The sequence below is a fragment of the Muscardinus avellanarius genome (assembly GCF_963383645.1).
Source record: "Muscardinus avellanarius genome assembly, chromosome: 15".
Classification (NCBI taxonomy): Eukaryota; Metazoa; Chordata; class Mammalia; order Rodentia; family Gliridae; genus Muscardinus; species Muscardinus avellanarius.
The window spans coordinates 64,175,362-64,285,541 of NC_137801.1; the positions used below are offsets into that span (position 1 = coordinate 64,175,362).

Here is a 110,180-nt window from a genome sequence, read left to right on the forward strand (position 1 = left end):
GAGAAATTTGGACCAGAGACACACATACAGGGAGAATGATGTGAAGATGGGGGGAGGGTTACTATAAGCCAAGGAGGCCCCAGAAGAGGAGAATGCCTGGAACAGATGTTCCCTGGGGGCCTTCATGGGAGCTGGAAGCTGCCCACACCCTGGCCTGGGGCTTCTACTACAGGATCACGATATGTAGTAAACTGAGCCAGAGACTAGCCCAATCAGAACCTGTCCCTGGACCCCACATTACCATGGTGGTATACCTAACCCCACAGGGCTGTCATCAGGGCCAAAGAGATAACGCATGTAAAAAGATTAGTTTTGTTATAAGAACATATTAAGTGCACAAGTGTCTATTGTGTCTTGTCTATTGTGATTGCTGTCTGCCCAGAATTATATGCTTAATATTCACCACAAATTCTTCGATTCAGTTTTTGTTATCCCCATATTACCGAAAAAGAAACGAAGGCTCACGGTTTGTGATGTGACTGAGATTCCAAAACCAGCTCCATCTTGCTCCAAACCCATACTAAACTGGTCTGATTTCTTATTTATTTATATCCATCTAACTGCATTTTAGAAAAGAATGCCAATAAGATTTTGTTGGGGGGAAAAAAAATCCATCCAAGCTCACTAACTGGACTGTGGCCATTGTTTTAGAGGGTAAAGATGGCTCCAGTCCAGAGACAAAATGGGTCTGGGGGGCCCTCAAGACTCCCAGTCTCTGCAGATGTAAGTACCACCTTAGAGGGAGCACAATAAAACCAGGCATGCCGGGCATGGTGGGCACGCTTGTAATCCCCCACTTGGGAGGTAGAGACAGGAGAATCGCACAGGTTTGAAGCCAGCCTCGCTGGCTTAAGAGACCCTGTTTCCAAATAAAAATATAAAAATGGGTCTGGGAGTGTAGCCCGGAGGTAGAAGGGTTTCCAGGAACCCCGGTACCACCAAAACAAAAACAAAAACAGAGGACCTACCAAAGGATGCGAACTAGAACCCCTTATGCCGCCAAAAACTTACAACTGCATTGGAGTCAAAGAAGAGTCACTCCATTAAACAGGGCTTAATGTGACTCTAACAAAAGTTCTTACACGAGGTCCAAACATCACAGGCATAAGGGAAAAATTTACAAATTTGACTCAAAGAAAATTTTTAATATTTATTTAAGTAGAAGGAACTGTAACAAAGGTCAGGCCCAGCATAGAAGATGCATTTGCAATGAGTATAACTAACAAAGAACCAGTGACCAAAACATAGTTTTAAAGCTCCTACAACTCAGTAAAAGTCAGAAAAACAGCCTAGCATGGAACACTGGGCCCAGATGTTGAGGTGTCCACGGAAGCTATACGATCCTAGGGAAATTTGCAGTTCACATGCTGATGAACAAGAAAGGTGACCTGTCCCCAGGCTGAGCATCAGCCCTGAAGAAGCTCCTCGGGGGGCTCCAGAGTGAGCCAGCACCTGCTCTACAGCAATTTTGTATTAGTGCAAGATGAAACCACCTAGATAGGCAACAAATGGTGGCATACTCATAAATATGAGCTGGAGATGGTGGAATCAATGGAAGTTGATCTCATAAGCACAATACTGAGTTAAAAAAAAAAAAAAGCAAGCTATGAAGCTGGGCTTGGTGGTGCACGCTTGCAATCCCAGCATTCGGGAGGCTGAGACCAGAGGATCGCTGTTCACAGACAGCCTCAGATACTTAGGGAGGTCCTCCGCAACTCAGTGAGACCCAGTTTCAAAATAAAGAATAAAAAAATAGGGCAGGGTGTGTAGGTTGGAGGTCGAATGCCCCCGGGTTCCATTCCCAGACCCACACACACACAAAAAAAAAAGCAAATTATAAAAAGATACACATGGCATTCATTGTTCCACTTATAGCAAGTTTATAAGCATGTAAAACCATGCTGTGCACTGTCTGAAGCTGAGAGTGTGTGTAATAAATCCATGGCTGGATGCAGGGCTGTGACAAGCACCAAACTCAACAAGAGGCGGGCAGGCATTGAGTGGGATGGGGAGGGGCACAGGAGGCTCCAGGTGCTTATTCTCTCCCGACTGCAGATGTCCTGAGCGAGTAAGCATGCCTTCGTGCTTCTGTTCCACCACGTGACTCAACCTGCCGATTGGGGACTATGCGCAACTCTCCAGACGCATGGCCCATCGGTCCCTTCCCCCACAGTCGGCGGACTCCCCGGAGGGTGCCGAGTTGGGTCTCTGATAAACGGGTTGGTGTTTTTACCTCCCTCCTAAACTCCCTAACTCTATTTCCATTCTTTTAGTTGTGTTCTTTTGTTTTTTGTTTGTTTGTTCATTTTGCGGTACTGGGGATGGAACCCCGGGGACATTCTACCTCCGAGCCACACCTCCAGCTCTACTTTTTAGTCTTTTTATTTTCTTGAGACAGGGTCTCACTGAGTTGCAAAGAGCCTTGCTAAGTAGCTGAGGCTGTCCGCGAACCGCTATCCTCCTGTCTCCACCTCCTGAATGCTAGGATTTCAAGTGTGCACCACCACGCCCGGCTTGGCTGGCACATTTTACAAGGGTGTACCGATCATACTAAGCTTTTGTGGAAGGGCATGATGTGTGAGCCTCCTATTTTTCTTTGCAAGGACTGGCTTTTGGGGTTTTGAAGTGGGAAGGAGGGGTCTTACTGGGCTGTTGGCTTTGAAGGGAGTTGTTTCTGTTTGGGACGGGTGTTGGCAATCTGCTTTCCTCAGTTTAGTGTATTTGTTTCTAAAATCTGAACATGAGCAAAATATGTTTTATTGCTAGTGTTACTCTCATTCTTTTTCATAATATGCCGGTCTTTCACTGTGGCGTCTCTTTTGTTATTTTATCTCTTTAATTATTTAAACATCTCTATAGTTTATTGTCTCTTTTAGATTGTTTTTCTATGATTTCATGTTTGGAGCCGCTCACCCTTCTGTTTGGTATGTCTGCAAACTCTTTTCCATGGTGGATTTTTTTGTGTGTATGTGGTTCTGGGGGTGGAACCCCAGGGGCTTTTCTACCTCCAAGCTATACTCCCAGGCCTATTTTATATATTTTATTTAGAAACAGAGTCTCATTATGTTGCTGAGAGCCTCACTAAGTAGCTGAGACTAGCTTTGAACCTGTGCGATCCTCCTGTCTCAGCCCCTCAAGCACTGGGATTACAAGCGTGCACCACCATGCCCAGCAATAGTGGATTTTTTTTTTTTAACCAGGTAAATTGTAAATTTTTGGACTGAAAGCTCATCTTCAACGGAGCTTTTATTTTTTCAGTGGAAACCTCTTATGACCAGAGTGATTTACAATCTGTGTCTGCACATATCACAGCAGTAATATAACCAGAATCATTTTATGGCCATTTCTTAATTTAGGATGTTAACAACTCATGGACAGTATCGATTCAGTCTTTTTGAGGTCCTCTCAAAGTGTAAGTTTGGCATTTCACATTTTCATGAAAGACTTGCTTTTCACCAAAAACCCAGGTAGAAACAAACTTTCTTGGCACCAATTAAATGGGTGAATTTTTTTTTTTCTGGTCTTTGTTTCAGTAGAGTTCAGCACGGTGATTGTTCCAAATTTTGCCTTCTTGTTTAGGTTCCTGCATGGCTGTGGCCCAGGTCTTTAATTCTCATCTGTGCATGAGCCCTACCCCAGCCCAATAGCAACCCAGACTCACCCAAGGATCCTGCTCACCACTTCCGATTCTGGACTAATTTGGATTCCTCTTCTCCCACACTTCAGTGTGTTTGTACCAGGGAATGTCCACATTATTCTGCTTCTCCTGAGGCCCCTTTCCTCCAAAGACGCCCTTGGAACCAACCTGATCTTAAAACCTCTGACACAAGCCAACCTCAGAAATGTTGACGGGAGTCTAAGGTAGACTCTGCCTGCAGAAAGCAACTCCAGAATTAGGCTACAATCTTTGGGGGAAGAAAGAACTGAGTCTATTTGATTATTGACTGGATGACTCTGCTTAACAACCACCTTTCTGTTCTTGCGCTGGGACAGAATCGGAATGCTTCATCCCTGCCAACTTGAGGGGATGAGATCATTCCTACAAGGTCCTTGGGGAGGTATTAAGTCAGGAATCTTTCATAAAGGATATGCATGTGGCATGTGAGATTTGAAACAGCAGTGGATCCTTTCCTTGAGAAACAACCCCAATGGGACGGTGCTGCCGCTTTTGTTGTTGCTGCTGTTGATGCTAACGCTGCTTTGGGACGGAAGCATCCAAGTTTTCTGTTTTGTTGGATTTTTTTGTTTTGTTTTGTTTCGTTTTGTTTTAAGAAACATAGCGATGAATCCAGGAGGTTGGCCCTTTATGGAGCAAACACATACCTTCATGGGTCGGCAGGCTGAAGTGTCACAGCTGAACATTCTGATAGTGTTCAAAATGGTCTCTTTCAAGTAGGTTTAATATGCAGTCAAGAGGAAAGTCAGTATCTCAGGAAAGGAGAGCCATGGAAAACAGAGCCCCGATTTTAAAGTCCACAAGGGAGAGACATACCCCTGGCAAACAGTCCAAGTGTCGGTTTTCTTCTACATAGTAATTAAATGTTGACAGATCCACGGGTGCCACGTCTATGCACCTAGGTTTGGGAATAATCAGCACAAGGCTCAGTGCACAGAAACGTCCTTGAAAGAATCCGTGGACTTTGGATTTACTGACCTCTCCCCCTCCACGGCATTCATGCTCCTATTCTTCAAAGGGTCTTTAATACTCCTCTTAGACTCAGAAATTGTTCCAAGGAAAAGTCTGGGAGTCCACCATCCACTCATCATTGTGAACCCAACCCAATGTATTATCCATCTGGAGATGCTGTCTTTGAAAATTATCATCTCAGTGAGGTAAAAAAAATTTGCCTAAAATCTTACGGGGTAAAGCAGGGATTGTGCAAAACAAGGCCTTCCGATTCCAAAGTCCAAGTTCTTTTCTTCGGAGCCTCTTCTCCGGGCTGCAAGGCCTGGTGTTGGGCAACCACCTAAGACGGGAAAGTTGTAGATTCGATCTGGTCCCTCTGTTGAAGGAGCAAGGCGCAGAGAGGGGGCGAGCTTGATTCCAGCTGCCACAGGCTAAAAGGAGGCCGAGGCATCCAGGGCCCAGAGGTGGCTGACTGGGTGTCTGTGAGCTTCAAAAGAGACTTCCACATAGCGCATCTGCTCACCTGCGCACTTGCCATCCACGTGTCCACGCGCCAGACTCAGTCCAGTTTATATACCAACCAGAACAAAAGGGGCAACTAGGCCAGACACAGAGTTTCATGAGACAATATGGTGTCCGGAGAGACTGCTTAGCTGTCCTTCACACAGCTGCAGCCTTCACCAGAAGGAGGCAAGAGGCCTAGCACACACCGCGTTTCCACTGTCCCCACACCCGACCAGACCTTTGACCTGATGCTTTCTCTCCTGCGGGCACGGCAGCCCTGGGCAGGCAGTGCTCAGGAACATGTCCGTGTTCTGTTCCCTCCACTTTGCTGTTGAATTCACACCTCCCACCATCGGACCTGCCTCCTGGGTCAGAAAGAAACTAAGAATTCTGAGGGCTCCACTTCCTTCCTCTTAGGGAGTTCCGCCTCCTGGTAAAGTGTCTTTGTGAACCAATTCCTTGTTACCCTTAGGGGTCTTTCAGCATCCCAGAGAAATAACTGAAGGGATTTTTCTAAAAATAATTCCATTGACATCAGTCAAGTCCCAATGTACCAAACTCTTTTGAAGGTGCCAATCTAAGCGCCTCTCCTCTGACACTGCTTGGACACTCCCCGTGATTTCTTCTTGTACGTGGGTCTGTGGGCCCATGTTGCTAACACACTGTTTACACCTCGGACGGAATTTTCAGAAACATAAGTGGGGACTCGCCCAGGAGAAACCAGTTCATAGCGTGGACGGAGCCAGTTGGATGAGCCGTCTCAAAAGGTAAGGTAGGGTTGGACACTGGATGTGGAAACCCAGACCAGGCCAGAGCTGGGCCATGGTGAACCGAGACGAATGCCAGCCACAGAAGACGCCCATCGCCCTGGGAGGTGGAGCGCGCCGACCAGCCGAGGTCAGCCAGAGGCCGCGCTCGAGCCCCTGAGGACTCCTGCGCTCAGAGAGCAGGCTGGGAGAGGAGGGGTTGGAGAAGAAATCCTGAAGGACAGTAGTTACCCGGCCGAGGCCAAAGTCCTCACAGGTCAGTGGATGTAGTGTTGGGCGCTGCCACAGATATGCGTGTGAGAGGACAGAACCGTGAATGTCTGAAGGGCGGCCCCATGGTGAGAGGGACTGGCGTCTTAGTCTGCTCAAGGCAAAATACCTTAAGACTGGCTAATCCATAAACAGTAGGTACTTATTTCTTACTGCTCTGGAGACTGGAACGTCCCAGATCAACGTACCGGCAGATTAGGAATCAGGTGAGAGTCCATTCTCTGCTTCAATGACGGCGCCTCCTCAGTCAGGTGTGGTGGCACACCACTGTAAACCCACTACTTGGGAGGCTGGGATAGGAGGATCGCAAGTTTGAGGCCAGCCTCAGCAACTTAGAAGACCCTCAGCAACACAGGGAGACCCTGTTTCAAAATATAAAGTAAAGCCGGGCGTGGTGGCGCACGCTTGTAATCCCTGCGCTTGGGAGGCGGAGACGGGAGGATCGCGCTGGTTCAAAGCCAGCCCCGCTGGCTTAAGAGACCCTGTTTCCAAAAATAAAAATAGGTCTGGGAGTGTGGCCCAGAGGTAGAAGGGCTTCCAGGAACCCCAGTGCCATATGCCATATATATATATATATATATATATATATATATATATATATATATATATATATATGTGTGTGTGTGTGTATGTGTATGTATATGTATATATATGTATGTATGTATATGTATATATATGTATGTATGTATATGTATGTGTGTGTGTGTGTATATATATATATACAAAAGGCGGGCAGTTCCCTCTGACTTCTCACTTTGAGGGCACCAATCCTATTTATGGGGCAGAGCTTGATCAACAACAGTTCCCAAAGACTGATACTGCCGCACTGAGTATTAGGGTCCAACATCTGAACGTGGGAGAGGGCCGCTATTCTGACCATAGCACACGAGAAAGGCCACCTGGCTGTTACTTTGCCTTCCATTTTTCCCCAGGTATTTCTTTTGTGTGCATGGAGCGGGGGCGGGGGGAGGACTGGGGATTGAACCCAGAGGCATTCTACCTTCAAGCTACTCCCTCAGCCTGATTTTTTTTTCCTTATTTGGAAATAAGGTCTCACTGGGTTGATGAGAGTCTCACTACTTGCTGAGGCTGTCCTCGAACCTGTGATCCCGTGTATCAGCCTCCCTAGACCTGGGATTAGAAGCCTGCGCCACCACGCCCAGCTCCCCACAGGTATTTTTTTATTTCTTTCCTTATAGCCGTTTTTCCTAAACTTATAACCCCACTGCCTGCCCTTTCGCTTTCAGGTGGGGATCTGCCCCTCCTATCATTAAAAAGATCAAACCACCCAAGAAGAGGCGATGCCCGTCACGATGCCCGTCACGATGCCCCTCACGCCGCGTCTTCACCCCTAGCCTCCTGTTCTTCTTTCCAAAGGAAACGTGCCTCCTTTTTTGAGAAGCTGAGTCTCAGGAGGGACCTGCAGGACCCTCACATGCGCCCTCCACGCCTGTCCTTGCATCTGCCATCTCTCCCTCTCTGACCATATCATCCTGTGCCGATGCCTGTGCCCAGGCTTCCCATCCCGAGTCTCCTTCCTCAGCCCCAGCCTTTCCTCTGCTACTGCCCAGCTTCCCCCATCTCTCTGCAGGAGCAATCTCCCTCACGCCTCAGCTCCAGCTCGCTGAACCCATCATGCTGGGGAATTGCCCCAGGGAAGTAAGCAGAGATCCCTGTTGCAAAGCCTGCCCTCCTGGTTCCAACTCCCTCTTGCACCATCCGGATTTGCTGACCATCCCCTCTCTATTGGTCACAGCTCAGGCAGAACACAGATGGCACACACCAGCTGGCTGCTTTGCCCCAACCAGCCCAGACCTCCATAAATAGTCCCTTTGTTGAGGAGGAAGGGTGCAGTGTACTGGCACCAGCGACAGAGAGAAGAGCCACCAGAACCGGAGAGGACCAGCTTTGAGGAGAGGACCGTCCACACAAGCAGAGGCCAAAGGTGAAGGACCAAGGTGGGGAGGCACCTAGACCCACTCCCCTGGCCCCCCAGCCTCCTGAAGTGGCCCCCACTGGCTTGACCCAACCAGAGTCAGAAGCCAGGAGAGCCCATCGCTGGCAGTCCTGACGAGTGCTCCTCCCTGGAGCACAGTAAGAAGACGGGAGGCAGAGGATTGGGGCCAAAGGGAAAGACCAGCACTCCCAGCCCTCCGGCTGATCTGACGCTGCAACCTTGCCTCGGCATTCTCCCCTCCAGACTTTGTTTACATTTATTTATTTATTTATTTATTTATTTATTTATTTATTTATTTATGTGTGTGTGTGTGGTGCACGCACGTGTGTGCGCACGCACGCTACTGGGAATTGAGCCCAGGGGCATTCTACCTCTGTTTTTTGTTTTGTTTTGTTTTGTGTGTGTGTGTGTGTGTGTGTGTGTGTGTGTGTATGTGTGTGTGTGTGTGGTACTGGGGTTCCTGGAAACCCTTCTACCTCCAGGCTACACTCCCAGACCTATTTTTTATATTTTTTATTTGGAGACAGGGTCTCTTAAGCCAGCACGGTTGGCTTCGAACCTGTGCCATCCTCCTGTCTTAGCCTCCCAAGCGCGGGGATTACAAGCGTGCACCACCACACCCGGCATCTGCCTCTGTTTTGAAACAAGGTCTTTTAAGTTGCTGAGGCTGGCCTTGAACCTGCGATCCTCCTGTCTCTGCCTCTCAAGTACTAAGATTATAGGCAGATACCAGCTGACCTGATTCTTCCTCCTCCTCCTCTTCCTCCTCCTCTTCCTCCTCCTCTTCCTCTTCCTCTTCCTCTTCCTCATCCCCTTCCCCTTCTCCTCCTCCTCCTCCTTCTTCTTCTTTCTCTCTCTCTCTCTCTCTCTCTTCCTCTCTCTCTCTCTCTCTCTCTCTCTCTCTCTCTCTCTCTCTCTCATTTCCCTAGGGAAGGCATCCACAACCTCCCAAATGATGACCCCCCACGACCTCTGACCTCTGCTGGCCCCTCGCTATTCTCTGACCCCCCAAGTCATTCTCACAGGAAATACCTCAGCGCACCCCACACCATTCTTCGCAAACAGCGGACACCTTTGGCTTCATTGCCTCAAAGAGGGGCCCAGAACCTGCAGCGTGGATGGTCCCTGGGAGCGTGTTGGAAATGCAGGATCTCAGCCCTATCCAGACCTTCTCAATCACAATCTTTCCTTTTTTTTTTTTTTTTTTTAATAGGAAGGGGAAGGCTACGGATGGAACAGAGGCGCTCTACTTCTGAGCTATATCCCCACGCCCTTTTTAATTTTTTTTAAATTTTGAAACAAGGTCTCACTAAATTGCTGAGGCTGTCCTCAAATGTGTGATCCTCCAGTTTTGTCCTCCCCAGTACTGGGATTCCAGGCACACGCCACCACACCCTGTGGAATCTGCAACTTAATCAGCTCTCCGGGTGGCCCGTATACGCATTAAAATTTAGACACACTAGTTTACAGATTGTTTTACAACCATTTCTCTTTTCCACTTAACATTGCAAGTGTTAACATGTACTAGACTTAAAGGCTTAATCTTAAGACAGAAAAAAGTAAGCACTGCGGCAAATAGAAACCTAAGTGGAATTTCCTGATGCCCTCAGTCATTGCTTTACTTCATCGCAAAGGACACGCTGTAAGCAGGTTGGAGGCTTGTAGACCCCATTCTGTGCCTTCTTGGGCTTTTAAGAAAGCCTTGCCTACCCCTCAATCCTTCTTGCCTGTATCCTTAAAGAATCATGAATGGCATCTAAATTACTATTACTTTTTTTTTTTTCTTTTTGGTGGTACTGGGGTTCCTGGAAGCCCTTCTACCTCCGGGCTACACTCCCAGACCTATTTTATTTTTGGAAACAGGGTCTCTTAAGCCAGCGCGGCTGGCTTCGAACCTGCGCGATCCTCCTGTCTCCGCCTCCCAAGCGCGGGGATTACAAGCGGGCGCCACCACGCCCGGCCATTATTACATTTTTTAAAGACATTTTGAGGTATTCCAAATGAGAAACCCATTATCTGCAAATGTCGCAGGTGAGATTTACCATAGAGAAATCTGTTGACCCAGTAATCTCAGAATCTGCATCTCCCTGAGCCTCAGTTTCCTCCTCTGTAAAATGGGACAGTGATACTAACTCTTTTATAATGTTTCTATAAGGATGAAATATGGCAAAATACGTAAAATATGCCCTGTAAATCGGGGGCGCTCAAATACCCATTGGATGAAAAATAGAAGGCAGTTAACATATCGGCATCTTCACAAGTAAAATGAAGACTATCACATCGAGGTCACAAGGGGTAGTCCCAGCTCTCCTTTCAGACCGTCCTATGGTTCCCTACACTTTGGCACAGGAACACAAACATACTCGTGACATGCATGCTCACACATGTACACACGTGCATACTTACAGCACGGTCAACAAAAACTGCAGCTGCTTCCCCTCCACCAGGTCCCCTGCCTGCCCGTCAGTAATCCTCACCGAGACGATGCGGAGCCTCTCCCTGGCTCCTCCGCAGGCGCGTGGCTGTTCTACAGTACAAATCCCACTCCCACCAGACCTGGGTCACTCTACATCCGCGAGCACAGAATGCGGTTTTATCCCCCGCCCCCGGCTTTGCACCCACTGTCTCTGCGATTGATGTCTCTTCTCCAATGAGGAATTCCTACCTGCCCTGGCTCAGCCCCCAGCTTTGCCACCTGCCTGCTGCCCCTGCTCTGAGCTGCACCTCAGCGGATGTGGATGCAAACCTTTGACATCGCCCTGTCTCCCCTGAGACTTCACGGGCTCCTCCAGGGCCAGCACCTGCACACCTGACTGGCCTTTCAGCCTGGGCACAGCCGGGGCTCAGCATGGACTCTTCCCCAGCCTGCCCCACAATCACCGGCAGGCACAGGACCCCCGGTACTCACAGGACACGTGGGTTCCCCCAGGAGGACCATGTCACCTCCTGTCCCCAGTGCCAAACAGAGGCACCCGCACATGTTGGGCTTTGTGTCTGACGCTGCAGAGTGGAGAATAGAATCCACAGCGTGATCCTGGCCAGATGCAGGCTCCTCTGTCCCTCGAAATACACGTGAGCCAGAGCGCCCTGCTCCAGCCCCGCCGAGCCAGTGATGCCCGAGCTCCTCCCTGCCGTTCTCCTGCACATGAATTTTCCTTCTCTTTCCCTCAAAGCAGAACAGCTGCCCTCCACAAGGCAGGAATGTGGAGTGAGCGGCTCGGGTCTCTTGCTCAGAAGTAAAGACCCAAGTTAAGCATGGTGGCTCACGCCTGTGATGCCAGTACTTGGGAGGCTGAGTCAGGAGGATCACAGGTTGAAAGCCAGCCTCAGCAGTTCAGGGAGACCTTGTTTCCAAATAAGAGATAAAATAGAAGAGTAGTGTAGCTCAGAGTTAAAATGTTCCTGAGTTCAATCCCCAGTACCATAAAAATAATTAATAAATAAATAGATAAGATCCAGGTTCCTGCCGGGCGTGGTGGCGCACGCTTGTAATCCCCGCGCTTGGGAGGCGGAGACAGGAGGATCACACAGGTTCGAAGCCAGCCGCGCTGGCTTAAGAGACCCTGTTTCCAAAAATAAAAAATAGGTCTGGGAGTGTGGCCCAGAGGTAGAAGGGCTTCCAGGAACCCCAGTACCACCAAAAAAAAAAAAAAAAAAAAAAAATCCAGGTTTCCTTTCCCCAGGCTGGATGCTGCCCGCAGGCAGTACTACCCAGGTACTCTATGGAGGTGAACCTGACCCAGACACCTGGCAGGTGCTGTGCCCCTGTGCCCCTGGGTGCCAAGAACAAGGGAGGCCAAACAGGCAGAGGCAGCTGTGAGGGCAACTCTATCCCATGGTGGAAGAGGGCTGTGGTCTCTCCCTTCTGCATCCACTGTAACAGGTTCCATCGACACAAATGCTGTAGACACCAAAATCCAATTTGCAGTTATTATTGGGCATGGTGGCACACACCCGTAACCCCAAGTACATGAGAGGCTGAGACAGGAGGATTGCAGTTTCGATACTAGCCTCAGCAACTTAATGAGACCCTCAGCAACCTAGTAAGACCCTGTTTCAAAATAAAAACTAAAATAGGGCTGGAGGTGTAGCCCAGAGGTTGAACTCCAGTATTAAAAAAAAAAAAAAATGCCATTACTTAAGGAAAGCCAGCCATGAGCAGGCGCTATGTAGGCGGTTTGGAGGAAGATGGAGAAAGGCTCGAAATGCAAGCCCTGCCAGGTCCCTGCCCGCAGAGGCCTAAGAGCCCCGCCCAGGGCTGGACGGCTTGGAGGGTCTGAAGGGACTAGACGGCAGGTCTTGCCTGGAGAGACTTACAATTTGGAGACAGGACATAAGGCCCACACAAGAGGAATTAAGAGCCCCGGGCAGGATGCAGCCAGGAGCTAAACTGCAGGTCACAGACACTGCCTGCTCTAAAGCCTCAGAGGAAACAGGGAAGGGGCGGCGTGGACAGGCAGAGTCAGGGCGGTCTTCAAAGGGGACCTGGGAAGGCGGATAGGCAGGAGGGGCGCTCAGGAGGGGACGGCGTGTGTAGAGGTCATGGCAGATCTGTAGGGGAGACACACTCTTCCTGCAACATGGACTTCTGCTCACAACACTGGCCGTGGCTTATTTTGATGGATGATTCACTTTGAAATGAGCCCTGCCAGGGATCCACGGCTCAGCAGCTTGATGGGCTAAGTCATCTTCCCTACCCGGTCATGTCAACAAACCGCAGAACAAGGCCAAACAGCCAGGAGCTGGTCCCACTAAGGAGAGGAAAGGTGGCCCTCCAACCATCGCCCTTGCCTTCTTCAGGGCCCTCAGACAAAACCTGGGCTTTGGAACCTGTGCACAACTTCATCCCCTGTGTCTACAACCCAGAAATGGACGCTAGTGAGAAAGGAAGCTGCAGAGAAAGAGGGGTGGCTGACCAGAGGCTGTGACTTCTGTCGCCCCACCCAGCCTTCCAGCTCCGGCCAGCTTATTCCTCCACCTCCTGACCTTTGACTGATTAAGCTGATTAGAGTTCCGTGTATTTTAGCAGTTCTGGTGGGCAGCTCCCAAGATGGCCCCAAGGACCCTACTTCCTGGTCTTCTTGCCCTCGCACAGATCTGGACCTAGTGGCCCGCCTCTAATTAAGAGAATGCAGTAAGAGCCCTGAGGTGGCGCTTGTGAGCTTAGGTGACAGGTGGCGGTGATGACCATCTCCCCCACACACTCACAGCTTACCAGCTCTGATGAAGTCAGCTGCCGTGTTGTGAAATGTTTACAGAGAAGCCACATGGTGAGGAATTGAGGTGGTCCCTGGCCACTCTGTGTCAACTGGAATCAAAGGTTCCTCTGACTCTGGGCAATTCACTTCGCAGCTATAGAGAGCAAACGCTCTTCCCCCAGGCTGAGCTGATGCCGGAGCCTGGCCCAACCAGAAATGATCCTGCATCTCACTCTCCTCCACCCTTCCTGCTAAGAAGCATGTCTCCTGGTGGGTTTAGAACAAGGTTTTCTGATTGTTCAGCTTGAGAACTGCCTTAATTTTGTGGGTAGAAGTGCTGGAAGAAGCAGAAATTTTTAGATGACACCAGACTCTCCTGCGTAGGCAGACACTGCAGTACTTCTGGCATGGACCTTTCTTCTTATGAAAGTCAGTAGCTGCCTGATTACAAATGTGCAGGGGGCGCCCACGTCCCAGGCCGGGAAGACAGTCAACACATCCAGTGACGGCCGGCCAACACTGAGGCTGGCAGACAGGTCGAAGCCAAGGTCCCAGGAAGGGGATGTCCAGGGTCCTGGGATGCTTGACAAGACCTTCCGCTCGCTGATATCCTCGACCGGCAATGTTCTGGAAAAGGGGAAAGCCATGTGCTAAGGGAGAGCTGAACCCCTTTGTTCCAAACCCAGCAACACAGACAAGATCACCAAAACTCAAAGCAGGACAAGACATCAAGGGCCCAAAGAGGAGCTATCTCATCGGGGAAAGTTTTTTTTTTTTAATATATATTTTTTTAACATAATTGCACATATACATGACATGTAAAACACTTTTCCGAGCTTTTAAACAAAGCTATCACTAACACATTTAAGAAATTAAACTAAATGCTATATTAGTCCTAACGCTAACTGTAATTCTAATTCTAAACCTATGTGAAACTCTTACAATACACTGAAATTGAACATAATTGCAGATATATATGATATGTAAAACAGTTTTCCGAGCTTATAAACATAGCTGTAACTGACGCATTTAAGAAATTAAACTAAATGTTATATTAGTTCTAACGCTAACTGTAATCCTAATTCTAAACCTATGTGAAACTCTTACACTACACTGAAATTGAACACCATTGCACACATATATGACATGTAAAACACTTTTCCGAGCTTTTAAACATATCGGGGAAAATTTTTATGGGGTTGGGGGACTGGAGAAGCTGAGAGTGGAGGGACTGGGTGCCCTGAGCTGCGGCCGTCCCAGGCCCTCCCGCCCCGGGTGGCGCGGACCTCCCGAGCCTCCTGAATGAAGCTTCACAGGCCAGTGGCTTCAGAGCGCTCAACTCAGAGTCCAGCGTGGGACTTTGCGGGCTCAGCGGTGAACTGGCATTTAAGGTGATGTATCCAGCTGGAATGTCCAGCACTTGAGTAAATAGATCTTCAACCACAAGAGCTCAAAACCAAAGATGTGGATGCTTTTATGGTAGCAAGATAGACACAACATCAAATTCATCATTCTGCCATCTTCAAGGACACACGCCAGCAGCGCCCAGTGTGTTCATAGCGCTGTGCGGCCGTCACCTCTACAGTTAAGTCTTGCAAAACCAAAACTCTGTTCCCATTAAGCAACAACTTCCCATTTCCACCTCTCCAGTCCTTAGTAACCTCTATTCTACTTTTGGTCTGTATGAATTTGCCTATTCTAGGTCCCTCATACAAGTGGAATCATACAGCATTTGCCTTTTTTCACTTACTGTCTTCAAGGTTCATCTTTGTTGTAGTATACATGAGAACGTTATTCCTTTTTAAGACTGAATAATACCCCATTGTGTGTATATCCTACATTTAATTTACCCATTCATCCCTCAATAGATATTTGGATTGTTTCCACCTTTTGTTTATTGTGACTAATACTGCTGTGCACATGGTGATACAAATATTTGTCTGGGTCTATGCTTTCAGTTCTTTGGGGTCTCTACCCAGGAGTGGGATTGCTGGGTCGTATGGTAATGCTGTTTACCTTTTTAGGCACTGTTGCACCATTTCACTTTCCCATCAGCAATGCACAGAGTTCCAGTTTCCCCGCATCCTTACTAACACTCGTTCTCTTCCTCCTGAGGTTTTTGTTGGTCTGTTGGTTTCACCAGAGCCTCCTAATGGCTGACAAGGTGCTAATTCAAATGCTTTGGTGGTGGTGGTGTTCTGCTGGGGATCAAACCCAGGGCCTCGCACATGCTAGACAAGCGCTCTACCCCCTCCGCAGCCCTTCGTGTTTTGAGCAGGGTCTCACTAAGCTGCCCACGCTGCCCTGCACTTCGGATCCTCCTGCCTCCTCCACAGTAGCTGAGCTTATAAGCATCTGGCGCATATCTGCTTCTCATCATGGTTTTGATTTACATTTTCCTAATGATGATATTTAGTATTATTTATGTGCTTATTGGTTATTTGTTTAAAAGACAAATTTTTGCCGGGCGTGGTGGCGCACGCTTGTAATCCCCGCGCTTGGGAGGCAGAGACAGGAGGATCGCACAGGTTCGAAGCCAGCCTCAGCTACTTAGTGAGGCTTTCAGCAACTTACAGAGACCCTGTTTGCAAATAAAATATAAAATAGTAAAATAGGGCTGGGAGTATAGCCCAGAGGTAGAAAAGCCCCTGGGTTCCACCCCAGTACCACCTAAATAAATAAATAAATAAAGACAGATTTTTTTTAACTGTCAGCAAGAGTGCTAATTAAAGTCATGTGTGGCCCCTGCTGTTCTCCCATTCTTTTCCCTGCCCCTCCCTTCTTATTAACCACCCCACCCCTGTCATATTCAGGTCTCCCTTTGTTCAGCTACATTATATCCAGTCTGTGAATGAGGTTCTGTTTAAATAAATTTTTATTTAAAAATGTAAATGTATTTGATCTAAAGCTTGCCTTTTATCTTTAGATTATAGCTTTCCTAAGTTTTATATTCAAAATTTTTTCCTTTTAAGAAGATCGGAAGCTGGGGGTATAGCTCAGTGGTACAGTCCTTGATTAGCTTGCATGAGACCCTGAGTGTTATCCTCAGCAATGCAAAAAAAAAAAAAATTAAAAGCAGAATAGAGGTTTCATGGGGCTCAGGTTTGAAGGAGATGGACTGCAAAGGGGGACAGAGAAACATTTAGGATAAGAAAACTATTCTATATCTTGATTATGGAAGTGCTAATTCAATTGCTTAGAATTATCAATACTCCTCAAATTTAAAATGAATGAATTGTATGTAAATAACACCTTAATAAAAACAAGTAAAGTGAATGGGTTTTCTTTTATAAAAAATAATGAGCATAAAAAGTATTTGTCATGCCGGGCGTGGTGGCGCACGCTTGTAATCCCCACACTTGGGAGGCAGAGACAGGAGGATCACTCAGGTTTGAAGCCAGCCTCGCTGGCTTAAGAGACCCCGTTTCCAAATAAAAATATTAAAAAATAGGTCTGGGAGTGTAGCCCGGAGGTAAAAGGCTTTCCAGGAACCCCAGCACCACCACCAAAAAAAAAAAAAAAAGAGTATTTGTCATTGTTCAATATTTATTTGTAAAATAAAAAGATGGTATTCCAGTTGTGGTGGCACATACCTGTATCCCATACTTGAGAGGCTGAGGCAGGAGTATTGCAGGTTCGAGGCCAGCCTCAGCAGCTTAGCAAGGCCCTCCACAACCTAGTGAGACCTTGTTTCAAAATAAAAAATAAAATAGGGCTGGGGGTATAATTCGGAGGTAGAATACTATTGGATTCAATCCCTAGTACCATACACACACACACACACACACACACACACACACACACAGACAGAGTAATCATATGAAATCTCTAAATTTTTCCAAAAGTTTCAAGACTGAGAAATAAGTCTGATACCATTGGATTAGTTATCTCTATCTGTGTAATAAATTATTCAAAAATGTATCAGTTGAAAGTAATAACAGTTTTCATGGTTTCCGTGAGTGGGAATCTGCACTGGCATAGCTGGGTTCCCCAGCTGAGGGTTTTTCATGAGGTGTAATCAGGTGTAAGCTGGACACGGTCTCATCTGAAGGCTCAGCTGAAGAAGGGGCATTCATATCCAACCTCATTTTCTTCATTGGAAGGATTCAGTTCTTTGCAAGTTTTTTAAATACTTTTTTAAAAAAGGTGCTTTGAATCAAACTCAGGGTCCTGTGCATGCCAGGCAAGTTCTCTACCAGTGAGCTGCACCCCAGTCCAGCTTCGTGGGCTTTTGAGCGGAGGAACTCAATCCTTTGCCTTATGTTTTCAAAGGGCTGACTTCCAGCAGAGAACGCAAATCAAAGAGCAAAAGACAGTAAGCAAGACCAAAACCAGTCTTTTAGAGGCTGCCTCTGCAGCCATCACTCACAATATGGGAGCGCCGAGCTGGGAGGGGCAGCAAGCCTTCTTTGATGTAACAGGAGAAAATGAGAAGGGGCTGGGAGTCACCAGCCCTACTGCACAGGATGTTGATGGGATGCTGGTAAATGGTGGACCACTGGCTTCCATTTTCTCTCCAAACTGGATCAGCTACCAAGAGTTCGGGTGGTGCAGGGACAGTAGGTTTGAGACCAGAGAGCTTCAAAAGCATTGGCGTGGATAATGGCACATCCCTGTAATTCTAGTGCTCAGGAGGCTGAGACGGGATACCAGGTTCAAGGCCAGCCTCAGCAATTTAGCAAGGCCCTCAGTAAGACCTTGTTTCAAAACAAAAACTTTTAAAAGGAAAGGTGTAGCTCGGAGGTGAAATGTCCTTGGGTTCAGTCCCCAGTAACACACACACACACACACACACACACACACACACACACACCACACACACACACCACACACACACACACACACACACACACACACACACAGAGCTGGTGTGTAGAGTAAGAGATAGATGTGAACAGATTAATTCATGCAAAATGATGCTCCAGCTCAGACCTGAGCCTGGAGAAATTTTAAACTCTACATAAGCTGCACTTCAAGGTTGCAAGCAATCCATGCCCCTAGGGAAGAGCTGTTGCTCACAAATTCCACCCCAGAGTCAGAGTTGACGTTTGCTGGGAAACCACCCAGCAGGTAGCAAATGGCCACCTTGCTATCGTTCCTGCAGGGCACCATGAAGCCAGGAGGAACCCGATGCAGATGTCTTGTGGACACGAGGGGAGGAGTGGACGGGGCTGTCTACAGGGCTGTCCACATGCCAAGGGCACAGCCTGCACTGCACAGGAGACAGATGCTGCTGCTCTGCTGTGCCCCACAGGGGCCAGGCACCCTGCGGGTGCGGCTGCTGCCCTTTTCAGGAACTGGATGGACACTGCCCCACTGGCAAAGTCCCAGGCAAAGGCAGATCCTGGCACCAAAAGTAAGAGAATCTTACTTTCCTTCTCACCACCACAGTGCCAAAGTCCAAAGCCACCTCCTCACAAAGGAATGCATGATTGTTTGGAATGACAAGAGCTGTTTTAAAGTGAAGCAAAGATCCCCCTCTCCTTGGACCCTCGTTTTAGCTGTAACCCAGTTCAGGCCCAGCGCAGGGCCCTGAGGCAGCCAGCGCGCTCACCTTAGGGACACCAGCGTTCTCTGCTGGCCCCAATGCGCTGGGACCTGGACGTGTCCCCCGCCTCGCTGACTTCAGCTCCGTTTCTCTTGCCAAAAAGGAATAGGAGCCAAAAAGAAAAGAGGCATAGAGGCATAACAGAACAAAATTCGGAGGCGGAAGGTATTAGATAGGCGCAGGGTCTTGCTTTCAGCCCCTGAGCCCTAAAACCTTGGAAAGACGCACTTTCGCAATCAGATGTCAGGTGCACACACCGAGCCTCCCGCTGGGGGCGCGTCCTGCCGGCTTCTGGAGTTCTCGCCTCAAAATCAGCTTCATGGAGATTTAAATTAGTGAGCCAGGCTTCACCCATCAAAAATTAGGAAAGAGGGGGACATGAGCCGCGCACAACTACAAGAGGGCAAGGGGGGGGGGGGTGCGCGTGTGTGTGTGTGTGTGTGTGTGTGTGTGTGTGTGTGTAAATCCAGCACCTAATTCCACACGCCCACCGCTGGTGGAGCATCAGCCAGCTTCCCTGGGCTCCTCTTCCCACAGGAAGCTGGACTCCGGGCCGCTCTGACTAGCAACAGCCATTTCCTGGCTCTAGCTAAGGAGACAGAAAGAAAAACCACAGAAACCTACAGGACAGGAAGGGAAGGGGCCTTCAGGCTAGGTGTGGGCGCCCCCAAGACGCCACTGGACCCTGGGGGAGGCAGGGCGGCCGGGCCTCGCAGGTGCACGGTTACCTCGGTGCTCAGAGTACTCCTGCGAATGCTCTAGGCCAATGGGGAAACTCTGTGCTTGACCTGTCGAGGTGATCTTGCTGTCCCCTCCGTCACGGATAAAGACAGTTTTTGGTCCCCAAGATCACCGCCCCTTGCGTGTCTCCAGACGCCCCCTGGTGGTCCCCGCGCGCCCTGCAGTGTCCCATTCCCGGGCATCCCAGCCACGCCCCGGGGGCCCTAGACAAAAGATGCTGCGGGGCTGGAGGCCCTCTAGGATCCCTGCTCCCAAAGACCGGCCTGGGGGACCGCGGCACCTCCCGTGCTGGGCTCGCCGGCTGGGCCTCGGGTTCCAGGCACTGACCGGGATGGTGGCCAGCGGGGAGGAGCTGCGGGGACACCACCGCCCCTCCCCGGAAGGGACGCTCCGAGACAGCTGGGCGCCCGGGGCCTAGAGGAGTGCCTGAGCCCGTGGCTGCTCTCCAAGGGAGGGGACGCCGATCGGGGTGAACGCAGGGAACCGGCAAAGAGCTCAGGGGCGACCAGCCCGGGCGGGCTCCGGGTCTGCAGCCGCAGATGCACGCCGGGGTATCCACTGAGGTCCATCTACACTGCGCGGGGTTGATTCTGGACGCGCCAGACCCCCAGCCTCTCAGGGCAATGCACGCCCTGTTCTTGCAGGCATGATGCGTCTCCCTCTCCCCTCCCCAAGAAGAAAGAAAAATAAAGAAGGATAAAGGGTCGTGGAAATTCACTCCTCTCTCCGGGCTCCTGCGGACTTTGCGGTGTTTGGCGTAACAGGCTAATGAGGCACTGCCCCCTGGTGGCCTCTGCCCGCCACAGCAACTGTTGGAGCGCGGGCCGGCTCTCCCTTATAACAGTTTCACTGCCCTTTTGCGCTGACCTCCGCTCCACTCCATCACACCCACCTGGGGCTGGGTACCAGAGGCTCTCAAGATCAACGCACAGTGGCGTTTTTCTGGTTCAGCCCACCTGCGCCACTGTGGGTCCTGGGGCTCCCCATAAATTACAACCAATTAGTAAAAAAGCTTCCAGGAGCTCTTTGCAGGCCACCATTTTCTTACTGAGGTGCTGACTGGGCCTCTGGCTCTCCGAATTCCCCTACGCCCCGTCAAAGGCCTCCCACAAAACCCCAGCGCCCGCATTCACTCCAGCTCCGCCATACTCAAAGCTGCCCTTCCCCTCCCAGAGAGTGACTGTCTTTAGCGCAAGTTGGTGCCACCAACAGGTGTCCTCTTTGGGTGGTGCCTTCCCTTCCCAGCTCAGCCTTCCCACAACTAGCCCTTGTATTATTTCATGCCCCCCTCCTTCTCAAATCAGCCCAGACTAAAGCCCCTGCTCTATTTACAAGGTGGATTTTTTTTTTTTTACATTTTTAAGCAACAGTCCTTTCTGATATTAGCACCGACAGACAAGGTATTGGGTTTAATAAAAAGAAAACAAGAACTGGGCGTGATGGCGCACACTTGTAATCCCAGCATTTGGGAGGCTGGTGCAGGAGGATGGTAGGTTCCCGGCCAGCCTCAGCTACTTGGTGAGGCCCTTGCAACTCAGTGAGACGCTGTTTTAAAATAATGAATAAAAAAAATAGGGCTGGAGGTGTAGCTCAGAAGTAGAATGCCCCTGGGTTTCATTGCCAATGCTGCGAAAAAGAAATAAATAAACCAAGAATGAGGACATGTGGCTCGCTGGCTGAGACCCTGGAAGTCGCATCAGTGGAGAATTCTGGTTGGTTGGGGATGGACCCTCCATGTTCCCTGCTGACCCCAGAGACCCCCAAGGGCACGATGAAGGAAATATCCACTGAGGAGACCCCGCCCTACCCCCAGCTTCTCTGTGCTCCTCCTAGGCAGCCGGAAAGAGGGGGCCAGATGTCCAGGTGGGAGGACAAGGCCAGCAGCTTCAGGAGCTTGCTGAGACTTCAGTTCACATCACGCTCCTGGGGAAGCATGCCCGAGAGCACTCGAGGTTCCTACCTCACACTCTAGATCCCCAAGCTGGGGTGCGTGGCAGCCGCAGAGCGCTTGCCTAGCATGCACAAGGCCATGGGTTTGAGCCCCAGCACCAAAAAGCGGGGATGCCGGGAGCTGAGTCTCTCTAGCGACTGTGGTGGGAGGGCCAGGGGCCAATGTCAGCTGTGCCAGAATCCAGGCCCCTCTGGAGATAGGAGCAGTTGAGCTGGATCCAGTAATTCCCGAACCAGATCTTCCCCTGCCTTTCCAGTTGCGTGATCCCAAAATAAAGCCTTTTCCAGTTACGTGACCCAGTAATAAATCCCCTTTTGTGCTGCAATTCAATAGAGTGGGGTTTTGTTGCTCATAACCGAATGAGTCGCCTTGCAGTATGAGAGCTTGTTAAAGACTTCACAGATAATTAGATATGGCTAGCAAGAGTGTGAGCTCTCAGGCGGTGGCAGCACACAGGCTGCAGGGAGACGGAGAAGGTGGTGGAGAATGCAGGCTTTGTCCAGTATGTGAGCTGAATTAAAATGGACGTCTATTCTTCTGGTTTTGTTGTTGTTGTGTTTTGTTTTCGTGGTACTGGGACTTGAACTCAGGGCCTCGCCCATGCAAGGCAAGTGTTCTACCACTGAGCTACATCCCCAGAACTTTTCATTTTCTTATTTTGAGATGGAGTCTTGCAAAGTTCCCCAGGCTGGCCTCAAATTCTCCATCCTCCTGCCTCAGCCTCCAAGTAACTGGGATTTCGTGTGTAGCAACACACCCAGCCCCTGAAGTCTACACTTCTGAATGCTCAGGGTGGGCCAGGCTCATCCACTTGGCTTTGCATTTTCACCCTGCAGGCTACTTGCCCTCACAATCACTAACACATCTCTTACTCTGCCTTTCACGAGACCAGGACTTAACATTTAAATTTTGAAGTGTCCTGGGTGCCGGAAAAGAGCCACACACAATAAAATTCTACTTAAGTCCAAATGGCATGAACTAGCTACACACAAAGAGAGAAGAGGCCCCTGTGGATTGAGGATTATTAAATATGAAGTATGTTTGTCAGGGGGAAAAACCTTTATTTATGTAAACAGTAGAAGCGCCGCCATGGTAACTCTGCTTGGTTTGCTCTGCAGCCCACGAGGGCCTCGCAGCCAAATCACTGCCTTTTTCACTGCCTGTTGCATTCTTGAAAAGACATCTCCAGCCAAAATTCCATGATCTGCCTGCCTGGTTTGCAAACTCAGAAAATATCATTTAAAAAGTATTGGGAACCAGTAGAAACCACCGCCAAGGCTTCTAAATGAAGCTCATTCTCTCTCTCTCTCTCTCTCTCTCTCTCTCTCTCTCTCTCTCTCTCTCTCTCTCTCTCACACACACACACACACACACACACATACACACACATATACATACACACACAGATACACACACACACATACACACACACACACACACACACAGAGCAAATGACATATTCTTTTGTCAAACTACAGTATGCTTTTCCTTATTAATTTAATACAAGTTTCTTTGGGCCTCCCAGGCTTATATTAGCGTATGACCAACAGGAACCCATATTCTCTCTGCTCTGGGTTTTTCTTTTCTGTCACCTGTCTAAAAAAACCACGGGCCTCTTGAAGTACTCCTGAGTCCTCCCGGGCTGTGCTTAGTATGGCCTGAGTGGTGATGTCCACTGGCTTCCAATCACCCTGCTCTCCCCAGAGGTCAGGGCCCTCGGTACAAGTGAAGCAGCCAGGAGAACATCCCCTTCCCCTGTGGCACAATGAACATGCCCTAAGCCATGGACCAAGGGCCAGTCTAGGCGGGGCTCCTCTTAGGACAGCACGCCCCGCAGCAGCTGAGGGCACACTTAATAAGATCAGCCCCCCCAGAAGCTGTCTACACCCTGCCATGCCCAAACCTGCCTGTCCCCACTTCTCCCCAAGCAGGGATCTCCTGTTCAGGCAGGAGAAAGACACTAGAGGACGCAGCATTGACCGCCATACTCTCTGTGTGGCATCGGAGGCAGCTGACAGGAGCTGGGCCTGAGCCTGGGGAAAGGATTGCTCCACTCCAAGGGAAAAGCAAATTGACATCAGATTATTTTCCTACAGCTTTTCCCACTTCTTAATATTTGCCACATCGCATCGCACATTCCAGTTTTCAAGAGGACAGGGGCACTTGTAATATTTTAAAAAAAGAGGTAAATTAACTGGAGCCAAGAACGTAATTATTTTCAAGTATGGAGAGCATTAGATTTATGGCTGAACATCATGTATAGCTTTGACCTGGGATGGTCTGTTAGAGATACCAGGGTACCAGCCTGGTATATAACCAGACCTTCAGAGATATTGTGATATTGCAATAAATCAAGTTAATGTTATGTGAGGTGAGATTCTTTAATTGATTTGGCTTATTATTGTTTTGCATTCTTTTTTAAAGTTAGAAAAAGTTCTTAACAGATAATACGGCCTCTTCTCTCAATGACCTACTTCCCATTCACATTTCTGTTGAGTTTTACCTTCCACATGTTATATATATTAGAACATTAAAAGCCCTTTTAAAACATTCTTTCTGGTAATAAATGTTCCAGAGTTTCAAGGCCCCAATTCATTATCTGTTTTCAGTGTCAAATCAGGATTCATTTCACACATTTACAACTCTGAGAGCAGGTGGGGCTGGAAAAGGACCCTGAGAGAAAGAAAAGGCAAGCTGGCTTCTCCCGGCGCTTCAACCCTGCATCACAGTAAGAAGACGACACCGCTCTTTAGTGCTGCCACCAACTGAGAAGCAGGGAGAAAGATGCTAAACATTCTAGCACAAATCAGTACTTTGACATCATTACTTTCTTCTGAGTATTGCAAATATTTGTGCAACTAAATGTAAGCTCCTCTGCCACTGTGGCCCTGATCTGCAGGGGACACTGCTCTCTCCCATGCAGAGCTAAGAACAGCAGACTGAGCCCTTCCATCCATGGCCAGGTGTGGCGATGTGCACCTGTAATCCCAGTACTTGGGAGGCTGACATGGCCAGGTGTGGCGATGTGCACCTGTAATCCCAGTACTTGGGAGGCTGACACAGGAGGATCGCAGGTTTGTAAACAGCTCAGTGATGTAATAAGAGTCTCAGCAACTTTAAATTCATTACAACCTATTAAACTGTACGATGAAAATGCTCAAAGTTTGAGTATTCCTCGATAGATCTGTCTAAAAGAAAAAAAAATGGGCTGCTTTAAGAACTAATTAGACATAGCCGAGAGTAAGCTAGTGAAAATAGAATACAGATTTGGAGAAATTACCCAAATGAAGAAGAGGGGAAAAAGGGGAAAAGTATGCATGGCAGGGGCGGGGAGGCTGTCTATCCAAGGTGCAGCAGATGAGAGAGCTGACGGCAAAGGGGAAATGTGCAAAGTCAACAGATGAGAATTCCCCAATGCAAAACCCATGAGTCCAGCAAATGCCAAATGGGGTGACTGTAAAGCTACATTAAGAAACAACAGAGCAAAGTCACATGCCCCCAAAACCAAGGAGAGGGTCCTAAAGGCACTACAGAGAAATAACGATTCCTTCTGGGGAGCAAGTTAGTTTGGTATCTATATAGCCACAGTGGAAGCCAAAGGAAGTTGTGCTAAAAGAAAACAGCTGCCACCTAGAATTCGAAGGCCGTCAAAAATAGACACCTATTTGGACCAGCAGAAGCAGAGCGCGTGCCTGCAGCACCCACCACCGAGACTCTGAGCCAAAGTGAGCCCAGAAACAAGGCTCGGCAAACAGGGAGCGATGAGGGAAACGGAGAGTCAGGTGTACAAGATGACCGTTGTGATGTTCAATCAAAAATATTATATATATATACTAACGACACAGGAGTAAGGAAAAGGAAAAAGAAGCTAAAATTTTCCTAAGCCTTTGCATAGTTTGGAAGGAGGGCAACAACACAGATTAACTTTAGTCTTTGATACATTATAATCTGAATATTGTAACTTCTATGGTCACCTGCAAAGGAACAAAAAAAAAAAGGAAACTAAAAAAAGAAGGGAAAATGGAATGATGAAAAGTATTACATCCAAAAAGGGTTAAAAAAGATAGTAAAAGAATTATAGGACTAGTAGGTCAAATAGAATAAAATAGGATTGTAGATATAAACCTTAAGGAAGGTGGCGCACACTTGTAATCCCAGTACCTGGAAGGCTGAGACAGGAGGATCACAGGTTTGCAGCCAACCTCAGCTACTACTTAGTGAGGCCCTCTGCAACTTACTGAAACCCTGTTTCAAAATAAAGAACACAGGTAGGCATGGTGGCGCACACTTGTAATCCCCACGCTTGGGAGGCTGAGACAGGAGGATCGCACAGGTTCAAAGCCAGCCTCAGCTACTTAGTGAGGCTCTCAACAACTTAGTGAGACCCTGTTTCCAAACAAAATAAAAAATATGTCTGGGAGTACAGCCTGGGAGTAGAAAGCCTCAGGGGGGTTCCACCCCTAATACCACCAAAAAATAATAATAAAATAAAGAACACAAATTAGGGCTTGGGTGTAACTCGGAGGTTCTATCACCAGTACCCGGGGGAAAAAAAGATATAAACCTAAATATTTTTATGTAAATGAACTAAGTTCAACACTTAAGTGGTATTTTAAATTTTAATTATAAAAATCCCACTAATATGTTGTTTTAAGAGTTTATATATAAAATACGAATTCAAAAAGTTGAAAATAGACCTGAATGTAGTGGCGTATGTATGCTCATAACCCCAGTACTTGGGAGGCTGGGAGGGTGAGACAGGAGGATCACAGGTTTTCGGCCAGCCTCAGCAACTTGTGAGGCCCTCTGCAACCTAGTGAGATCTTGTTTCAAAATAAAGAATAAAAAGTCAGGCGGGGGTCGGGCGTGTTGGCGCATGATTGTAATCCCCACGCTTGGGAGGTGGAGACAAAAGGGTCGAGCAGGTTCAAAGCCAGCCACGCTAGTTTAAGAGACCCTATTTCCAAGCAGGGCGTGGTGGTGGCACACACTTGTAATCCCAGCATTCGGGAGGCTGAGACCGGAGGATCGCAGTTTGCAGACAGTCTCAGCTACTTAGTGAGGCCCTCTGCAACTCAGTGAGACCTGGTTTCAAAATAAAGAATAAAAACTAAGGCAGGAGGTATAGCTCGGAGGTCAAATACCCCTGGGTTCCACCCCCAGACCCGCCAAAAAAAAAAAAAAGAAGAAGAAGAGACCCTGTTTCCAAATAAAAATATAAAAATAGGCCTGGGAGTGTAGCCTGGAGGTAAAAGGGTTTCCAGGAACCCCAGTACCACCAAAAAAAAAAAAAAAGTCAGGCTAGGGGTGTAGCTCAGAGGTAAAATGTCCCTTGTATCACACATATAAAAAAAAGTTGAAAATAAAAAGATTAAAAACATGTATCATACAGATATTACTAGAAAGAAGTTGGTATGACTATATTCCTATCCAAGAAACTAAATCTATGTGTATATATATATTAGGTGTGTGTGTGTGTGTGTGTGTGTGTGTGTGTGTGTGTGTATTCCTTCCTGGGGATTGAACCAGGGCGTTCTACCTCTGAGCTATACTCCCAGCCTTATTTTATTTTTATTTTGAAACAAGATCTCACTAAATTGCAGAGGGCCTTGCTAGGTTGCTGAGAGCGGCTACAAACTTTCCATCCTCCTTTCTCAGCCTCCCAAGTGCAGGGATTACAAGCATGTACCACCATACTGTCTCTATACTTAAAACTCTAAGGATAAATTATCACTAGTGGATTAAAAGGGTCCTTTCATAAAAAAAATTCCAATTAATCAGTGACAACTTTAAATGTATGGTTACCTAAATGTAATTTTAATATATATGAAACAGAGAAACGATATCAAATAGTAATATAAGAAGAAAAATTTCACAAGAATAATAAATACCTCTACTGGTTACTGACAGAACAAGAAAACAAAAACATCAGTGAAGATAGACATGAAAACAATTTTTAAGAGACCTAATAAACAAAATATACAGAATACTGTTCCCAGCTTTAACAAAGAACTTGTACTAAATTCAAACACACAGAGAAAACTTGAAAAAGACTGACCATACACCACACTGAAAACAAGTATGGAAGAGATTTAAAAGATTAAGTTAATCCAGAGAATGTTCTCTGACCATACCAAATTTCAGTGACAAAGAACTAACTAAAACCATATGTCTAAAAGTTAAGAAACACTTCTAAGTGACCCATGAGTCAAGCAAAAACTCATAATGAAATAGATAGTTCTTCGAACTAAATAACCAAATGTCATATACCACAACAACAAGGCAAGTCGGGAACTAAAATTTACAGCCTAAAAATGACCAAATTTCAGTTTATGCTGAGAAGGCAACATAAGCCAATTTATTGATAAAGGAGGAAAATAATATGATTCTAATATATGTAGAAAAGGTTTTGATAAACCTAAGCAATCATAAGAAAACTTTTTAAATAGAAAAAAAAAATGCCGGGCATGGTGGCGCACGCTTGTAATCCCAGTGCTTGGGAGGCGGAGACAGGAGGATCGCACAGGTTCGAAGCCAGCCAAGCTGGCTTAAGAGACCCTGTTTCCAAATAAAAATATAAAATAGGTCTGGGAGTGTAGCCCAGAGGTAGAAGGGCTTCCAGGAACCCCAGTACCACCAAAAAATAAAAATAAAAATAAATAGTAAAATAAAAGTTTTTTAAACACTTAGAACATTTCTAGGGCTGGGGGTAAAGTTCAGTGGTGTAGCAGGTGCTTAGTATGGGCAAGGCCCTAGGCTCTATCCTCAGTACTAGAAAAAAACAAATTATAAAAACTCTGTAACCTGAAAGAATATCTACCAAAGCCTACAGCAAATACAACAACATTTAATGGTAAAGTGTTGAAAGCTTTCCTATGAGATCAGAAACAAAACAAGAAATTTTTCATCACCGTTTCTATTCCAGTTATACTGAATGCTTTAAGCAACATAGTAACACTATTTTTTAAAAAGAAATATGTAAAGATTAGAAGAGAAGAAACAAATCTGCTATTATTCACAGGTAATATGCTCCTGCACACAGAGAAATCCAGCAGAGCCTGGTGTGGTGACACATGCTTATAATCTTAGTACTTGGGAGGCTGAGACAGGAGGATTGCAGGTTCAAGGACAGCCTCAGCAACTTAGCAAGACCCTGTTTCCAAATAAAAAACAAAATAGGGTTGGGGTATAGTCTGCCTGGGTTCCACCCCCAGTTTTACACACACACAGCAGAATAAGTGAGTTTAGTAGTTGGAGAAAATAAAAATCAATATACAAAATTTCATTGTATTTATCTATACCAGAAAAAGAGTTAGAAAATTTATTTTTTAAAAAATATAAAATTTTATAAAAACAACAAAAGTTATCAAATTGGGCTGGAGGTGTAGCTTGATGGTAGAGTGCTTTCCTAGCGTGAACAAAGCCCTGGGTTCCCCTACGCTATAAAAATCAAGTACCTAGTAATAATTATGCAAAAGATACTGAACTGCTTCCTATGAAGGTCATAACATATTACCACAAATTTAGTGGCTTAAAACAACAGAGAAATAATTATTCTTTCAAAGTGAAGGAAGCTAGAACTTCAAAATCATTATCACTGACTTATCTGGCTTCCCACCCACTTTTCATAAAAAGACATTACTCAGCCCCCCCCCCCGGAAATCTACTTTCTTTAGGCATATAAACAGAAAGATGCAATGACAAACGTGCATTTTTATGTATCTATATTTTGTTCCCTACCTCACACCAAATTTAAAATTAGTTCCAGAGCAGGGCGTGGTGGCGCACGCTTGTAAGCACAGCTTTCGGGAGGCGGAGACCAGAGGATCGTGGTTCGCAGACAGTCTCGGCTACTTAGCGAGGCCCTTTGCAACTCAGTGAGACCCAGTTTCAAAATAAAGAATAAAAAATAGGGCAGGGGGTGTACCTCAGAGGTCGAATGCCCCTGGGTTCTATCCCCAGACCCGAAAAAAAAAAAAAATCCAGATGAATTAAAAACTCAAGGGTAAGGGCGCTGGCACTGTGCAGCAGGGGGGCGCCATGGCCGAGCTGCAGCAGCTCTGGTGCGGGAGGCGACGGACTCCACAGTGAAGAGGGAGAACAGAATGCAGGGCCTCACATCCCGCTGCAGCTCGACTGCCGTGAGGATAACCAGGCATCCATGCAGCAGCGCCTTGCAGAAGTTCCAGGACCGCCAGGCCCGTGCACCATGCACTGCAATGACAAAGCCAAAGAATCAACGGACCAGGGAGTGAGGGGCGGAGCCGCAGCTGGACAGTTGTGTGACCAAGCGTGTGGATGACCACATGCACCTCATCACAACTATGACCAAGAAGATGAAGGAATCTCTCTCATCCATGGGGAAATAAAGTCTTTGCCAGTGGCAAAAAAAAAAAAAAAAAAACCCAAGGATGAAAGGCAACTCTGTAGGAGGTTTATAAGATATTATAGGTGAGTATATTTAAGACGTAGAAAGAAAATATTTCTTAAACAAGTGTATGAGCCAGGGTTTTCCAGAAGAACAGAATGAACAGAACATATATGAGGGGATTCATTAGATGATCTTACAAGATCAGATCCTGAAGAGTCCCATTATAGCTGCCTGCAGGCCAGAGAGCGGGGGTAACCCCTAGCTGCTCAGCCCAAGAAGCCCGAGCCTCCAAACAAGAGGGGCCAACATGCAGAGCCAGTCTGTGACTGGAAGCCTGGCAGCCCCTGGCATCGGTGGCTAAAGAATCAGGAGTCCACTCTCAACAGGTAATGAAAGCAGCAAAAAAGTGCGCCCACTGGGGTTCAGCTCCGGCTTGCAAGTTTCTCCACTGCTTCCTCCCGTCTGGGCCCCTAGCCTGCGGGACGGGGCTGCCCCCATCTTCCCGCTTGGTTTGCTGAACCTAACACCAGTCATCTCTGGGAAAACCCGCCCATGCGGGTGTTTACCAGTTTCCTAGGGGCTCTCAATACAGTCGACCACCAAGATCAACCACCACAGTCACATAGAAGTGCTAATTATGAAGGGGAGAAGTTTGATAAATTTGATTATGTTAAAATTAAAGATTTCTATTTAATTCCAAAAAGACAATGAAAGATAAACCACAGAAAGAACATAAAACTAGAATCCAGAATATATAATGAACCCCTACAAATTAAAGGAAAAACAAAAGATCTAGTTTTTAAAAACTGACTTTAAAAGGACTTGCTCAGACATTTCACACACAAAAAAAATCCTGATAATACCTGAAATTCATCATTATACGGTGACTTATAATAAAGTTTTTGTCTCTAGTAATGCTTTTTCTTCTTTTTAAACCCAGGGGCCTTCTATCTCCAAGCTATACTCCCAGTCCTATTTAATTTTTATTTTGAAGCAAGGTTTAAGTTGCTTGAGGCTGGTCTCGAACCTGTGATCCTCCTGTCTCAGCCTCTCAAATACTGGGATTACATCTAGTAATGCGTTTTTACAGCATTTATTCATCCATTCATTCATTTTAGTGGTACTGGTGGTTGAAAACAGGGGCATTCTACTGCCAAGGTACACCCCCAGTCTTTTTTATTGATTTTTTTTTATATCCTGAAACAGGGTCTAAGTTGCTGAGGCTGGCATTGAACCTACCGCTCTCCTGTCTCAACTGGAACTCCAGGCATGTGCCACTATGCCTAGCAATAGTCAAACAGTTTCAAACAATGTTTCAAAATAATATTTCTAAAAATGGAACTTCTCTTAATCTGAGATTTATCAAGCACCCTAAATTCTAGGATTTGCCTTTAATCCGGTCTGGAAAATTCTCCAAAATATCCAGAAGCCTTGACTCTCAGCCTCTCGGTTTCTATTAGGAAATGCTACATCTAGGTTAACTCTTCAGACCAAGCTTTCAGTTCACAAATTCTCTCATCGACCGGGTCAGCCTGCCCTTTCAATTCCGATATTACGTGTAATGTTAGTTCTTCCTGCAATCTGCCTTATGTTTATGCCTGTCACCGGCGGGTTCAGTCCTGTGGGGGGCAAGTCCACTAGCGGTCGGGGGCCTCAGAAAGATGGGTCAAAAGGCAGGTGACGTTCTGCAGATTCTTATCTGCAGCGGTTCTTTCCCCTCTATGAATTCCTTACGTTTTTAGTTACGACGCTTTGGGAAAGAACCTGGGGTGGACAAAGGCTTCTTGAGCCAATGACACTTTATTATGAAAACCCCAAGAAATTTATACACTTCACCAGTAAAGTTAAGAGAAACGGGGGTGGGTCTTTCAGCTGGCTGTTGGCCTTTGAAGAATTAACTTCTGTTTCTCTCCAAGGTCTTGCAGATAAGCAGCTCCAGGTGGCAGCCTCCCAGGATAGTCAAGGCTTGGGAGCTTCTCGGGAACTTTTCCTGGAACTTTTCCATCTTTTTGGGCTCAGTTCATATAGCAAGTGTGGGGAGATGTGGTGATTCAGGTGGATGTGATGGAGTTTCTTCAGGTGTTGGCATCTTATCTTCTAAATCTGAAAGCTTAAGCATACTCACAACACAGTTTGGCAGACAAAATACCACAAACAACACCACAAGGTTCTTAGTTCTAATTGTCAGATGTATTTCCTTAACTGCTGAGCACTCTTCTTTAAACAACAAGCCTATTAAAAGAATCCACTTCCCTGTCACAAACTCTCTGCAACCTGCTTCTAACTTTTTAATTTCTTTCTTTCCCAGTTGGGACTTTCTTATGATAAGCTCTTTTTCATGCAAAAATGCTTTTCTTATTCTTACGGTATTTCTTTTCCTTCATACATATATATTTAAAATGTCTGTCCTATATTTTGTAATATTTATTTCTAATTATGCGGCCAGTTTTTTTTATCTCCTGGAATGCTCACACTGAGGTAAAAGTTAACAGTCTTTTTCTTTGGGTCTATTGTATTTGGGCAGCTAAGTTGTTTCTTTAAGGTTACACACAAGGTTTCTCTCTGTCTCTAGGCAGGATTTCAAGGGTGAATAATTATTTTGAACTGAGCTACTTTTGCCGGAGTGATAGATAGTGATGAAGGTCGGAGGCCATTTGTGATTGCTGCAGCTGGGGTGCTTATCACAGTACCTGAATTCTGGCCAGTTTCTCATTATTGTTGAGCAGAGCCAAGGACGTTTAGACAGATTATTAGAGAGTTTATTTCCACGGACTCAGTTTCTTTTTATAGTTCTAATTTCACATCACTGGAGCAATTCGTGTAGAAAGTTAAAAGGAATAATAGTGAAGGGTATCTACAAGTGGGGGGTACTTTGGCCAGAGACGACACCTCCTTCTCGGGGCGTTTTTGCCGATTTAACTATGTGGAGTGGGGGTCTCAACACATAGATGCCGAGGCAGCAGGATGTCTTGGCATATGCCTGTCACACATTACATCGCTCCTATTGCTTCTGATAGCTACAACTCTGCAGTCTGCACATTTGACTCTGTTGTTTGTCATTTTTTTCTTCATATAAGTGACACATATATAATTTTTTTTTTTCTAGCATGGAGGATTGAACCCAGGGGCATTCTACCTCCAAGCTAAATTCCCAGCTCCCCCTTCCCCTTTTTTTTTCTTTTGTGGTCCTGGGGGTGGAACCAAGGGGCTTTTCTACCTCCAGGCTACACTCTCAGACCTATTTTATATTTTGTTTGGAAACAGGGTCTAAGTTGCTGAGAGCCTCACCAAGTAGCTAAGGCTGGCTACGAACCTGTGCGATCCTCTTGTCTCAGCCTCCCAAGTACTTTTCATCCTTTATTTTGAAGCAGGGTCTCACTAAGTTGCGGTTGAACCCTCAATTCAGCCTCCCAAGTACTGGGATCACAAGCATGCATAATCTCAAGCCTGGCTTGATTTTGAGCTTATGTTTCTTTGGGATACTTGTGGGAATGCCTTGAGGCTTGTGTGTAAAGTACATTCCTCCAGAAAGGAGTTTGGTCTGCTTTTGTGAGATGTGTGTAGACACTATCAACTTGGGAATGAAACCCAGGGGCTTTCTACCTCTGGGCTATCCTCCACTGTAAAACAAATCGAGACTTTTCAGAACATTCCAAGGAGGGCAAACTTCTCCATTAATCCTGCATGGGCTTCAGCCCCAGCAAGGAATTTGTACGCGAGAAGTTTCTCCCACCACCCAACACCAAGGCGAGGCTGGTGTTTCCTGTCTCTGGGGTGTTTCAATTCTGGTTCACCTTAACCAGGAGTGTTATGTTCTGCTTTGCTTAGACTTCTCCTCTGTCCCCGCCTGTCTTGTCTTGCGTCTCGTCACCTCGATGCCAATCTGGCCCACTAGAGATGCTCTCCTCACAAGGGTAGCCCTCAATTTTGGTACTTATTTCTCTGGTGTTCTTGCTTCTGAGAATGCCTTTCTTGACAACTCACCTATTAGTAGAGATCCCTCCTCCCATTTTTATCCAGCATTTAGTTTGCTGAGCTAGGAAGTTCCTCTTGTTATCTAGTCTACCACACTTCAGACACTCCCGCTTCACTTTCCCCACACACCCAAGCCCTCAGCTTATGCACAAACATGGAAAAAGTAAGATGTGTCCACCTTGCTAAAAAGTAGAGGAGATGCAAAAAGTCCTGGCAAAGAATCACAATTGTTGTTTCCATTACAGTGGGTAATGGAAAATGTATATCCAATGTACACGTGTTTACGTATATTCATGTGTATACACATATGAACTGTGCACGCTTGAAAAACGGGGACTTACTAGAAATGCATAATTCCCTTTCCTTAAATTAGTATTATGTGCACGTGTCTATCAACTTTCCCCTCTCCTCTTCCAATTACTCCATCTAACATTATATAAGACCTTCATATCAGGAGATATGTGACCAAAGTATATTAAAGAAAACAGAGGAATAAACGTGTGCAGGTGGACAGTGTTTTGTGAAACTTATCTCTTCTTGAAAAGAGGTGGGTATGCCTTCAGCAGAGATAGTCGCTGCATATCAGAAGACAAGTTCTTTTGTTCTTCTTTGGAAATTTAAACCTAGCTATAAGGGTGAGTACAGATGCCATGTATTGCAGAGTGAACTGTGCTCAACAGTATCTGCTGAAGATCTTTACGATCCCTCACTATCCACAGAGACCCAAAGAGATGTCACCAGAGAGAGCCATTTGTACACAATTTAGGAGGTAAAGGGTAGAAATAAGTATTACCCCGCAGCAATTGCCACCAGGCTAATGGGCATCAGATAAGACAGGATTTGCCAAAGGATGGCCACGGAGGGCGGCTCCCTGTACTCCTACAGCTGACTTCACAGCAGTCACCCTCGTCTGCATTTCCTCGGTCTTTCTAATGATCTTATAAGCCAACTTACCATATTAAATTCTTTCCTACTAGAAATTCCAACAGTGATTTCTGATTTTTTTTTTTTATGATACTGTGGGTGGAACCCAGGAGCTTTTCTACCTCTGGGCTATACTCCCAGACCTATTTTATACTTTATTTGGAAAACAAATATAAATTTGTATATTTAATAATAATTTGCATATTTAAATAAGTATAAATTTGGAGTCTCACTAAGTTGCTAAGAGCCTCACTCAGTAGCTGAGGTTGGCTTTGAACCTGTGCGATCCTGTCTCAGCCTCCCAAGCGCTGGGATTACAAGTGTGCACCACCACACCTGGCTGATTTCTGATTTCTTGAACAAACTTTTTGCGGTTAAAGGTGCTGAAAGAAAAAAATCAGAAATAAAAGTGCTATTTACAGCCTAATTTAGGTCTGTGAGCATTTTATTTTTTATTTTTTGTGGTAGTAGAAATGAAACCCAGGGGCATTGTACCTCCAAGCTACACCCCCAGCCCTATTATTTATTTATTTATTTATTTATTTATTTATTTATTTATTTATTTTTGAAACCGGGGCTCACTGAGTTGCGAAGGGCCTCACTAAGTAGCTGAGGCTGTCCATGAACCGCGATCCTCCTGTCTCGGCCTCCTGAATGCTGGGATTACAAGCATGCACCACCAGGCTCAGCTTGTGAGCATTTTTTAAAGTAACTACTATAGCAAATTCTCTTAGGCGCTGAGAAATGTTTAATAAACAGAACCCGTTTTCCCGCATGTATTTCTCAGATGACCAGTGTGCACAGGGTACCCTGTTCAGCAGCAGCACGAGGTAAGGCACCTGCAAAGCAAGAGCCGGCTGTTAAATTCTGTGAAGCAATTTTCCATTTAAACAATGATCCAAGCGCTGTGGCAGCCTATTTGGGCACAAGCCGAGTCATGATTAGGTTAATTTAAATACTAATAAAATAAGAAACCATCCTTATTTTCTTACAGGATGATTGTTAACATTTTCAGAACTTCCCTTATTCGGTTTCAGCATATTAAGCCCAAAGGAGTTGAGTCACTACTTTAGGGATACTGCACTTCTGGGAAGGTCAAGTTTTGGTGACCAGTATATTTCCAAGTCACCTAGATTTTCTCTGTCCTAGGGAACCTGTCACTTCCTTTCATTTTTTGTCTTGTTCCATGAAAAACCACGAAAGTGCAAACCAATTTATTTAGAGCTGCCCTGCTGAGACAACTAAGCATTTGAGTTCCTCGTCAATTCTGTATTCAGAGACCAGCATGTTTTCCCACTTCACTTAAAGCACCAAAAAAGACTACATATATAAATAAGTTTTAAATTTAATTTGTTGGCTTTTTTTAAAAAAAGAAATCTTTTAAACTTTAATAACAACACATGGGTCAGTTAACAAGGACAAAAGATGGAAATCCTACAATGATTTCCCACAGTTTTATAGATTTCTACATAGCAGCAGTGAAGATAAAAAAAATCAATATTAGAAAAATCAATATTGGGTTTACAATGTAAAAGATAAAAATAAAAAAAAACAAGAGATAAAACTCAAAGCAAATACGCCTGATACTTCAAAACAATTCTACTTAAGAAACAGGATAAAAGAGCCCCATAAATTAAACTGGCTAGACACATTCAAGTGTAACAGAAAGAAACCCAAATGTAATGCTATTTTATTTCTCTTGCCTAGAAAGTAAGCTTTTATTGTCTCAAATATTTTCTGACCCACTCAGGGCATCACCCAAAGACCATGGACCGAGCTTTCTAACGCGCTCACCTCACACTGACCTCGCCAACACGTGGAGGCTTTCGTAGCCTAGGTGTTGTATGGCGATCTAGAATCTATGGATTTCAACCTTAGGGTCTCACTAAACAAGAATGTGTAAACTAAGAACTAAGGGGTGAGTTACTTCACAACACCATCTGTCCATCTGAAATAATAAATCTGGAATTCTCAGTATTGTATTATACGCTTTGGGAATTCTGGCAATTTTCCTCCCATGACCTCAATATGTTTAACTCCATTTCAAATCATACAAAGCTGAGTGACAAAGATAAACATCAACTCCTAAAGATACCAAGGATACACAACGATTACTAATTTTGTTTACATGCTTACAAGTTCCATGGTATGTTATATTTGGTAGCTCTGGTTTTTGAATTACTGGATGCTTCTAAATCCCTTGGTAAACTGCGTAAGTTAACATATGGAAATAACATTTGTCTTTATCCTAATAAGTGCAAACAGTCTTCTTAATTTGATATGAACATATAGAAAAGATGATACATGAACAGGAAGAAAATATAATTCTATTGAGGGCATTTCTCTAATTGTTTAAAAGCTCCATTTTGTATCCATGTTTTCAATTAGGCACCCATACTTTATATTCAAAATCTCCAGAAATATAAAAAAGAAAACATGGCTACTTAGTTCCAGTCTCCATAAGAAAATATGTGAACCTTGGAATTTATTCAATGAATCATGTTATAAACTTATCTTTCAATCTTGGAGGTCCTTTTTTATATACACATTAACCAAAGAGAGCATGATTAATTTATCTTATTACATATATACCACCTAGGAAGGAGTTCACTGATTATATTATTAATAATCTGGTAATTTTCCTGTGCATTAACACAGATTATATTTCAGGATGCTGATTAAGTCAATAATGCTCCTACATCACCTAAGAAAATGAAATATATTCACCTTCCAATTAAGGAAAGAAACTTAACTTTTACTTCTTAATTTCACCCAAGAAGTTAAAGTAAAAAGCAGCCTCTTAATTTTTAGAGAAATTCTTTCTTAGCCTTTAGTAAGACCGTCAGTAAATATTGACGTTCAAGTGAGGAAAATTTAAAGAAAGCTATTCACTAGAGGTAAAATTTACTTTATGTTTACAGTGTAGCACAAGGAAAAAATATCCAACACTGGTGAGGCAGCCTTGGGCTCTGTTGCAAAGGGAGAGGAAGAGATGGAGGGAGGGAGGAAGGTCCAGAAACCGGGCTGTGGGCAGGTCAGATGGCACATCTATTCACTCAAACCACCCTGGCCTAACAGTACCCTGCAAACCTAGCAAGTATCACAAGCACTAGCGGAGGCATCTAGTTGGCTGTTTATAAACGGATTCTGTAAGGGAATCTTTGTTCTAGAATTAACAGATTGCCAACTACTGCCCAAACTTTAGATTGTCTTGCCACTCATTTACATTATTTTTCTTTTGCAATGACCAATTCACTTAAAATTTTTGATCACTGCATATCCTAGAAATTTGCTACAAACAAAAGATTACTGCCAAAAGAAAAATATTTAAAGTGATTTGAGAAAGTATACTATTCAGAGTGTGGTATCAGAAAGCAGATAGCTTTTATCTAATGATCCTTTCTAAGACAATTGGTAAAATGGGGTAGAGACATGTGGCTCCTGATATTTATGTAATCATTTCTTATTTTTAAAAGCAACAGTGAAGGCCGGGCGTGGTGGCGCACGCTTGTAATCCCCGCGCTTGGGAGGCAGAGACAGGAGGATCGCGCAGGTTCGAAGCCAGCCGCGCGCGCTGGCTTAGGAGACCCTGTTTCCAAATAAAAATGTAAAAATAGGTCTGGGAGTGTAGCCCGGAGGTAGAAGGGCTTCCAGGAGACCCAGTACCACCAAAAAAAAAAAAAAAAAAAAAAAGCAACAGTGATGAATAAACTTTTAGCATCAGAAATGTTTACTAATAGCTGGGCATGGTGGTGCATACTTGTAATCCCAGCATTCAAGAGGCTGAGACCGGAGGATCATGATTTGTGGCCAGCCTCAGCTACTTAGTGATGCCCTCTGCAACTCAGTGAGACCCGGTTTCAAAATAAAGAATAAAAAATAGGACACAGGGTGTATCTCAGAGGTTGAATGCCCCTGGGTTCCATCCCGACCCGCAAAAAAAAAAAAAAGCTTACTAAAAATTAAAAATATTGGCTACAATCTTAGTATAGTACAATTTTTAAACAACTACATATAGAGATACACTTCAAATGTTGGCAAACTTTCAAAATGAAATTTGGTAATTTATTCACAGTTCTGGCTTAAGTCACTAGACTTAACAAGACATGAGGACGAAATGACCAACTGGCTCGGGAAACTAAACATTCACTTTGAAGAATACAAACCCAAACAAAACAAGGACGATACCCCCCCCCCAGCCACAAGAAGTATAATTTAAACAAATACCAAGTTTTATTTAAACAAAAAAATCAACTACAGAACAGTCAACAAGCTAACAGGATCATTTCTGTATTCGTTCTGAAAACTAGTATAGAAAGCAAGATAATTGGGAATGTCCACAGATGTCCTCATTAGCCATTACTTACAGTATATTATATAATATTTCCACATGAAGCTGTTACAGACTTACAAGTTAATATGGTATAACTTAGTCTTGCTAGTTACCTATGATTTTAATTTTAACCCTGGATATCACTGGTTTGAAGCTAGTACATCAGTCTTGCTGGTGTCATTGTATTAGATTTGAAGATGTATTTAAATTCATCAAGCTAAGAAGATACTGAAATATTAACAATCCTTGTAAGTGGAGAAAAAACAGATTTATGTGTTAAAACTTCTAAACTTGAGCCGGGCGTGGTGGCGCACGCTTGTAATCCCAGCGCTTGGGAGGCAGAGACAGGAGGATCGCGCAGGTTCGAAGCCAGCCGCGCGCGCTGGCTTAGGAGACCCTGTTTCTAAACAAAAATATAAAATAGGTCTGGGAGTGTAGCCCAGAGGTAGAAGGGCTTCCAGGAACCCCAGTACCACCAAAAAAAAAAAAAAAAAAAAAAAAAAAAAAAAAAAACTTCTAAACTTGAGATTCTAACAGTAAAGACAAAGTAATCTAAAGTCTATTTCCATGGGTAAAACACTACTTTACAGTATTTTTATACACAAAATTTACTAAATATGTGGGTGACATAAACAAAATATCTTTACCATTCCCTTCTATTTCTTTGGCCTTCATAAATTCAGTGTGAACTATGAATTCCTTTTCAATGACATTGTGCTCTTTTTATTTTTAGAAAAACCACTTAAGTTGTAGTCTATAATAAATAGGTAACAGCCTTCCTGTTAAAAGAGTCACTGGACTTAAGAAGTTAACAAGTCTGTTATTGCTACAGAACATCCCAATTGTAAAAGATAAAAAGCTGACCCCCAGAAAACTTAAAATATGTTTGCTAAAGCACTTGAGCTAGTTTTCCTTTTTTGAAGAGTAAGAGACACACATGTCAGAGGAGCATTACCAAGGAGCCCAAAGCAGGCTCCTCTCCGCCCATCCTCTGAGCTCTCAGGAAGACAGCATCAGGCGGAGGACGCAGCTCAGTGGTACAGTGCTTGCCTGGCATGTGCAAGATCTTGGGTTCCATCTCAGCATCACACACACACACAATAAAACAAGATAGATCATCTCAAAATCAACCTAAGGAACCTTTTAAGAGAGAAAAACTAAGTATTAGCTCTCAACCAACAGCCTATCCACACATCACCTTGTGTCAGTTCCCTCTGAAGAGCGGGGATTATTAGATTATTTTTTATTATTTTGATGATTACTTTTCACTTTTATGTATTAATGACTGCTGTTTCTTAGTGTACCATTGTTTATACCTTGTGATCACAGCTTACTCAGCAAACACACTTCGTTTCTTAGGAACATAGTATGTCTGTTATTTAAGTAAACAAATCTCGCATCACTTAACACCTGGGGTCAGCCCCATCACTCCATACTCTCTCCCTGTGCCTTTCAATGACCTCATCTCCACAAGCAACGAGTCCAACTGGAAACAAAGAAGTCACTGCTTTGGAGAAGATGTGATTTTCAATGCCCAGCACAGCAACTGGCTCAGATTAACAAGAACTAATAATTACTTAATGGTTACCTTTTCTCTTATCCTTCTTCCTATGGCATAGGTGATTTAAAAACACAAAAAGGATGACTCCAAAGTAATAATCACATGGCCCATGTGTTAGAATATCACCCTGTGTAAAAAGGGCTTAGAGTAAGGATATATGAGTAAATCTAAACTTTAAATGTATTATAACAAAGAATTTTCATATAAAAACTCCTTTTATAGAACATCTCTTTTAAAAAATCATTTTTAATCCAATATTATATCAGTTTTAACTGGGCATGCTCACTTATTGAGTAACTTGCTTCACTGCAAAATATTTCTTGTTTAAGAATTAATTTATAAGCTGGGCATGGTGGCACACACCTGTAATTCCAGTACTTGAGAGGCTGAGACAGGAAGATTGAAGATTTGAGGACAATCTCAGCAACCTCACAAGACCCTGATTTGAAAGAGAAATAAAAAGGGCTGAGGGTAGCGCTTGGAGGTAGAATGTCCCCAGGCTCAATCCCCAGTACCACACACACACACACAAATTAATTTATAAAACCATTTAAAAATCCTACATTAAACAGGGTAGAAAACAAGAAGAAAAAATCTTATTTGTTTGAAAATACCACTCTGTTCTTCATTTTGGTTTTTGATACTGGCTTAGAACTTACTGTAGAACTTGGAGTTTGTGTGTGGACAGGAAGACTGGCTAGCCAGACACAGCCAGACTGGAGGAGTAAATTCTGGCATTCTACTACCCAGAGGGGTGATTACAGTTAACAGTGCTGAATCATATAATTCAAGAGAGCATCGAGAGAGGGCTCTGAATGTTCTCATCACAAAGACATGGTAAACGTTTGAGATGATGGACAACCGGAGCAGCCTGAGCTGATCATCTCAGAATGTACAAATGTACCACAACATCACACTGTACCCCATAACAATGAATAGTAATTATGTCAATATTTTTTAAAATAAAATGCTACAAATTCAAATGAATCATGTGAATCAAATGCTGTTTTACCGAACACAAAAAAATGATACAAAACAGGGCTGTGGCTCAGTGGTAGAGTGCTTGTCTAACATGTGTGAAGCCCTGGGTTCAAGTCCCAGTATCACAAAGGAAAAGACACACATACTAAAACTAACAGGCTTACACAAAATAATCTTAGAAACAAAGTGTGTGTGTGTGTGTGTGTGTGTGTGTGTGTGTGTGTATAGTATGTGTATGTGTTGTGTGTGTAAGAGAGAGAAAAAGAGAATCAGGTCCCTAGTCTTCATCAATGACTCCTCCCAAATTGCCTCAAAATATGGCATTTCTTTCTTGAACCCTCATAAACAAGCAAAATGCTATGCTTCTCTTACAGCATTAACAGCTATCAGAAATTCTTAACCTCATCAAGAAGTTCAGAAAGCCGGGCGTGGTAGCACACACTTGTAATCCCAGCATTTGAGAGGCTGAGATAGGAGGATCATGGTTTGCAGACAACCTCAGCTACTCAGGGTGTCTGCAACTCAGTGAGACCCTGTCTCAAAATAAAGAATAAAAATTAGGGCTGGGGTGTAGCTTGGAGGTAGAATGCCCCTGGGTTCCATCCCCAGTACCGCAAAAAAAAAAAAGTAGTAGTAGTTCAGATAAAGGAGGAAAGAAAAGATTGAGCTTACTCAATTGTGCTAAATATTAAAACCTTCACAATTTAAAAGTGAAAACTTCTGAAAGAACTTAACCAACAGAAAATATAGAGATTAAAAAAGTCTAAGAACTAATTCTAAATTAAATGCCATTCTTCACTAATCAACATAAAACGTAATTTTTCTGAGCCTAGTCTACCACACACATTTAGAGTCAAATGATTAGGCAAACACTTGCAACTCTTCCAAGTAACTATAAAGAACTTACAAACTGGCACTGAGATTCTTAGTTTTATGCAACAAGGTAGTGAAGAAAATTAGTTAATTGGAGGAAATTCTTCCTTCGGACAAAGTTAAAGAGAATATTTAATACATCAATATTGATTTAATTTGAAACATTAGATAGCAGCTTTTTGTTGTGATTTCAAAGAACAAGATAAAATATGTCATTCAACAGTCACTTTAAAAGTAAAAGACAACAGATACAAGAAAATAAAAATTACTTTCAGGAGATGAAAAAACAAGTAGTGTACCCAATATCTCATCTTCAAAATTTTAAATCACATGGACAGTTGTCCAAAGCAGTTCAAATGTGAAATTTGTGCTATTAAATTGTGCACATATGTTATTAGGACTGGAGAACACCAGTGCAATGCTACAGCATCTTGTTCCTACATGGCCTCACCTACACTGAGAATTAAGGTTAACTTAGATAAATCCCACCATGAAAAGTTTTAAGGGTTTAAGCTTTACGATTTGATTTAACACAAAACAGGAACAAGTTTCTTAATAAATCACAGCATCTTCTATTTATATATAACTTAGCAAAACCTTAGTAATTGTCCAGTATTAGCACACGCTGCCACTAGCTTTAGACACCCCAGTTAAATGCACAACTCTTTCATTGGTCTGGATAAATAGAAGCAAGGTGAGACAAATGGTAATTATTTTAAAAATATCCTCTCAAATTGAAATGGAGGACCCAGAAGTTCAACACCCAGCATTCTGTAAAGAAAATGAGCTAAAATCCTTCTGATACGGATTCCATTATTCTAACTCCCCCACATATCACTGGAAAAATATAAGAGGCAATTTTACAAAAATCACAAATTGAGTGGAATAATTATAACCGATATATAAATAAGGATTTACTAAAAAAGGCTTGAGGGTGATATTTTAAATCAAAGTTTAAATATAAAAGGTGTCTTGTGTTGCTTAATCCTCCCAAGTTGCAGATGATCTTTACTCCACGGTTACAGATTTGGCAAGGTTCCGCGGAAAATCAACCTGTCGGGGGGGAAAAAAAATGTGAGATTACACAGATGTGAGAAAGCAGTTTGCTGTAAGCAAACCATTTCCGTTCAGAGCTGACTTTGGTGGCACATGCCTGTACTCCCAGCTAGAGGCGCAGAGAGCATCACTTGAACCCTGAGGCTCCGGGAGCATCACTGGAGCCCTGGAGTTCAAGACCAGCCTGGGCAACACAGTAAGACCACAACCTGGGAGGGAGGGGGAGTTAGAAAGTATAATCACATAATATTTCCTGAAAACAGTTAGAAAAAAGAATCCTAAAGGTATCATTATACACCGGAGCGGTTACCCTGATCCTCTGAATAAAGAGCAGTGCTCACAGAAGACACTAAACGTAAGAGCAGGATATGGTTACCACAATAACTGGAGGATCAGAGACACCAGAAGTCTAGTAATATGTGGGAGAACTATAAACAACCAAAAGTTACCCTTCCCTAAATCCCAGGTGCTACACTATTAAGAAACACATAAGAGCTGGGCGTGGTGGGGCACGCTTGTAATCCCAGCTTGTAATCCCAGCATTCGGGAGGCTGAGACCGGAGGATCACGGTTCGCAGACAGCCTCAGCTACTTAGTGAGGCCCTCTGCAACTTAATAAGACCTTGTTTCAAAATAAAAAAGAATAAAAAATAGGGCAGGGGCTGTAGCTTGGAGGTCAAATGCCCCTGAGTTCCATCCCCAAACCCGCAAAAAGAAAAGAAAAGAAAAGACATAAGGAAAAAAACAAATGGAGATTTCTCAGGGAGTGTCCCATCTTGGAAGAACCTCCAAGGTCCTTAAAGTTCTATGTGTAAGAAAATGGGAAGCTAAGTGTGGTGGCACATGCTTGTAATCCCAGTACTTGGGAGGCTGAGATAGGTGTATTGCAGGTTCAAGACCATCCTCAGCAACTTAGTGAGGCACTCTGCAACTTAGAACCTATTTTAAAACAACAAATACAAATAAAATAGGATTGAGGGTATATGAGGGTATAGCTCAGAGATAGAATGCCCCTGGGTTAAATCCCTAGTACCACACACACACAGAGGAAGGGAAGGAAAGGAAAGGAGAGGAGAGGAGAGGAGAGGAGAGGAGAGGAGAGGGGAGGGGAGGGGAGGGGAGGGGAGGGGAGGGGAGGGGAGGGGAGAAGGATGGATGGGTGATTTTTTTTTTTTTTTGGTACTGGGGATTGAACCCAGAATCATTCTATCTCTGAGCTATTCCCCCCAGCCCAATTTTACTTCTTATTTGGAAACAGGGTCTCACTAGGTTGCTGAGAGCCTTGTTTAGTTTCCAAAGCAGGCTTTGAACCTGCGATCCTCCTGTCTCAGCCTCCCAAGTACTGGGATTAGAAGTGTGTTCCACCACACTCGGCTAAAATATTGTGATATAACCACAATTTGTCCATCAAAAGATAGCAGGTAGCCAGGTGCAGTGGTGCACACCCGTAATTCCCACTACTTGAGAAACTGAGGATCATAGGTTCAAGATCAGTACAGGTCAACTTAGCAAGACACTGTTTCAAAATAAAGGCTTAGCTGGGCATGGTGGCACACACTTGTAATCCCAACATTCGGGAGGTGGAGACTGGAGGATCATGGTTCATGGACAGCCTTAGCTACTTAGTGAGGCACTTTGCAACTCAATGAGACCCTGTTTCAAAAATAAAAATACTAAAAAATAGGGCTGGGGGTGTAGCTCAGAGGTACAATGCCCCTGGGTTCCATCTCTGGTACTGCAGAAAATAAATAAATAAATAAAAGGTTAGGGGTTTAGAATGGCCCTAGGTTCAATCCCCAGTACAACATACACACAATAGATAATAGATATAGATTTGAGGTTTTCTTAAATGCTATTGTTAAACATTTAGGAGGTAAAGTATCAGAATGTACTGAAGTAAAAAACCACCCCAAGACTTCCTCAGTGGCAGATCACTTACATCATAGCCTCGCAGCACGGCCAAGTGGAACGCTAGCAACTGTAAGGGGATCACGCTGAGAATGCCCTGCAAGCAATCCACCGAGTGGGGCACCTTGATCGTTCTTTTTGTGTTCTTAATGGTCTCGGTGTCCTCCTTATCACAAATCACCACGGGGCGCCCCTACGAAAGAAAAATCACACACGGCACTGTCACTGGGAAGCAGAGGCCGGCTGTCAGCAGAGGGATATGCAAGTTGCACTGCATGACCCACATGCAACCTCACGACAGATTCAACGCACAGTCCTATGTAGTAGTCCTGGCTGGTCTCGACCTGGGCAGTAGAGGACACAGAAGCTTTGTGGGATTCAGCAATTTATTAAAACTCACACAACTAAAATTCTCAGCTCAGTACTTAAATCCAGGTCTGCCTACACCTTCAAAGTTCTAGTTCACTACTGCCACGTTGTGCTTAGGGAGTAGTATCTTGGGAAATTTACAGAGCAAACATGATGTTAATCTAAATGTTAAAGTTTCTTCTGAAATCAATAATATAAAAAAGCAATCAATGTAAATTGAGAGAATTTGGAGGCCAAGATCTCAGTTTGGGCCTTGGTTCTGATTTTTTTTTTTTTTTTTTTAATTTGGTACGAGGGATTGAACCCAGGGGCATTCTACCTTTAAGCCCTAATTTTTATTCTTTATTTTGAACCAGGGTCTCACTAGATTGATGAGAGTCTCACTATTTGCTGACGCTGTCCTGAGACCTGCAATCCTCCTGCCTCAGCCTCTCACACACTAGGATTACATATGTGTATCACCATGCCTGGCTTCTATTATTTTAGCAGAGTATTAGAAGCTACTTTTACTAAAAGCACTGACTTTTCTGTTGGACCTACGTATATCCCATGGGTAACTAAGAGCAGGATGGAGCTTGGCATCTCTGCCTCCATTTTGTGTCTATCTCTTTTATTACCTTAAACTCTGGGTCTGGCTTTGTTCAGCTCTGCACATAGGTGCGTTAACCATTAAGCAGTGTTCATCTGAAGCTAGTAATCATCCCCCTTCAAGGCTAAAGTCATCAAGATAATAGTAAGCGAGGCATTTTATCATCCTGTTCAGACACCAGGAGCAGTGCCTGGACGTCTTTAGTCACTGCCCTGCACCTTCCAGAAGCACTGGAGCCTTGCAGGCAGACCACCCCAAGAGGAGACTGTCCCCCGATCAGGAGCAGTCACCTCATGGGAACACAAGTCTGATAAGCACCCTGCAAGAAAAAGGAGACTGCCAAGGCAGAGAGGGCTTCTCCCATCCTCCTCACAGAGCAGAAGTGAGGTCATGGCAAACCAGGCTGCAGCGTGGGGCTGAGAGGAGGGCTTAACCATGTGTGACCACGTGTGATTAAGTGTTCCTCTCGCCCGCTGCCCCAATTCTTCTGTCTAATCCTGAAGCTCATGTCAATTTCCTGAAGACAGGGCTGTAGCTTGATCTCACTTGCCTTCCAAATAATGGCCACAATGATTAAAGTTCCTTCCGGCTTTTCACCACTATTTTTCCCTTTTTGGTTTTTGGAATGAATGGCCAGCCCTAGTTTGTTTGGGCCTCTGACCTAGGCCTCCGGCATCATTATTTGATCTATGAGCTGGATCCCATCAGAACGGTGAGTATAATCTTATTCCTTACAAATAAGCTTCACAGGCTACATTCCAAAGTGAACAAGTGTAAATATGTTTTGTAAGTCACTGGACACTGAGCTATCACTTCAAATGTCCAAATCCAAGCAAGCTTTAGTAACCAGCTCTCATGTCCCCACTCTGTCCTCAGCCTCTCCTGACGTACCTGGCGAGCGACCACCTGCTGGAGAGCATTCTGACACTTGGCGTACGTGTGATCTCTCATGATGATCATAATGACAGGCATCAATTTATCCACCAGAGCCAGAGGGCCGTGTTTCAACTCACCAGCGAGGATGCCTTCAGAATGCATGTAAGTGATTTCTTTGATTTTCTAATAAGAAAGAACCAGGTAAGTCTTCAGTCCATTTTTCAAAATTCTATCTTTAAGTAAACATTATAAAACTGATATGTTAAGTCACTGCTTATTTATACCCAAGTATTAAAGCACCACTGTTTTTTTAGATATAGCTAACAAGTTAACAAGATCATTATTTTTGTAATATCAACAAATTGGGGGGTTAAAGCTCTAAAAGGGCTTAAGGTTCTATATCATCATGAACATACTCATATTTCTTTGTGATTGATCTCCCATTTGCTTCAAGTCTGATCTCAATATAATTACTTTCCAGAGAACTTAATCTTTTATTCATATTTAGACAACATATCATTCAAGTTATTCACCAAACCCATGATCAGAGTGAAACACACACTTTTGGGCTTTGATTTTTGAATTAAGTTCTATGGTCCTTTCTCAAGGCAAACGAACCACAACGCACCAATACAGAAGAACGTTTAAAAGCTCCTCCTAAGCCAGACATCGTAGCGCACACCTGTAATCCCAGTGCTCGGGAGACTGAGACGAGTGCAGCACAAGTATAAAGACAGCTTCAGCAACCTAGCAAGAACCCGTTTCAAAACAAAAATAAAAAGAATTGGGGGTAGCCGGCGTGGTGGCGCACGCTTGTAATCCCGCACTTGGGAGGCAGAGATAGGAGGATCATGCAGGTTCGAAGCCAGCCTCGCTGACTTAAGAGACCCTGTTTCTGTTTCCAAAAAATATATATAAAATAGGTCTGGGAGTGTAGCCCGGAGGTAGAAGTGTTTCCAGGAACCCCAGTACCACACACACACACACACACACACACAAAGAATTGGGGGTATAATTCAGAGACAGAATGTGTCTGGGGTTCAATCCTCAGTAACACACACACACACTCACACACACTTTTACCTATTCATTCTTTTTTTTTTTTTTTTGGTAGTACTGGGGATGAAAAGCAGGGGTATTCTACCTCCAAGCGACACCCCTAGCTTTATTCTTTTATTCTTTATTTTGAAACAGGGTCTGAGTTGCAAAGGGTGTCACTAAGTGGCTGAGGCTGTCCGCAAACTGTGATCCTCCTGTCTCAGCCTCCCAAATGCTGGGATTAGAAGTGTGTGCCACCACACCCGGCTCATCTATTCATTCTTAAATGGGTTTGGAGTGTAGCTCAGAGATAAAACATTTGCCTCGCATGTCCTAGGTAGGCTATGGGTTCAATCCCAAACACCATTAAAAAGAAATATATATGTCTTATACACACACACATATATATATTTATATAAATAAAAATAAAAGCATGACTATGTGCCAGGTCCATAAGTGAAAAGAATGAAATTAATTACAAGTGAGAAAACCTACCAGTGCCCCTTCAAGACAAGTAGCATAATGATAGCCTCGTCCCATTATCAGGACCGACTTCTGATGATAAAGTTCTGTTGCCAGTTTCTGAATTTCATCATCCATACTCAGTACTTCCTTAATCAAATCTGTTAAGAAGTAAATATTAACAAAATCTGTAAAAAATGAACAGTAAACTGAACAAACAGGTAACAACAATAATACATTGGTAGCAACCAACGAAAGACCAATATTTCTATTCTTCTCTGGTATCAGTATGATTTTTTTTAATACACGGGTGCAAACGTAGTAAGATCTTACTAAGCTACAAACCACAGCTTCAACAATAAGAAAAGAATTTGACCCGTCACCCACCCCCTTGGAAAACTAAAGTCTGCGTGAACGCCTCATACCAGGCAGCCGCTTCAGCCCAAGCATGATCTCTTTGCGTCTCTCTTGCATGGAGATCCTGTCATCACACATCATAAGGGCAAACATCACGAGTGATACAAACTGGCTGGTGTAGGCCTGGAACACACAAGAGCAAGAAAAATGTTGCAGCTGCGTCAGTCCCAGAAGCCTGGAAATTTTAATTTAAAAAGGATAAAATAGGCAGAATTCTCTTTAGATTTACGGTATGTATTGTCCGTCTTTTAAAAACAACCTTAGTGACATGAAATTGAACTAGTACCTGGAAAATCTATCCCTATTATCCATTCTTAGTCTTGAACAAATGACTTAACCTCTGTTTTCTGATATAAAACCCAAACACCTTATAATGTAATGGCTACTTATGGATCTAATATCCCTAAAATAGGAAGGAAAAGAGACAACCAAGGAAGATGAATAGATAAACCTGCATGTGCCTAACCAAAGTAAGGCTTTGTTGTTACTGAGAGGCAAAGGCCCGTCATTCTCCTTGGTGTAGTTTGGTTTTGTTTTTTTTGTTTTATTTGTTTGTTTGTTTTTGTTTTTGTTTTTTTAGTCAGAGATTGATTTTAGAGCAAAGCATTATCTACCATTTCTACTTTATAAGCAATAAATTATCTTCTATTTTCTATCAGTTTGTTGTGTTTCCTGTAGCAAGTTCTTTGACAGACTACAGCTACGTTGCAAGACTACACTGATTGTGTTTAACAGATCTACTATTTCTTTAAAAATCAATCTTCCCATTGGGCATGGCAGTACATGCCTGTAATCCCAGCGTGTGGGAGGCTCAGACTTACTTGAAAGTTTGAGGACAGCCTCAGCAAATTAGTGAGACCTTTGGCAACTCAGTGAGACCCTATTTCAAAATGAAAAATAAAATGGGGCTAAGGGTATAGCTCAGAGATAGAATAACCCTGTGTTCAATCCCCAGTACAAAAAAAAAAAAAATCTTCCCATCCAGAAATATGGTATTTTCATCAATTTGTGCCTGGAAATTAAGTTTGAAGGAAGAACTTTTATCTTTCAACAAGTATTAAGTATCTTACGTGTTTCTTGGTAAAGTTAATTTTTACTTAGTTTTTATAGCTATTGAAAATAGCATTCTTCTCCAATACACACTTCATATCTATCTTAAGCAGGTATTTTCAGGTTATAGAGATTTTCCGTGTATGTTTTATATAAAGAGCTTAGTGAAGTCTTACTGACTCTAAGAAGTCTTTGAGTTGATATCTTTATGCTTTACAAGTAATCAACTATAACTGCAAAAGAGGATTTCTTTCATCCTCTTCCATCGGTTTGCTTGTCTTTTCTTATTAAATTGGACAGAGACAGAACTTTATAACAGGGACAGCAGATGTACTTCCTAGTCAGTGTCTGCAGTGAGACCGCAGGCCGCCTGTTTTGCTTCTTCTTCAGAGTACTACAGGGAAAACCCTAGGAGGTGCAGAGAGCACCTGAAGACTCAGGAGAGAGGGAGAGCCTGGCTTTCTCCTCTTGGGCCATTCATTCGTTTTTCTCACTTATTGGCCAACTTCTGTTCGGGGTTTTCTTGCTCTAACTTTCTGAATTAAATATTTGGTTCATTTTCTCTGAAAACATTTAATGCTATAAATTTACTCCATCACTATAGCCACACTTCTACTCTACTGTTCACAGGCCTTAATTTGCTAGTGTGTCTTTCTTAACTGTACTTCTGATAGCTTTTAACCCAACAATTACTTAGAGAAACATTTTTGTTTCAAGCATTTCAGGCTTTTGTTTACATTTATTTATTTATTTATTTATTTATGTAATATTGGTGATTGAATCCAGAGGCATTCTATCTGCAAACTATACCCCCAACCCTATCTTTTAATCTTTATTTTGGAACAGGGTCTCACTAAATTGCAGAGGGCCTCACTTAAGCAGCTGAGGCTGTCCCCGAAACCTGATCCTCCGGTCTCTACCTCCCAAATGCTGAGATCCAAGCGTGTGCCACCACGCCCGGCAGTCCCTATACTCTTATGCAATGTTCCACCAGCAGACTGGAATTATTTTCCACAACACTGAAGTAGATTTGGAGTCCCTTGTCTCCAAGTCTAACGAGCACATCTACAGTCTAAATTCCATTGACTCCAGTCTACCTCTTCCTACTATTCTTTTCAATAAGACAATCAAAATATACCATCAGGGCAGAAGAAGACCAACCCACTATCTTGGACCTGTGGGATCCAAAAAGTGTTTGAAATCTAAACTGATGAAATAACAAGTACTCTAATTCCTATGACTAAAAATGTTATTCTACAAACTAGTATTCCTTTCCACTGAAAACATCTCAACACTGTTTCTGTTGTTCTTTTATGGTACTTGGGATTAAACTCAGGGGCATTCTACCTCTAAGTTACACCCCTAGTCTTATTTTTTTAAAGGGGGGCTCACTAAGTTGCAGAGAGCCTTGTGTTGCTGAGGCTGGCCTCGAACCTGTGACCCTCCTGTCTCAGCCTTCCAAGTGCTGGGATTACAAGTGTGCTTCATCACGCTCAGTTTCTGTTTTTAAGTGCAAATATTGAAGAGAGTATTTTCCCACTGTATTACCATTATAGCTTACTTTCTTTTCGGGGGGAGGGATTAAACCCAGGGGTATTTGCCTCTAAGTGAAATCCCCAGCCCTTTTTTAATTTTTTACTTTGAAATAGGGTCTCCCTAAATTACTGAGGGTCTCATTAAATAACTGAGGCTGGCCTGGAGCCTGCAATACTACTATCTCAGCCTCCCAAATATGGAATTACAGGCGTGTGCCACCACAGCTGGCTTAATTTCTGATTTTAATGTCATGGTTTTTCTTTTCTTTCTTTCTTTTCTTCCTTTGTTTTTCCCTACTTCTGAGCTATACCTCCTGCCCTATTTTTTTTATTATTTATTATTATTCTTTATTTTGAAACAGGGTCTCACTGAGTTGCAAAGGGCCTCACTAAGTAGTAGCTGAGGCTGTCTGCAAACTGTGATCCTCCTGTCTCAGCCTCCCAAATGGTGGGATTACACGCCTGCGCCACCACGCCTGGCTCTTTTCTTTTTAAATTTCTTCAGTGCTGGAAATTAAAACAAGAGCCTCATTAAGGGTAGGTAAGTGCTCTCCATGACTGAGACACGATCCTAGGTCCCTATATTTTTCATTGTAGCAATACATACCAGGAAACCAATTATGATAAAAATAAGCAACATCCCACATTTAAAATCTACTGAGGTTTGAAAGAATTAACCAGGAAAATGTTGACTTTGAACTTTTAAACTTGGTCTTTTCTTTTTATTCAGCCAAAAACAAAGTTACATGGGTGTGTGTGTGTGTGTGTGTGTGTGTGTGTGTGTGTGTGTTTAAATCAACAAAAGTCAGCACTGTGGTGAATTTTTAAACACCTGCAATAACACAAAAAAATTGCTAAGGCTGCACATTTCTATCCATCGATTCCTACAGAAATATCAAATTGTCTATGGTCTGATGAAAGTACTCCCTCCAATCCTAACATTTTTTTAAGGCAAAAATGGGGATTCATGGGCAGGACCATCCTGAGCCCAGGGATAAGGATCCGTGACCAACGTCCTTGACTACCATTAAAATATAAATGTATATTTACCATCAGAAATGGTCTATGACTAAATATCCTAAAAACCTATTTATTATTCATTTCTTTTGTGGCACCGGGGATTAAACCCAGGGGCATTGTACCTGAGCTACACCCCCAGCCCTATTTTATTTTTATTCCGAAACAGGGTCTTACTAGGTAAATGAGAGTGTCATTATTGGCTGGAGCTGTCGCCAAACCTGCAACCTCCTTTCTCAGCTTCTGAAGTACTGAGATTACAAGTGTGCACCATAACGTCCAGCCCTAAAACTTATCTTAAATAATTCCAAGCCCAGAATGTCTAAGACTGTTTTAAAAAAAATACTCTGAAATATAAGAAAAGTGAAAGTAATTTTCCATGCTTATTAAATTTTTAAAATATGGTTGGCTTTTGCTTTTATACTACTGGGGATTGAACCCAGGGGCATTCTACCTCCAAGCTACATCCCCAGCCCTATTTTTTATTCTTTTTTTAAAACAAGGTCTCACTAAGTTGTGGAGGGCCTCACTAAGTAGGTAAGGCTAGTGGCCTCAAACCTGCAATTCTCCTATCTCGGCCTCCCAAGTACTGAGATTACAAGCCTGGGCCACCACACCAGGCTTTGGGTTGTTTTTTGGGTTTTTTGTTTTTTAGTAGAAATTAAAGTACCTTCTATAAAAAAACGCCTAGAACCTTACAAAAGATATAAACTTTGGAAAAACTGGCTGAGGAGTACATGGGACCTCCCTGTACTGGTGCTATTGTTTAGATGAGTATCCCTCATCTAAACCGAGGGGCATTGTACCTCTGAGCCACACACCCCCCCGACCTTTTTTTTTTTTTAAACATCTCACTAAATTACATGCTGGCCTAGAACCTGCCACCACCCACCACCATCTTAGCATCCAATACCAGGATTAGAAGCATGTGCCTCCATGCCCAGCATAAAAATGAGAAATTTTTTAAAATATATTTTCCTTGATAGCTCACAATTCCAAAAAGATTTTATAAAAATGGAACTCTCCTATATTCCATATACTGCTGAGGCCCTTGATTCACAATATGTTGTAAATAAAGAAGCCCTGAGAGCCCAACCCCAGCACCCATCAAAGCGTCTGCCTGGACCTTGCTCCAAAAACCATAAGCTGCTGCTGAGGACAACTGGTAATTTAACCAGCCACAGGACTGAATCTCAAGCACAAACATCTTGCATTTTAATTGCCATATGGAGAAAATTCAAGTTTCAGCTATCTGTAAATTATAGTGTTAGTAATATCAAAATACCCAAGAAATAAAACCTTACTCAAGTTTTTACATTAAGCATCGCAAATTTTCTTTTCTCCATGAGATTCTTTACAAGGAAAAAAAAATTCAAATGTTGTTACAGAGATGTTAATATCATCTTCCACAAACCTTAAACTCAAAACCAGCTGTAACACCCAAGTATATTTTTTGTTCTTGTTTGTTTGTTTATTTTACAGTACTGGGAATTGAACCAGGGGCATTCTACCTTCAAACTACATTCCTAGCCCTATGTTTTATTCTTTATTTTGAAACAAGATTCTCACTAAGTTGCTGGGGCTGGCCATGATGAGCCTGCGATCCTCCTGTCTCAGCCTCTCAAGTACTGGGATTTTAAGTGTGCACCATCACACCCAGCTCCACGTATCTATAGACAATCAGTAAAAAATACCAGAATTGAGCAAAAAAAAAAAAAACTAAAAATTTAAAATCATAAAGAGACAAACCTTTTGTATTTTTACAACTTTCTAAGATTCTAGTATTTTTTACTAAAAATACTAAACTTATGCATACTCCAATTTCAAAGAACAAAATAGTCTTTTAAAAAAGAAAACTACTGCTGGGTATGGTGGTGCATGCTTTTAATCCCAGTACTGGGGAGACTGAAACAAGAGGATCACAGGTTCATGGCCAGCCTCAGCTACTAGTGAGGCTCTCTGTAACTTAGTGAGACCCTGTTTCAAAATAAAGAATTAAAAATAGGGCTGGGGAATATAGCTCAGTGGTAGAATGCCCTGGGTTCCATCAATAGTACCTCAAAAATAAAAAATAATTTAAAAAATACTGTGGGTTTTTTTTTTCTGGTACTGAGGATTGAACCCAGAGACATTCTGCCTTTTTATTTTATCCCTAGCCCCTTTTTGTTTTTATTTTATTATTTATTTATTTATTTATTTATTTATTTATTTATTTATTTATTTATTTTTGCAATGCTGAAGATTGAACCCAGAGGCATTCTACCTCCAAGCTACATAGCAGCCCTATTTTTTATTTTTTAATTTTTGGAGTACTGGGGATGGAACCCAGGGCCATTCTACCTCTGAGCGACACCCTAGCCCTATTTTTTTATTTTTTTATTTTAGTGTGTGTGTGTGTGTGTGTGTGTGGTACTGGGGGTGGGACCCAGGGGCTTTCTACCTCCAGGCTATACTCCCAGACCTATTTTATATTTTATTTGGAAACAGGGTCTCACTAAGTTGCTGAGAGCCTCACTAAGTAGCTGAGGCTGGCTTCGAATCTGTACAATCCTCCTTTCTCAGCCTCCCAGGTGCTGGGATTACAAACCTGCACCATCACACCCAGCTTATTCTTTATTTTTGAAACAGAGTCTCATTGAGTTGCAAGGGGTCACACTAAGTAGCTGAGGCTATCTTTGAACCACAACCCTCCAGTCTCCACCTCCCGAATGCTGGGATTACAAAGATTACAAACGTGTGCCAACACGCCTGGCCCTAGTTTTTATCCTTTATTTTGAAACAGTGTCTGACTAAATTGTAGAGGGCCTAAGTAGCTGAGGCTAGCTGCAAACCTGGGATCCTCCTGTCTCACCCTCCCAAGTACGGGATTACATGAGTGTGCCACCATGCCCGGCTTTTACTTTTTATTTTGAAACAGGGTTTCACTATATTGCTGAGGTTGGCTACTAATCTGTGATGTTTCTGTCTCAGTCTCTCAAGTGCTGGGATTACAAGCATGTACTGCCATGCCTAGCTAAAAGGAAAATACTTTTAAATCTCCGCAGATATAATATCTAAAGAGAAACAGGTATTGTCAGGTATAGTGGTACATGCCTATAATCTCAAAGCTTGGGAGGCTGAGACAGGAGGATTTCAGGTTGAAGGCCAGCCTCAGCAACTTAGCCAGACCCTGTTTCAAAAAAAAAAAAAAAAAAAACTAAAATAGGGCTGGGGTGTAGCTCAGAGGTAGAATGTCCCTGGATTCAATCCCCAAAACCAAAAACACACACACAAAAAAGAATGAAGACAGATATAATATTCATTTTTAAACACTTAAAAACTGTCAACTGCCAAATTTTATATCAATATATTAAATTTTATATCAATATATTTATATCAATATATCAAAGCCAAATTTTATATTTATATATCGAACTTTCAAAAGTACTGTGTACTATGTATATTTTGACATATTCTTAAGAAACAAGAATATGTAACTAAAAATGTCAAAAACTACTTGAATTAAACTGGCCCTTTCTACTGTATCACTTTCTTGATTCCCAGTAGTACTTATTAAAGGAGGTGATAAGACTGGGAATGGTGGTGCATGTTTGTAATTCCAGTACTTGGGAGGCTGAGACAGAAGGATGGCAGGGTTGAGGACAACCTCAGCAACTTAGTGAGGCCCTGTTTCAAAATTAAAAATTTTACGTCAGGTGTGGTGGTACACATTTGTAATCCCAGCATTTGGGAGGCTGAGACAGGAGGATCGTAGTTCACAGACAGCCTCAACTACTAGTGAGGCCTTTTGCAACTCTGTGAGACCCCGTTTCAAAATAAAGGATAAAAAAAATTGGGCTGGGAATGTAACTCAGAGGTAGAATGTCCCTGGGTTCCATCCCCAGTACCGAAAAAAAAATTTTTTTTAAAAAAGAACCAGGGGTATAAGTTCAGAGGTAGAATACCCTTGGGTTCAATCCCCAGTACCACAAATAAATACATAAAGGCCAGGCATGGTGGCGCACGCTTGTAATCCCCGCGCTTGGGAGGCGGAGACAGGAGGATCGCGCAGGTTCAAAGCTAGCTGCGCACTGGCTTAAGAGACCCTGTTTCCAAATAAAAATATAAAAATAGGTCTGGGAGTGTAGCCCAGAGGTAGAAGGGCTTCCAGGAACCCCAGTACCACCAAAAAAAAAAAAAAAAAAAAAAAAAAACCGAAGGTGATATCATACACATATTATGTACCCACTGAGTGGCAGGAAGAATATAAGTGATAAATAGGGATACCCAACAGAGATTATTTTCAAAATGGCCTTCTGATATATACCTTTGTTTCTTTTAAACACTAAGATTGTAGAGAGGGGATGAGAACAGTTTTATCTATTACTGACCCTTATGCCTTAAAATAATTAGTAAAATAACTGCTAATAAATTAAAAATAAGATATAAAGTGGTCTACAGACTAATCTGTTTCACAACACTCTTAACAACTTCACAGAGAGAAGTCAAGAATTGACCTTTGTGCTGGCCACGCCGATCTCAGGGCCAGCGTTAATGTGGACTCCACAGTCTGTCTCCCTGGATATAGAGCTGCCAACTGTATTTGTGATCCCCACAGTTAAAGCTCCACGCTCCTTACAATAGCGAAGACCCATCAGGGTATCTGCAGTCTCACCTGTGTAAAAAAAGGACGTGAAAGTGACACACAGCGCAGCGGCTTCACCTCTCCTGCTTCTCAGACACATGAAAAGACTGATCACACTTTCAATGATATCACTTTTAAAAAGCACAAAATATGCCAAGGATGTGCATGCATACTTTTATCACACTGAACCTCATTATAATGCATAACTGCAATGTATAAATATAATTTTTTGCAGTACTAGATATTGAACCCAGGGGCATTCTATCTCCAAGCTACACCCCTAGACCTATTTTTTATTTATTATTTTGAAAGAGGTTCTCAGCTGGGCAGGGTGGCGCATGCTTATAATCCTCGTGCTTGGGAGGCTCAGACAGGAGGATCGCGCAGGTTTGAAGCCAGCCTCAGCTGGCTTAAGAGACCCTGTTTCCAAATAAAAAATATAAAACAGGCCGGGCGTGGTGGCACACACTTGTAATCCTTGTGCTTGGGAGGCGGAGACAGGAGGATCACGCAGGTTTGAAGCCAACTGTGCTGGCTTAAGAGACCCTGTTTCCAAAAATAAAGTATAATATAGGTCTGGGAGTGTAGCCCAGAGGTAGAAGGGCTTCCAGGAACCCCAGTACCTCCAAAAAAAAAAAAAAAGAGGTTCTCATTAACTTGCAGAGGATCTCACTAAGTAGCTGAGGCTGGCCATGAACCTGTGATCTGCCTGTCTCAGTCTCCCAAGTACTGGGATTATAAGCAAGTGCCACCATACCCAGCTATGTATTAAAGATGTAAATAAATAAAATTAAAACATGCCCTTAATAAATTTGCAAAACTTTAATTAGGCTCTCTAGGATCTCTTTTCTGTCTCTGTTTAAAAATTCTATTCTAAAAATGCTCATTTTTATTCATTCAAAAGATGAAACAATATTAACCAGGCAAGGTGGCACATGCCTGTAATCCTTGTACTTGGGAAACTGAGACAGGACGATCACAGGTTCAAGGGCAGACTCAGCAAGTAGTGATACTCTCATCAGTCTAGCAAGACTGTTTCCAAATAAAACTGGGCTGGGGGTGTAGCTCCACAGTAGAATGCCTCTGGGTTCAGTCCCCGGTACCACAAAAAAAAAAAAAATATATGTGTGTGTGTGTGTGTGTGTGTGTGTGTGTGTGTGTGTGTGTACATATACATAAACATATATATATTTAACATATATATTTAACATTATATATATATATATATATATATATATATATATATATATTATGTTAAAGTAAATCTGGATTTGCTGAGTTATCTGTAATACCAGTTTGTCTTTATTAGTTTTTGCCAAGATATGTTAGAATTATTTCAAAATTAACTTTCCTTCCCTTCAAATCTTTTAAATGAACATACCTGACTGACTAATGAAAAAGCAAACATCGTCTCGAAAGACGGGCGTGTTTCTGTCCAGGAAGTCACTGGCGAGCTCCACCATCACCGGCAGCTCGGTCAGCTCCTCGAGAACCTGGCGTGTCTGCAGAGACAAGAGGCCTGGTCACACAACTTGCCTTCAGGTACTCTTCCTCACTGGACTTCTCTGGACTCAATATATAATTTTCAAGATTTTCTTATTATAAAAATAATATATGCATTAAATTAGAAAATACAAATAATAGAGATTAAAGCATAAAAATTAAAATCATACTACCCAAGAGAAAAGCTGTGTTGATATATCAGTACAAGTCCCCTTAGGCAATCAATACATACATTCATATAAATATACCCAGACATAGAAAACACTTTGAGCAGAAAGACATCATTCTAAATCACCTTAAGTGTTATCTAAAACTTCCCAATTCACGGTGTGTGTGTATGTGTGCATGCACATGTGCGTGTATGTGTATTTGGCTGGGGATTAAGCCCAAGGGCATTCTACCTCTAAGCCCTATTTATTTATTTATTTATTTATTTATTTATTTATTTATTTATTTATTTTGAAATAGGGTCTAAATTGCAGAGGGCTTCACTAAGTTGCCAAGGCTGGCTGTGAACCTGTGATCCTTCTATCTCAGAGTCTCCCAAATACTGGGATTACAAGTATGTACCATCATGCCCAGTTTCAATTCCTTTTTTTTTTTTTGTGGTACTGGGGATGGAACCCTTCTACCTCAGGGCTATACTCCCAGACCATTTTATATTTTTATTTGGAAACAGGGTTTCTTAAGCCAGTGAGGCTGGCTTCGAACCTATGCAATCCTCCTGTCTCCGCCTCCCAAGCACCGAGATTACAAGCATGTGCCACCACACCCAGCCTAATTCCTAATTTTAAAATGAAAATTCATAAATGCCCAAGTTATTCAGGAATTTTAAATGAGACACAGATATACAAATATTCAGTAAAGATAAAGCACTTTTAAAATGCAACGTACTTATAAATAATACCACTTCCCAAAACAGTCAATATACTTTACAAATTCTATTTTAAAAGGCTCACTATTTTCAAATTATAGGATACTGGAGAAGAGTGCAGAAGGTAGTGTGCTTTTCTGTTCAAAGAGCACTGTACCATTTCCTTTACTAACTTTCACTCTTATTCATTCTTTTTACTCTAAAAATAAGAAATTTTAAAACAACACAAAACAAATTTCCAGCCAACAAAAACTTTACGCTCTCAATCTGTGTCCATTTAGTGTTTATTTTCTACTAATACTCACCACCCCCATCCTACAGCCCTTCACTAGCCTCTTCATGTAACAACACTGGCTCTTGCCTCATGTCCACGCTCCTCCTTCCCAGCAATAAAAACTAAAGGTGACCCCACTGTCCCTTTAATTTTTGGTTGCCCACAATTGAAACAATTATTTTGTTGTATTTGGTTTCCCAATAACTTTGGTTTGGCACTTTTTAGCAATGCCATGTATAGAAAGTATTTGAAAATCAAATACTCCTGCTTTTAGTTCTTAATTTCCATTTATGTATTCTATTTACTAATTATACGTAAATAAGTTTCAGACATTAAAATACTAAATGTTGCTGGCCGTGGTGGCGCACGCTTGTAATCCCCGCACTTGGGAGACAGAGACAGGAGGATCGTGCAGGTTCGAAGCCAGCCTTGCTGGCTTAAGAGACCCTGTTTCCAAATAAAAAATATAAAAAATAGCCCGGAGGTATAAAGGTTCCATCCCCAGTACCAGCCCAAAAAAAAAAAAAAAAAAAAAAAAAAAGCTAAATATTTTCCTCAAACAAATTTAAATCAAACTTTTTACCTCAGTCTACAAGGTGTTACATTTGGATTACATTCTTCAGTGAGACTCTGTCTCGAAAACAATTTTAAAAATATGTACATAAACAAAAAAATTAAAAGCATGCTATATTTAGAATGCTTTGAGTGAAGTCAGTTGTTACTGATCAGGACACAGAGAATATACTAAAAAAAAGTCATGTCAATGTGTCATTCACAACTGACCCCACCAGAAAAACCAAACTGTAGGACAGAATAGGATAAATGACACTATTTTGTATGATAAACCACACAGGAGATTTCTTATGTTTGTTATCTATCATAATCTTGGCATCCACAAAACCAAACCAAAACAAAAACTTTGTATTATCTCACACTTAGAAATGAGAGAAGAACTAGAGAATTCTAACATATTATAAAATTTCTGTCCCCAAATTGAGGCTTAACATTAGATAAAACATTTAACAAGTTTTTATTTCTGAATAAACAACTCTTCAATAATAGAGCTAAGGCCCCACTCAGTCCACCCCTCCTTTAATTTGTACTAGGCATCCTGAATTCATTCTTCTTTCCATGCTCAAAACACCACTTTCTTAGACCTTTTCCCTTCAAATAATGCATAGTCTTTTAGGACTACATAATTCATTAGGGGGCTCAGAGCTTTAAAGAAGAGTAAACTTTGCTGAGATGCACAGGCTGGTGATCAGACAGTTTGACTCACTAGTTAAAATGACAACAAAAAGAAATACACATATATGTTCCAGCAAAAAAAATAATAAAATAAAATAATAAAATTACTATGTCATGAACTTTGAGCGTCAATCCTGAAAGCAGAAACTGAATGTCAAGGTCTTCTGTACCTCAGCAGCATATATTCTGTCTCTTATTTATAAAGAAACTACATGTGGATCTCATTTACTGGACTAAAAGACCATCATATTACATAGTTTCTGTTCTGATAATCAATAAATGCCTTTGATATAGAGTATCAGCTTCTAAGATACCAATTTAAAGAAGTCTGACAAAAAAGTATACTTCCTTTCTTTAAAGAAATGTATGTATGAAGTAAACTCCTGCTGAAGTTCACACATGCTACCTATCATCTGTCTGGGGAAAGTGAGTGATGTCAGCAAGACCCACAACCGTCCCTGCACAAGCAGGCATGCGCTCCAGGCCACAGTACAGGATGCACAAGCACTTCCCCTCTTGCTCTCAGTCGGTTTTTGTTTTGTGTTGTGTTGTTTTGTTGTGGTACTGGGGATTAAACTCAGGAGCATTCTCACTCTGAGTTACATCCCCAGCCCATTTTTTTTTTTTTAAAGGGCCTCACTAGATTACTGAGGGGCTCACTAAGTTCCTGAGGCTGGCCTTGAACCTGCAATCCTCTGTCTCAGCCTCCCAAGTACTGGGATTACAGGCATGCGCCACCATACCTGGCTTTGGTCTTTCATGAAGTCAGTTGCAGGTAATCTCTATAAAGACCTGTCTATAACAAATCTTCCACTGATAAATAATTCAAGTAGCTACTAAAATCCCCTAAATCTTCCTGTGTTTATCATGATAAACATGAAAAGATAATATTTTAAAACATGAGTTTTAACAGTGTGTTACTACAGACCCTATTGATCTGCAGATATTGTCTGATATCCAACATGACATGATTAAAATTTTAAAAGGCCACTTACTGCTACACCAGCATGGTAACTCGTTCCACAAGCAATAAGAATCAAACGCCGACACCTCTGGATCTCCTTAATGTGATCCTTCAGGCCACCCAAATTCACTGAAATAAAGGTTTGGGTTACATAATTATTTAGGAAAGAACTATACGAAATAGGCAATTGCTTCTCGAGTATTGAATGCCAATTTAAGAAATAGTACTGCTGTTTTAAAGAATTCATATTCCTTTTAGGAAGTACAGTTATAAGAACAAATAGGTCACAACTTAAATTGCCCCCCAAACTTGTAAATAACCTTATTCACTCTCCCTATAAAGGCACACAATTACAGTGTTTATTACATTCTACTTTGTTTAGTTATTTTTACATTTCTCTCTTCGGGCAAAGCAGATGCTGAAGATTAGAGCTGAGAAAAAGGTGACAACATAATGGAACAAGTTTTTATTTCTGAATAAACAACTCTTCAGTAGGACCTAAGGCCCCACTTGGTCCATCCCTCCTTTAATTTTTACTTGCATCTGGAGGGGTGGAACCATTCTACATCTTGGCCTTATAGAGATCACACAATGTTGCAGACATTTGTCAAGACTCAAAATTTTATTAAGAGGCTGAGGCAGGAAGATCAGGTGAAGCCAGCAGTTACGAGGCCAGCCTGGGCAACAGAGCAAGATCACATCTCTAAATAAATAAACTCAGAATTTTACACCTCAGCAACTTTGTGAGACTCTGTTTCAAAATAAAAAACAGAGCGGGGCATTACAGCTCATGCTTGTAATACCAGTAAATATGTAGCAGGCTGAGACAGGAGGATTGCAGCTTCGTGGACAGCCTCAGCAACTTAGTGAGGCCCTGTTTCAAAATAAGTAAATAAATAATAAAAAATAAAATAGGTCCTAGTTGGGGTCAGGGGTGAAGGGAAGGTAAAATACTCCTGGCTTTAATCCTCAGTACCAAATACACACACATAAACACATAAACACACACACACACACACACACACACACACACACCCCACCAGAATGACAAATTATATCATATTTAATTAAACTTCAACAAATCTCTCTGGAAAATAATTATCTTTATGTGTTCATTTTCTCTGCCCAGAATAGTGCTCAGTGTGCAATATCAACCCATTCTCCTTAGTCTTCGCCATCTCGGTAAATACTATCGCCACTCACCTAACTACTCCAGTCTAAACATCAGCGTCATCCTGATTGCTCCTACCTCTCCTCTGCATCCACCTCAACACATCCTTGCCCCTGTATGGCGATCTCCTAGACCAGCACCTCATCCTAAAAGAAGGCAACATTCCTAATTCTTCTCTTTTCTTCTCAACCTCCTAGAGTATGCCAGCCTCCACACACAGCCAAAATAACCTCTTAAAATGGGTCTTTTTAAATGATCCCTTAAAAACGTAAATATGAGCCAGGCATGGGGGCACAAACTTGTAATCTCAACATTTGGGAGGCTGAGACAAGAGGATCACCGTTTGCAGGCAGCCTCAGCTACGATTTAGTGAGGCCCTTTGCAACCCAGTAAGACCCTGTTTCAAAATAAAGAATTAAAAAAATAGGGCTGGGGATATAGCTCGGAAGTAGAATGCCCCTGGGTTCCATCCCCAGTACCTCAAAAATAAATAAATAATAAACATAATCCTAAAATTGCCAATGAAATCCATCCTCTTTTTCTGTCTCAATAACTACTGGATGTGGTATTCTATTTGTGTCTTATCTATAGATCCTTTTACACAGATTAGTTTTCTACCTGGGAGAAATTCCCATTCAACATTCATTCAATTACTCAACTTGTGTTTTTGAGTATCCACCAGGTGAATATGCTGAGAAGGTGAGAGGCTATCAGAGCTCTGGACTCACACCGTTCCGGGCCTGGCTGAGCAGGAAGATGTGGCATCCTCGTGGGCATCACCCTCCTGCGCAGTCCCACCCTCCAACACCCTACTTTGCCCCTGCTTTCTTCACCTTAGTTAAACTATAAAACCAAAGTACATATTTACCTTTAAACTTTTTGAATGACTTATATACTCCTTTTTAATTTTCAGCAGTAAGAGAGGATAGTATACCTATTTTTAAATATCAGCAAAGCCAGGTATGTTGGCACATGTTTGTAATCCCAGTACTTGAGAGGCTGAGACAGGAGGATTGCAGGTTCGCAGCCAGTCGCAGCTACTTAGTAAGGCCCTCTGCAACTTAGTGAGACTGTTTCAAAATAAAGAATAAAAAATAGAGCTGAGGAGTAGCTTGGAGGTAGAATCCCTAGTACCCCCCCCCACACACACACACACCCCAGCAAAGTGAAAAACAAAACAGCAGCAAGTATCACTGGCTTCCCAAACAACTTAGAATCCAATCCAAACTCCTTCTTCTGACTTAGAAGCGGCTCCATTTAACCTCAGCCAGGATGAGCCAGCCAGACTGGCCTCCTTGCTGTCCCTACACTAGACCAAGCCTGCTCCAGTCACTCTGCACAGGGTTCCAGACCTTGGCATGTGTTACCCAGATGAAGAAAGCAAACAAGGGTTCAAGGCTGGATTAAGATCCTGCAAAGGCAAATGAGATGACTCGGTATAAAAGCAGATAGGCTATCAGAGAGACTGGAATTGTACACAGTGATCAAGAATGACAGGGAGGTAAGATGTTGAGACCAGCTGGCCACTATGTTTCCCTAAAATCAGTCCTAGCAAATTCCATGGTGCCTGAGAGGGCTGAGGATATTTCTGAAAAGAGTTGCCCGAGGACTGAATTGATAATGCTTCTGAAGAAGCCTAATTCTGATAGCATAGGCCATACTACTGAAAAAATAAATAAGTAAATAAATAAATAAATAAAATAAAAAGGCAAGAACACTTGGTGGTCAGGGCCAGGGATGGAGAGTACTCAAGAGCAACACTGAACACAGGGAGGTCAGCCTGGCTCCATGGAGGACTAGCAGCATGTCCTCTGCAAGACACTCGAACTGACAGGGCCTTGACTTCACCCTAACAACAAAGCCAACAGTTCCTGTCTATATTATAGAACTTTTATGTATATAATAGAGGTAATAGAGCTTTATAAAACTATGAACTTCAGCTGGGCATGATGGCACATGCTCATAATCTCAGTATTACTTCCTGGGAGGCTGAGACAAGAGGATCACAGGTTCAAGCCACCCTCAGCAATTTAGTGAGGATCTCAGAAACCTAGTGAGGCCCTGTTTCCAAATAAGAAATAAAATCAGGCCAGGCGTAGTGGCGCACGCTTGTAATCCCCGCACTTGGGAGTAAGAGACAGGAGGATAGCGCAGGTTCAAAGCCAGCCGTGCTGGTTTAAGAGACCCTGTTTCCAAATGAAAATATAAAAAATAGGTCTGGGAGTGTAGCCTGGAGGTAGAAGGGCTTCCAGGAACCCCAGTGCCACCAAAAAGAAAAAGAAAAGAAAAGAAAAGAAATAAAATCAGGCCGAGGGTAGCTTGGAGGTAGAATGCCTCTGGGTACAATCCCCAGTGCCCCCCCCACACACACACACAATGAACTTCTCAGGGTTGGAGGTGTAGCTCAGGGGTTGGAAAAGGGGTAGACAACATCATGAACTTATCAAAGTTTGTTTCATTCTCTTCCCTTACAAGATCAATCTTTTTCCTGACCTTAATTCCATAAATACCATACCTAGTATTTGCTGCTCCTCTCTCAGTTCTTCCAGCTCAACCATCTTCAACAACCCCTTCCTCCACAGAGGTAGGCACAGATCCTGTTTATCTCCTGGTCCCACCTCCCTTTGCTTTCCTGTACCTCAGACAGGACCACATACTGACAACTGTAGGTAGCCTCTCACTTTGCCAGTGCACACTGGAGAGTAGTACCCAGTTCACTTAACACACAGCTAGCATCACAACTGGCTCCCAAGCCTGTGACAGTGCTGAAATTTCTGTAAAAGCAGGTATCCCAGAGAACCCCACACTAAAATGTACGGAGGCCTCCACAGAACCTCCTCTCACCTTCTTTGGCTTCATTTTACTCTTCTTCAAGGACTATATCTGGCAGCAAACTAGACAACATCTTATTAAATAATAATGGGTTTTCACTATTTCCCTTTAGCTAATGCTCTTCTAACCAACTGAACATTCCCATCTGACCTTCACTTCTTTAAGCCTTCCATATTCTTCATACCCTATACCTTCCCACTTCATAAAGCATTCCCTGGCCCCAAAGACTCGTTCCACAGATACACTCCTACTTTACTTTCCCTAAATTCAACATTAAACTCCAAGCATTTCAACATTTAGAAGAGTTTTTAATGCCATGTTATAATAGTTTGCCTTTCTTTAAATAGTTAACTATACATTTATCCCCCTTCTAGATTATTAGAAATTCAAGGGCAAGACTCCCACTCCTCTCTAAGAATTTGAAGGCGACAGTCTGTGTCCATAAGGTATCTATAAAATCCTATGATGAAGCCAGGCGTGGTGGCGCACACTTGTAATCCCAGCATTTGGGAAGCTGAGACAGGAGTATTTCAGACAGCCTCAGCTACTTAGGCCCTTTGCAACTCAGTGAGACACTGTTTCAAAATAAAGAATAAGAAAATAGGACTGGGGGAGTAGCTCGGAGGTATAATGCCCCTGGAATTCCATCCCCAGCACACACACAAAAAAAGTCTGTGATGCATGGTCTAGAGAGAATTTGGGCAAACAAGACTTGGGTTGCACTATGACCTCTACCCTGAATAAGCAGGAAGGTACAGGTTGTTTCACATAACACTGGAGTCACCTGAAAGACCTCTGGAGAAGTCAACACCTTTGCTCATTTATAATCTAAAAGAGAAAGCCTAGCCTAGGCAGACACATGTAAGCTTCCCAGTAAGTGGACCAGGTCTTGTTCCTAGAAATAAGTACCTAGAACAATCCTTGGGAGTCACAGCAGGTACCCAAAACGTAAAATTTGCCATTTTAATGATTACAGAGTATGCAATTCAGTAGGTTGTACAAACTGTCACCACTATCCATTTCCAGAACTTTTTCATCAACCCAAATTAAAACTATGCCCATTAAATGATAACTCTCTATTTCCCCTCCCCCATAAGCATTAATCTACTCTTTCTCTATGAATCCTGATTGTTCTAGAGACCTTATGTAAGTGGAATCATAAGCTGAAGGAACAGATTCCATGAGCAGCTATACTTGTTCCCCACAGCTATAAAGAACAGTAACCTTTCAGGTTGCTGATGACACCCACACACATACAAGAGACTTTTAAGCAATAAAATAATTCATATGTCCTTACCAGTGTAATCATCAAAGTTGACTCTTCCTCTCATTGTGTTCACAACAGACTCTGGCTGCTCAAAAATTTCCTTCTGCATAAAGGAACTGAAGTTTCCTACAGCAAGAGAAATTACATAATTAAAACAAAAATTAATGAACCCAGGAATAAGAAACTTGTACACAACTAAAAGTCTATCTCCTTTAACATAATCTTGATAAATGAGATAACACAAAGTAACACAAGAGAAAACAATATTTATAGATGGCTGTCTAAAAGACTAGATGTATATATTTTACTCTATGTGAAGACAAATGAGCAAATACGTAGGAAACATTAACTTTTATATACTTCATACCTAAGATGTACAGTTATAACAAAACAGGAAAATAAAACAAGCCTAACTTTTGGAGTCAGGCCTGGGTTCAAACCATAGTTCTATCCTGTACTATCTCAACTGAGGAAATCCCTTAATCTGTGAAGTAAGAATAGCAGTTACTTCACCGTGTGGACTAGAGTGTATGGGTATAGACAGGAACTCGACATACAGAAGTTATGTAATAAATGTTACTTTTTACTCCCATCACCACCCAATCAGAAAGGAGGAAAAAAATCAAAATTATAACAATCGTAATTTAATTAACATTACGTAGGATACACTAAGTGTATCGGGAACTTCCCCAAGGGTTTTGCCTATTTGGTCCTCTTGATCCTCAAAACAACCTTCATATCCATTTTATGTATGAGAAAACTGAAGTCCAGGGAGAACATGAGAGATTTAAGGAATAGAACATGAACTATATTTATACTTATAAGGTCTTCCAAGTATCAGGTACTACTATTTTATAATGTTAGGAACAACAAACCATGAATTAATTTGAAGGACAGACTATTATAAGAGCAAAGATAAATTGTCTAAAGCATCATCCCTTTTTCTGGAATTGTCTGTTCACTAATCAAGTGGAAGATACTGCTCAGCATTATTATTAGATTCTCTGGTAGGACAAGAAATAGAATGTCTCCCTTAAGAAGATGAAGCTGTAACGTGACAAGAACTTTCACCCTTCATGATCTGCTGGAGTTCCATCTGGAGGGTTTGCACAGCTCGTCCCGGATGATCTCCTGCAGTTCTTTTGATTCGATGGATAGAAAGACGACCATCCACCACTGCTGCCACATCGTCATCTTCTAGGAAGATGACCCGATTGGTATGCTCAATGACAGCGCTATAAAATGTCCAAGGAGACACTACACTCAGTAACCAAGGATCATTATTATAACAAAACTATCACTATGACACAAATTTAAATACAAACTCCAGGGCTGGGGATGTGGCTCAGTGGTGGTATGCTTGTCTAGCAGGCGTGAGGCCTTGGGTTCAATCCCCAGCACAGCAAAATATGTAAGTACATACAAACTTCATCTTGCAGTATCTCTATCAACTTTCTAGCTATCAATGCCATCCTCTAGAGGACAGTGTGAGGCAGGGTAATCATTATAGGCAAAAAATAAAAGGGTCAGCCAGGCATGGTGATGCACACTTATAATCCCAGTACTTGGGAGGCTGAATGAGGAAGACTGCAACCTAAGCAACTTAGTGAGACTCTGTTTCAAAATTTAAAAATGAAGCCGCGTGGTGTCACATATTTGTAATCCCAGCATTCAGGAGGACGAGACAGGAGGATCCGTGTTTGCAGACAGCATCAGCTACTTAGTGAAGCCCTTTGCAACTCAGTGAGACTGTTTCAAAATAAAGAATAAAAATAGGGCTGAAGGTGTACCTCAGAGGTAGAATTCCCTGGGTTCCATCCCCAGTAACACAAAAATCAATAAATAAAAATAAAAAATGAAATAAGGCTGGGATTGTAGTTCATTGGTAGAAGGCCCCCAGTTTCAATCCTTAGCTCCACAAAATAAGTAAGTATAATATATATATATATATATATATATATATATATATATATCCGGGCGTGGTGGCACACGCTTGTAATCCCCATGCTTGGGAGGCGGAGACAGAAGGATCGCGCTGGTTCGGAGCCAGCTCGCTGGCTTAAGAGACCCTGTTTCCAAATAAAAAAATATAAAACAGGTCTGGAAGTGTAGCCCGGAGGTAGAAGGGCTTCCAGGAACCCCAGTACTACCAAAAAAAAAAAAAATATATATATATATATATACACACATATATGTATGTCTCTGAACAGCGACCTAATTAAGTTAGATCAGCAGGCATAGCTATTTCCTCCTCATTTTATTCATCACTAAATCCTGCGATTTTAATTGACCATAACATTCCTCAAAGTCTCCTATGTCCACCACAAACCAGAACAAGTTGCCATTGGCTCATTCTAACTAGCTTGTACATGTTCTCTCTTATCTCTCTTTATTCATTCCCCTTCTCTGCCAAAACGGGTAACAAATGGAACTATGATCAAGATTTCTTTCACTCCCAACACACTGCTTGACAGCTTCCCTCTGGCTCTTAGGAAATGTCAAATGCTCTACCGTGGCCTGACACTCCCTTCTCTAGTCTCATCTCCCACCAAACTTCCTTTCACTCTCCACTCCAGCCACATTCGCCTCCCTCCTAAACTCACAGGATGAGCCCTCAGCAGAAAATGCACGCTCCTCCCTCCACCTCTTCAACTGATTCCTAAACGCCCCTGAACTCTCGGTTCTACCTCCATTCCTTGAAGAAACCCCCCCCCCCAGGGGAACACATCATCCTGCTATAAGCATGTATAACTTCTTATAACTTCGATGCTTGTATAACTACTGTTTAAAATCTGTCTCGTTCCCCCGCACTTGGGAGGCTGAGACAGGAGGATTGTACAGGTTCGTAGCCAGCCTCAGCTACTTAGTGAGGCTCTCAGCAAGTGAGACCCTGTTTCTAAATAAAATATAAAATGGGTCTGGGAGCATAGCCCAGAAATAGAAAACCTTTGGGTTCCACCCTCAGTACCACCAAAAAATAAAACAACAACAACAACAAATCTGTCTCTTCCACTATAGAAGAGCTCCTTAAGGGCACAGAATATTTTTATTTCTTACTATTATTCCCTGAGACCAGCCTATATGGCTTTGCTTCAGAGTGCTCAATATGAATGCAGGAACGTGTGAAAAAGCCTGATATGCTTCTGCAATTTCCAGTTTCTTTAACTTAATGACAACAATGACACACTTAGCATTGACTACCACTTTACATATCTGCAAAACTTAGAAAACAGTGAAGCTTGTTTTCCCACTGAGATAATATATCCCCTGGAGTCTAAATGGTATCATTTTCTCATTTTCATTATTTCTGCCCAGAGGTATTTGAGTGATTCCATTTTACTATCATTATTATAACTTCCCGTTTATAAATGCATCTAAACAGTCCACCCCATTTTCTTTCAGAATGTACTAGTCTAACACTGCTTCTTTACTAAAGTGCTTATGTTATAGGTTCATTCTAAATAAAAAGAGAAAGGCTGGGCCTGGTGGTCCACGCTTGAAATTCCAGCATTCGGGAGGATGAGGCTGGAGGACTGCGGTTCGCAGACAAGCCTCAGCTACTTAGTGAGGCCATTTGCAACTCAGTGAGACCCTGTTTCAAAATGAAGAAGAAAAAATAGGGCTTGGGATGTAGTTCAGAGGTAGAATGCCCCTGGGCTCCATCCCCATGCACATGTTAGACACCACCACAGTGGTTCAGCAACTGATACTGTATTTGGTGAAACAGCAGCTCCACTCTCTTACTCTCCAACCTAAAATCCCTCCTCGTAAGGAAGGGAGGGTGGGAGGAGACTCTAAAATAATCTGGACCAAGTCTCAAGGTAAATGCGTTTTCTTGGCAAATTGACATAGATAACTTCTTATGAACTATAGCCCCATCTCCAAAAAAGTCACCTATAATTCCTTAATTAAGGAAGATTCAGGGGCTGGCATAAAGCAGTAGTAAAGTACTTGCCTAGAACATATGAAGCCCTGGGTTCCAGCCCTAGCAATGCAAAAAACAAGTTCTCTAATGCAGCCTGACTAGATTTAAACAAAATAACTTCTTAATTTCCTGCAGCAAGAATATTTTTAATAAAAAGTCTGTGAATCAATTAAGGAAGCTTACCTCGCATCAGAAGCAAAGTAATACTCCACTGCTTTTTCCTCAACAGGGAAGAGACAAGTTGTGCTGTCCACACGAGACAGATTGCAGCTTCCTTTCTTGTCTTTGCCTAGGATACACAGTAAACGTGAGTTGGTAGGCAAGGAGAAAATCATGGCTGATACAGAAGTACACATAGCTTTTTACAAAATCAACAACAAAAAACCGCACAGCAACACAAAGTAATTTCAGCAATTTTAAAATGCCAATAGATCACCTTATTTCCATGCAATAAGCCAGTAAAAATAGACGGAAAGTGTAGAGTGAAATAGCAACTATAAAAGAATGCGTGGCAAATAATAATGCTACACTGTAAGTTTTTTAATGTAATATTTCTTTTCCAGACAAAAGTCCTATAATTAATATCATTATTTTTAAATTAAAAGTATATACAGACTAATCATCTTAATTTAATTTCATATCAAATCAGCTTGATGGACGTTACATGTTTAGTTTGTATACTATACCTATTTGTATCACAAAAATTACATTAAAAATATCAAAATTGTCAGTGAAAAATAAAGATTAGTGGCAAATTAATTTTTACTATAACAAAACTTTACTCTAGATTCTAGATTTGTGTGTGTGTGTGTGTATGTGTGTTTTACTGGGGAATCAAATCAAGGGCCTCAAGCACACTAGGCAAGCATTCTACCACTGAGCTATATACATCTCTCTGACCATGGTACATCCTCTATAGCATCTACACTACACACAGGAAATAGTTTAGGCCAAGAATCTCTCGTTTTAAAATTGTGTTTTCTTACACTTCCTTTAAGTCAGGATAAATTATGGTCCTTTTTTAATGCTCATATCTTTTTAATTCTAGCACTTTAGAATTCTGGCATCTCTAATTTTTCGTCAGTGGTAATAATTTTTTTTCTTTTTTCTAATTCACAACTAAAGTGAAAATAAAAAGTATGCAAATGTTTGATAAATTAACAAATGTATAAAAATTATTAGACTATACAAATGTCCTAAAGATTAAAAAAAAAAAAAAAAAAGCTCCTTTCTCCAAGACCAGCACATTAGAGAGCTTATAACCTAGGGACAAAATAGACAAAAATTACCACAGGTACACTTGTAAAAACTCCTCTCTATCCTCTAAATGCACATATAAAGACTTGGTAATAATTATCCTGCCAAAGTTTTCCAGCATCTCTGACTACTTCATTGGTAGGCATGAAAACAAAGTAGCTCTTCCCACCCAAATCCAGTAGTAAAGAAGATATCAAACTTTCAGAAATAACAGCAGCCAGGTGCAGTGGCACACACCTATAATCCCAGTACTTGGGAGGCTAAGACAAGAGGACTGAAGATTCAAGGCCAGCCTCAGCAACTTAGTGAGAACCTGTTTCGAAATAAATTTTTAAAAAACAGCCAGGGGATGCGGGCGTGGTGGTGCACTCTTGTAATCCCCACGCTTGGGAGGCGGAGACAGGAGGATCGCACAGGCTCAAAGCCAGCGGCGCTGGCTTAAGAGACTCTGTTTCCTAATAAAAATATAAAAATAGGTCTGGGAGTGTAGCCCAGAGGTAGAAGGGTTTCCAGGAACCCCAGTACCACCAAAAAATAAAAAATAAAAATAAAATGGCTAGGGGTATCACTCACTGGTAGAGCATCCCTGGGTTCTATCCCAAGTACTACAAAAAAATTAAGTACAATATGATGTCCTAAAAAGGTAACACTATAGAAAGGCAACAGATCTGTGTCTGCCAGGGGCAGGGAGTGAGACAAGGGTAACTACAAAGGTACAGCCCAAGGAGCTTTCAGGGGAAGACAGTGTATCTGACTGTGGGGGTGGTAAAACTGTTTGCCTTTTAGCTGGGCGTGGTGGTGCACGCTTGTAATCCCCAAGCTTAGGAGGCAGAGACAGGAGGATCGTGCAGGTTCGAAGCCAGCCGCGCGCGCTGGCTTAGGAGACCCTGTTTCCAAATTTAAAAAAAAAAATGTAAAAATAGGTCTGGGAGTGTAGCCCGGAGGTAGAAGGGCTTCCAGGAACCCCAGTACCACCACCACCAAAAAAAAAAAAAAAAAAAAAAAAAAACTTTGCCTTTGCCAAACTCTTAAAACTGTCCATTAAACATAAATTTTACTATATCTAAAAAACCAAAAGGGGCTGCCAGTATAGCCCAGCATGCATATGGCTCTATATTTAATCCCGGGCACCAAACACAAAAGACAAAAATGTAAGGTAAAAAACAAGTAGAAGGCCAGGCACGGTGATTCCTTCCTACAACTCCAGTAATTGGGAAGCTGAGACAGGGGGATTACAGGTTTGAGGCCAGCCTCAGCAACTCATTGAGGCTCTCCACAACTTAGTGAGACCCTGTTTCAAAATAAAGAATAAGCCGGGCGTGGTGGCACATGCTTGGAATCCCCGCACTTGGGAGGCAGAGACAGGAGGATCGTGCTGGCTTAGGAGACCCTGTTTCCAAATAAAAATGTAAAAATAGGTCGGGGAGTGTAGCCCAGAAGTAGAAGGGCTTCCAGGAACCCCAGTACCACCAAAAGAAGAAGAAGAAGAAGAAGAAGAAGAAGAAGAGGAGGAGGAGGAGGAGGAGGAGGAGGAGGAGGAGGAGGAGGAGGAGGAGGAGGAAGAAGAAGAAGAAGAAGAAGAAGAAGAAGAAGAAGAAGAAGAAGAAGAAGAAGAAGAAGAAAAAATAGGGCCGTCTGGGGTTTAGCTTAGAGGTAGAATGCCCCCTAGGTTCAATTCCCAGTTTCACCAATAAATTAATTAATTAATTTACAAAATGGGCTAACAGGGTTGTGTTTCACTTAATATATTGATAATTTCATTCTTCAAACAAAAGTACCTTTAATTAAAATATTAAAAAGCATCTGAGGTATCACTACCTATTCAAGTAATATTTGTATAGCTTTCAAAATCTCCAAATTAAGCCAGGCTTGGTGGTGCACACTTGTAATCCTAATACTTGGGAGGCTGAGACAGGAGGATTGGGGTTCAAAGACAGCCTCATCTACTTAGAGAGGCCCTCTGCAACTTAGTGAGACCTTGTTTCAAAATAAATAAAAAACAGGGCTGGGGGTATAGCTCAGAGGTAAAATGTCCCTGGGTTCAATCCCCATTACCACACACAAAAAAAAATAATAATAAAGTCTCCGAATTTTTCCCATGTATCTATCATTTCTCATCTGATATAGGTAGAATCCAACTGTCAGCCCTGAGCTGCAGAGAGAAAGTGACTTTATCTGGTCAGTAGTCACAAGTGGAGAAAATGCCAATGCCTGAAAGTCAGAGTTCTCACTTTATAGAGCACCTTTAGCAAGAGGCAATTATTTTAACTAAACTTGACTGAGCCAACATGATCCACCTACAAAGAGCTAAAATACAAAAGTTCCTCAAACACAATCTCTTATGATAAAATTTTCTTCTACCTTATGACCTGAGCTAATGTTCTTCCATTATTCCTAAGAGTGGCCCAAGGTAAGCTAAAGGTAACACATACAGGTAATATGTACATAAGCAGAATTATTGACAGAAATCTGAACTCTGGATCCAAATTCTGTCCTCTTGCTGGCAGACTAGTTTTTTGCCTGGGAAGACCAAGAGGTGGAGGCAGGGGAGGAAACCAAGATATCTTCAACATCTCCAGATTGAAGTCTGTTTAACAACTTTCTGCTCTAGATAAAACAGTGAAAGCATTCACCATCAAAGATGAACAGGTTCAGAGTCCTTTAGTAGATGGTTTTCAAGAAACTAAGAATTACACATTAATATTATGGGTTTCAATTTCCTGAACCTAACACTTCCTACCTTTTACATGGAAAGCTTTTAGCAAAAAGTAAATAGAGCACAATGATGTTTCACTTTTCTGTGTAATTATATCAATAAAATGATTCAGAGTTTAGATAGGTGAAAATCTTATTAAAAAATGAACCTTGGCTGGGCATGGTGACATACTGCTGTGATACCTGTAACTTGGGAGGTTCAGACAGAAGAACTGCAGGTTAAGAGCCAGCCTCAGCAACTTAGTGAGGCCTTCTGCAACTTAGACTCCTTTTCAAAAAATAAGATAAGGGCTCAGGGGTAGAATGTCTCTGGGTTCAATTCCTAGTATCAAAAAATAGAAAAATGAACCTCAAACAATAAAAAAACCCAATGACTTCAAATTCAAATAGAGCCAATCAAAATATCAAATATAAATCTAGAACTAAAATGCCATGCATAAAATAAAGATCATTAAATGTATTTCAGTTAAAAGGTAGGCTAAATTTTTCAAATAACTACCATTAGTTCAATATCTATAACCTAGCATATAACACTCTTTCCCCAATCTAAGTATGTATTCTATGTGATTTTTAAAGAAGAAATATTTTATATTAACTCAAACCTCAGATTTTAATAAAACAAATTATTAAAAGCAAGTTTTCTAAATGCCAAAAGCAGAGACAAAATATATTCCGCAAATTAGAAAAATAAATGTCAAAAATTTTCCCCATAAAATTAAGCACATTTTTAGAGGCCCAGCACATTCATTCACTCCAAGAACAAATTAGTAAAGAATGAACAAAAGAGGATAAGACCCCTCCTCATCCATGCAGAGAGTGCATTTCCCACCTCTTTCTCCCTGTGATCCCCACCGTGTGAATTTTGATCCAATCTGAGTCCTAGCTAAAGATATACAACAGAAAGAAATCTACTTGTCAGAGAACTCACAAAAACAAATCTTTTTCATGTCTCACAGAACTATATTCACATGGATCTGACCAAAAGGGCATTTATTCCAACTTAATTCTTTTTATCTATTACACTCAATTTACACATTTTCCCCACAGCATGATGTAAGAGTAGTTTTACCTGATCTATAGAGTATCGGAATGTGATCAGTAGAAAGCTTATGTTCACTCCGTACACCAATCAACAGAGGGCTACCTCGCCTGTAAATGCAAGAAAAAACGGAAGCAGACTTTTTTTTTTTTTAATGCAGTACTGGGGATGGAACCTAGGGGCATTCTATCTCCAAGCTACACGCCCAGCCCTGTTTTTTATTCTCTATTTTGAAACAAGGTCTGAGTTGCAAAGGGCCTCACTAAGTAACTGAGGCTGGCTGCAAACCACAATCCTCCTGTCTCAGCCTCTCGAATACTGCTATTACAAGCATGTGTGGCAACCATGCCTGGCAGAATTAGAGCTTTTTTTAAAAAAATAATACACTAACAGTATAAAATTAAATCTGATAAAGCAATACTCTTCAAATGTTTTAATTCTCCTTCTAAATTCAACTTCAGATATAACAAATGAACTGGGTTGGCAAACCAAGACCCACAGGCTATGCTTTTTTTTTTATAAATAATGTATAAACAGTATAAAATTAAATCTAATAAAGCAATACTCCAAATGTTTTAATTCTCCCTCTAAATTCAACTTCAGATATAACAAAAGAACTGGGTTGGCAAACCAAGACCCACAGGCTATGCTTATTTTTTTTTTATAATAATGCACTAATAGTATAAAATTAAATTTGATGAACCAATACTTTTCAAATGTTTTAATTCTCCCTCTAAATTCAATTTCAAATATAACAAAAAAAAAGGTGGAGAAAGGAAGATCGCGCAGGTTCGAAGCCAGCCTCGTTGGCTTAAAGAGATCTTGTTTCCAGTAGGTCTGGGAGTTTAGCCCGGAGGTTAGAAGGGTTTTATCCCCAGTACCACCAAAAAAAAAAAAAACAACGAAAAACTGGGTTGGCAAAATAAGACCCACAGGCCATGCATGTCTGTTTTTGTAAATAAATATCTTTTACGGTCTTTTTTTTTTTTTTTTTTTTTGTATTGGGGATGGAACTCAGGAGCTTTATACCTCCAAGCTATACCCCAAGCCCTATTTTTTTTTTATTATTCTTTATTTGGAAACAGGGTCTCACTGAGTTGCAAAGTTGTCTCACTAAGTAGCTGAGGCTGTCTGCGAACCATGATCCTACTGTCTCAGCCTCCCAAATGCTAAGATTACAAGCAGGTGCCACCACACCCAGCTTTTTTTTTTTTTTTTTTTTTGGTAGTACTGGGGTTCCTGGAAACCCTTCTACCTCTGGGCTATACTCCCGGACCTAATTTTATATTTTTATTTGGAAACAAGGTCTCTTAAGCCAGCGAGGCTGGCTTCAAACCTGCACAATCCTCCTATCTCCGCCTCCCAACCGTGGGGATTACAAGCGTGCACCACCATGCCCCAGCGACACCCAGCTTTTTTTTAACAATCATTTTTAATTGAAAAATTAAAATTGTATTAATAAAGTTGTACCAGAACCAGGCATGGTGGTGCACGCTTGTAATCCCAGCATTTGGGAGGCTGAGACAGGAGGATCGCAGTTCACGGACAGCCTCAGCTACTTAGTGAGACAACTTTGAAACTCAGTGAGACCCTGTTTCCAAATAGAGAATAAAAAAAAAAAAAATAGTGCTTGGGGAATAGCTTGGAGGTACAGTGCTCCTCAGTTCCATCCCTGTGCAACTCAGTGAGACCCTGTTTCAAAATAAAGAATAAATAAAAGGGCTGGAAGTATTCAGGAGGCTGAGACAGGAGGATCACAGTTCATGGACATCCTCAGCTACCTAGTGAGGCCCTCCACAACTTTGTGAGTCCCAGTTTCAAAATAAAGAATAAAAAATAGGGCAGGGGGTGTAGCTCAGAGGTAGAATGCCCCTGGGTTCCATCCCCAGTACCTAAAAAAAAAAAAAAAAAAAAAGTAAGAGTTTTACCGGAACACATGTACGCCCACTCCTTTACATATGATGCATAGCTGCTTTCATACTAGAATAATGCTGAGCAGATACTGAAGAGGTTCCATGGCCCAGAAAGCTTAAGACACTCACTGTCTGGCCCATTACAAAAAAAAAAAAAAAAAGCCACCTCCTGCTCTATGAGAGCCTCACTGAGTAGCTGAGGCTGGCTTCAAACCTGCGCGATCCTCCTGTCTCCGCCTCCCAAGTGAGGGGATTACAAGCTTGTGCCACCACACCTAGCTTAAAATTTTTCTTTTTAAAATGTTAAAACTTTAAATTACACACAGAACATTAATATATAAATTGTTTTAGCAACTGCTTTGGTCATCCTGCCTTCAGATTAAAGAACTCTCTCTCCTACCAAATCTTAAGGCTCTTCACTACTCTAAAAAGGAACTGATGATTTGAGTCTAAAAATCCTAGTAACACTGGCCATGGTGGCTCATGTCTATACTCCTAGTACTTGGGAGGCTGAAAAAGGAGGACTGTAGGTTCAAGGCCAGCCTAAGCAACTTAGTGAGAACCTGTTTCCAAATAAAAACTAAACTGGACTGGGGATATAGCTCAGAGGTAGAACATCCCTGGGTTCAGTTCCCAGTACCAAAAATAAATTAATTAAATAAATAAATACCCAAGCAAATACTGAAATGGTATAATTATCTATGAATCTTGGAATATATGTTTCTAAAATATATGAAGAATGTTAGTGTTTTGTGGTGAAATTAGAAAATATTCAACATCCAAATTCACAATGGAACTATAATACCCCTTCTAAGACAAAGGCCAATCCTAACACCAAAGTTTATTTGCTTTATTAAGGTATTCTGCTAAATAAAATAGTACAATAATAGAAAAGAATACATGAAAATAAATACTAACATGAATACCTCAAGAAAAGGCAGAGCCTTTCTAGTAAAGAATCATTTACAGGCTATAAAGAATAACCCTGTAACTCAACTGTTTCAAAACTAATGTAATTATTAGTCATTATTAGATTTATATGTACCTTGTGCCCACTGCTTGTCCAGGAAAATGAACACTTTTAAATACAAGTGCAAAAGCTCCTTCCTATGAAGGGGGAAAAAATACATTAGCAATACTTATAACTAGTACCAAATATGAAACACTTAAAACATATTATCTTCAGCATCGAGTTTTCTTCACACAAATGCTCTTTTGTACTGGTTTATAAACAACTCTAAATTTTAGGTAGACTCTCTTGAACTTTAATGTATACAAGACCATCTTTTTAAACCAAGCCCGTTTTCCTTTTTAGTGACACACCAGAAACATTCCTCAATAGAGAAATCACTTCTCTCATACTATGAATTAGTGGGGGAAAGAGATAATTAGAAAAGATCCCGAGGTCGACATTCAAAACCCATTCTCGGCAGGGCGTGGGGGTGCACACCTACAATATTTGGGAGGCTGAGACAAATGGACTGCGCGTTTGAGGACAGCCTCAGCTGGTAGTGAGACTCTCGGCAAGCTACTGAGACTTGTCTCAATTTTTTTTTTTTTTTTTTTTTTGCAGTAGTGAGGATGGAACCCAGGGGCATTCTACCTTTGAGCTACACCCCCAGCCCTACTTTTTATTCTTTATTTTAAAACAGGGTCTCACTGAGTTGCAAAGGGCCTCACTAAGTAGTAGGTGAGGCCTGCCACGAATCCGGATCCTCCTGTTTCAGCTTCCCAAATGCTGGGATCACAAGCGTGTACCACCACATCTGGCCAAAATAAAAAATTTTTTTTTTTTTTTTTTTTGGTGGTACTGGGGTTCCTGGGAGCCCTTCTACCTCAGGGCTACACTCCCAGACCTATTTTTACATATTCATTTTGGAAACAGGGTCTCCTAAGCCAGCGTGCGGCTGGCTTCAAACCTGCGCGATCCTCCTGTCTCCGCCTCCCAAGCGCGGGGATTACAAGCGTGCGGCCGAAATAAAACTTTTAAACAATAGGGTTGGAGGTGTAGGTCAGAGGTAGAATGCCCCAGGTTCAATTCCCAGTACCACACACACATACAACTCTCTACCCTAGTAACTGTATACCTCTGTTAACTTCCATTTTTTTGTACCTTGACATATAAATATATACAATCACAATTATTAACATGTACCATATACCACCCTATCAACCCAAGTCCTCAGCAACAGAGCCTAAAAATTAATAAATAAGAAAAGAATGAGGTAGAACAAAAAATCCACAATAGAACACAAAATGGATTACATGGTGTCTAGAAAGGAAAGCATATCAGAAACAAGAAAGGGCTAGGAAAGCACACTGCTCTGCCTTGGGCAGAAGGAAGGACAGGACTCTGCCTTTCCCATCTTCCTGACTCCGGGCGCTGTAGAGATCTCAAGGCTGAGTGGAGGTGGGAGGGCAGAGCTATATCTCGGTAGGGAAGTAAAGGGCTTCTCAATGGGAAAGTCAGAGTTGAGGTGGGGGAGGTGGGAGTAGGATCACTATAGACTCGGACTTCTGTGGATCTTTGCCCTTATCTTTAATAAACTGAGATGTGATAAATTGTTTTTCTCTTGGGCTAGAAAATGCCTTTCTATAGAGGTAAAGGGCCAAGAAAAAAAATCCCCAAAAGGAAAAAGGAAGATTTGATTATGCTGGCTCAGAAACATACATTCTCTCAGAACAAAGGCTACCTTTCACTGATAGTACCCTCATGTTAAGTTGCTGGCTAGAAACAAGAGTGATGAATCCTCTATTGTGTATACTGTGTCTATATCGGTGTGTGTAGTATGTATGAATTTCTATGTGTGAGAAGTTTTTAGACAAACTTACTTTACAACCTCATGACCTCAAACCACAGTAAAAGTAGAATTTTAAGAGCAAGGGAGGCAGGCAGATCAGTAAGTCATACAACAATCTCAGAATTATTCCAGTCGAATCATTATAAATGTGAGAAATAAAAGCCAAAATACTCAAGAAGCTAGCACAGTTTCTGTGTATCAGACTTAATTTTAAGAAGTTTCTCGTAACTAATGGTAGCATAATTATAATTAAAAATGGTTTAATACCAATTGCTGGATAACTCTCTCCACCAATGTAGTAAAACTGATGTCTTGACTTTCCCAGTTGTCATACATGTACTTAACAAGCTTGGCAATTGTCTCTGTATCTGTTTCAGATTCAAAGTCATAGCCTTTGCTTTCCTGTAAGTAGGGAGGAAAAAAGAGAGACAGGCACAGTTAAGGAAATGTGGATCGTAGCCAAATCATTCCTAAAAAATTTTACCTCAAAAATCTCACTAATTTCTAATATTTTTTGAATACCCCATACTCCATTTGCCCTTTGTTGAAAATTAAGGTCACCATCTGATGATAGAATCCAAAATAACATGGTATTCTGTATAAATGAATGTACACCTAACTTATATAAATCTATGTCACATATGAATTAAACAAATTTTAAGTAATTAAACTATAATAAAATATAACATTCAAAACATTAACATTCACAAGCCAGGCATGGTGGCACACACATGTAATCCCAGCATTTGGGAGGCTGAGACAGGAGGATCACGGTTCGCAGACAGCCTCAGCTACTTAGGCCCTCCACAACGAAGTGAGACCCGGTTTCAAAATAAAGAATAAAAAATAGGGCAGGGGGGTGTAGCTCTGAGGTTGAATGCCCCTGGATTCCATCCCCTGACCCACAAAAAAAGAAAAACATTAACTTCTATCACTGAGTGTTATACCTTCAGCCCTCAAAATTTCAGTTTTATTTGGTCATTTTTAATCCAAATAATTACTTTGTTTTCATCTAAGAAAAAAGAATTGCTCTAATATCACAAAGAAAAGTCCAATGATCTATCACATCTTTATAACTGTCTTAGGAATCACTTGACCATACCTAGAGGTACACATCCCAACAACCTCACTGCTCTCATAAGTATTCTCAGAGCCGGGTATGGTGGCACATGCCTGTAACCCCAGTACTTGGGAGGCTGAGACAGGAGGATCACAAGTTCAAGGACAGCTTCAGCAAACAGTGAGAGTCTCATCAATCTAGTGAGACCCTGTTCCAAAAATAAAAATAAGCCGGGCATGGTGGCGCACACTCGTACTCCTAGCACTTGGGAGGCTGAGACAGGAGGATCACACAGGTTCAAAGCCAGCCTCAGCTACTTAGGCTCTCAGCAACTTAGTGAGACCCTGTTTCCAAACAAAGTATAAAATAGGTCTGGGAGTATAGCCCGGAGGTAGAAAAACCCCTGAGTTCTACCCCTAGTACCACAAAAAAATAAAAATAAAAGCTAAGCATGGTTGCACACAATTGTAATCCCAGCATTTGGGAGGCTGAGACAAGAAGATTGCCGTTTGCAGACAGTGTCAGCTACCACGTAGTGAGGTCCTTTGCAACTCAGTGAGACCCTGTTTCAAAATAAAGAATAAATAATAGGGCTGTAGCTCAGAGGTAGAATACCTCTGGGTTCCATTGCCAGTTATCGCAAAAAAAAATTTAATAAAAAAATAAAAATAAAAATAAAAATAAAATAGGGCTAGGAATATAGTTCAGAGATAGAATGCCCTGGGTTCAATTCCCAGTACCACAACAAGAAAAAAGTATTCTCAAAGACTGGTGTTTTCTAAAGTTACTTTACTTACCAAAAACTTTTTCAAGTCCTTATAGTTTGTGATGATTCCATTATGAATAACAATAAATTCTAAAAGAGATCAAAGCATTGGAGATGAAAAATGAGAAGTCTGATAAACTATAAATAACTAATTATTGTGACTATATTTCTAGGTGTAATCAAGTATCTTTCTCAACACCAGATCATCATCAGGTATATCAACATTATTTATGCAGCTTAGCAGAAGCACACAGTGCTAAGGAGGAGTGAACAGGGAGGAATACAATAAATGAAGTCCAGAGACATCAGTTTCAGTTGTGTGTTAGCTACTATCCCTATGTTACCACATGAAAGTTTACTGGGCCTATTTCCTCATTTGCAAAATGTGAGGGCTGAACTAAACAACCATTATTCTCATTTTTCTGTTCATTCACTTCTTAGTATAAGTTGAAAGGCCTTTCATAATAAGTTAATCATTCAATTTACACAAATGAGCTTAAGAATTAAAGCTAAGGAACTTACCATGAATAACCAGTTTCTACAGTTAAATTTACTTGTCTGAGGTTCAGATAATTCCTGGAATGTTACATAAAAGTGTTTAAATACCATTCCAAGAGCAAATAAATATGATGCCAAGATGTTTAAGCATCTATTCTTATTCAGTGACTTTGAAAAATATAAAAATAGATAATCAAGAGTTGATAATATTATTTGTAGCAACTGGCAGGATATATGTCATTTAAAGTTCATATGTCAGGAGAAAAATTATTAAATCCAATTTTTTCTTTTTTATTTATTAGATGAGGCCTCATGTTTTCCAGGTTGGTCTCAAACTTAGGGACTCGTGTCCTCTCGCCTGAACCTCCCTGGAGTAGCTGGAACTACAGGCACATGCCGCTGCAACTGGCCTGAATCTAATTTTATATTGTATTATAAAAATGTTCTTAGTATACCTAAATATCCGATATTTTGGTTTGATAGTAAATGAATTTGAACAGAAATGCACTATAAACCAAAAAGTAAAATGAATATTTTCAATAAGTTTTTGAGAGAAGATGGTATCAACTATAAAAATAAATTTAAGAAAAAAGTTTAATATTAGAACACAGAGAATCATAAATAGATGACATAAATTCTTAACTTAAAGCCAAATTCTACCAAAATATAGCTTCAAACAAGTTATCAAAAATCTCATACAGCCAGGCGTGGTGGCGCACGCTTGTAATCCCCACGCTTGGGAGGCAGAGACAAAAGGATCACGCAGGTTCGAAGCCAGCCGCGCTGGCGTAAGAGACCCTGCTTCAAAAATATAGAATAGGTCTGGGAGTGTAGCCCGGAGGTAGAAGGGCTTCCAGGAACCCCAGTACCACCAAAAAAAAAAAAAAAAAAACTCATATATTGGAGTCCTACCTCCAAGCTATACCCCAGACACTATTCCATGTGACTCTAAAACACACTAAATTAACTGTGCATACCTAGAGAGATATACTTTAAGAACAAGAACAATAACCAAAAAAGTCTTAAAAAGTTTTCAGCAAACATACTACTATGGTAGTGTTGGTGATATTATTCTACTGTTATGAGGAATAAATCAAATAAATATGTTGCAGGTGTTTAGAAATCAAATGGATAAGGTTCACTAAAAACCTCACAACCTGAATTGAAGTATAAAAACATGATTTTTTTATGTTGTTCTTTTTGTGTATGTGATACTGGGAATTGAACTTAGGGGCATTCTACCATTGAGACACATCCTCAGCCCTTTTTTAATATTTTGTTTTGAAACAGGGTCTCACTAGATGGCTGAGAGTCTCACTACTTGCTGAGGCTGTCCACAAACTTGCTATGCTCCTATCTCAGCCTCCTAAGTACTGGGGTACAGGTGTACACCACCATGCCCAGCTAAAAATATGTTACCTTTAAGTCTATACAAATTAATCTTGGCACTGACTTCAAACACAAAAAGAATAATATCTATACATTATGTACCTTCAGAAATTTATACAGAATATAAGGGACAATGACACACACCTGTAATCCTAACTACTCAGAATGCTGAGGCACGATGGCATGGTCGAGGCCGGCATGGGCCACTTAGCAAGACCCTGTCTCCAAATAAAAAGGGATAGGGATATTGTAGCGCAGTGGTAAAGTACTTGTCCAGCATGTGTGAGAACCTGGGTTCAATCCCCAGTACCACAAAATAAAAATAAATAAAAATATACCAAAGAGCCATCAATTTGTGATACAGTATCTAGTGTCTTCCAAAATAATATGAACAATAATTATTCAAAATAATATGAATAATAATATGAACAAGTATCTAGTGTCTTCCAAAATAATATGAATAATAATATGAATAATAATATAAATATACCGAAGAGCCATCAATTTGTGATACAGTATCTAGTGTCTTCCAAAATAATATGAACAAGAAGGGTAGAGACAAATCTAACTGATCATGTACTGCATAAATGATAAAGCTGGGTAATGGACATAACAGATTGTGTGTTACTCTATTTATAAATATATTCAAATTTTGTGTGTGTGTGTGTGTGTGTGTGTGTGTGTGTGTGTGTGTGTGTGTTTCTAAGGATTGAACCCAGGGGCATTCTACCTCTGAACTACACCCTATTTTATTATTTTATTTTTAAACAAGGTCTCACTAAATTACAGAGGCCCTCTCTTAAGTTGCTGAGGCTGGTAGTGAAGCTGTGATTCTGCTGTCTCAGCCTCCCAAATACTGGGATTACAAACATGCACTACTATGCCTGGCCTTAAAAAAATTTTAATAAAAACCTAAGAAACTATTCTTCTCCCATTACAGCCTTCCACAATCATTCTGAAGCACACAGAATCTGTTCATACCATTATTTTTATCAGAGCGCTGGGGATGGCTATTCACAGGATTGGGCTCTCCATGTGTTGCCCAACGGGTATGAGCTATTCCAAGGTGTACATCAAATTCTATATCCAAATCCATATCCTGTTGTTCTGAAGAAGATAAAATGAAAATTCAGTATTAAGTAATGGTGTAGAAATGCGAGATGCTTTATTAAATATTACAGTAGTCCCAGCTTATCCACAGGGATATGTTTCAAGACTCACGTGAATACTTAAAACTGAAGATAGTACCAAACCCTATATACTTAATATGTCTTCCTATACATACATAACACAAACTTGGTATTTTCTCTATCTTAACTAAACACTTACCCTGCACTGTGACCATAACTTTGGCAGTCTGAGGTGCAACAGCAAAACTAACACAAATTTCTTTTTTCTTCACAATTTTTTGGATAGGAGATTCATCCTTCCAATAGCTCTTAGCAATCTCAGCTAATTGAGAACTTTCCTAATTAAATAGAGAACTTTGACCTTTTTATTCAAAGGAAGCATTTTATGACTTCTCTTTGGTATATCTGAATTGCCAGCCACACTATTCTTGTGTTTTGGGGCCATTATTAAGTAAAGTGAAAACAACCACCAAGTAGACACATGAATAAGGACACCACCAAAAATAGCTTTTGTCCTATAAATGGCCCTTCCTCAGGAACAGTGATTCTGAAACTACTTGAAGATTTTTGTTCTGAACAAAATGTACCTAAAAATTTCTAGCCATCATCATTTTTAAAGCTCAGGCATGATTTAAAGCCAGGCCAAGCAGTGATAAAACTACATTTCTTCCTTCCCCTCAATTTTAAGAATCATTATATGTCTAAAATGAGTCCCATATATGGGGGATGAAAATCAACTTCATCATGTTCACAATGGGTACCAAACATGGGGCATTTGGTGAGGAGGGGGATGAAAATCAAACTAAGCACAGTACTGTGAACTTCTTCATCCAGTGCCTTAACTTTTCCTTTCTTCTTAATGAGCTGGATTTTACAGGCATTGGCTTCCCAATCCTTGTCATTGCCTCCATCAATTCCCACACCTAAATCATCAAGAGAAAAGGGGCACGATTTAGACACTGCTATTGCTAAAGTTATCAATACAAAGTAAAATCTTTTACTTTTTTAATCTTTTACTTTTTTAATTTAAAAAATTGCATTTTCATATAACTCATCAACTTAATGCTTACTAAAAGCCGACTGTGTGTTAAAAACCATGGACACAGCTTAAGCCAACAATAAAAATTAAACTGGAGGTGTCGTAGCTCAGTGGTAGAGTTTGCCCAGCGTGTATGAGGCCATGGGTTCCATCCACACCCCACCCCACCACACTACACCCCACCACACCCCATACCCCCCAAAAAGGACGAAAAACTCAGTTTTTTCTGTCCTCGTTTCTAATACTCTGTTGAGAAAACAGATAAGAAAAAAAAAATTACTACATAGTATAAGTTAGAATAAAAGTAATATAGAGAGCTATAACTACTATAATAGAAGTACTGTTGTGTTCTAGTGAACACAATGGAGAAACACAGAAGAGGGGCACACACCTCAGAAGAAGGGAAGGAGGGAGGTCAGGAAAGCAGCACTTGAGATTCTATTTAGGTTACAAGAAAATTGAAAAAGTTACTCTGAAGGTACTGGGAAAGTACTGAGCAAATTTTCAAGTAGAGAAATAATATGGCCGAAACATTTAGCAAACTCTCTGGAAAGAGAAGAGAGGATGAATTGGGGAGGGGGAGAAAGAGGATGAAGCAAGCAGCCATTAGCAGGTACAGCTGTAGCCAAGCAGCAAGGGAGAGGGCCCGAATTCAACAGTGGCAATGGACAGAGACAAGAACTGACGGGCCATGAGGTGAGGAGGCACAGTGTAGGACACCTCCCAAAGCTCCAAGGATGTTTTTTTTTTTTTTTTCTGAAATGACTATTGATAAAAAGGATACAGAAAAAACAGAACAGTAAGAGGGTGAGGACAGCAGCATATGCAGTTCTGAATATGCAAAGTTTATAATACTGTGGTCTATCTAAGAAGAAATTCCTATGAAGCAGATAGAAACAAAGTTTTCCAGCAACCTGCAAAATATACTTGGATTAGCCAGGCGTGGGAGCACGCACTTGTAATCCTGGCGCTTGGGAGGCTGAGACAGGATGATTGTACAGGTTTAAAGCCAGCCTCAGCTACTTAGTGAGGCTCTCAGCAACTTAGTGAGACCCCGTTTCAAATATATATATCTGTCTGGGAGTATAGCCTGGAGGTAGAAAGCCTCTCTGGGTTCCACCCCCAGTACCACCAAAAAGAAAAAAAGAAAAAAATATATATATATACCTGGATTAGAAATATATGTGGATTATCCAGGTACAGTGACACACACCTGTAATCTCAGTACTTAGGAGTCTAAAACAGAAAGAATTCATGTTCAAGGGCATCCTCAGCAACTTAGTGAGGCCCTTAGCCACTTACTGAGATTTTGTTTCAAAATAAAAAATAAAATAAGGCTGGGGGTGCAGCTCACAGAGGTAGGATGCTCCCAGGTACAATCCTCAGTACCACGAAAAAAAAAGAAATATATGTGGATTGTAAATCGACACACAGGAGATTGATGAACTCAGAGTTTACCCATGGAGATACAAAGCTGAGAAGCAGCCTGAAGAAAGCGCCTTACAGAACAGTCATATTAATAAATGGAGGAAAGGAGCTTCCAACACTGACACACAAAGTAATCAGCATCTGTATCAGAAGACATGTTGTCCAAGAAACTAAGGAAAGAGAATTTTTAGAAAAAAAGAAGTGAGCCAGGCGTGGTGGCGCACGCTTGTAATCCCAGCATTTGGGAGGCTGAGACAGGAAATCGCAGTTCAAGGACAGCCTCAGCTACTTAGTGAGGCCCTTTACAACTCAGTGAGACCCTGTTTCAAAATTAAGAATAAAAAATAGGGCTGGGGGTGCAGCTTGGAGGTAGAATGCCCCTGGGTTCCATCCCTAGTACCGCAAAAAAAAAAAAAAAAAAAAAAAAAGAAGTTAGAAATGAACTTTCCATTACTGAAGAAAGCCAAAAACAATAAATGCCCATTCCATTGGCAATAAGTGTACAGAAAAGGGGCCTGACACTGCTGTCCTTAAAAGGCCTGCTTTCAGAGTGCCTCTTGACTGGTATCTGGGAACCTGAATTTCAGGAGGATTCCTGCCACCCTAACAGAATAGGTGGCTCAGTATGCCTGTTATGCTGAACACGGGCTTCTCTTCTGGGTCAGGAGTTTTGGTAGGTGCTAGGCACATGGTAATTATGTGACCAATTCCCAATAAGGACGTTGGGGACTGAGTTACTAATCCGCTTCCCAGGTAGAGTACATTCCAAAGTGTGGTTACAACTCATTACTAGGGAGAATAAGGGTATCCTGTGTGGTTCCACCAGAAGACTCATGGAGAAGGCCTCCTCCAGCCTTCTGCTCATTCACCTGTGCCCTCTGCTGATTCTGGTTTGTATTCTTTTCCTGAAATCATAGTCACAAATCACCCTATGGAATCATGGAACCCGAGGGTGGTCTTATGAACTCCTGACACAGAAGGAGCTAGAGTCAAAATTAAGTTGCTAGAAAGTTACCTTTTTTTGGTTTGTCATTTATATAAAATAAAAGAATCTCAGGTCAGTTTATATGACAAAAGAATGAACACAGAGAGAAAGAAATAAAAGTTGCAGAAAAAATTATTTATATAGTAAGGCCTTCAAAATCTTTTTCCCACAAAAATGTCCCATGATGTTCTATAGTAACATTATTAATAAAAGTAGGTTACTATAGTAAGCAGTATTCCACATGAATGGTAATAATGTTGATATTACAAGCACAAACCCTTTAAACATAATTTTAAAAATCTTCAGATTTCGGATTTAAAAAACAGACATTGTTAGAAGTTAGTCTTCTGAAAATAATAAACATACTCTCTATTTAGATTTTTTAAAAATCATGCAAAGACCATATTTTTAAAAGAAATACCAGCAGAATCATATCCTCTGTATTCCAGTCTCTGAAGCCCTTTGATTAGGGTCTCCAAGATTTCTCGTCTTGTACGAGGAACATGGTAGTTTAAGTAAGCAAATATACCTGCAAAAAAACAAATATTTAATAGAAAATTCTGGTTAATGAATCAAAATTGACATAATTATATTTAAGATGTACAAAACTATGAAGATAGATGCGCGTGTGTGTGTGCGTGTGTGCGTGTGTGTGTTTGTGTGTGTGTGTTATTGGGGATTGAACCCAGGGGCATTCTACTTCTGAGCTATACACCAGTCCTTTTTATTTTTTATTTTGAAACTAAGTTACAGAGGGCCTCACCGCATTGAGGCCAGCCTCAAACCTCTGATCCTCTGTCTCAGCCTCCCAAGTGCTAGGATTATAAGTGTGTGTCACCAAACCAGGCTATATTCCACTTTTAAAAAGAAAGAAATTAGCCAGCTGCAATGGCTCATGCTTGTAATCCCAGCTACGTGGGAGGCTGAGGCAGAAAAGATTGCCAAATTGGAAAGAAGAAAGCCTGGGCAAATTAGCAAGAGCCTGTCTCTAAATTGAAAAACACTGACCAAATAAGTATAAATAACTGTCTTAAAATAACAAGAATCTTATGGTCACCATACTAGCAAACGACAACTACACAATATATGTTAACAACTCTTTAAAATGTATTTTTTTTAAAAAAAAACCTTCAGAAAAACAAAACTAGAAACAAGGGACTAATGAATGTGAACAGAACCAGAAAGACAAAACAATGGAACACAGGTAAAGGAAACAAACATTTTAGGAATAAGAGCACAGAAATTATCTCAAGTCTTCCATGATGGTGCTTTCGACCAGTGTTGTATAGCTTAAATGTATAAGAACTAAATAGTAGAATATACAAAAATATAAATTCAAGCTGCTTACTTATGAAAGAACTTTTGTGTGTGTATGTGTGTGTGTGGCACCAAGATTGAACCCAGAGGCATTTTACCTCTGAGTTAAACCCGAGCCCAACTTTATTTCTTATTTGGAAGCAGGGTCTAATTGTGGAGGGCCTCACTAAGATGTTGAGGCTAGCTTCAAACCTCAGATCCTCCTGTCTCAGCTTCCCCAGTACTGAGATTACAAGCATGCATCACCATGCCCAGCAGAATTTTCCGTTTTTGTAACTGTATTTCACTATAATTCCACTGATTCATAAGAGGTTTTAGTCAATTCTGTGGACTAGAATTCCAGAATAACTAGTCTTGGCTTCCATCTCGGGGATGGTGGAGCGCGCTTGTAATCCCAGCATTTGGGAGGCTAAGACAGGAGGATCACAGGCTCAAGACCAGCTTCAACAACTTAGTGAGACTCTCGGCAACCTAATGAGATCCTGTTTCAAAAAACAAGAAGGACTGGAATTGTAACTTGAAGGTTGAATGCTCCTGGGTTCAATCTCCAATACCAAATAAATGAGGAAATCCATACTTAAAAACTAAAATTCAAAACAACCTGATAAAACTTTCTGAATTTTTCCCAGAAAAGTATTATCTGGCCAAAGACTTACAGAAAATTTATATATTCAAAAAAAGTGTTTAAACATTATTGTTGTTGTTGTATGGTGTTGGCAATTGAACTCAGGGGCATTCTACCTCCAAGCTACACCTCCAGCCCTTTTTATCTTTTATTTGGAAACAGGGTCTTGTTAAGTTGCTGAAAGCTTCATTCAATTGCTGAGGCTGGTGTCGAACATGGGATCCTGTTCCCTCAGCCTCCCAAATACTAGAATTATAGGCAAACCCCAGGACTGGCTTTAAACCTTATATTTTTAAAGATTTTTTAAGTTTTAACATGTTATACAATCATTTTCACAGAACCACAACATTATGAGGATAGAACAACTATTTTTTAGAAGTAAAAGTAGAAGATAAGTTCATTGATATCCTAGACATAGCTGTAAATATCATTTACAATCTCAAAGCATAGTAATTGACACAAAGATACAATGAATGTTTTTTCCAGTACTGAGGATTAAACCCAGGGGCATTCTACCTCTGAGGTACACCCCTAGCCCTACTTTTATTTTGTGATACTGGGGATGGAACCCAGGGGCATTACACCTCCAAGCTACACCCCTAGCCCTATTTCTTTAGTCTCTATTTCTGAAACAGGGTTTGAGTTGTGAAGGGCCTCGCTAAGTAGCTGTGGTTGACCACGAACCATGATACTCCAGTCTCCGCTTCCCGAATGCTGGGATTACAAGAGTGCACCACCATGCCTGGGCCCCTAATCCCCAATACTGGGGATTGAACCAGGGGCATTCTACCTCTGAGCTACACCCCCAGCCCTATTTTTATTTTTTGACAGGATCTTACTAAAATGCTGAGATCCTCATTAAATAGCTAAGGCTGCCCTCAAACATACAGTCTTCCTGTGTGGGATTACAAGCGTGTGCCACCCACCACACCCAGCGGATACACTGAATCTCTAAGGTAAGAGTGGCAGTGGAAAACAAAGAAAGCAGGGCTGAACCCGGAAAGGCTGTTCCTGACGCAACCACTAGAGGGCAGGAGAAAGCCCCCACCCACAAACTTCCCTGCCCAAAGCATCCATCCACCTATTGAATCCAGAAGCACCAGGCCTGGGGGTTTTGTTGTTAGTGATATTCCTTCACAAGGTACTTGCATTAGGAATAAACTAATTCAGTAATCTGACTGTAAATAAAACTTTTATTTGTTCTACAGTCTCCCTCCTGTAGGTCACTGACTTGACAAAGATTAAATACATACAGATAACTATAAATTAAGCCTCAAGAGTATTTTAATATGCTTTTATTGGTGCATTATAGTCTCCTATCATAATGTAAATCATGTTGACAGTGACATCCATGCTCCCTCCTCCACATCTATCTCCTTCCCAAAACAGAGTACTGAGATTACCATTGGTATTTTCACATATAACACATATAGTCAATGGTAGTAATTCCATTAATGAACCTCAGTCTCTCCCCTCCCCTTCCCTTCGACCACCTCCCTGGCTCCACTGAGGTTTCTCCTCCTTTATCTGGGGTCCTCTGGAAACACAACTCCCTAGCTTGTGCCTATTAGAGAAAACATATGACCCTTTACTTTCTGTGACTGGCTAATCTCACTTAACATTCATTCTTCAGGTCCTTCCATTTTCTTGCAAATGACATAATTTTGTTCTGCTTTATCGCTGAGTAGAATTCCATTGTGTAGATATTCTATAATTTTGTAATCCTTTCATCTGTTGATAGACACCTGATTGGTTCCATAATGTAGCTACTGTGAATTGTGCTGCTATGAACATGGGTATGCATATATTACTGTAGTTATGTGATTTCAGCCCCTTTGGAAAGATATCCAGGAGTGGTATAGCTGAGGTCTCAATATTTTAACTAGATCATTAAAGACAATTCATTGGGCAGGGGATGTCATTAATAGAAGAGTGAAGCTCTAGGTTCAAGAACCAGTTCCACAAGAGAGAGGAGAGGGGGGGGAGAAGGAGGGAGGGAGAGAGAGAGAGGAGAAGAGAAGGAAGAAGGGAGAGAGAGAGGAGAAGAGAAGGAGGGAGGGAGAGAGAGGGGAGAAGAGAAGGAAGGAGGGAGAGGGAGAGAGAGAAGAGAAGGAGGGAGGGAGGGAGGGAGGGAGAGAGAGAGGAAGAGAAGGAGGGAGGGAGAGAGAGAGGAGAAGAGAAGGAGGGAGGGAGAGAGAGAGGAGAAGAGAAGGAGGGAGGGAGAGAGAGAGGAGAAGAGGAGGGAGGGAGAGAGAGAAGAGAAGGAAGGAGGAAGAGAGAGAGAAGAGAAGGAGAGAGGAAGGGAGAGAGGAGGAGAGAGGGAGGGAGGGAGGGAGGGAGAGAGAGGAGAAGAGGAGGGAGGGAGAGAGAGAGGAGAAGAGAAGGAGGGAGGGAGGGAGGGAGGGAGAGAGAGAGAGAGAGAGAGAGAACACCCCCCCAGTACTTGGGAGGCTGAGACAGAAGGATCTCAGGTTCACAGCCAGCCCCAGCAATTTAACAAAGATTTGCACAACTTAGTAAGACCCTGTTTCCAAATAGAAAATAAAAAATAAGGCTAGAGGTATCGCTCAGAGGTAGAATGCCCCTGGATTCAACCCCCAGCACCACACACACACACACACACACACACACACACACACACACACACACACAGGCAATATTTGGAATATAACTGTCTTCTAAAACAATACTCTAGTACAAACACATTAGGAAAAAACCTTAATTCTCAGGCATGGTGGTACACACCTGTAATCTCAGCTACTCAGGAAACTGAGGTAAACAGATTGCAAGTTTGAGACCAACCTGTGCAATTTAGCAATACCCTGTCTCAAAAAATAAAATAAAAAGGGCTGGAGATATAGCTCAGTGGTAGAGTGCTCACCTAGCATGTGCAAGGCTTTTGAGTCTGCTCCCCAGTACTATAAAAACAGAAAAAAGAAACACTAGTTCTCAACTAGTCTACTCCCACCACTAGCATCAGCTAAACAGTAAAGTCCTGGTGGCACACACCTGTAACCCCAGTACTTTGGAAGCTGAGCTAGGAGGATAGCAGGTTCTAGGCCAGAGTGCAGTATCCCTGCAAGGTTCTGTTTCAAAACAGAAAACAGAAAGGGCAGAGGGTGCAGCTCAGTCACAGATCATCCCTGGGTTCATTCTCCAGTACTGACTGCAAAATGTGTGTGTGTGTGTGTGTGTGTGTGTTTAGTGTTTGTGTGTGTGCACGCGTGCGCATCTCCTACCACCAGTTTGTTGATTCTAGCATCTAACAAAGGGTCTCTGAATTTGGAATGTTTTCTCTCGGCTACCCCATTTTCCCCGAGACACAACTGGACCAATTTCCTATTCAATGTCTCACCTTCATGCTGGGTCTAATAGTTTTCACATAGTGTGGTCTAACCAGTTCCTGTTTTCGTTTTTATTTTCTGAAGGCTTGTTTGAGTTAGTTAAAAACTGATGGCAATCAGGCGCGGTGGTGCACACCTGCAATTCCAGTACTTGGGAGGCTGAGACAGGAAGATTGGAGGATCGCAGGTTTGCCACCAGCATCAGCAACTTTGTGAGCCCCCCACCCAGTCCCCACAACTTGGTGAGCCCCTGTTCAAAATAAAATGGGGCTGAGGGTACAGCAGAAGTAGAATACCCCTAGGTTCTACCTGTAATGCCATTAAAAAAAAAAAGAGCAGTTTACAGGAGTGTGTGCACTGTGGTGCCCCATCTTAGCGAGGCTACAATTCACTACCAATTAAGATAAAGGCAATCAGATTAATGAGCCTATAATATAGTGGAAGCACCTTCAGAATACTTCCTAAGGCTTTTGAAATTAAAAACGTTGATTTTAAGATACACAATGGTGTGTGTGTGTGTGTGTGTGTGTGTGTGTGTGTGTGTGTGTGAGGTCCATATAAGAATGATGCATTTCCTATCAGTAGCACTTTAGATTCAAGGAAATTTCACATATTAAGTTCTAACTCCTACCTATCAGCTGGCACGATGGCACACATCTAACCCCAGTACTTGAGAGGCTGAGAAAGGAGAGCCTCAGACTCAAGGACAGCCTCCACCAATGCTGAAACTCTATCAACCTAGTAAGACTGCGTTTTGTTTTGTCTTTTGGTGGTACTGGGGTTCCTGGAAACCCTTCTACCTCCGGGCTACACTCCCAGACCTATTTTATACTTTTTTTTTTAATTTTTGGAAACAGGGTCTCAAGCCAGCACGGCTGGCTTCAAACCTGCGCAATCCTCCTGTTTCCGCCTCCCAAGCGCAGGGATTACGAGCGTGCACCACCACGCCCGGCCAAGACTCTGTTTTAAAATAAAAATAAAATAAACCAGATGTGGTGTCGCATGCTTGTAATCCCAGCATTTGGGAGGCTGAGACCAGAGGATCACAGTTTGAGGACAGCCTCAGCTACTTAAGCGAGGCCCTTTGCAACTCAGTGAGACCCTGCTTCAAAAATAAAAAGACTAAAAAATAGGGCTGGGGTTATAGCTCAGTAGTACAATGCCTCTGGGTTCTATTCCCAGTACTGCAGAAAGAAAAAGAAAGAAAGAAGGAAAGAAAGAAAGAGAGAGAGAGAAGGAGAGAGAGAGAAAGAGAAGAAAGAAAGGAAGAAAGGAAGAAAGGAAGAAAGGAAGAAAGAAAGAAAGAAAGAAAGAAAGAAAGAAAGAAAGAAAGAAAGAAAGGAAGGAAGGGAGAGAAAAGAAGCTGGGCATGGTAGTGCACACTTGTAATCCCAACATTCGGGAGGCAGAGACAGGAGATCACCGTTCACAGATGGCCTCTGATACTTAGCAAGGCTCTTTGCAACTCAGTGAGACCCTGTTTCAAAAATAAAAAGACAGCTGGGCATGGTGGCGCACGCTTATAATCCCAGCATTCGGGAGGCTGAGACCTGGAGGATCGTGGTTCACGGACAGCCTCAGCTACATAGTGAGGCCCTTCGCAACTCAGTGAGACCCGGTTTCAAAATAAAGAATAAAAAATAGTGCAGGGGGTGTAGCTCGGAGGTCAAATGCCCCTGGGTTCCATCCCCAGACCTGCAAAAAAATAAATAAAAAATAAATAAATAAAAATGAAAAAAGTAAAATAAAACTTTTTCTTGTAGCTCAGAGGTAGGCTGCCCCTGGGCTCAATCTCCAGTATCACACACACATGAAAATTTAAAAAAAAAAAAACTACTTCCTCCTTGATAGAGGAAGCACTACTATTGCAAATAATCATTACCATCATTTTTTGGATTGTTATTGGAACAAAGAAAAGGAGAAGAGAAATAGAGAAAGCAAAAAAAAGAAGCAACATTTTTCCTCACAAAACTATGCAGGAACTGGAAGGAAGAAAAAGATGAAGGACACCAAGACACATGTAGAGAAATTTTCTAAAATCAAAGTAACAGAGCTGAGAGAAGGAAGAAGGGGGGGGTTAGGCTACATCATACCTAGCTAGGAAAACGGAAGATAAAGTTTTACAGACCTACCCTTCAAGAGCATTACTGGCTCATGAGAGTCCACTTGCTGAGATTATGGGTCATCTGCAATTCTGAGGTGATGGGGAAAATAAAATGGCAGCAAATAACCAGCTAGTTGGGCATGCAGAGCACGTTCACAGGAAGGCATTCATGCTCAGAACGGTGCTGTTACAGCAGAGGCAATAAATTCAACCCTCTTTTCTAGCGCTCTGTCTTCTCAAACTTCCTAATGAATAGGGATGGCGAGATCCCTCAGTGGTAGCGCACCTGCCTAGCATGCATGACACCTTGGGCCATGCAGCACTGCGGGGGGGGGGGGGGGACAGATGAAGGTGACAACACAAGCCTAAAAAGATGCTCTTTCCTCAGTGCCCCAATACTGCATAAAGTAGCTGATCAAGACCTGAGAATTTCTACCCCCAAGTCAGCATGTACTTCCAAAGGGTAAGTTAAGTTTTCTTTTTTGGGGGAGAGATTGAACCAAGGGGCATTTTACCTCTGAGTTATACCTCCAGTTCTTTTTATTTTTTATTTTGTTTTGGGGTTTTTGGTGGTACTGGGGTTCCTGGAAACCCTTCTACCTCTGGGCTACACTCCCAGATCTATTTTTATACTTTTTTATTTGGAAACAGGGTCTCTTAAGCCAGCACGGCTGGCTTCGAACCTGTGTGATCCTCCTGTCTTCGCCTTACAAGTGTGCGCCACCACGCCCGGCTTTATTTTTGTTTTAAAATACGGGCTCGGCTAGGTTGCTAAGAGTGGTCTTGAACCTGCAATCCTCCTATCCTGTCCTCCCAAGTACTGGAGTTACAGGCGTGCCATCATCATACCTGGCACGGTTTTTAATTAATGGCACACACTTTACTGAATCAATGCTTCTACCTATAAGTATCATTTTACGGAAAAGAGCAACTTAAATTCAGTGACTACTTAAGAGCTGGGCGTGGTGGCGCACACTTGTAATCCCAGCACTTGGGAGGGTGAGACAGGAGGATCGCACAGGTTCGAAGCCAGCCTCAGCTACTTAGTGAGGCTCTCAGCAACTTAGTGAGAGCCTGTTTCCAAATAAAATATAAAATAGGTCTGGGAGTATATCCCAGAGATAGAAAAGCCCCTGGGTTCCACCCCCCAGTACCACCAGAAAAAACAAAAAAAGTACTTATGAGCACATTAAAAATTTTCAAGCTAGGCATGCTAGTGCATGGCTGTGACCCCAGTATGTGAAAGGTTGAGACAGGAGGATCGCAGGTTCATGGCCAGCCCCAGCAACTTTACTGAGGCTCTTAGCAATTTAGTGGGACCCCCAACACCACCAACAACAACAACAAAAAAAAATTCAGACAACCTAATCAAAGACTTTACACACTTCCTTGAAAACAATCTAGCTGCAAATAAAGACTGCTAAACCTTGCTGGGCATGGTGGCCCATGCCTGTAATCCTAGTATCTGGGAAACTGAGAAAGGAGGACCATAGGTTGGAGGACAACCTCAGCAATTTAGCAAGACCCTGTTTCAAAATAAAAAGGGCTGAGCCAGGCGTGGTGGCACATGCTTGTAATCCCAGCATTTGGGAGGATCCTCCCAGACAGGAGGATCGCGGTTTGCGGCCAGCCTCAGTTATTTAGGCCCTTTGCAACTCAGTGAGACCCTGTTTCAAAATAAAGAATAAAAAATAGGTCTAGAGGTGTGGCTGGAAGGTAGAAATGTCCCTGGGTTTCATCTCCAGTACCGCAAAAAACTTAAAAAATTAAAAGGGCTGTGGGTTTAGTACAGAGGTAGAGCATTCATACTGAAAACTAAATACAGTATAACTGGGTAGCCAGGGTATTAGCTATGCTTGCTTGAATTTATATCCTTATGAATAAGAGATTTTACTCTTATTTTTTCATTACATAACTTAATTAATTTGGAACCCTACACATTGCAACCTTTCAGTTATAAATGTTTAAATTCACTCTAAATTTAAGACACTTGAAATCAGAAATCCTCCTAAAATGCCACTTTATACGTGTTTTTCAATGAAAGTTACATATTGCCATTGTTAAAGATTCAAACTACACAGACGCTACAAAAGAGTGAAAATCTCTCTACCTCCACACAAGTTCCAATAATCTCTTCCTCAGCGATGACTTGGTATTCTCATACACATCATCCCAATCCTTCAGCTATGAATTTTCTACATTTATGAGCCTTGATGTGCAAAGGTTAGAGGGCTCCCCCTCCCGTTTCTGCAGTGCTAGACACTGAACACGGGGCTTTGCACATGGCTAAACACTTGCTCTACTACTGAGCTACAGGCCCAGTCTAAAGGGCGCTATTTAAAAACACGTGATGATAGTATATATACTGTTCTCTGCTTTTCCTTAAATTAAAAATGTTACTGCTTTTTCTATGTCAGTAAATCTGACATACACATCTACCTCATTCTACCTAAAGGCTGAAAGTGATGCAGCTGTCATATTTTACATAACATTTTCCTATTGAGATGTGTCATTTGCTATTAGAATACAATTAAACTTGCATATATCAACCTGATGCTTATCATAAATACCATCCAGGATTGTAATTATGCAATCACATTCTACACGAGATTCCTTTAAAAATGAAGAGAGCTCTTGTTTGTTGCTCATTGTTTGGATTCTGTTGTTGTTGCTATTGTTTCCCCCTGAGCTACACTCCCAAGCTCTTTTTTTGTTTTGTGTTTTTTGTTGCTGTCTTGTTTTGTTTGCGGTACTTGGGATGGAACCCAGGGGCATTCTACCTCCAAGCTACACTTCCAGCCCTATTTTTTATTCTTTATTTTGAAACAGGGTCTCATTGAGTTGCAGAGGGCCTCACTAAGTAGCTGAGGCTGTTCTCGAACTGCAATCCTCCTGTCTCAGCCTCCCAAATGCTGGGATTACAAGCGTGTGTCACCAAGCCCAGCTTTTTTTTTTTTTTTAACAGTGTCTTGCTCAGTTGCTGAGGCTGGCCTCAAATCTGCAATCCTATCTCAGCCTTCCAAATACTAGGATTTTAACTGTGTGCCACTGCTGTTATGAAGTATTATTTGAGATAACAATAACATTTCTTTCTCTACCACTTCCTATTCATTACTGGGTATTGAACAAGGGGGCGCTCTACCACTGAGCAACATCCCCAGCCCTTTTTATTTTTGAGACAGGGTCTTGCTAAATTGCTGAGGCTGGCCTCAAAACTACAATTCTCCTGCCTCAGCTTCCCAAATAGCTTGGAACTATGGGCATGTACCTCCATGCCCAGCTTAAGATAACATTTTCTATAATCCTAAAAACACAAAGAAAAATATAATACAATGACACAATGAAGAATTTCAATTATTTGTATTTTTTTGTTGTTCTTTTTGTTTTTTGGGTTTTTTGGGGGGGTTGTTTTTTTCAGTGGTACTGGAGATGGAACCCTTCTACCTCTGGGCTACACTCCCAGACCTATTTTATATTTTATTTGGAAACAGGGTCTCTTAAGCCAGTGAGGCTGGCTTTGAACCTGCGCGATCCTCCTGACTCCGCCTCCAAGCGCTGGGCTTACAAGCGGGTTGCACTACCACGCCTGGCTTGGTCATCATTTTTCCCAAGATAAAAGCATGCACTTTCTTTCAGAAGCCTTGAGAGTCAGCCCACCCCCAATCCCATTTTTCTCCTTCCTGCATCCAGCCCCTCTGGAACTCCTGTGCTCTTTATTTCTGACTTCCACTCCTGCATCTAACTTTGACAGCCATGCAGAGTTCATCCAGTTGACTTTTTTTTTTTTTTTTTTTTTTTTTTTGGTGGTACTGGGGATGCAACCCAAGGGTATGTTATACCCCAGCCCTATTTTTTATTCTGAAACAGGGTTCCGCCAAGTTGCAGAGGGCCTACGTAGCTGAGGCTGGATTTGAGCCTGTGATCCTCCTGTCTCTGTTTCTCAGGTCCTGGGATTACAGGCCCATGCCACCACACCTGGCTTCCTGTCGACTTTTATACGAACCCTTCCAACCCTGTCAATTCATCATGTGTCTAATTTTCAAACTTCTCAGTGTATTATTTTAGACTCTAGAATACATGCTGCTCTCAAATCCCCATTTTTTTCTTATCTTTGGTAGATTCTCATTATAGAGGGAAAGCCTTCATCTTTATTTCAACAATACCCTTTACTGCTCATCCTTCCCCAGAAGTTCAAAACAGACAGTATTCCACATACTACTCTCTGAAGCTAGTCTCTCCTATTTGGTTTTTTTTTTTTTTTTTTTTTTTTTTTTTTTTTTTTTTTTGCAGTACTGGGGATGGAACCCAGGGGCACTCTACCTCTGAGCTACTCCCTGGCCCTATTTTTTATTCTTTATTTTGAAACAGGGTCTCACTGAGTTTACTTGTAATTCCTAATAAGTGATTCTCCAACATTGTAAACAGAGAGCCTTTTGTAGGTTGAATTTTTATTACTCAATGATATAGAACAATTTTTACTCCACTTACAGACATTGCTTAGAGTATGAGTCAAGCAATGGGTACCCTGTGTTAACTTCTTGGTTCATAGGTCAGGAACCACAGCTCTAGAGCTAACTTTTCAACACTGCCAGGAGACTTCGTTCCCAAAATCCTTCCTCTTGTTTTGGTACTGGGACTGCCCACCTCCTCAATACAAATGCAGGCCCTTAAGCCTACATATATGCAAATTCTCTAATGATTTCTTTATAACCAAATTCAATTAACTTCTCTCTGCAGTATTAAACAAGAATGATCTCAGACTGAGGAAATAGCTCAGTGTAAAGCACTTGCCTCATGTGCCAAGGCCCAGGATTCCATCCCTAGCACCACAAAATCTTAAAATTTAAAATTAAGCCAGGGCTGGTGGCACATGCCTATAATCCTAGTACTTGGGAGACTGAAAGAGGAGGATTGCAGGTTGATGGCCAGTTTCAGCAACTTAGCAAGACCCTCCACAACTCAGTAAGACCCTGTTTCAAAAAATATATAAAATAGGGCTGAAGGTCTAGCTCAGAGGTAGGTATGCCCCTAGGTTCAATCTCAAGTATCATAAACAAATAAATAAGTGATATTTTTCTACTTTTGCAGACTGCTCAAGACAATATGGTATTCTGGAACTCTTCTATCTCTAACCACTCTTTGGTGTGTTTTTTTTCCCTCGAGCCTCTATTTCTCCCTTCAACTACCCCTGGCAGTAGTAGTTTCCAATCTCTGACTACATTCACTGATGGCTAACAAATGTCATCAATGATTACCTCACATGGTATACTAATTCCCTACCAATCAACACTATTTTTCAAGGTAAGAGTTCTGCCCCGTCATCCTGAATGTTCCTGGACTAACGCTGTCACCCAAAAGCTTAGAGCTCTCCAGTCTCTGAATTTCTACTCATTCCACGTGCAGTCTAGGACACAGCAATAAACAAGGAGAGAGTACAGGGGCAGGGTCCTGGAAATTGAACCCAGGAGCATTCTATCTGCGAGCTACAACCCAGGCTATTTTTCATTTTGAAACAAGATCCTGCTAAGTTGCTGAAGCTGGCCTGGAACCTGTGATCCTCCTGTCTCAGCCTCCCAAGTACTGGGATTACAAGCATGCACTTGCTGCACGCAGCTAAGGACCGTATTACCAACTACAGCTACTGCGTGTGCATTCATTTTGTTTCCTCTGACCAGACAGCAGTTCCTTGAAGGCAACACCCTTCGTTTAGTCCTCTCTCCAACAGGCAGAGCACCAAATATAAGGACATCACTTCAAATATTTGCAAATATCTTCTAATACTTTCTAAGGACCTTAAATATATACAGCCTATAACTTCCAAACCACAGAAAAACAACAGTATTTTGCAAGATGCTAAAAAGGGATGAGATAAAGTAAGGTTGCAAATTAAAAGTTTAAGAAGTATGGAGTTAAGCAATATTAACAGGTTTATTTTTAGAAGTTCCAGGAACCTTTAATCTTACTAATTGTGAATCTCCAAAAGCAGAATTTCCCAAACTGGTGTGTTACAAAACTTGTCCTCATTCATTACCAGCACCTATTAACTTCTCCCTTTCCATGAACAGAGGAAATGCTTATTAAGCAATTAATTATATTCTTTCCTAACTTCTTCATATTCAGAATAATTTCTAAGGATATGGTCCCCATGCCGGCTTAGAATTTCTTATTGATGTTCCAATACAAGTCATAAACATTGTTTCATCAGTATATCTGACTGAAAAAAAAAAAAGGGAATCACTGAATCTCCAGTCTTTATTCTTGTTTCAATACAAGGTTGAAACAAAATAATCTTTTAGTATAATTATATTATTCAGCAGGTAATCAGAAGGTAAATTTCTAAGTATTCTCATCTATTCTCATTTCCACTCAATTTCGCTGCCTAAATATCGTATTTCAGTGATTAAGATGTGGGAGGGGAGGCCAGGTGTGATGGCAAATGCCCGTAATTCCAGTACTTGGAAGGCTGAGACAGGTGGATCACAGCTTTGAGGACAGTCTCAACAAGTAACAAGACTCTCAGCAACCTAGAGAGACACTGTTTCAAAAAAAAAAAAAAAAAAAAAAATGAAAAAGGGCTGGGGGTGTGGCTCAGGGGTAGAATGGCCCTGAGTTCCATCTGCAACACCCAAAAAAGAAAAAAGAAAAAGATGGAAGAGGAAAAAAAAAAAGGCAAACTCTCGCTTCATAACAGTTAACTTTCAAAATTCGCATTACAGAGGAAATAAACTCTGGACACTATTCCAGGAATCATGTAAAACTGTACTGAGTTAAAAAGAAGGATCTTAGAAATGCCTCAAATACTATACTGGTTTTTTATTGTTTTGGGGGGTGTGTGGTATATACTGGGACTTGAACCCAAGGGCATTCTCCCTCTGAGCTATACTCCCAGCCCTATTTCATTGTTTTATTTTGAAACAGGGTCTTACTAAGTTGTGGAGGGACTTGCTAAATTGCTGAGGCTGCCCATGAACCTGCAATTTTCCTGTCTCAGTCTCTCAGTCTCCCAAGTACTGAGATTACAGAAGTGCGCCACCACACTCAGCAGTTACTCTTCATAATCTATTTCTTCAGCAGTAAAACTGTTCAATGGGTATATTGGCTATGTAAAGACTCCCAACATTTAGACTCCACCCAAAAACCTCACCCATAAGTCAACCTTTCTAAACCAGATCTGATTTTTTTAATATTACGTGTGTGTGTGTGTGTGTGTGTGTGTGTGTGTGTGTGTGTGTGTGGAATTGGGGGTAGAACCCAGGGGCTTTCCTACCTCACCTATTCTCTATTTCATTTGGAAACAGGGTCTCACTAAGTTGCTGAGAGCCTCACTAAGTCACTGAGGCTGGCTTCGAAACTGCACAATCCTCCTCTCTCAGCCTCCCAAGCGCTGGGATTACAAGCGTGCACCACCATGCACAGCTTTAAAACTACTTTTTCCCTGGAACAAGTTGAGGAAATGACCTGCAACCAGAATGTCAGGCACCTGACTAGGCACATAGCTCATCATCCAACAAATTACATACGCACATTGGGGATTAATCACTTTGCAAATTCGCTACTCCAGAGCTCCAAACTAAAGTATGTGGTTTGCAACACCATTCTGCTAACTAGACACCGCAAAAATACAACTGATTCTGAAGTCAGCTCTACTCTAATAATTTCAGTAAGCTATTTATAGGTGTTTGTTTTTATGTTTTTTATCTACTCTAAATTTAAACCTGCTCATTTTCAGACACTGAAATAAACATAAAGTTAAAAAGAGGAAAAATATACACTAATGAGTACATCCACCTCCTGTTCAGTTCCTTCATGCAAAAGGCAGCAAAGAATAAATTTCCCAAATAGCCTCATTTCTATTACAATCATACTTCTCTTTTAAAAAGCGTTCTGCGGGGCGTGGTGGCGCACACTTGTAATCCCCGCGCTTGGGAGGCAGAGACAGGAGGATCACACAGGTTTGATGCCAGACCCTGTTTCTAAATTTAAAAAACGTAAAAATAGGTCTGGGAGTATAGCCTGGAGGTAGAAGGGTTCCATCCCCAGTACCACCAAAAAAAAAAAAAAGTGTTCTTTCAGCTGGGTGTGATGGCACACGCGTGTAATCTTAGCATTCCATTCAGGAGGCTGAGACAGGAGGATCACAGTTCGCGACCAGCCTCAGCTACTCAGTGAGGCCCTTTGCAACTCAGTGAGATCCTGTTTCAAAATAAAAAGAATAAAAAATAGGGCTTGGGGTGCAGTTCAAAGTAGAATGCCCCTGGGTTCCATCCCCAGTACTGCAAGGGGGGAAAAAAAGTGTTTTTTCAGATGGATGTGTTGGTGCATGCCTGTAATCCCAATACTTGAAAGGCTGAGACAAGAGGATCACAGGTTCAAGGACAGCCTCAATAAGTATTGAACTCTCAACCTTACAAGACCCTGTTTCAAAATAAAACAGGGCTGGGTGTATAGCTCAGAGGTAGAATGACCTTGGGTTCAATCCCCACTACCCAAAAGATGTGTTCTTTCTTCTAGAAGTAAAATCAGTTGTAAATCTCAAAAGAAAGGTAAGAATAGAATAGAATTCTTTTTATTCACAATGATTAATTCCAATTTTAGGGCATATCAATCATGTCAGGTACAACTCTTCACAATCCCTTTCAGGAACAATTTTAGAATAAAACAACTCTCAAGAAATTGAACAAAAGGACTTATATTTTAACTCTCCTCGAAAAGACATTCGTTAGATTTTTCATAGCTAGGTGTGTGTGTGTGTGTGTGTGTGTGTGTGTGTCTGAGCTCCACCCCTAACCCTATTTTGTTTATATTCTTTATTTTGAAACAGTGTCACTAAGTTGCAGAGGACTTCACAAATTGTTGAGGCTGGCTGCAGACCTTCCATCCTCCAGTTTCAGCCTCCCAAATACTGGGATTACAGGCGTGCGCCACCCACCACGCCGGGCGTGTGGTATACATACAGCTAGTGCTTTAAATGGGTGCACATGCTCCTGATAAGTATTTTCCTAGATAGTACTTTAAGTGGGAGCACATGCCAGTGACAGACAAATGATGTGTGGTTTAAAGCCAGGAGCATCTTCGGGCGTCTTCCACCAGGGGATCATTTCTAAGCTCAGTTCCTCAAGTTATCTATGGATCGGCAATGGTTTATGTTGAGATAGGGAGTGGCAGGAAACAAGATCGTGTATAATGTCACCGTCGTAGCACTGACTAGAGTCTGTTTTCTACTGGGCCTGCTGGAAAGCGAGTGAAATCAAGTCTCTTTTAAGAGAATGCAAGAGAAGTTCCAGCGCCACCGCCCCGGGACTCCACAGGCTGCCTCGCTCACCTGGAGAGCCCTTCGGAAGGTGCCCCTCCAGCCCTCCGTTCTTTCAGCCCTCTCCTCCTTTTTCAGTACAGATATTTCTCTGCCCTTTCGGCTCCTCCCCGGGGCAAAGGCGGGTTCCTTCGGCCCCGGGATCGCACCTGGGGCCCGCCCGCCCCCAGGTGACCCCCCCGGCACCCGCAGCCCGCGCCCCCGGCCCGCGCGCAGGCTTCCCGCCCTCGGGGTCCCGCCGGGTCCCCGGCCTCGGCCGCGCCCGCAACACGCCCCCCGCCCCGGCCCCTTACCGCACATGATGCCGGGGGCGCAGAGCGCAGGGCCCGGGGCGCGCGGCCGGCGAGACTCGGGACGCACCCAGGCGCTTGGCGGCCGAGGACGGAGCTCGGGGCCGAGGCGGCGGCGGCGACACGGCTCCCTCGGGGATGCGACGGCCGAGGCAGCGACTCCCCCTCCGCCTCCCGGGCTCGGCCAGCAACCGCCGCCGGGCCCCGCCCCCCGGCGCGCACCGCGCCGCCGCCGGCGCGTCCGATTGGGCCGCGCGCGCGCCGCTCACGCGCAGGCCCCGCCCCCGCGCTGCCCCGCCCCCAGGCCCACGCAGGCGCTGGAGCGCTGGCTGCGGAGACGTGGCAGACTCGTGGCTGCATCCGCCCGAGGTTCCTGGAGACGCCCGCCTTGGGGCGCGCCGCCGAGCCCGGGAGCCGTGGGGGAGGAAGACTCGGCGACGGGCGGGGAATGACAGAAAGAGGAGGATGGAAATGTTAGCCGAGCAAATAGCTCGCCCAGGCCTCAGCGCCCAATCCCACAAAGCTGGAAAGAGGGGAAAGAAAGCAGGAGGCTTGGAAAGGAGATCCCGGAGGACAAACGAGCCAGGGCGGGAAAAGGACGCAGGGCTGAGGAAACATGCAGAGAATTGGGTGAAGGGGGAATGGAGACAAGTACCAGAGTTCTTGACAGCAGATCACCATTCAAGTTCGGCCAGTCTTTCTGGTGACAGGCTGGTCTGTTCCCGACATGAACTCTGTTCCCTGCTGGCCCTCGTAACAGCCCTTAGCAGCGGGTCCAGGGCCTCCCAACCCCGAGGGGATGAATGGAAGGCGTACCTGGCCTCCATTCAGCACCTGGACCCAAGAAACTGCAGGCCTGCCTCTGATGGCCCACCTGGGAGGACTGGGAAATTCCCTGTCTGTGCATTTGACTCATACACGAGAAATTCAGTGAATTAAGACATCATTCCTACCCAGAGAGACTTGATTAGAGAAGAATGATGTTTCTGAAAAATTATTACCTGGGCATTTGCTTCAGGAAGATGTAAAGGGTATCTTTAGTCAAATGTAGATGTTATCAGATCTCTATTAATGGTTCTAGACTAGAATCAAATAAACTTACATGGCACACAAAGTCCTAGAGTTCTGACCCGCTGACAAGATGTTTGGTCTCACCCCAGTGATCTCTCGCCCCATCTTCCAGCCACGTACACGCCAGCCAGGCTGAACTGGGCCAACCTTCTCAAGTCTTTTGCACATTTTGGTTACTCTGCTACAGTAACCAAACCTCTTCACTGTTCAAATGTTTCCTCTTCAGGAAAACCTTGTCGCCCCATAGAGTCTTGACTCAACCTCCCATTCTTTGAGCTGTCCCCCATAAAGCAGTAAGTTTCTATATTTTGTTACTTTCTTTATATCCCACTACTAGGGTAAATAAGTTTCTTGAGTATAGAATGAGTCATTGTATAACCACCTAGTATAGATTCAGGCAAAATATATACAAAAAACGCGTGTGTGTGTGTGTGTGTGTGTGTGTGTGTGTGTGTGTGTGTGTGTTTGGTACTATGGATTGAACCCAGGGGCACTGAGCCCTTTTATCACCTGCCTCAAAGAAAGACTAGAAAATATCACATTTAACTAATGGAAGTTAAAAGCCCTGTGTTATTTAAGCCCTTAAATGGGTCTCTGATGACCCAGAACAGATTAAATACCAGTGAACAGTTTATTAATATGCACTAAGTTTTTTTTTATTTATTTATTTATTTATTTATTTATTTATTTATTTATTTTCCTGGTACTGGAAATTGAACCCAGGGCATTCTACCTCTGAGCTACACCCCTAGCCTTTTTTTTTTTTTTTTTTTTTTTTGAGAAACAGGATCTCACTGGATTGCTGACAGTCTCGCTGCTTGCTGAGGATATCTGCAAACTAGCAATCTTCCTGTCTTAGCCTCCCAAGTACTGGGATTACAAGTGTGCACCACCACAACATGGCTTATTTTTATTATTTTTAATAGTATTGGAAGTTAGTGAGGCCTTTTGCACTTAGTGAGACCCTCTTTCAAAATAAAGAATTAAAAAAAAAATAGGGCTGGAGGTGTAGCTCAGAGGTAGAATGCCCCTGAGTTGCACCCCAGTACCGCAAAAAAAAAAAAAAAAAAAAAAAAAAAAAAGGCTGAAAGACTGAGGGTGTAGCTTCGAGGAAGAATGCCTTTGGGTTTTTGGGTTCTCAGGGGCATTCTACCTCTGAGCTACAACCCCAGCTCTATTTTTTTTAGTCTGTGTTTTGAAACAGGGTCTCACTTGATAAGTCGGGTGCCTCCCCCACATGACCTCTGTAAGAACAGGAGGCAGAACCCCGCAAGCCAGAAACGGAGATATCGCAAGACTCCAGATGCCTCGAGACTCCAGACATCGCAAGACTACAGTTGTCGTGAGAGAATCGGCATGCCTATAAAACATCGGTGCCTCCGATCTGCCACATGACTCAGCCGGCCAATCAGGACTATGCACAACTCTCCAGACACGTGGCCTGTCGGTCCCTTCCCACACGGCCAGCTGACTCTCTGGAGGGGCCAGGTCCAAATAAAACAGCAGTCTCTGATAACCCAGTTGTTGTTTTACCTCCCTCCTAAACCCCCTAACTCTATTTTCAACCTAACATCATTGAATTACAAAGGGCCTCACTAAGTAGCTGAGGCTGTCCGAGAACCTTGATCCTTCTGTCTTAGCCTCCCAAATGCTGGGATTACAAGCACATACCACCATGCCCAGCTAGTCCTTTTTATTTATTTATTTATTTATTTATTTATTTATTTTAATTTATTTTATTTTTGTGGTACTGGGGGTGGAAACCAGGGGCTTTTCTCCCTCTGGGATATACTCCCAGACATGTTTTATACTTTATTTGGAAACAGGGTCTCAGTAAGTTGCTGAGAGCTTCACTAAGTAGCTGAGGCTGGCTTCGAACCTGCGCGATCCTCCTGTCTCACCCTCCCAAGTGCTGGGATTATAAGCGTGCGCCACCACGCCTGGCCTCCTTTTTTTTTTTTTTGAAATAGGGTCTCACAGCCGGGCGTGGTGACACAGGCTTGTAATCCCCGCGCTTGGGAGGCGGAGTCAGGAGGATCGGAGCCAGCCGCCCTGGCTTAAGAGACCCTGTTTCCAATAAAAAAAAAAATATAAAAAATAGGTCTGGGAGTGTAGCCCGGCGGTAGAAGGGCTTCCAGGAACCCCAGTACCACCAAGAAAAAAAATAGGAAAAAAGAAAAGAAAGAAATAGCGTCTCACTAGGTTGCTGGGAGTCTTACCTACGTTGCCGAGGCTCCAATCCTCCCGTGTCAGCCTCCCAAGTACTGGGATGACAAGCTTGTGCCGCTAAACCTGGCCTAGGCAATAATTTTCTTAATTCAAGAAACAAAAATCTCTGTTGGGCATGGTGGTACACACAGTCATCTCAGAACTTGGGAAATTGAAACAAGAAGATCACGACCTCCTCAAATTAGCAAGAGCTATTTAAAAATAAAAAACAAAAAGGGCTGGGGGTTGGCGCATGCCTGTAAATCCCAGCACTTGGTGAGACTGAGACAAGAGAATCAAAAGTTTAAGGG

At 42.3% G+C, this 110,180-nt stretch overlaps 1 protein-coding gene across 1 annotated transcript; it reads right to left on the reverse strand.

The window, feature by feature from the left end:
* Window positions 1-43,589: 43,589 nt before the first annotated feature.
* GFPT1 (glutamine--fructose-6-phosphate transaminase 1) lies at window positions 43,590-94,903 on the reverse strand (the record flags this gene model as incomplete). Its single annotated transcript, XM_080711386.1, has 21 exons — window positions 43,590-43,634; window positions 45,577-45,738; window positions 47,395-47,562; window positions 48,913-49,040; window positions 49,305-49,419; window positions 57,395-57,552; window positions 58,904-59,024; window positions 62,417-62,514; window positions 67,686-67,781; window positions 68,727-68,890; window positions 71,764-71,869; window positions 76,382-76,435; window positions 76,622-76,701; window positions 79,550-79,611; window positions 81,573-81,707; window positions 83,163-83,221; window positions 86,000-86,125; window positions 86,964-87,071; window positions 90,022-90,129; window positions 94,424-94,460; window positions 94,898-94,903. 21 exons carry the CDS (start codon window positions 94,901-94,903, stop codon window positions 43,590-43,592), a joined length of 2,136 nt encoding a protein of 711 aa, XP_080567512.1.
* Between the last annotated feature and the right edge of the window lie 15,277 nt (window positions 94,904-110,180).